Source organism: Pan paniscus, chromosome 20, assembly GCF_029289425.2.
Source record: "Pan paniscus chromosome 20, NHGRI_mPanPan1-v2.0_pri, whole genome shotgun sequence".
NCBI classification, from domain to species: Eukaryota; Metazoa; Chordata; class Mammalia; order Primates; family Hominidae; genus Pan; species Pan paniscus.
In genome coordinates, this window is record NC_073269.2 from 45,738,924 (window position 1) to 45,878,190 (window position 139,267).

Consider the following 139,267-nt stretch of genomic DNA (forward strand, 5'->3'; position numbering starts at 1 on the left):
TTGTCACAGCAACCTCCACCTCTCAAGTTCAAGAGATTCTCCTGCCACAGCCTCCCGAGTAGCTGGGATTACGGGTGTGCGCCACTACGCCACCTGGCTAATTTTTGTATTTTTTAGTAGAGACAGGGTTTTACCATGTTGGCCAGGCTGGTCTTGAACTCCTGACCTCAGGTGATTCGCCTGCCTTGGCCTCCCAAAGTGCTGGGATTACAGGCGTGAGCCACCGCGCCCGGTCGAGAATCCTATTTTCTTTTTTTGAGATGGAGTCTAGCTCTGTTGCCCAGGCTGGAGTGCAGTAGCACGATCTCAGCTCACTGCAAGCTCCGCCTCCCGGGTTCACGCCATTCTCCTGCCTCAGCCTTACGTGTAGCTGGGACTACAGGCGCCCGCCACCACGCCCAGCTAAATTTTTTTTTGTATTTTTAGTAGAGATGGGGTTTTACCGTGTTAGCCAGGATGGTCTTGGTCTCCTGACCTCGTGATCCGCCCACCTCGGCCTCCCAAAGTGCTGGGATTACTGGCGTGAGCCACCGCGCCCGGCCGAGAATCCTATTTTCAAGAGCTGCTATTTAAAAGAACCAAGCTTAAGGAAGGGGAAACACTCTTCGACAGAGTGCTCAGCCCCTCCCCAATCTATCTTGGACTCAATTTGGGATTGCTGGATTTGGGAGTGTGTGCTTTTGGGGAGACACACGCACCTTCAGGTATATTCACTGCCTGCTTCCATCATAACTGCACCCCACTCCCCAGTAACTAAGTAGGTATATCAAGCTTAGGTAAATTGAATCCAGGTGTGTCATACTTATTTTTTTATTTTTTATTTTTTTTGAGACGGAGTCTCGCTCTCGCCCAGGCTGGAGTGCAGTGGCCCGATCTCGGCTCAGTGCAAGCTCCGCCTCCCAGGTTCACGCCATTCTCCTGCCTCAGCCTCCCGAGTAGCTGGGACTACAGGCACCCGCTACCATGCCCGGCTAATTTTTTTGTATTTTTAGTAGAGACGAGGTTTCACCATGTTAGCCAGGATGGTCTCGATCTCCTGACCTCGTGATCCGCCCGCCTTGGCCTCCCGAGTAGCTAGAATCACAGGCGCATGCCACCACGCCCGGCTAATTTTTTTTTATTTTTAGTAGAGACGGGGTTTCACCATGTTGGCCAGACTGGTTTCGAACTCCTGACCTCAGGCAATCTGCCCGCCTCGGCCTCCCAATGTGTTGGGATTACAGGCATGAGCCACCGCGACTGACATGGACTTCTGATTTTTAAAATTTCCCCTATCAGGTTAATTTTTCAATTTTTAAAAATTTAAGTTTTAATTTTTTTTTTTTTTTTTTTTTTTTTTTTTAGAGACAGGGTCTCTATTACCCAGTCTGGAGTGCAGTGGTGCAATCATAGCTCACTGAAGCCTCAACATGGGTTCAAGTGATCCTCCCACCTTAGCCTTTGGAGTAGCAGGGACCACAGGCACACGCCACCACACCACATTAAAAAAAACACAAAAATTGGATACATGGGGTCTCAATTTGTTGCCCATGCTGGTCTCAAATTCCTGGCCTCAGGTGATCCTCCCGCCTCAGCCTCCCAAAGCGCTGGGATTACAGGCGAAGGTTCATTTTTCATCTCTCCATTACACCTGTCCACTCTGCCACCACTCGTCAGCCGTCATTACTAATAGATAAATTCGCCTTTAAATGAACTTAGGGAGCCTGGAAAGAAAAATAGGGACTTGGGCCGGGCGCGGCAGGTTATGCCTGTGATCTCAGCACTTTGGCAAGACGAGGCCGGAGGATGGCTTTTGAGTTTGAGTTAGAGGAGTTTGAGACCAGGCCGGGCAACAGCCCGACTCTACCAAAAAAAAAAAAAAAAAAAAAAAAAGTACAAAAAGAAAGAAAAAGAAGGAAAAACCAGGGCTTCACGGTCACTCCGACTTGGCGAGGAGGCTTGGGTCTGCCGCTTTCCACTGAGTTTTTCTGAGCTTCAGCGTTCTCTCCAAAACGGGGATACGGATCTCCTGGGGATGCTTTAGAGGGCCTAGGAGATAAAGCCTTGTTTCTTTTATAATTTGCTATTCGCTGATTCGCCGCCTCCTCGCGGCTTGACCTACCGCGCTAGTGTTCCGGACTAACGAACAAACGGCTCACTAAATTCAAACATGAGTTTCAGCCTCGTCGCCGAGCCGGCGGGTAAAAAACACCTTTCCCCTCCTAACCCTCCGCAGACGTCGGCCCCGCACTCCGCCCAGCCCAGCCCTGCCTCTCTCAAGATGGCGACCTGGAAGTGCGTCGCCCGTGCCAGCCCCGGAAATCTCGTGTTAGGCGAGGTCAACGGGTAGGTTCTCGCGAGAGGACCCGTCATCCCCAGTAAGGCGTCGTCAGAACAGCAGCTGGTACCGAAGGCGGAGGTGGAGCCCGAGAGGTCAGTGCGTGTGCAGAGGTGGCAGTTCCGGGCGCCGGGGAGGTGTAGAGAACAGATTCGGAAACTGGGGAGGTCTAGCATGTGGCGTAGGAGGGGGTCCTCACTCCGCTTCGCGATTGCCAAAACGAGCCTGCCGGAAGCGCGCTAAGGGGTTTTCTTCTCCCAGGGAACCAGCGGGGAAACTGAGGCTCGGGGTGGAGCGCAGGATTGTGGGACGCGCCAAGGCTGCTGTCTTTCCCAGCAGCAGCGGAAGATGTCGGACAGCGAGGACAGCAACTTTTCCGAGGAGGAGGACAGCGAGCGCAGCAGTGACGGCGAGGAGGCCGAGGTCTGTGGCTGGGGCGCTGGGGGAGACATTGCGTCTGGGGACAGGACTCCGGGCAGAAAGGCCCCTGTGGGAGGCTCGAGGGGTTCACAGCGGGCTCTGGCTTCTGGGAACTCCCAGATTGTCGCAAGAGATAGAGAATTAGGCAAGTCGAAGTCAAGCAAAGGGACAGGTCTGGAGGCCAGAAATGGGTCAGGTCCAGTGAGGTAACAGGTGATGTTTTGAAAGTTTACTCTGTGTGCATATAGTAAGCACTTAGCATTAGTGGTTTTTTTTTAGTTATATCTAGTCATTCCATAACTATATTTGTAGTGCCTACTATGTACCAGGCGCAATTCTTTGCTCTGAGGGTACACCAGTAAACAAAAAGATTTTAAAAATGTCTGTCTTCGGGAATGTAAACAAACATAGCCAAGGAATAAACTATATAGTAAGCTGGAAGGTACTCTGGAGAAAAAGAGAACAGAAAAGGGGAATGGAGAGTCCTGGTTGCTCTTGAAATAGGGTCATCAGCATGAGTCTGAGGGTTGACATTTGAGCAAAAACTTGTTGGAGGTGAGGGAGTGAGTCGTGGTTAGCTGGAAGTGGAGTGTTCCAGTGAGTGGGACCAGCAGGTGCAGAGATGGGAGTGTGTCCGCCGTGTTCAGGGATTAACAAGGATTTGAGAGGCCAAGCTGGGAGGATCACTTGAGCCCAGAAGTTCGAGGGCAATCTCGGTAACACAACGGGACCCTGTCTCTACAAAAATATAAAAACCATTGGCTGAGGCCGGGCTTGGTGGCTCACACCTGTAATCTCAGCACTTTGGGAGGCCAAGACAGTGGATCACCTGAGGTCAGGAGTTCAAGACCAGCCTGGTCAACATGGTGAAACCCCGTCTCTACTAAAAATACAAAAAAATTAGCTTGGCATGGTGGCACCCACCTGTAATCCCAGCTAGTCGGGAGGCTGAAGCTGAGAATCGCTTGAACCAGGGAGGTGGAGACTGTGGTGAGCTGAGATCGCGCCACTGCACTGCAGCCTGGGCGACGAGCAAGACTCCATCTTATAAAAATATTAGCTGAGCTTGGTGGCACGCTTCTGTAGTCCCAGCTACTTGGGAGGCTGAGGTGGGAAGATCGCTTGAGCCAGAAGGTGAAGGTCTAGTGAGCTGTGATGGTGCCACTGCACTGCAGCCTGGGTGACAGAGTGAGACTTTGTCTCCCCACCACCCCCTAAAAAAAGGGGGTCCACTTTGGTTGGATCAGAGTGAGTGCAACAAAGAATTTATGAGAGCCAAGTCATATAGGATCTTGAAGGCTGTGGTAAGGAATTTGGTCTTAACTGAGTAAAATGAAACCACGAAAAAGTTTGAGCAAGTGGAAGATGTGATCTAATGTTTTGAAAGGATCACTCTGGCTTTGGGTCTGTTGTACCTCTGTTCCAGGAACCAAAAAACCAACATTTCCTGGGGCATTTCTGATTTCAAATGTTCTTTTATTTGCCATTATGGTTTTTTTTTTTTTTTTTTTTTGAGATAGCATCTCACTAGGTTGCGCAGGTTGGAGTGCAGTGGCATGATCTCAGCCCACTGCAACCTCAGCCTCCCGAGTAGCTGGGATTACAGGCGTGCACCACCACATCAGGCTAATTTCTGTATTTTTAGTAGAGACGGGGTTTCACCGTGTTGGCCAGGCTGTTCTTGAACTCCTGACCTCAGGTGATCCACCCTCCTTGGCCTCCCAAAGTACTGGGATTACAGGCGTGAGCCACTGCACCAAGCCCATTATCCACCTTTTAAACTTATTTTTGTTTTGTTTGTTTGTTGAACAAATCAGTGTTTGCATCTACTACTGTGTTCCACTTACTTCTCAGGTGTCTGGTAGGAAATCTTTGCATTTTTGGAGTTGACATTTAGTAGGTAGCAATCACAAACCAGTAAACAGATGACAGGGTGATTATAGATCCCTTGTTTGATGCACAGAAACTTAAATTGGCTTTTAAATTAGTTGCCAATGCTTGTGAGGGAGATTTAACATAAAGATTAAGATTTCTTTTTCTGGGAAAATGGAAGGAGCTGGCACCCTGGGACACAGAGTTGTTCTGCAGAGCAGCCATTTGCTTGATGAGTGGCTGCCCTACTTATACAGCTGGGAATTTTCTCCAGTTCCCAGGATATGTTAGTTGCCATTTGTCCTCTTGCTTGCCTTGTGGCAGAGTGAAGAAAAGGAAAGGATTTCACGTGGCTGTGTTCTGGAAAACGTTTGGTGGACGGAGAGTGCTGTGTGTTTCGGGTGACTTGTCCCAGTCACTTATGTTGCCTGCTTATCCTCTGTGGACATTTGATTGCCAATCTTTGTTGTGACCTTTGGAGAGTGCCTGGCTTCCAGGCTTGCAGTGAAGAGTTGGAGAAATTGGGATGCTGTGGTGGGAGAGTGACAGGGAGGGCCTTTTCTCTAAGCTGTAGCACTGGATTCTTGGTCTCTGATTCATGGCTTGGAGACACTGCTTGGTGGTTAAAGTCAGGTGGAAATGAGACCAAGATCCCCAGTTCCATTTCCTGTCTGGGACATTCTCGTTTGCACTGTTACTAGTCTCACTTCCCCAACACTACACCATACTTGACCCCCCACCCCCGCCGCTGGCTCCTCTTCAGTTACCAGGTGAGGCAAGAGGGCACTGTGAGGCCTGTCCCCACTGCCAGGGACAGGACTGGATGGCCTTTTCAGACAGCCAAATGATGACATGGTCCTTGAAGGACAGGGTTCTGTGGCTAGACAGGTAGGGATGGCAAATAATGAGCTACTTTTGAGGGGAGCTGCTGGTTCATCCATCATGGCTCCAGTAACCTGTTCATTTATTCATTCAACAAATGTTCTGGCTGGGCGCGGTGGCTCACGCCTGTGATCCCAGCACTTTGGGAGGCTGAGGCGGGTGGATCACGAGGTCAGGAGATTGAGACCATCCTGGCTAACACGGTGAAACTCCATCTCTACTAAAAATACAAAAAATTAGCGTGGTGGTGGGTGCCTGTAGTCCCCGCTACTTGGGAGGCTGAGGCAGGAGAATGGCGTGAACGCAGGAGACAGAGCTTGCAGTGAGCGGAGATCGCATCACTGCACTCCAGCCTGGGAGACAGAGCGAGACTGCATCTCAAAAAACAAAAAACAAATGTTCCTTGCATGTTGGGGTCACAGTCTCCCTTATGGAGATCTCAGTCTCAAGGCAGAGGCAGTTTTATAGATACACAGTTACTGCAGGGGATGTTGAGGACGCTGAGAGCACATCCAAGCCCTGAGGTGAGCAGAGAGTGGTGGGGGCATCCTCCACTGGGAGGGAGGAGCCAGGTTTGGAAAGAGGCATCTCTGGGACCTGTCAGAGGGGAACTGATGACAAGGTTCCTAGAAATCAGCATGTGGTCCTGTCATAGTTTGGGTTGTTAAAATGTGCTTCATCGTGGGCTAGTCGAAATTTGTGTTAAGCAAATATTTCTGAAGTCTTCTGTGCTTGGCCTTGGGCTGGGTGATGTTGGGGGACCCAGCAGTGCCTGAGATGGACTGGGCCCTACTATTGGGAGGCTCACAGTGGTCAGGGCTGTGATGGAGGGAGCCCAGAGAATTGTGAGCATAGAGGATGTGCCTGACTCTGCCTGGGGGAGAGGGGGCGGGGATGGCTGCCTGGAGGAGGAAGGTTGGTTTGGTTTTTTTTTTTTTTTTTTTGTCTTGGTGTCTTGCTCTGTCACCCAGGCTGGAGTGCAGTGGCACGATCTCAGCTCACTGCAGCCTCCACCTCACGGTCAAGCAGTTCTCCTCTCTCAGCTTCCTGAGTAGCTGGGATTACAGCGGTGCGCCACCACACCTGGCTGATTTTTATATTTTTGGTAGAGATGGGGTTTCACCATGTTGGCCAGGGTGGTCTCAGAACTCCTGACCTCAAGTGATCGCCTACCTCGGCCTCCCAAAGTGCTGGGATTACAGGCATGAGCCACCATGCTCAGCCTTTTTTTTTTTTTTTTTGAGACAGGGTCTCACTTTGTCACCCATGCTGGGGTGCAGTGGTGTGATCTCGACTCACTGCAGCCTCAGCCTGCTGAGGATCAAGCAATCCTCCTGCTTCAGCCTCCCAGTGAACTGGGACAACAAGATTTTGCCACCATGCCTGGTTAAGTTTTGTATTTTTGGTAGAGACAGGGCTTTGTCAGATTGTCCAGGCTGGTGTCAAACTCCTGGGCTCAAGTGATCCTTCTACCTTGGCCTCCCAAAGTGTTGGGATTACAGGTGTGAGCCACCATGCCTAGCTAAGGAGGGAATATTTTCGTTGAAGTGTGAATGGGAGGCACAGTTTTTTTTTTTTTGGAGATGAAGTCTCACTCTGTCGCCTAGGCTGGAGTGTAGTGGCGCAATCGCGGCTCACTGCAACCTCTTCCTTCCGGGTTTAAGTGATTCTCCTGCCTCAGCCTCCTGAATAGCTGGGATTACAGGTGCATGCCACCGTGCCCAGCCCCAGAGGGGACTTTTTATACAGAGAACCAGCATGGATGATGGCCAGCACTGAGAGAGTATGGTCCAAGTAGTTGAGTGCAGCTGAGGCCTAGTGTTGGGGAGGCAGTCCTGAATGGTGGGGAACGGGGAGAGGCAGCAGGCAGAGCATGTGCTTCTAGTTCAGGCTGGCTGAAGCTGAGCAGGGGAACAAATGGTCAGGTTCATGTTTTAGATTACAGTTTTCTAAGACTGTACCATATATTCTAGGTTGGGGATGATGAAAGGTGCTTTTAGGTGGAATAAGGACAAGACCTTAAGCTACATTGAATCATTTAGTGAGAATATTTCCTCTTCAGTTGTGTGTCTTATCTTGATTGGGTCATGAGAAAGTTTCATCTTAGTGCTACTGTGTCTTGAACGCCTCTGGGTGGGAGAACAGGCCTTAGGCTTAGAGCCTGCAGCAGGCAGCAGTATCTTGCTGGGTCTTAATAACATTGTTTTGCTTTTATCTTTATAGTTACCTTGTGTTTATGACAAACCTTCAAAAAGTTTTAAATTTTGAAACATTGCATAATATAAAAATGTTTTTATTTAAGAAGGTGAGTAGATTTGAAGAAAATACACATTGAGTATTATCTAAAATGCTTGGGACAAGAAGTGTTTCAGATTTTGGATTTTTTTTTTTTTTTTTGATTTTGTAATATTTGCTCTGGAGCATTCCCTAATCTGAAAATCCAGAATGCTCCAGTGAACATTTACTTTGAGCACGACCTTTTTATTTTTGTTTTTTTGAGACAGAGTCTTGCTGTGTCGCCTAGGCTGGAGTGCAGTGGTGCGATCTTGGCTCACTGCAACCTGTGCCTTCCAGGTTCAAACAATTCTCCTGCCTCAGCCTCCCAAGTAGTTGGGACTACAGGCGTGCCACCATGCCTGGCTAGGTTTTTTTTTTTTTTTGTATTTTTAGTAGAGATGGGGTTTCACTATGTTGGCCAGGCTGGTCTTGAACTCCTGACCTCAGGTGATCCGCGTGAGCCACCGCGCCCAGCCTAAGCATGACCTTTGAGCATTATGTCAGTGCTGAAAAAGTTTCAGATTTTGAAGCCTTTCAGATTTCAGTTTTTTGTTTGTTTGTTTTTTTGACAGCGTCTCGGTCCATTGGCCAGGCTGGAGTGCAGTGGTACAATCTCGGCTCAGTGCAACCTTCACCTCCCAGTTTCAAGCGATTCTGCTACCTCAGCCTCCTGAGTAGCTGGGAGTACAGGTGCCCACCACCATGCTGGGCTAGCTTTTGTATTTTTAGTAAAGACGGGGTTTCACCACGTTGGCTAGGCGGGTCTTGTACTCCTGATGTCAGGTGATCCACCTGCTTTGGCCTCCTAAAGTGTTGGGATTACAGGCATGAGCCACTGCGCCTGACCAGATTTCAGATTTTTGGATTAGGGATGTTCAACCTGTATTAGGTAAATGGATTGTAGTAATGACATGGAAGAAGTCGTGAAGTTCATGAGTTAAAGATTGAAGTTTGGTGTGCATCCATTAATGTTGTTTCTGGTATGGAAAGAGGGATTAGAGGCCAGGAGAGCAGGGAGGAGGCTGGGGTAAGGATCCAGGTGTTAGAGGGCAGTGTCCTGGCCTAGGCTCAGATATATGGGGCTGGGGGAAAAGGATGGGTTGGAGAAATGATGTTCACAGGCAGAAAGGATGAGGATTCGGTGTCTGTCGGTAATTGGAGGAGGCCATCACAGGTCTAGGGGAAGACACTGAGGTCAGTTTGGGACACAGTGAGTATGAAAGGGCTCAGAGGCCATCTAGGGGACGCATCCAGGATGCTGCTGGTGCATGGAGGTCTTGAGTTCTGGAAAAAAGTGGGACTCTAGAGACAGATGAGGACACGTGTCGTCTCTAGAGACAGGAACTGAGGTCATGGAAAGTAAAATGGACAGGGAGAGAGTGCATGGAGGGAAAACAAAGTGGCCCTGGACTGAGCCCTGGTAATTGATGTCAGATTTGAAGGGGTTAACAGTAAGAGGAGCTTGAAGAGGAGCTGGTGGAGTTTTGAGAAAAACCAGGAGAGCATGATACGGCAGAAGCCAAGGGAGGAGCATTTCTCCAGGGAGGGCATGGTTGGGGTGCCAGATGCTGCTGGGATGGTAGGGAATACAGAATGGCCACAGAATTAGCAACAGGGGTGGCCAGTGATCTTCGTGAGCAGTGTGGACTAGAAACAGAGATGGGAGTCACTGTCACAGAGATGTCCACCACCGCCAAGGGAGAGGACGAGATGGCCTTGGGGAGTTGTAGAATGGGAAGAGATGGGCCGGGTGCTGTGGCTCACACCTGTAATCCCAGCACTTTCGGAGGCAGAGGCGGATGGATCATCTGAGGTCAAGAGTTCGAGACCAGCCTGGCCAACATGGTGAAGCCATGTGTCTACTAAAAAAATACAAAAATTAGCCAGGTGTGGTGGCGCACGCCTGTAATCTCAGCTACTCAGGAGGCTGAAGCCAGAGAATTGCTTGAACCCAGGAGGTGGAGGTTGCAGTGAGCCAAGATTCTGCCATGGCACTCTAGCCTGGGAGACAGAGTGGGACTCTGTCTCAAAAAAAAAAAAAAAAAAAAAAAGAGAAAGAAATGAGGCCCAAGGACCAAGCTTCATCAAGCTATTATAGTTAAAGACTCGGTGGAAAGTGAGCAAGAGGTCTAGTGCAGGGAGAAGCCCGGGTCAACTCCCAGGGTTGCTTGGGTGGCTGGGGAGATGGCAGTGCTGTCGCTGAGATAGGATGGTAACCAGAGAGGCCAGGCTAGAGTGAAAGGGATATATGCAGAGCAAAGTGGGCTATGATTGGCCAGGCCAATCTGAGGTCAGATTTAGGGTGAGGAACTTGGTTTTTGGATTTTTGGGGTAGTAGAATTCTGGTGCTACAACCCTGCCTGACCCCTGTAGGTAGAGGAAGAGCGGCGGAGTGCAGCGGGCAGTGAGAAAGAAGAAGAGCCTGAGGACGAAGAGGAAGAGGAAGAGGAGGAGGAATACGATGAGGAAGAGGAGGAAGAAGATGATGACCGACCCCCCAAGAAACCCCGCCATGGAGGCTTCATTCTGGACGAGGCTGGTATGTCATAGTGCTTGGCCAGTGCCGAGCAGAGGCTGAGCTTCCACTTTTAGTTCCATTTCTTTTTCTTTTTTTGAGGCGGAGTCTCGCTCTGTCGCCCAGGCTGGAGTGCAGTGGCATGAACTTGGCTCACTGCAAGTTCATGCCATTCTCCTGCCTCAGCCTCCCGAATAGCTGGGACTACAGGCGCCCGCCACCACGCCCGGCTAATTTTTTCTATTTTTTAGTGGAGATGGGGTTTCACCTTGTTAGCCAGGATGGTCTCAATCTCCTGACCTCGTGATCTGCCCGCCTTGGCCTCCCAAAGTGCTGGGATTACAGGCGTGAAGGACCAAAGTTCTTAACTTTTCTCGTGCTACGGCCCCTTCTGTAGTCTGGTGAAACCCTGTTCCCTTCTCAGAATCATCTTCTGAAATGCATAAAACAAAATACATAGGATTCCAGAGAGGACAATTTATTGAAGTACAGTTATCAGAATATTTACAAAGAACATTTTGGTGCATATGTTTCTTTGTTAACATATTTAGGTAATAAGACTTTGTAGGTAGTCTGAGAATCTAATTTTCAAGTAGCAGTGAGTGTAAATGCTGCCTTGAGATACCTATAGCTGTAATGTGCTGTGAAAGAGCCAGTGACACAGCTAACATTGTGTGGTTTGTTGCCATTGTATGTAATTGATGTAAATGCTAAATTTCAATTCCAGGTTACTGAAAATAGGAGCTGTAGTTTTTTCATCGAACACAGACCACCCCAGATGAAAAATCTCTGTTCTACATGTTAAATCCCTGTTAGTCAAATTGCTAGGCAAAGGTGGTGCATTTTGTTGTTGTCATTGTTGTTTTTTTTTTTTTTTTTTTGAGACGGAGTCTCGCTCAGGCTGGAGTGCAGTGGTGCGATGGCTCACCGCAACCTCTCCCTCCTGGGTTCAACTGTTTCTCCTGCCTCAGCCTCCTGAGTAGCTGAGACTACGGGCACGTGCCACCATACCTGGCTAATTTTTTATATTTTTAGTAGAGACGGGGTTTCACTGTGGTTAGGATGGTCTCGAACTCCTGACCTTGTGATCCGCCCGCCTTGGCCTCCCAAAGTGCTGAGATTACGGGCGTGAGCCACCATGCCCGGCCGCACTTTTTTTAAAAAAAATTTTTGATATTTATGGCCAAATATCAGTTCCTGAAAAGATAAGACTAGTTCATACTTCCATGATGATATTGAATGTGCCTCTTACCTATGGGAAGAGGGGTTACTTAGAACACATCCTCCCTCTGTTTTCCTGGGACTGTTTTACCTGAGAAGAAAACTAGTTTATTGTCAAAGGGACAGGAGGTGCTCTGGATGTTCTTGGAGAGCAAGAGAATGGATACCATGCTGGGTAAAAGCTGTGGGCTCCCAGGGACACCCATATGTTGGTGGTGGAAGTGTTGGTGGGCACTGCCTGTGTGGAAGGCTGTGTGGCAGTGCCTGTTAGCATTTAACATGCAGGAACCCTTTGACCAAGCAGTTCCTCTTTAGAATTTACTTTATGGTTAAACTTGCATGAGTGCATGAAGACCTGAGAACAAAGATGCTTGTTGTAGTCCTGTTCGCAGTTGCAAAAGTTTGGTGACCTAAATGTTTATTGATGATTAGGGCCTGGTTAAACAAATTATGGGCCATATAGTATATGAGGCACGTGCTGCTGTGGGAGAGCTCTGAGTTAGTAGTAGTTTTGAGAAAAAGAAAGGTACAGAACGGTGTGTTAAAAAAAATTACGTGGGGGCTGGGCGCGGTGGCTCATGCTTGTAATCCCAGCACTTTAGGAGGCTGAGGCGGGTGGATCATCTGAGGTTAGGAGTTCGAGACCAGCCTGGCCAAGATGGTGAAACCCTGTCTCTACTAAAAATACAAAAATTAGCCGGGCGTGGTGGCGGGCACCTGTAATCCCAGCTACTTGGGAGGCTGAGGCAGGAGAATTGCTTGAACCCAGGAGGTGGAGGTTGCAGTGAGCCGAGATCGCTGCACTCTAGCCTGGGTGACAGAGCAAGACTCAGTCTAAAAAAAAAAAAATTACATGAGGGGAACATAGTGGTGGCGGGGTGGATTACATGCATTTCTTTTCTTTTCTTCTTTTTTTTTTTTGAGATGGAGTTTCGCTTTTTCACCCAGGCTGGAGCGCAGTGGTGCAATCTCAGCTCACTGCAACCTCCACCTTCTGGTTTCAAGTGCTTCTCCTGCCTCAGCTTCCCGAGTAGCTGGGATTACAGGTGCCTGCCACTACGCCCAGCTAATTTTTGTTCGAGACCAGGCTGGTCTCGAACTCCTGACCTCATGATCCACCCGCCTTGGCCTCCCAAAGTACTGGGATTACAGGCGTGAACCACTGCGCCCCGCCTCTTCTTTTTTTTTTTTTTTTTAAGACGGAGTTTCTCTTGCCCACCCTGGAGTGCAGTGGTGTGATCTCGGCTCACTGCAACCTCTGCCTCCCGGATTCAAGGGATTCTCCTGTCTCAGCTTCCCGAGTAGCTGGGATTATAGGCATGTGCCACTAATTTTTGTGTTTTTAGTAGAGACGGGGTTTCACCATGTTGGCCAGGCTGGTCTCGAACTCCTGACCTCAGGTGGTCCACCCATCTCGGCCTCCCAAAGTGCGGGGATTATAAGCATGAGCCATTGTGCCCAGCCCTTTTTTTTTCTTTTTTCTTTTTTCTTTTTTTTTTTAAAGACAGGATCTCACTCCGTTTCCTAGGCTGGAGTTCAGTGGCATGATCATGGCTCACTGCAGCCTCTACCTCCCAGGTCCAAGTGATCCTCTCACCTCAGTTTCCTGAGTAGCTGGGACCACAGGTGTGCATCACCAGGCCTGACTAGACTGTTTTGTTTTTGTTTTTGTTTTTTTTTTTTTTTTTTGAGACGGAGTTTCCCTCTGTTGCCCAGGCTGGAGTGCAGTGGTGTGATCTTGGCTCACTGCAACCTCCACCTCCCGGGTTCAAGCAATTCTCTGCCTCAGCCTCCCGAGTAGCTGGGATTACAGGCACCCACCACCACACCTGACTAATTTTTTGTATTTTTAGTAGAGACAGGGGTTTTACCATGTTGGCCAGGCTGATCATGAGCTCCTGTCCTCATGATCCACCCGCCTCAGCCTCCCAAAGTGCTGGGATTACAGGCGTGAGCCACCGTGCCCAACCCTAACTAATTTTTTAAGTTTTTGGATTTAGGAGGTCTCACTATGTTGCCCAGGCGGGTTTCAAACTCCTGGGCTCAAGTGATCTTCCCACTTCGGCCTCCCAAAGTGTTGAGATTACAGGTGTGAGCCACCACGTCCAGCCTTACATGGATTTCATATATGTACACAGATATCTCTAGGCAAGAAACTAGTCACGGAGTTGCCTTTGGGAGAGGTTACTGAGATACTAGGGGTTAGAAATGTGAGGGAGACTTAATTGATACTTACATCCTCTATGGACATTGGAGTTTTTCATTATGTGCATGTATTACGTTTTTAGTGTAATGTTTGATACCTGCAAAGCAGTACATCCAACATGGTAAAGAGATTAAGTACATGGACCATGGAGCCAGACTGCCTCTCTCAGATCCCAGCTGAGTCTGTGGGCAAGTTTCTTAATCTCTCTGGGTCTCAGAGCCTTTGCTGTAAAATAGGAACAGCGATAGTGCCTCCCTCGGGGTTCCCAGGAAGATCAGTGAGGAACCTGTGTCAGGTACTCAGAACAGGGCAGGGTGTATAGTATGCTCTCAGCATTAGCTGTTATAAATGTACAAGAATCATAAAACCAACAGACCATGAACCATCTTTTAAAAAACTATTTATCGATCATTTTCTGATAGTTGGGAGGGAACTTTTGTTTTTGCTTACTTTGATCTTAGTTTTTTAAAAGGGATTTGGGAGTGGAGTAAGGAGAGGGGATGACTTTTAGAGTTAGTTGGAGCTGTATGTCCCCCTCGATCCTGATGCGTGCACCAGCTCTGTGGCACGGCCCCAGACGAGTGCCTCCCTGTTGGAGCCTCAGTGTCCTGCTCTGTGCAGTGGGGATTTGTAGTGCACATCTCCCAGAGGAGATGCTTCGTGTCCTGGGAGCTGTTATGAGGTCACCTTTGCCACTTACCACTTGGCCTTTCCGTTTTAGATGTTGACGATGAGTATGAGGACGAGGACCAGTGGGAGGATGGAGCAGAGGACATCCTAGAGAAAGGTGTGTGTGAGCCCTGCCTCCACAAGACTACTGGGAAGAGGGTGGCTGAGAGGGTCTTCAGAGCCCATTCCCCCCACCCCCCCATCCCCTGTACACCCCAACTCCCACCGTCCTCACCTTGCTTCTTTCTGTCCTTCCCAGAGAGACCAGCTCCCTGCTTTTTCCTTTTAGGCCCATGAGTGGGGGGTGGGGCCGTGGGGTGGGGATGTTGTGGGGAGAGGACTCTGGGATCCCAGGGCCCAGTGAATCCCTTCTGGGGTTGTAGGGTGGGCGAGGTCTGTCCCAAGATACCCCCCACTTCCTGGGCCAGTGCCCCCCTTTCCCCGTTATTTTCCGTTCTGTGCGCCTCATACATTTCGGCTTCTCCCCAACCACCTGGTGCCTGGCCTTTACTTTTGATTTTCAACCTTTCTGTGTCCCTCCCTTCCCCTCCCCCAACCCATTGGTTGATTTTGCTGCTATAATTTGGCTCATACTTTGTCTGCCCTCGCCCACCACCACCACCACCACCACCACCACCACCACCACAACCACCACCACCACCTCCTCTTCCTCCAAGTAGAAGAGATTGAAGGTAAGGATATGAAAAGTGTGATTCCCTGACCTTCCTCCCATATCCTGACATTACCTCCTTCCTGAGGCACCTGCCCTCACCGGTAGCCTCCCCACCAGCCCCGGTCTGGCCCTGGGGGCTCTGACCCATGTAGGATCCAGAGTCAGGGAGTTCTGGGGCCAGGTATACCCCAGTTGTTGACCTGGGAAAGCATGGATGTGTCTGTCTGGGACTGAGCATTTGTGGGTGGTAGCGATGTGTGGGGTGGGGTGCAGTCCAGGGTGTGCCTGGACAGTGACTTTGAGATGGGAACAGCTGGAAGGCCCCCAGCTTGCTGGGCCCCATCCCCAGTCTTTTTGACAAGAAGCAGAATGCTGAGTAGGACAGAGTAGGGGATGAGGGGTTGGGATTTCCTCTGTGAAATGTCATCTTCCTGCCCCAGGGCCAAACCCTGGCCCTCTTAGCTGCACGCCCCTATTTTCTCCAGGCCCCTGCCCTCCACCTGCCATTGCTCACGCCCTCTGCCCATTTTTTTTCAGCCTCCAATATCGATAATGTTGTCCTGGATGAAGATCGTTCTGGGGCTCGCCGCCTGCAAAACCTCTGGAGGTGGGCAAGGAAGGGAAACGTGGTGGGATTGGCTCCTGTGGGGAGATTTGGGAGTAGGTCAGCCCACCTGCTGTCCTCAACCTTCAATTCGTGTTTGCTTCCCCACTCGTGCTCCAGGGACCAGCGAGAAGAAGAACTGGGCGAGTATTACATGAAGAAATACGCCAAGTCATCTGTGGGAGAGACGTAAGGGCATGGCGGGGGCAGGTGGGGGCAGGGAGCAGGTGGTCCCTAAGCGGGAAGGGGCGGGGATCTGACAGAGCTTCACCCCTTCCTGACTGCCCTCCTCCCTTCAGGGTGTATGGAGGATCTGATGAGCTCTCAGATGACATCACCCAGCAGCAGCTGCTCCCAGGAGTCAAGTAAGGGGGTTGGGATGGTGGGGGCCGTGCTGGGGTGCGAATCTTGTATGGGGTGATGGAGCCCAGACAGGTGGCTCCCTGAAATAAGTCAGGGCAGAGTCACACAGGCAGTGTGGTGGATGGCGGGGGTAGGGAGGGCAAGGTGGCACTTTCTCTTTCCTCTTGCTCCTGGGTAGAAGCGTGGGGAAGTCAGTGAGTATGAGGGAACCTGGATGTGAAACCAGAGGAAGGAGGTGGCCCTGGGGGTTCGTCTGTTTGTTACTGAAGATCCAGCTTCACTGAAGGCCTTCCTTTTCCTCTGCTGCTTAGGGATCCCAATCTGTGGACTGTCAAATGTAAGGTATGTGCTCTGACCTCGGGGCTTGGAGGAGGTGGGAGAATGAGGGAGGCTGCTTTGTGGGGGAGAAGTGTCTGTCTGTCCCGGGTCTCCGTGGCCTGCCAGTCACTTGGTCCTTCTGTCTCCATCCCTCACTCCACGTTACTGACTGGCTATCTCCCACCTCCATCTTCCTGGCTGTCCATCCTTCTTTCTCTCTCCTCTCTTGGTCCTACTTTATTTTTCTTGCTGCTGTCTCCTTCCCCCTTTCCTGTGTCCTTTCCTCCATCCTGTCATCTCTCTCAAATCTGCCTCTCATCTTCCAGATTGGGGAGGAACGGGCCACGGCCATTTCCTTGATGCGCAAGTTCATTGCCTACCAGTTCACAGACACGGTAAGTCGGGTAGGCAGACGGCTTGGTGGGGAGACATGGCAACACCCAGAGGGAAGGACATTGTCAACTTCAGGGGTAGCAGGTGCCTCTGTGCTGAGCAGAGCTGCCTGCTGAGTGAGCTGCTTGAGCTGGAATAAGACCACTGCCTAGATGGAAGGGCTCTTCTCGGCCTAGACGGATATGTTGTCTTTGTTCTCTGCATTTATGGCAGGGTCTTGCCACCCTTGTAGCCCTTTGGAAGTCAGCCAGCTAGCTTCCTGCACCTTTTCTTCATGAGAGTGGGTTTGCCTGTTCACCAGCCCTGTTGGGCTGGGGTCACCCACTTCATCACATGCCAGGCAGCAAATGCTGCATCCAAGGCCCAGGTCTTTCTTTAGACTGACAGAGTTTGAGTCCTGCCCTTGCCACTTCTTAGCTGCGTGACTCTGATGCACCTACTTCCCCTCTCTGGGCCCCTTGGTTGCCTCTCAGCATCATTAGGATTAGGTGGCTTTTGGCTGGGCGCAGTGGCATTCACCTGTAATACCAGCACTCTGGAAGGCTGAGGCAGGCAGATCACTTAAGGTCAGGAGTTCGAGACCAGCCTGGCCAACGTGGTGAAACCCCGTCTCTACTAAAAATACAAAACTCAGCCAGGCGTGGTGGTGCACACCTGTAGTCCCAGCTACTTGGGAAGCTGAGGCAGGAGAATCACTTGAACCCAGGAGGCAGAGGTTGCAGTGAGCCGAGATCGCATCACTGCACTCCAGTGTGAAAAAAAAAAGGATTAGGTGGCTTTATGTCCAGCTCTCGGCTAGGACTTGTTCTGCAGCTTGCATTTACTTAGCAGAGCTGTTGTCAAAGGCTTCATTGGCAGTTTGGGAACCAGGGCAAATGCTATGAAGGGTGCTGGCTGGTAGCTTTCTCAGTTAACATGATCCCTGCTAGGGATCATGCTTTTACTTGTCCAGCCACTGGGTGTGACCCAGTGGGACCAAGTAGACAGTTGTAGGGTTTGCAAACTATGCTTTTAAATGTGCTCAAATGTCCTCCTCAAAGGCCGGCCATGGTGGCTCATGCCTGAATCCCCAGCACTTAGGGAGGCTGAGGTGGGTGGATCACGAGGTTAGGAGTTTGAAACCAGCCAGTTTGAGACCAGCCTGGCCAACATGGTGAAACCTTGTCCCTACCAAAAATACAAAAATCAGCTGGGCATGGTGGTGCTTGACTGTAATCCCAGCTACTTGGGAGGCTGAGGCAGGAGAATCACTTGAACCTAGGAGGCAGAGGTTACAGTGAGCCAAGACTGCGCCACTGCACTCCAGCCTGGGCGACAGAGTGAGACTCCGTCTCGGGGTGGGTAGGGGGTGGAATGTCTTCCTCATTATTATAGTAATAAGTGTCCCTGCCTGTCATGGGTGAGACTGGGGTTTGTGGGGTATGATTCCCCAACAGGGAGGTTGAAAAGGTACCTTTTGGCTAGGTGTGGTGGCTAATGTCTGTAATACCAGTATTTTGGGAGGCTGAGGCAAAAGGAGTTCGAGGCCAGCCTGGACATCATAGTGACATAGTGACAACTGGTTTCTACAAAGAAAATAATAATAGGCCGGGCGTGGTGGCTCACGCCTGTAATCCCAGCACTTTGGGAGACTGAGGCGTGTGGATCACCTGAGGTTAAGAGTTCGAGACCAGCTTCACCAGCATGGTGAAACTCCGTCTCTACCAAAAATACAAAAGATTAGCCAGGCGTGGTGGTGCATGTCTATAATCCCAGCTACTCAGGAGGCTGAGACAGGAGAATTGCTTGAACCCAGGAGTTGGAGGTTGTAGTGAGCCAAGCTCGTGCCACTGCACCCCAGCCTGGGCAACAGAGCGAGACTCTGTCTCAAAAAAAAAAAATAATAATAATAATAATAATAATTAAAAGAAGTGTGCTCAAATCCTCCTACATGGTACCCTGGGGTAAAATTCTAGTTACTTCATTTGAGTTATGTCTCTGATTATTCTTTTTTTTTGAGACGGAGTTTCACTCTTGTTGCCCAGGCTGGAGTGCAATGGTGTGGTCTCAGCTCACTGCAACCTCTGCCTCAGCCTCCCAAGTAGCTGGGATTATAGGCATCCGCCACCATGCCCGGCTGATTTTTTGTATTTTTAATAGAGACGGGGTTTCACCATGTTGGCCAGCCTGGTCTTGAACTCCTGGCTCAAGTGATCCACCCGCCTTGGCCTCCCAAAGTGCTGGGATGGCCGTTCTGAGCCACTGTGCCCAGCCTAAAATTTAACTTTTTTAAAGTGTAAACTATGGTGGATTTTATATATTGTAGTGTATTCATAACCATCATCACCATCTAATTCCAGGACATTATCATTATCCCAAAAATAAACCGATACCCATTAGTCATCACTCCCCATTCCTCCCTCCTCACAGCTCCTGGTAACTACGAATCTACCTTCTTTCTCTGTGGATTTGACTATTGGAACTCTGAATGGTTCATACAAAGGGAATCATACAATATGTCGCCTTTCGTGACTGACTTGCTTCACTTAATGTTTTCAAGACTCATCCATATTGTAGCATATATCAAGACTTCATTTTTTTTTTGTTTTTTTGAGATGGAGTTTTACTCTTTTTGCCCAGGCTAGAATGTAATGGTGCAGTCTTGGCCCACTGCAACCACTGCCTCCCAGGCTCAACTGATTCTCCTGTCTCAATCTCCCAAGTAGCTGGGATTACAGGCACCCGACACCACGCCTGGCTAATTTTTGTGTTTTTAGTAGAGATAGGGTTTCAGCATGTTGGCCAGGCTGGTCTCGAACTCCTGACCTCAGGTGATCGGCCCACCTCGGCCTCCCAAAGTGTTGGGATTACAGGCGTGAGCCACTGTGCCCAGCCTTAATTTTCTTTTTTTTTTTTTTTTTTTGAGACAGAGTCTCGCACCGTTGCCCAGGCTGGAGTGCAATGACGCGATCTTGGCTCACCGCAACCTGCACCTCCCGGGTTCAAGCGATTCTCTTGCCTCAGCCTCCCAAGTAGCTGGGATTACAGGCACCCACCACCATGCCCAGCTAATTTTTTTTTTTTTTTTTTTTGTATTTTTAGTAGAGATGGGGTTTCACCATGTTGGCCAGGCTGACCTTGAACTCCTGACCTCAGATGATCCACCCCTCAGCCTCCCAAAGTGCTGGGATTACAGGCATGAACCCACTGCGCCTGGCCAACCGGCCTTAATTTTTGTATTTTTAGTAGAGGCAAGGTTTCACCATGTTGGCCAGGCTGGTATTGAACTCCTGACCTCAAGTGATCCTCCTGCCTCGGCTTCCCAAAGTGCTGGGATTACAGGCATGAGCCACCGCTCCTGGCCTTTTTTTTTCTTTTAGTTGGTATTTACAGCTATACATTTACTTCTAAGCATGGCTTTTTTCAAATCTCATAAGTTTTGGTATCTAGGAGTGTGTTGCCATGTATTTGTGAATTTCCTAAGTATCTTTCTGTTGGTTTTTAACTTCATTACATATGGGTGGAGAATATACTTTATATGATTTTAGTTCTTTTATGTTTACTGAGACGTGTTTTATGGCCTAACCTGTGGTTTATTCTGGAAAGTTTAATATGCCCTTGAGAAGAAAGTGCATTCTGCTGTTGTTAGATGGAGTGTTCTTTTTTCCCATTTCCGCTTAATAAGTGGAAAGTGAAGATGAAATGTTCTGTCTATAGCTGGCTATTAGGTTTAGGTGGCTTACAGTGTTGCTCAAGTGTTCTCTTTCCTTGTTGATCTTGGGTCTAGCTCTATCCATGATTGAAAGCAGGGTATTGCAGTCAGTGATTGTTACTGTTGAGTTGTCAGTTTCTTCCTTCATTTTCATTAGTTTCTGCTTCATGTATTTTGAGGCTCTGTTAGTTTTATATACATTTGTAATTCTATCTTCCTGATGGATTGACCTTTTTATTGTTATAAAATGTTTTTTGTTGTCTCTGGTAGCAATTTTTGTCTTAAAGTATATTTTGTCTGATGTAAGCACTCCTTTCTTGGTTCTTCTTCTAGTTGCTTTTTTTTTTTTTTTTGAGACGGAGTTTTGCTCTTATTGCCCAGGCTGGAGTGCAATGGTGCAATCTCAGCTCACCGCAACCTCCACCTCCCGGGTTCAAGCGACTCTTCTGCCTCAGCCTCCCGTGTAGCTGGGATGACAGGCATGTGCCACCACACCCGGCTAATCTTGGGTATTTTTAGTAGAGACAGGGTTTCTCCGTGTTGGTCAGGCTGGTCTTGAACTCTTGACCCCAAGTGATCCACCCGCCTTGGCCTCCCAAAGTGCTGGGATTACAAGCATGAGCCACCGTGCCCGGCTCTGGTTGCTTTTTTACACAAAACATTGGTTGGATAGCTTTGTGTATTAGTACATACAGGTTAATCTAATTTTTATTTTATTTTTTATTTTTAAGAGACAGGGTTTCACTCTGTTGCCCAGGCTGGAGTGCAGTGGTGCGATGTCAGCTCACGGCAGCCTCAACCTCCCGGGCTCAAGCAGTCCTCCCCGCTCAGCCTCCTGAGTAGCTGGGACTACAGGCATGTGCCATCACACCCAGCTAGTTTTTGTATTCTTTAACTGCAACATTGTATTTCATGGTACATTAAGCCATAAGTTAACTAGTTACTGTTTCTGGATATTTTTTAAATTTTTAGTCTGGTTTGTTTGCTGTGATAAATAATTCTGCAGGGAACACCTTTGTGTCCACGTCATTGTGCCAGTGTGTTTCTGTGGAATAAATTCCTAGAAGAGGGAGGGACTGCTGATGAGTGGCAGTCATTTCTGTTATTAGCCGTTGTGTCTCACTGTTTCCTCCTTCCACCGGCTCACCCTGCAGCCCCTGCAGATCAAGTCAGTAGTGGCACCAGAGCATGTGAAGGGCTACATCTACGTGGAGGCCTACAAGCAGACCCACGTGAAGCAGGCCATTGAGGGGGTGGGCAACCTGCGGCTTGGCTACTGGAACCAGCAGATGGTGCCCATCAAGGAGATGACAGACGTGCTCAAAGTGGTGAAGGAGGTGGCCAACCTGAAACCAAAGTCCTGGGTCCGCCTCAAGCGGGGCATCTACAAGGATGACATTGCTCAGGTGCCCGGGGCGGGGTGGCATGGGGGTCAGGGTCCCTCCATTCTGTTCTCCCTTCCTTTCCTTTTGTCCTTCCAACCCTCTTTGTGCTGCAGAGAATAGAACCCCACTCAGATGAGTTGAAGCAGAGTCTGGGTTTTGTGAGCACACAGGAAACGGATGGCCGTCTTCTGTGCACATTCCCAGGCGTGTTGAGTAAAGGTCTGAAGGATCGGAGGGCGTGAGGCATGTGGAGCTCTTGGGGAGGAGTGTTGTAGGCAGCAGGAGTGGCCTGTGAGATAGGATGGCACAGTCACTGGCTACAGCAGGGATGGCGTGGGATGAGTCAGGGAGCTCACGAGGGCCTGCGGCCCATTGGAGAGCTTTGGTGTTTACTGGCGTAGGATGGGAGGGCTGTAAGGGACACAGGCTGACTTCAATGTTAATAAGATTTCTCTGGTGACTGTGTTGAGACTAGACCACTGGTTCTCAAGCCAGGGCGATGTTTCCCCAGGGGACATTTGGTAACGTCTGGAGACATTTTTGGTTATGTCAGCTGGGGAGGGGGTTGATGATTATGGCATCTAGCAGGTTAAAGCCAGAAATGCTAGACACACACATCCTCCAATGCACAGGATGGCTGCCCACAACAAAAAATTACCTGGCCCAAAAAGTCAATAGTGCCAAGGCTGAGAAACCCGGGAATAGCCTGGAGGGGGCCATGGGCAAGAGCGTGGAGACCAGGGAGGAGGCTGCTGCTGTAGCACATCCCACCCAGATGGCAGTGCTGGTGGGATAGGACCAAGACCCTCATACACGTTGAGTGTCTCTAACCTGAATGCTTGAGACCACAGGTGTTTTTCAGATTTCAGATTTTTTCAGCTTTTGGAATATTTGCATTATACTTGCCGGTTGAGCATCCCAAATCTGAAAATCCAAGAGTGAGCATTTCCTTCGAGCATCATGTTGGTTCTCACAGGGTTTCCTATTTTTGAGCATTTTGGGTTTTTGGATTTGGAATGCTGAGACTGCAGTGGAGGAGGGGAAGAGGTCAGGTATTTTGAAGGCAGAGCTGATGGAATTTGCCAACGGGTCGGGTGTGAGTGTAAGAGAAACAAAGGAGTCAAGCGTGGCTCCCAGGTTGTGTGCCTGAGCAGAGGGAAGAATGGAGTGGGAGGCGGCAGGTTTGGGGGAATCAGCGGTTTGGCTGCGGTTGTCCTGGATTTGAGGGACCTTTAGACATCCAGGTGGAGATACCAAGCAGGCAGTGGCTACTCAGTGCCAGAGTTGAGGGGAGAGACAAGCTAGAGTGGGACTTTTGGGAGTGGTCAGCAGCCTGGTTTCTTCCCCACCATCCTGCGTCCCTTCTCCTTCCTAGCATCTCCTGACCCTTCTTGTGTCTGGGGTCAGGGAGGAGAGTGGGGCCCTGCTGACCTCCTGCTCGCCCTGCTCAGGTGGACTACGTGGAGCCCAGCCAGAACACCATCTCCCTGAAGATGATCCCACGCATCGACTACGATCGCATCAAGGCCCGCATGAGCTTGGTACTCAGGGGAATCTGTGGCCTGGGGGAGGGAGTGTGCTCGATCCCGCTGGTGGCCAAGCCCCCTCCCTCACCCTTCCCACCCATGCCCCTTTCCTCCATAGAAAGACTGGTTTGCCAAAAGGAAGAAGTTTAAGCGGCCTCCACAGAGGCTGTTTGATGCTGAGAAGATCAGGTGCGTGTCCTTGGGGACTGGCTGGGCTGGGTCCCCAGGGCCGGTGTGCAGAATGTGCCTTTTGCAGGTTCCTCCCCAGGGGTGGCCCCGCCACAGGTTTAGCCTGTGAATTGGTTAGCTTGGCAGTATAGCCTCAGGCAAGTCACTTCACATCCCTGTGCCTCAGTTTCTTCTGCTATAAAGATTGATGAGGCTGGGTGCAGCGGGAGGGAGCACTTTGGAAGGCTAAGGCAGGAGGCTTGCTTGAGGCAAGGAGTTCGAGACCAGCCTGGGCAACATAATGAGATCCCATCTTATAATAATAATAATAAAAAGAAAAAAGTTAAAAAAATATTTAAAAAGATTGATGAGGCTGGGCGTGATGGCTCACACCTATAATCCCAGCACTTTGGGAGGCCGAGGCGGGCGGATCACTTGAGGTCAGGAGTTCAAGACCAGCCTGGCCAACATGGTGAAACCTTGTCTCTGCTAAAAATACAAAAATTAGCCAAGGGTTGTGGTCAGCTCCTGTAATCCAAGCTACTTGGGAGGCTGAGGCAGGAGAATTGCTTAAACCCATGAGGCAGAAATTGCAGTGAGCCGAGATTGTGCCACTGCACTCCAGCCTGGGTGACAGAGCGAGACTCCGTCTCAAAAAAAAAGAAAACAACCTCTGCTTCCTCAGATTATAGATTATAGTGAGAATTAAATAAATTAGTATGCATATGTACTCAGAATGCCCTTGGCACGTAGTAAGTGTGATCCATGGTATGATATATTGAAATGGGATTCATGGACTATGTCAGGCTTTAAAAAGTCTCCTTTCCTGATCTGCTTATGCCCACTTGAGATGGGGGGGTATGGAGCGCCTTTCTCTCAGGATGCCCCCCAGACTCCCTAGCTGGGTAGAGAATTGGAGCAGCCCAGGAATTTCAACATCCCAGGGCCAAATGGGGGCTCCAGCAGGGAGGGCAGGAGAGGAGGACATGGAGAAACGAGAGGTGCCAGTGACACTCTTCCCTCTGGTCCTGTTCTAGAACTAATTGTGTGTGATTCAGCCAGTCAGGTTTTCCTTCAGATAAAGGAAGAGCTGTGGAATGCACCTTTGAGTCTGCACCCAAGGGCCTTGCTAATACTTCACCTGCCTGAGTTCGGACCCATTTATACCACTGGTTTCGACTCACCTGAACCTCTTTTTGCAAAGAACAAACCCTAGTGCTCCCTTACCCCCCAGCAAGCCAGCTGACCAAGTACCCCAGCATGCCCAGCAGAGCATGCTGGCCTCTCTCCCAGATTCACCATGGGAGAAGGCGATTGCATGAGCGCAGGAGGAACTTGACCTGCTCCTCCATGAAGGAGGCTCCTTCCCCACCCCGGAGACTCGGAACAGGCACTAAGCGGCTGCCACTCCACATTTGGGGCCGGGAGCTGCAGGCTTGGGAGTCCCACCTGCCTGCTTTTGAATCCTGTCAAGACTCTGGCTTGGCACCCTTGGGCATGTGATGTGACCTTCCTGAGCCTGCATTCCCTCACCTGGAAGTGATGAGCAGTTACTGATGCCACAGATTTGGGGAAGAGCCTGTGAGGTCATGAATGTGCAGGCCAGGCTGAGCGCTCTGCGAATATTCACTGGTATCATTGTCTGAAACTGTTATTTTGTTCAGCTAATGTTTACTGCATACTTTCTGTGTACTGGGCACTATTCTTGGTGAAATTTAGTGAATGTTACATCCCTGACCTTCTGGAGCTGACATGCTAGTTAGGAGGACAGGTCAAACACTAGATTGTCAGATGGTGATCGGTGCTCAAAGATAAATCAGGGAATGGGTGGAGGAGTGCAGGGAGGTGGGAGGCGGGCCTTTGGGGTTTGTGAGAAGTCACTGCTGCCAAGAGGGTGTGTGCTGGGATGGGATGGGTCAGTCCGCCTATGGTCCTCTCCCTCTGTTGCCAGCTGAGAAGACTGAGGTACAGCAAAATTTTCTTCTTGACTCTCCCTTCTAATCTTCTCTCCCCCATCAAATTCCAGGTCCCTGGGGGGTGATGTTGCCTCTGATGGTGACTTCCTCATCTTTGAGGGGAACCGTTACAGCCGGAAGGGCTTTCTGTTCAAGAGCTTCGCCATGTCTGCTGTGGTGAGGGTCCCAGAGGGGTGTTGGTAATGGGGGTGGTGTGAGTGTTCTCCTGCAGGTGATGCCCTGGGCTGTGGGTTATCTGGTTCTGTCCCACTCCTCAAGTTAGGAGTGTTCCCTAGGAGAATTATTCCCCTAGGACCCACTCAGCCCACTCAGCTGGGCTGTTGCACTGACCTCGGTCCATTTCCTTCTCTTCCCCTCACCGCTGGGGGCTTAGATCACGGAGGGTGTGAAGCCAACACTCTCTGAGCTGGAAAAGTTTGAGGACCAGCCAGAGGGCATTGACCTGGAGGTGGTGACTGAGAGCACAGGTATTTGATCCCCCTCTATAACCTGGGCCAAGGAGCAGGGGCGGCCCATGGTGGCAACCCCCGAGTCAGCCCTACGACTGCCCCTGCAGGGAAGGAGCGGGAGCACAACTTCCAACCTGGGGACAACGTGGAGGTCTGTGAGGGTGAGCTCATCAACCTGCAGGGCAAGATCCTCAGCGTGGATGGCAACAAGATCACCATCATGCCCAAGCATGAGGACCTCAAGGTGGGTGCCCGGTGTTCTTGGGCAGGGGTTGGAGTGTTCAGGCACATCTGACTGTATGTGGCTGTCGAGGCGGTGGTGTGCCTGGTGACACCTGGTTTCCAGGAGGGTAAGTTGAGGCCCTTCTAGCATTCTTGGGTGCCTGAGAGGCTCTGTCTGAGTGCAGCTCAGGGTCAGTGGGCAGCAGGCCTGCCTGGTGGTGTCTGTCTCTGGAGAGTGACTTGGTCTATCGTTTGTTTCTGAAAAGCAAGATATCTGGGTAGTACTGGGTTGAGAGTGTGATTAACCAAGGAGTAATCTGAGGCTTGATTTTGTTTGCTTAGAGCGGGGTGTGTGTTTGTCTGTGTCTGGTGTGTGTCTGAGGGGTTGTGCAGGCCCAATGTGATGTGTGGGGTGAGGCTGTCTCCGGGTGGGGCTGAGGAGCTGTCCAGTCGGGGGTCCTGTGTCTGAGGGGCAGGCTCTCTGTGTGGGTATAGGTAGGCATCGTGTGTCTTAAGGGCGGGCTGGGGTAAAGGTTGTCCAGGTTGGTGTCCTGTGTCTGGGGTCAGCTGTTTCTGGGGCAGTCTGAGGGGTCGTCCAGGTGGACTAAGGTAGTCTGGGGTGGGTGGTATGAGCCTGAAGTGGGGTTTTTGAGAACATGAGTGGATTCTGAAGACAGGAGGGGCAGGCAGGTTGTGGTGGTCTCCCCTCACCTGTTTGTTGTCCCCACACCCAATCCCCCAGGACATGTTGGAGTTCCCAGCCCAGGAACTTCGGAAATACTTCAAGATGGGGGACCACGTGAAGGTGATTGCCGGCCGATTCGAGGGCGACACAGGCCTCATTGTGCGGGTGGAGGAGAATTTCGTTATCCTGTTCTCTGACCTCACCATGCATGAGGTAGGTGGATAGAAGGGTCGGGGAAGGGTGCACGTGCCAAGAGGAGACCCAGGTAGGCGAGCCACCTGGACTGGGCCTCACCCCTTTCACCATCCCTGGCAGCTGAAGGTGCTCCCCCGGGACCTGCAGCTCTGCTCAGAGACAGCATCAGGTGTGGATGTTGGGGGCCAGCATGAATGGGGCGAGCTGGTGCAGCTGGATCCCCAGACTGTGGGTGTCATCGTGCGACTAGAACGGGAGACCTTCCAGGTGTGTGTATTGTGCTCTGTGGTGGGGACTTGCTTTTAGGAGGCTTCCTGTCCCTCAATCCCTCATCCTGGGAAGTGGCAGAGCCCCCATACTGCTCTGGGTTGCAGACCTGGCTCTGTCACTTACATCTGACTGGCTGATAGTGGGCACATGGCAAGTCATTGATCCCTCCCCTTGCCTGTTTTCACACCCTATAAAATGGAAACGAGAGCAGCGTCTACTTTGTTCATAGTGAATGATTCCCTGAGGTTAGATCTGTACCCTGGTGGCTGTTGCTCGCTAAAGGATGGAGTGCCACATGTGCCCTCCTGCCTTTGCTCCTTCCTCATGGATGTGGGAGTCATGGAGCACAGTACTTAGGATCCTGGACTCCACATCCACATCTCGGCTTTGTTGCTCCTGTACTGTCTGACCCTGGGCTAGTGACTCACCCTCTCTGAGCCTGAGTTTCCCTCTGTAAGATGGAAATCATGACAGAATCCACCTCAGAGGAAGTTTTGAGGCTTCAGTGAAATCTTACGGGGCCTGACACAGAATGATGGATGAACAATGTTGCTATCAGCCCCTTCTTCCATCTCTCAGGTCCCTGTTGCCCAATCGGGGGTGAAGTCTCCTTCCAAAGGGTGTTTTAGAATGACTGGGAACATTTTTGGTTGACCCAGTACCTAAAGGGTGGCACTCTGCCTGCCTGCCCCACAGCCAGGGAGTTGAGATGCCTTGTGGAGCTTGGGACTGTCTCCCACAAGGAAGGATTATCCCACTTTAGGGAACCCCTGCCCCGTGTCTCCCCTTCCCATTCTCACCCCCACAGCCTCCCTGCTCTCCCTCTGTAGGTGCTGAACATGTACGGGAAGGTGGTGACTGTCAGACATCAGGCTGTGACCCGGAAGAAGGACAACCGCTTTGCTGTGGCCTTGGACTCAGAGCAGAACAATATCCATGTGAAAGACATCGTTAAGGTCATTGATGGCCCCCACTCAGTGAGTACAAGTTCCTGCTTTTGAGCTGCATCTGAAAGAATTTGGTTGGTTGGGGGTGAGGGGGACATTGTCAAGAGAGTGACCCTTCTCTCCCTGGCTAGGGCCGAGAAGGGGAGATTCGCCATCTTTTCCGAAGCTTCGCCTTCCTACATTGCAAGAAACTGGTGGAGAACGGGGGCATGTTTGTCTGCAAGACCCGCCACCTGGTGCTGGCTGGGGGCTCAAAGGTGAGGTGGGCATGGCAGGACCCTGTGCGTTGGGTACCTGGCTCAGCTCTCCAAGCCTCCTCTGGCCCCAGAAGTGATAAGATTGGGCTTGTGAGGGATTAGGAGAGCAGTGTCATTGTCAGGTCCTTGGCAAAGAGTGAGAAGGTTTATTTGGGATTCTGAGCTGTTCACCAAGTTATTTTAAGTTATTTATTCATTTCATTTTACTGAGCACCTGTTAGGTGCCAGACACTGGAGAACCAGTGGTGAACAAGACAAAAATACTCTGCTCTCACAGAGCTGATACTCTAGAGGTGGACAGACAGATAAACCTATCGTACAGCTTGAGGTGATAGCAAGTGCTGTGAAGAAAACAGAATGGGCTCAGGAGACAGGGAGTGACCAGGGCTGTTAGACAGAGGAGGGTAAAAAAGGCCTCAGTGGGAGGCAGTATTGGAGCAGAGAACTGAATGAAGGGATGGAGAGTGAGCATTCTGGGGGAACAGCAAGTGCAAAGGCCCTGAGGTGGGGCTTGTAGGAAAGTGTGCAGGACCAGCTGTCACAGAGGAATTCAGGCCTGGGGTGTGGGTGACTGGGTGGTCTCCTCAGGGCCTGCACGTGGGATGATGAGTTCCTGTGGTTTGTGGTTCCCCCATCCCCTGCCTGCCAGTTCACTCCTTGCTTCTATCCTAGCCCCGTGATGTGACCAACTTCACCGTGGGTGGCTTTGCGCCTATGAGTCCCCGGATCAGCAGCCCCATGCACCCCAGTGCTGGAGGTGAGAGGGGTTCAGGGTCAGGGGATGTGGTGGGTAGAAGGGGCTGGAAGGAACTTGGTTGTTCAGCCTACACTCACTGAGTGCCTGTGCTGGGCTGGGCACTGCTATTAGGGGTTCACCACCCACCGGAGGGTAGACGCCACAGTGACAGCCCAGAATGGTCAGGGCTTCCATAGGAAAGCCAAGGGGCAGGGGTGGGCAGAGGAGGCTCTTAACCCAAGTAGGGAGGAGTCAAGCAAGTGAAGGGGACGTTCTGATGGTGCCCTTGCTGTGGGCACAGCCGTGGGGGACCAGTGACATTCTCCCCAATCCCCAGGTCAGCGTGGCGGCTTTGGTAGCCCAGGTGGCGGCAGTGGTGGCATGAGCAGGGGCCGGGGCCGGAGGGACAACGAACTCATCGGCCAGACCGTGCGCATCTCCCAGGGGCCCTACAAAGGTGACCTGCGAGGCCTGTGGAGGCCTGGGGAGGGGCATGGTGAAGGAGAGCCTGCCCAGCCTGACCTCCTGTCCCCCTGCAGGCTACATCGGTGTGGTGAAGGATGCCACAGAGTCCACGGCCCGTGTGGAGCTGCACTCCACCTGCCAGACCATCTCTGTGGACCGTCAGCGGCTCACCACGGTGTACGGGCGGGGCCTGGGGAGGGCCAGGGTGGGGCTTGCTAGGCAGTGAGAGGGGTCTGCTCACCCTATTTGTTCTCTGCGTCCCCAGGGGCTCACGGCGCCCGGGCGGCATGACCTCGACCTATGGGAGGACGCCCATGTATGGCTCCCAGACGCCCATGTATGGCTCTGGCTCCCGAACACCCATGTACGGCTCACAGACACCCCTCCAGGATGGTGAGTGCCCGCAGGGGACAGGGAAGAGGGGCTAGGGGGACCTAGAGAAGGGTCAGGACTGACAGACACACTCATTTCCCCCATTCCAGGTAGCCGCACCCCACACTACGGCTCGCAGACGCCCCTGCATGATGGCAGCCGCACTCCTGCCCAGAGTGGGGCCTGGGACCCCAACAACCCCAACACGCCATCACGGTGAGTCCAGGGTTCCCCAGGTTCTGGTGTGTGCTGGTGTGTGTGAGGGATGATGCTGGGTGTCTGGGGCATTGGAGGGGTTTGTGGGGCCCACCCAGCATTCTCTGCTCCTAGCCTCAGGCTGGTCCCTTTGAAGGAGGAGGCATAGCATGGCGGGGCGGGGGCAAAGCGGCCTCCTCTCCATCCCCAACCTCAGTAGTGATCGTGGTTACCCTTGGGCCTGGAGAAAGATTGCCTGGGTGGAGTGACCTTGGGAGGGCACCCTCATCTCTGTCAGCCACAGTGTCAGCTGTGGAAGGGAAATAACATCAGGAGTGCCTCTGGATGGGGCTCCCGTGAGAATGAAATTGCTTTAGTTGGGGGTCTGGTGTAGGTTGCTGTTCTGGAAGCATCCATCGCATTATCACCACAGTCGCTCTCAACAGACTTTTCTCCCAACAGGGCTGAGGAAGAATATGAGTATGCTTTCGATGATGAGCCCACCCCGTCCCCGCAGGCCTATGGGGGAACCCCCAATCCCCAAACACCTGGCTACCCAGACCCCTCATCCCCACAGGTCAACCCACAATACAACCCACAGACGCCAGGGACGCCGGCCATGTGAGTCCACTGGGGCCGGCCCTCGTCTACCCCTGCCCAAACCCTCCTACTGCCACCACCTCTTTTCCCCTCCCTCCTCCAACAAATGCCCCCTTCTCTCCTGTCTCTGCAGGTACAACACAGACCAGTTCTCTCCCTATGCTGCCCCCTCCCCACAAGGTTCCTACCAGCCCAGCCCCAGCCCCCAGAGCTACCACCAGGTGGCGCCAAGCCCAGCAGGCTACCAGAATACCCACTCCCCGGCCAGCTACCACCCTACACCGTCGCCCATGGCCTATCAGGTAATGGTCTGCCTGCCTGCCCTGAAGGGTGGTGGGCTAGGGTGACTTTGGGAATATAGGGTCGGCCAGGCCAGATGACTGTTCCCAATGACACTTCCTCTTTCCCCTGCAGGCTAGCCCCAGCCCGAGCCCCGTTGGCTACAGTCCTATGACACCTGGAGCTCCCTCCCCTGGTGGCTACAACCCACACACGCCAGGCTCAGGCATCGAGCAGAACTCCAGCGACTGGGTAACCACTGACATTCAGGTGAAGGTGCGGGACACCTACCTGGATACACAGGTGGTGGGACAGACAGGTGTCATCCGCAGTGTCACGGTACGTGGGGCCCAGGGTGGTGGGTGAGCAGGCATCCTCTCCTTGGTACCCCCTAAACTGGGGACAGACCTGTCCCCAGATGGTGACAGCCCAGAGTGGGCAGAGCTGGGATTGAGGAAGCCTAGAGGGCAAGGGGAGCTATGTGAACCCAAAGGAGGCATCTTACCTGATTTAGCGGGGAATCAGGGAGGGCTGCCTGGGGAAGGAGAAATCTGAGCCAAGACCTGACAAATGAATAGGAGTAAGCTAAGGAAAGTGACTGGGGTGAGTGAGTTCCAAATGGAGGGAACTGCATGTGCAGAGGCCTGGAGGTGAGGGGAACCTGGGCACATTCCAGGAGCTGAAGGGTTTGTTGTGGCTGGAACATAAAGAGCCAAAGGGGGCCAAGCAGTGCTTCACACCTGTAATCCCAGCACTCTGGGAGGCCGAAGTGGGCAGATCACCTGAGGTCAGGAGTTCAAGACCAGCCTGGTCAACATGGTGAAACCCTGTCTCTACTAAAAAAAAAAAAAAAAAAAAGCTGGGCATAGTGGCGCATGCCTGTAATCCCAGCTACTTGGGAGGCTGAGGCAGGAGAATCGCTTGAACCCAGGAGGTGGAGGTTGTGGTGAGCCGAGATCGTGCCACTGCGCCCCAGTCTGGGTGACAGAGCAAGACTCCTAAAAAAAAAAAAAAAAATGGTGAGTGATGAGGCCAGAGAGTTGGCTGGGGCCCTGTCATGCACCAGCCTGGAGGACCTAGACTGTCCAGAGGGCGCCGGAGAGCCATGAAGGAATCTAAGCAGGAGAGGGGTGGGAGCAGATCTGTGGTATGGAATTCTCCATCAGTGATGGATTGGGGGTGGGGAGACTGGGCTGGGACCCCAGAGGGAGGTTGGGCTGCACTGGGGCAGGGCTGTGGGGAAGAGGCAGGAGGCAGGTGGGAGAGACCCTCACGGGCTGAATGGCCAGGCCTCAGAGCTAGGGGCTTGTTGGTGAGGGAGGTGACCAAGCTGAGGTCCAGAGCTCTGGTGGGGCCTGCAGACCATGGGGCGGTCCCTGAGACCAGGTCCAGGAAGAGCAGCAGGTGTGGGGAAGACGCTGAGGCCAGTTTGGGACATGAAGAGTCAAGAAGCAGTCTCCTTTTTGCCTGTTAGCTTCATTCTGATGCTTCCCTTGCTGATTGGGTCACCCTGTCCACCCTGACATGCACCACAGGCCCCAGGCCTTGGAACCAGGCCCAGCCTTGGCCTTTCCTGCCCCCATTTCACCTTGAGTTCTCAGAATGAGCCCTGAGCCTGTGTCCCCTGGAGTATGGGCCTCAGTCCCATGTTGGGAGCAGGACAGGCTGACCAGGCTGTCCCCATCCTCCAGGGGGGCATGTGCTCTGTGTACCTGAAGGACAGTGAGAAGGTTGTCAGCATTTCCAGTGAGCACCTGGAGCCTATCACCCCCACCAAGAACAACAAGGTAAGGGCAGGGGGCAAGGAGATAAGATGGGGCTGTTGGGTGCTGACATGGACCCTGACCATATTCCCCCCACCCCCAGGTGAAAGTGATCCTGGGCGAGGATCGGGAAGCCACGGGCGTCCTACTGAGCATTGATGGTGAGGATGGCATTGTCCGTATGGACCTTGATGAGCAGCTCAAGATCCTCAACCTCCGCTTCCTGGGGAAGCTCCTGGAAGCTTGAAGCAGGCAGGGCCGGTGGACTTCGTCGGATGAAGAGTGATCCTCCTTCCTTCCCTGGCCCTTGGCTGTGACACAAGATCCTCCTGCAGGGCTAGGCGGATTGTTCTGGATTTCCTTTTGTTTTTCCTTTTAGTTTTCCATCTTTTCCCTCCCTGGTGCTCATTGGAATCTGAGTAGAGTCTGGGGGAGGGTCCCCACCTTCCTGTACCTCCTCCCCACAGCTTGCTTTTGTTGTACCGTCTTTCAATAAAAAGAAGCTGTTTGGTCTAAAAGTGCGTGTGTATGTGTGTGTGTGTGTGTGTGTGTGTGTGTGTGTATGCCGTGGGAATGAGGGTGTCGTTTTTAAGTGGGGTCATTTGCAGACCCCACTTCCTTGCTTTGTGGTTGGGGCAAATAACTGGACCCTACCTAAATCCGTTCTCCCATCTAGATAATAGTGATAGTGCCTGCCCCAGAGAGCTCTTGAGGGGAGTGTGTATGAGAAGACGTCGGAAGGAGATGATCAGAGTAGAGCTTGTCATGTGATTGATGACATTATATCTTATTCAGGCATGAATTATGCTAAGTGAAAATCACAGTATCCCCCAGGAAACCTAAATTCCTCCTGTGGTGCAGGATACAGTGCTTGATGGTCCTTTTTCTTTGTTTTCTCTTTATTTTTATTTTTTTGAGATGGAGTCTTGCTTTCTCACCACCTGGAGTGCGGTGGCACGATCTTGGCTCACTGCAACCTCCGCCTCCCGGGTTCAAGCGATTCTCCTGCATCAGCCTCCCCAGTAGCTGGGATTACAGGCGCGCACCACCACACCCAGCAAATTTTTTTGTATTTTAGTAGAGACGGGGTTTCACCATGTTGACCAGGATGGTCTTGATCTCTTGACCTCGTGATCTGCCCATCTCGGCCTCCCAATGTGTTGGGATTACAGGCGTGAGCCACCGCGCCTGGCCTTTTTTTTTTTTTTCCTCCCCTGAGACAGAGTCTCTGTCATCTAGGCTGAAGTTCAGAGGTATGATCTCAGCTCACTGCAACCTGTACCTTCTGGGTTCAAGCAATTCTCCTGTCTCAGCCTCCTGAGTAGCTGGGATTACAGGCGTGAGCCACCACGCCTGGCTATTTTTTTTTTTTTTTGTATTTTTAGGAGAGACGGGTTTCACCATGTTGGCCGGGCTGGTCTTGAACTCCTGACCCTGTGATCCACCCGCCTCGGCCTCCCAAAGTGCTGGTATTACAGGCGTGAGTCACTGCACCTGGCCGATGATCCTTTTTTTTTTCCTTTCTGTTTGAGGTGGGGTCTCCCTCTGTTGCCTGGGCTGGAGTTCAGTGGTGCAGTCATTGCTCACTGCAGCCTCAACCTCCTGCACTCAAGCAATCCTCTTGCCTCAGCCTCCTAAGTAGCTGGGACTACAGGCGTGTGCCACCATGCCTGGATAATATTTTTATTTTTAAATTTTTTATAGAGACGGATCTCACTATATTGCTCAGGCTGGTCTCGGTCTCCTGGCTTCAAGTGATCCTTCTGCCTTGGCTCCCAAAGTGCTGCAATAACAGGCGTGAGCCACAGTGCTCAGCGGTCCTTTTTCTTGAACCCTGATAGCAGTGACACCAGGATTGCTGTAGCTCATCCAATGACTTGGGGGCAGGAGTGAGTGCAATCTTAGAGACTGGGGCTTAGTACCCAGAACCTGTTTCCCTTCCTCGTTAGATATTCCTGTCTTTTTACAAATGTAAATGTATTATAAAACATTTCAGGCCGGGCGCAATAGCTCATGCCTGTAATCCCAGCACTTTGGGAGGCCAAGGGGGGCGGATCATTTGAAGTCTGGAGTTTGAGACGAGCCTGACCAATATGGTGAAACCCTGTCTCTACTAAAAATACAAAAAAAATTAGCTGGGCATGGTGGCGGGCGCCTGTATTCCCAGCTACTTGGGAGGCTGAAGCATGAGAATCGCTTGAACCTGGGAGGTGGAGGTTGCCGTGAGCCGAGATTGCACCAACTGCACTCCAGCCAGGGTGACAGAGCAAAACTCTGTCTCAAAAAACCAAAAAAACCCAACAACAACAACAACAAAAAACACCAAAAAACATTTCAGACGTTCAAGATTATATACCAAGACCACCAATGTCCCCATCAGCCAGCTGAGGAAACAGGAAACAATATGTACTAGATAGGACCCACTTCAGCAGCACCCTAAATCCATTCCCCCAGAAGTAACCAGGAGGGTCGAGTTCCTTGTGTCTTTCCCTTTCTTGAATTTGTATTTTTACTACCTTGGTATTTGGTTTTAAAGTTTACATAAACAGGATCTGATTTTTCTTCCACTCAATTTAAGGGAGGTTCGTGGTGTCTTATCTATAGCCTCTAATTCGTTTCTCACTCAAGCCCTGTACAGCCAGATACTGCTGTTCTTTGGCTGAGCCTCAGGTAAAATGGTTGGCTCTCCAGTCCTTTATAGAAAATCATGGCAGGAAGGAATGGGAGAGAAAACAGATTCTGCCTCCCAGCTCCATGTGAGGAAGAGTTTTATTATTAATTTTTATTTTATTTTTTTTGAGACGGAGTCTCCCTCTGTCGCCCAGGCTGGAGTGCAGTGGTACGATCTAGGCTCACTGCAACCTCTGCCTCCTGGGTTCAAGCGATTCTTCTGCTCAGCCTCCCCAGTAGGTGGGACTACAGGCGCGCGCCATCATGCCTGGCTAATTTTTTTTTTTTTTTTTTTTTTGGTATTTTTAGTAGAGATGGGGTTTCCCCATGTTGGCCAGGCTGGTCTCAAAACTCCTGACCTCAGGTGATCCGCCTGCCTCAGCCTCCCAAAGTGCTGGGATTACAGGCATGAGCCACTGCGCCCGGCCTATTATTATTAATTTTAAAAATAGAGATTGCAGTCTTGCTATGTTACCCAGCGTGGTCTCAAACTCCTGGCCTCAAGCGGTCCTCCTGCCTCGGCCCCCCAAGCGCTGGGATTATAGGTGTCAGTCACAGCGCCTGGCCAGAAGAGTTTTCGAGGGCTGGCTTTTCAGGTCGTTTTCTGGGCCTCAATGTCTATTTCTGACAATGTGGGGAAAAGAAAGAGAGATCAGATTGTTACTGTGTCTGTGTAGAAAGAAGTAGACATAGGAGACTCCATTTTGTTCTGTACTAAGAAAAATTCTTCTGCCTTGAGATGCTGTTAATCTATAACCATACCCCGTTATAGATGACGGGGTAATCTATAACCAACCCCGTGCTCTCTGAAACATGTGCTGTGTCAACTCAGGGTTAAATGGATTAAGGGCTGTGCAGGACGTGCTTTGTTAAACAGATGCTTGAAGGCAGCATGCTCCTTAAGAGTCATCACCACTCCCTAATCTCAAGTACCCAGTGACACAAACACTGCGGAAGACCGCAGGGACCTCTGCCTAGGAAAGCCAGGTATTGTCCAAGGTTTCTCCCCATGTGATAGTCTGAAATATGGCCTCGTGAGAAGGGAAAGACCTGACCGTCCCCCAGCCCGACACCCGTAAAGGGTCTGTGCTGAGGAGGATTAGTAAAAGAGGAAGGAACGCCTCTTTGCAGTTGAGACAAGAGGAAGGCATCTGTCTCCTGCCCGTCCCTGGGCAAGTCTCGGTATAAAACCCGATTGTATGTTCCATCTACTGAGATAGGGGAAAACCGCCTTAGGGCTGGAGGTGGGACATGCGGGCAACAATACTGCTCTGTAAGGCACTGAGATGTTTATATGTATGCATATCTAAAGTACAGCATTTAATTCTTTACCTTGTCTATGAACCTTTGTTCACGTGTTTATCTGCTGACCTTCTCTCCACTATTATCCTATGACCCTGACACATCCCCCTCTCCAAGAAACACCCAAGAATGATCAGTAAATACTAAGGGAACTCAGAGGCTGGAGGGATCCTCCGTATGCTGAACGCTGGTCCCCTGGGCCCCCTTTATTTCTTTCTCTATACTTTGTTTCTGTGTCTTTTTCTCTTCCAAAGTCTCTCGTTCCACCTAACGAGAAACACCCACAGGTGTGGAGGGGCAACCCATCCCTTCAGACAATTGGAGGTGAGGGCCGATTGCCTTACACGGTGAGACAAGCGGCCTGACTCGTGACTATTTTTTTGGACAAATCAGGCAGCCACTGACTCCCTTCATTATGGCCTCAGCTTTATCTCTGGGCAATAAGTGTGATCCCTTCCTTCGCTGCGTCCTTTGCAGGGGCGGTGGCGCTCTGCAAGGCCCAAGGGGGCGTGGTCCAGATGACTTTGAATCCCAGCTGTCGCCCCCAGGGCCAGCCAGGAGACTGGTCAGAGGCAAACGCGCCTGCGGCAATCCGCCCGATGCCTTCGGTCTCTCTCGGGCTTCCGTCCACCAGCCCCTCCCCCGCGTTTCCATTGGCTGTAGCTCCGGCCCGGGGCGGGCGAAGAGGGAGCGAGTGGGCGGGGCCGCGTGGCGTCAGCGCAAGATGGCGGCCTCGGCAGCGGTGTTCTCGCGCTTGCGAAGCGGGCTCCGGCTCGGCTCGCGGGGACTGTGCACGAGGTTGGCGACGCCGCCCCGCCGGGCCCCAGATCAGGTGAGCGGAACGAGGGTGGCGCTCTGAATGTGGGGTCCCTTCCCTGGAGTTACGGACATATCGCCGCCCCTTGGGGGTTCCGGGACGCCTCACCTCAGGGTGCTGAATGAAACGCCGCTTGTGTTTTGCGGCCCTTCCCAGCCTCCTGGGTGGACAACACTTGCTCCCCTAGGCTGGAGGCTGGGAATCCAGGTGTGTCCTTAGACCCCACCTCCCACCCACGTGGGTGCCGGAGGAGGAGGGGGTTACCGTTCCCCGTTTCAGTGACCACTCAGGTGATACTTGAGCAGGAGGGGCTTGGGATGCTGGAGTCCCAGTCTGGCCGTGGGAGTTATTTTCTCTGTGGCGTTGGTGGTGGCGAGGTAGACGTTTGGGTTTCCAATTCGACTTGCCTCCATGTTGACAGAGACCCAGCCATTCCGACCTCCAAGTCTATCACTTCTGTGCCTTAGTTCCCCAAGCCCCAGACAAGTGATTGCCCTTCCCCGCCTCCGCTCCCATCCCTTACCCTATAACTCTGCTACCTTTAGCCCCAAGCAGCCGGATGTCGTAACTCCCGGTCCTGTCTGTACCCCTTCCCCCACCACTTGTGCCCTCCGTTCCCTCTCATCCCAGTGTTTAGGCCCTCCCATCCCTTATTCTCCGTGCTTTGCTTTTCTGGGCTGCAGACCCTCCAGTCCTGTTGCCTTCAGGATCCTGTGCACCTGGCCTGTTAGCTTTTAAAACTCCTGGCATCCTGGTGCGGGACAATCTCGTTTTGACCCACTGAGCAGCCCCACTTCCTGACTGCTCCTCCAGGGACACAGATGTCCAGGGCTCTGTGGGTGTCTGCCTCTTGGCTCTTGAACTTGATTCTTCTTGGACTGGAGGGTGGGGACCATCCTGACCTCTCTTCTCTCTTGGCTGACCTCCCCTTTTTCAACCGCAGGCCGCAGAGATCGGGAGCCGCGGGAGCACTAAGGCACAAGGGCCACAGCAGCAGCCGGGCTCAGAGGGTCCCAGCTATGCCAAAAAAGTTGCGCTCTGGCTTGCTGGGCTGCTTGGAGCTGGTGGGACTGTGAGCGTCGTCTATATCTTTGGTGAGGGACATATCCCTGTCCCCCAATTTTGTTCCTTGGCCTCCCTAGTCCACTGTGGAACCTCCCACTCTTGCCCACTACCAGCTTCTCTCATCTTAATTCCCTGGCTCCTTCCTCAATAGGGCAGCCAAATAGGACACCTACCTTGAAAACCAGGGAAGTCTTCTTTCTTCCCCCTTCCACTCCTTAAGGTTCTAGTCTTTCTAGTTGGTTCCTGTACCAGGATACAGGAAAGAGGGGAAGATGGGGAAGGATAGGCCTGGATCAGCTTCCTAAACTTTGTCTTTCCTCAGCAGCCAAAAATCCAGCCTTCCCACTAGTTACTTTAAATCCCACAGACCCGGCCGGGCGCGGTGGCTCACGCCTGTAATCCCAGCACTTTGGGAGGCCGAGGCGGGCGGATCACGAGGTCAGGAGACGGAGACCATCCTGGCTAACACGGTGAAACCCCGTCTCTACTAAAAATACAAAAAAAATTAGCCGGGTGTGGTGGCGGGCGCCTGTAGTCCCAGCTACTCGGGAGGCTGAGGCAGGAGAATGGCGTGAACCCGGGAGGCGGAGCTTGCAGTGAGCCGAGATCGTGCCACTGTACTCCAGCCTGGGCGACAGAGCGAGACTCTGTCTCAAAAAAAAAAAAAAAAAAATCCCACAGACCCAAAAGACCTAGCCCCAGCCCCATTTCTCTCAAAGACCCAGGAATCTTGGCTCCCAGCCCCCTCCTGGCTTGAATCCAGGAGGCTGTGCCTCTCTCTTTCCTCAGATCCAGGAGTCCAGGCCCCTTATCCCACTCCTTCCTCGGGACCCAGGGGACTGGGCCCTAATTCCTCATATTCATCCTGGTCTCCCTTGCAGGAAACAACCCGGTGGACGAAAATGGTGCCAAGGTGAGGGGGAAAGAGACCGAGGCCTTGCCAGGAGTCCTAGTCTGTGGGTGAGAGGGGTCCCCTTTGGTCTGTTCAGGCACATTGCTGGTCTGGAGTGAGCCTTTCTTTCCCAGTGACCTTTGCCTGTTCCTCTTGGGGTCCTGGAGATTCCTTTTCTGTATGTGATGGGGTTCTGCCTCTGACATCCTAAACCTTCCATTTTTCTCTCTACCTCCCAGATTCCTGATGAGTTCGACAATGGTGAGTAAACAAGCACAGATTCTGGAGTCCCTGACCCTCTCAACTCTGTCATTTGTAAGGATGTCTCTCTCCCCATCTGGTGTCTCCGGCCCCTCCTCCTTCCACTGGGGAGGTGGGGGAGCCAGCAGCTGGATGGCTTTGTGGGGAGGGACATTACAAAGCCCAAGCCCACTTCCCTGGCCCCTCAGCCCCGAGCAGATGGTCAGAGACAGATGGGGGAGGGGAGCCTTGGGTGGGAGGGCTTGGGGACACAGGTGGCCTATCTCCAGACACATGGGTTCCTGTGCCTTAGACCAAGCATCTGCAGTTCCCAACTCCTTCCCCATCCCCCTCGAGCCCCTACCCCATTAGGCTCATTTTCAAAACAATGCCGCCTTCCTCTCTCCCCTTCTGGTTAACCAGCTTTTGGTGGTGAAGTAGATGACAAATTGGATAGTAGAGAGTAGCTGTCAATCCTGTCACACCTGGCTCTTCCTAGGAGAAAAATGAAATTGGTGGGTCCAGAAAGCCACCTGTTTATGCTGGGGGATGTTTGCAAACAGTCATGTTAATACATTGATTGTTTCATACTGGACAGTTGTAGAATCATGCTGGCTTCAACAAATCAGTATGCTGATTTAAATTGGGCAGGTAAATCTGCAGTTTTAAAGTGTATATGTTTACTAGCCTAACTGGTTTCAATATTGTGGTTTATTTTATTTTTATTTATTTATTTTTTTGAGACATAGTCTTGCTCTGTTGCCTAGGCTGGAGTGCAGTGATGCAATTTTGGCTCACTGCAACCTCCACCTCCTGGGTTCAAGCATTTCTTGTGCCTCAGCCTCCCGAGTAGCTGGGAGTACAGGCGCACACCACCACACTCAGCTAATTTTTATAGTTTTAGTAGAGACAGGGTTTCACCATGTTGGTCAGGCTGATCTCGAACTCCTGACTTCAGGTGGTCACTCGCCTCAGCCTCCCAAAGTGCTGGGATTACAGGCATGAGCCACCACTCCTGGCCCAATATATTGTGTTTTTTTTAAGAGGCAGGCCCATGTATTGCACTAAAAATACTGTATTAAAGTAGGTAGCCATGTAAGTTTACTGTTTTATACTGGATTCATTAGCCGGTAGTGGTGGCCTGTGCCTGTGGTCCCAGCTACTCAGGAGGCTGAGGTGGGAGGATCACTTGAGCCTGGAAGTTACAGGCTGCAGTGAGCTGTGATCCCGCCACTGCACTCTAGCCTGGATGACAGAGTGAGTCTCCACCTCTAAAAAAAAATAAGTTAAAATGAGAAAGTAAACTGGAGTCAATATATTCACTTAAACCAGGGTTTTTCACCCTTGGCCCTATTGATGCTTTGGACCAGATAATTATAGAGGACTGCCCTGTGCATTGAAGGATTTTTGCAGCATCCTGGGCATCTGCCTACTAGATGCCAGTATTGCGATAACCAGTTATATCTCCCAGCATTGCCAAATTTCCCAGGGGTAGGCAGATAGACAAGATTGTTCCTAGTTCTGAACCACTGTTTTATGGTATATGGATGTGTTTATATATTTATTGTGGTTTAGATTCAGCACACTGGATTAAAGTGGGCAGATCTGGAAGCCTAGTGATTCAAAGTGGGCAAAATACAGTGGCATAAATTAGGTGTGGTGGCTCACGCCTGTAATCCCAACACTTTGGGAGGCCAAGGCGGTAGGATCACTTGAGCCCAGGAGTTCAAGACCAGCCCGGTCAACAGAGCAAGACCCTGTCTCTATTAAAAAAGTATGTATACCCTGGTGTAATGTCAGCAGATTTACATGTATGTGGGTTTTTTTTTTTTTTTTTTTTTTTTCTGAGACAGAGTCTTACTCTGTTGCCACGCTGGAGTGCAGTGGTGCAATCTCGGCTCACTGCAGCCTCCACCTCCCGGGTTCAAGTGATTCTCTTGCCTCAGCCTCCCAGGTAGCTGGGACTACAGGCACATGCCACCACGCCCGGCTAATTTTTTTTTTTTTTTACTATTTTAGTAGAGACAGAGTTTCACCATGTTGGCCAGGATGGTCTTGATCTGATCTCGTGATCCTTCTGCCTCGGCCTCCCAAAGTGCTGGGATTACAGGCGTGAGCCACCGTGCCCGGCCTTGTATGTGGGTTTTAAGTGGGCCAATGTAATAAGCATTCTGTTTCATACCTGGGGTAGTATGTGGATATAAGTATCAGCTTAAAATAGGGCAGGTAAATAAATCTGTGTTCCTATCTGGTGGTATGTCATTGCCTTCTATCTTTGGACCTAGAAATGAGTTGGTTCAAACCAGGTAGGTATGCAGACCTGTTTGTATCTGGTAGATAAGAAACCCCTGGTTTGTCTGGGAGGTTGAGCAGCGGCTTATTGTGGAATCTCTTTGTGCCTGGTGTTCTCCTAGATCCAATTCTGGTACAGCAGTTGCGCCGGACATACAAATATTTCAAAGATTATAGACAGGTGAGCAGAAGCCCTGGGCTCAGTCCCCATGTCTCCAGCCCTGGCCTCCTTGTCTGAGCGCCCCCATCCTGTCCCTCTCCCACAGATGATCATCGAGCCCACGAGCCCTTGCCTTCTCCCAGACCCTCTGCAGGAACCGTACTACCAGCCACCCTACACGCTCGTTTTGGAGCTCACCGGCGTCCTCTTGCATCCTGAGTGGTCGGTGTGTCCCGGGAAAGGCAGTGGGTTGGGGATAGACCTGGGCAGTGGGGTTGTGATGAGGTGGACTTTCAGCCCTGGCTGTGCTATGTGATCTTGGGGAGGAGATGTCACCTGTCATTGCCTCGCTTTCTTCAGCTGGGAGAAGGCAATCATGCTAACACCCACTCTGTAGGGTGGTGTAGGTGTGCCCAGGCACACTATAAGTGCCACAAAGGAGCCAGACCCGCAGTCACAGCCCATGAACTTCTTGACCTCCAAGAGCCACAGAGACAGAGGGAGAGAACTCTGTTCTGGGAATCCCCCAGGCTGGATCTTTGTCCTCTTGGGGACTCTGAGGACCTCTGGGTCTTGGTGTTTCACTGTCCTCACTGTCTTCCCAGCTGGCCACTGGCTGGAGGTTTAAGAAGCGCCCAGGCATCGAGACCTTGTTCCAGCAGCTTGCCCCTTTATATGAAATTGTCATCTTTACGTCAGAGACTGGCATGGTGAGGCTCTGGGGCAGGGAAGGGAATATTGGTGTGGCGGGAGGCGTAGAGATCTGGAGGACCAGGGCTCAGCCTGACCTTTTCTCGCTCCCTTCCCACCCCCAGACTGCGTTTCCACTCATTGATAGTGTGGACCCCCATGGCTTCATCTCCTACCGCCTATTCCGGGACGCCACAAGATACATGGATGGACACCATGTGAAGGTGCCGTGGGTTCATGGGTGGGCCTCTGGGATTTGGCGGAGTTGGCACCACCTGAGGGAAGGAGGGCCCAGCTCTGACCCTAGCCTCACCTGGCTTATGGTTCTGCCCAGATTCGATTCCTGCTGGCAGGCACATGCCTGCCTCTAGCCTTGGCCAGACATCTGCACCCTTCTTTGTTCCCTGGAATCTGGGTGTGGGAGTGGGGGGAAATGGGGTCTCTCTAAAGAAGACAGTTGGGGGTTAGTGGTAAGGATGTACGATTTAGAAGCTGGTTTTATCTTGCTGTGTCTGTAACTTAGTGTTTCTGGGAAGGTTTGCTTATAGTTGTACATATGAGACTGGTTGGGGTTTGTTTGACCCAGGCTCTGTTACTGTGGCCAGTGCTATATTCAGGAGTCCGGATCTGCGAATGGGCCTCTGTGGGTCTGGCTCCAAGTGTCTGTGTGTCTGTTGGTTTCTGTCTGTGTCGTGTCGGGGTGGGGGTTCTGTGTTGCTCTTGGAAATTCCAAAATACATGGGCTGTGATCGAGGGTCTTGAAGGGTCTGTGTCTGGGTGCCTGTCTGTGTGGTTCCCTGGGTGTGGCTGCAGATCTGTCTGCACCTGTTTACTTGAGTGAGAGGTTCTTAAACCTGCAACATACCACAGTCACCTGGGCAGGGGTTAAACACGAGAGTGGCCGCCTCCCTCTCCAGGGAACTTCCTAATCACCTCTCTGTGTGCTAGGCCCTGGGTCTAGAAGTCTATGTGATTAGCTCCCCAATATCCTGGGGGTTGTTTTGTTTTTTGTTTCTGAGACAGGGTTTTGCTCTGTCACCCAGGCTGGAGTGCAGTGGTGTGATGAACATGGCTCACTGCAGTCTCAACCTTCTGGGCTCAAGCGATCTTCCCACCTCAGCCTCCTGAGTAGCTGGGCCTATAGGCACACACCACCATGCCTGGCTAATTTTTATTTTTATTTTTATTTATTTATTTTTTTTGTGAGACGGAGTCTCGCTCTGTTGCCTAGGCTGGAGTGCAGTGGCGCGATCTTGGTTCACTGCAACCTCCCCCTCCCAGGTTCAAGCGATTCTCTTTCCTCAGCCTCCCGAGTAGCTGGGACTACAAGCACACACCACCACACCTGGCTAATTTTTTGTATTTTTAGTAGAGACAGAGTTTCGCCATGTTGCCCAGGCTGGTTTTGAACTCCTGAGCTCAGGCAATCTGCCCACCTTGGCCTCCCAAAATTCTGGGATTACGGTCGTGAGCCACCGCACCCGGCCATTTTTTGTATTTAGTAGATACGGGGTTTCACCATTTTAGCCAGGCTGGTCTTGAACTCCTGACCTCAGGTGATCCGCCCGCCTCGGTCTCCCAAAGTGCTGGGATTACAGGCGTGAGCCACCATGCCTGGCCCTCTGTGGGGGTCGATGCCATCATCCAAAGCCGGTCTTTGAGAGGCCCTGCCATTGTGATCCCAGTATGTGTGATGCTGTGTATGTATGTTTTGTGTGTTTTGGGTCTTCTTGATGGGGGGAGAGTTCGGCACAGATGTTGACCTGATCTGTCACTCACTTCCAGGATATTTCATGTCTGAATCGGGACCCAGCTCGAGTAGTAGTTGTGGACTGCAAGAAGGAAGCCTTCCGCCTGCAGCCCTATAACGGCGTTGCCCTGCGGCCCTGGGACGGCAACTCTGATGACCGGGTCTTGTTGGATCTGTCTGCCTTCCTCAAGAGTAAGGCTGACCCCTGATCCCTTGGCCTCTGACCCCAGAGCCCCTGACTCTGAAGAGGAAGGATAAATGCATGATTCATGGCTGGGCGACTGAGGTGCAAGAGGTGCCTGAGCACCTTGGAGTCTTTAGGAGCTTCTTAGGATGTTCATGGAATGTTTGGGGGATACTTGGGGATGTTCAGGGGAGCCCTTTCAGAGCGTTCAGAAGCATTCCAGGTAGCACTGGCCGCCCCCGTGCCCCAGTGCGGGACGTTCCCCTCATGGGCCCTGCCTCCCTCTGGCCTTTAGAAGCCTGGCTGACCACCCCCTGTTGTGCCCACAGCCATTGCACTGAATGGTGTGGAGGACGTGCGAACCGTGCTGGAGCACTATGCCCTGGAGGATGACCCGCTGGCGGCTTTCAAACAGCGGCAAAGCCGGCTAGAGCAGGTTGGTGCTCAGATGCCCAGAGTGGAGGATCGGCTCTGAGGCTCCTGAAGGAGGAGCCTGGGGCAGTCCATCTCCACACTCTTGGTTTGGCTGTGTGACCCTGAGCAGATACCTCCTCTCTGCCTCAGTCTCTGTAACCAGGGGGATATAACACAGCCTGTCCTGTAGGGCTGCCAGAATGAGGGGATGCATTGATTCTGCAGCCTGCTCTGAGAACAGGAAGCAGGAGAGGATTTGAGATTAGGCTGGGAGAGGGGTTGCCCTTGATGGTCTTGAGTAGGTCTGGGGGCACCTTGTGGAGGTGGACTGTGGGTTTTAGATCAGGCCTGGAAAGAGGCTCCCTGGGCACGTGGCCCAAGGCTGTGGGGAGAGATGTGATAGTCTTGGTGGGACCCTGGTAATTTGGAAGTGGGACTGAGAGTATGGATTGCATCTGGGTAAGATTCCCAGGGGTCTAGGCTGAGGTTCACCAGATTCTAGGTTAGGTTCCTAGAGTTGGGAGCCCCTGAGTGCCCAGAGAAGTCCCTAGAGATTTGGGCCTGGGGACCCCCCAGGGAACCCCCCACCCCTGCATCCAGAGAGGGGTCATGGGGCTCAGAGGGCCCAGGGGCAGGATGATGCAGTCTGGTGAGGAGGGCCATGGGGTTTGGACCTGGGATCTCACCAGCATTCACCTTGGGGTAACAGGGTCTGCGATAGGATCTCAGGCTCAGGGGAGGGGTCCCTGGGATCTGGGGAAGGAGATTATGACAGTCTGGGGCCTGAGAACCTACTGCAGTTCAGGCCTGAATACCTCGAGTGCCTAGTATTGGAGTCTGTCGTCCCCCAAACATTGAAGCCTAGGCTTCTGCGGCTCAGAGCTGGCTCTTCCTAGTGTCTGGGGTGGGGGAACTGGGGTCTAGGGTCCCTTGTGTCTGGGCTGGGGGCCCCAGGGTTTGGGGAAAGGGGTCTGGACTTGGCAGAAGTCAGAAGGAAAGGTGGTCCCTGGGCTGAGGCCTGGGGACCTGGGCATCTGGGAGGAGGCTCTGTCCACCTTGCGCTGACCCTCTCCTCCAACTGTCCCCCTACCCCAGGAGGAGCAGCAGCGCCTGGCCGAGCTCTCCAAGTCCAACAAGCAGAACCTCTTCCTTGGCTCCCTCACCAGCCGCTTGTGGCCTCGCTCCAAACAGCCCTGAACTCTGGGCCTCCTCAAACTCAGTGCCTGGGTCCAGGGCCCCAGTGCTTCCAGACCAAGACTTGGGCCACCACTTGTCCAATAAAGTACATCCCAGACGCCACACCTGCTGTGTCCCAAGAGTCTCCAGATGGGGGCATCAGGGTGAGGTCCGGGACTCTTGGGTCATCGTCCCACAGTGGCTGATTGGCTGCCAAGCACAGTGGGGGTGCTTTGTTGGATCAGAGCAGATTTTTCACCCTGGTCTCGGAATCTAAAAACCCTCGCTGTGTCTTCCTGTGTGTTGCGTGATCTGTGAAAAATACATCTTCCTCTGACCACAGACTCCCCATGTGTGGAGAAGGGAAGAGAGGATATCCTGGCACTTGGCTTTAAAGACAGGTAGCTGCCAGGCTACTGTGGAGAGAATGTGTTATGGGCCCAGTGGGCCTCTGGTGGACCAGAGATTACCCCTCTCAACAGGCCAGCTGCTGGTTGGCTCCAGCCAGTGTGGCCTTGGGGTAAAGGGGGCCTGGAGTTGCTTGACACGCCAGTTGTTCAAAAGAAGCAAGAACTTGGGAATTTTTTTTTTTTTTTTTTGAGACAGGGTCTCACTGTTGCCCAGGCTGGAGTGCAGTGATGTGATCTTAGCTTACTACAGCCTTGACCTCCCGGCTCAAGTGATCTCCAAGTGACCCTCCTGCCTCAGCCTCCTGAGTACCCTCCTGGGGACTACAGGTGCGTGCTACCATACCCAGCTAATTTAAACAAATTTTTTTTTTGTAGAGATGGGGTCTTGGTGCCCAAGCTGGTCTCAAACTCCTAGTCTTAAGCAGTCTTCCTGCTTTGGCCTCCCAAAGCGCTAGGATTACAGGTGTGAGCTACCGTGCCCAGCTAAAATAGGGGTTTTTATATTAAATCTCCCTATTTTAAAATATTGGCTCCTAGCGGGGCGCAGTGGCTCACGCCTGTAATCCCAGCACTTTGGGAGGCTGAGGCGGGTGGATCACCTGAGGTCAGGAGTTCGAGACCAGCCTCAACATGGAGAAACCCCATCTCTACTAAAAATACAAAATTAGCTGGGTGTGGTGGAGCATGCCTGTGATCCCAGCTACTCGGGAGGCTGAGGCAGGAGAATTGCTTGAACCTGGGAGGCGGAGGTTGTGGTGAGCCGAGATCGCACCATTGTACTCCAGCCTGGGCAACAGCAGCGAAACTCCATCTCAAAAAAAAAAATAAATAAAAAATAAAATGTTGGCTTCTAACTAAAACAGGCAGATATGTAGCAGTGTTCTCCACTGGAACTTTCTGTGATGTTTGGTTCATGTTCTAGGTCTGTACTGTCCAGTACAGTAGCCAGTGGCCACATAAAGCTTTTGTTTTTTTTTTTTGAGACGGAGTTTCGCTCTTATTGCCCAGGCTGGAGTGCAATGGCACGACGTCGGCTCACCACAACCTCCGCCTCCTGGGTTCAAGCAATGCTCCCGCCTCAACCTCCCAAGTAGCTGAGATTACAGGCGCACACCACCACGCCCGGCTAATTTTTGTATTTTTTTAGTAGAGACAGGGTTTCACCATGTTGGTTAGGCTGGTCTCGAACTCCTGACCTCGTGATCCGCCCGCCTCGGCCTCCCGAAGTGCTGGGATTACAGGCATGAGCCACCATGCCTGGCCCCACATAAAGTTTCTGAGCACTTGAAATGTGGCTAGTGTGACTGAGAAACTGAATTTTTAATTTTGTTTTAGACTGGGCACAGTGGCTCACGCCTGTAATCCTGACACTTTGGGAGGCCGAAGCAGGAGGATTGCTTGAATCCAGGAGTACGAGACCACCCTGGGCAACATGGTGAAATCCTGCCTCTAAAAAAAAAAACAAAGTAATGAGCCCAGCGAGGTTATGCGTACCTGTAGTCCCAGCTACGTGAGAGGCTGAGGTGGGAGGAATCCCTTGAGCCAAGGAGGTCATGCGTGGCTGTGATGAGCTGTGATCGTGCCACTAAATTCTAGCCTGGGCGACAGAGCGAGACCCTGTCTCAAAAAAAAAAAAAACCAAAAAACTTAAGATTTTTTTTTGGAGTCAGGGTCTCGCTCTGTCGCCCAGGCTGGAGCACAGTGGTGTAACTATAGCTCACTGCAGTGTTGAACTTCTGGGCTCAAACAATCTTCCTGCCTTGGCCTCCCCAAATGCTGAGATTACAGGAGTGAGCCACTCTGCCCAGCTACTTTTAATTAAATAGCCACATGTGTCTCCTGTATTGACAGTGCCACTGTGTATTGAGAGTATGAGTCCCAGATTGTGTAAGTTCAAATCCAAGCTCTACCACTTCTCGGCTGGCTTGTGATCCTGTGCAAGTTACTTTACCTCTCAGTGCCTCGGTTTCTACATTTATAAAATAATAACTGGGCAGGCACAGTGGCTCATGCCTGTCATCCCAACACTTCAGGAGGCCAAGGTGGGAGGATCGCCTGAGGCCAGGAGTTGGAGAGCAGCCTGGGCAACATGGGAAGATCCTGTCTCTTGCGGGGGGGAAAAAAAAGTTCTTGTCTCAGGCTAGCTTTGGGGACCAAATGAAGCACTCCCATGTAGGCACTCAAATGGAACTATGTAAACATTAGGCAAGGCACCTCTGCCTCAGTTTCCTCATCTCTAAAATGGGGTGATGGTAGTATGTTAGCAGAGTGGTTGTGAGGAGTGAACGGGACAGTCCGTATGCGGGTTATATGTATATATTCCCAGGTGCTTGCTGTTACCAGGCCATATGGGTTATTCACAGATTGAAATATCTTAGCTGGGCACGGTGGCTCACCCCTATAATCCCAGCACTTTGGGAGACCGAGGCGGGTGGATCACCTGAGGTCAGGAGTTCGAGACCAGCCTGGCCAACATGGTGAAACCCTGTCTCTACTAAAAAAATACAAATAAATTAGCTGGGCATGGTGGTGGGTGCCTGTAATCCCAGCTACTTGGGAGGCTGAGGCAGGAGAATCGATTAAACCCGGGAGGCACAGGTTGCAGTGAGCCGAGATCACACCATTGCACTCCAGCCTGGGTGACAGAGTAAGACTCTGTCTCAAAAAAACAAAACAAAACAAAACAAAAAACCAGTTTGACTTTATCTCCCTCGCCCTGCCTCCATCCCCACATTGCCCCCCACTGTCCCAGTCTCCTACTCCAGCCTTTCATCTAGAGCTAACTGATTAAATATTCTAAGATGATCTTCCCTGGTGTGTGTGATGATAATTAAAAGGCATTCAGAACTGTGTGGACCAGACTGAACCTCTGCACTCTAGATTTTTTTTTTTTTTGAAGCCTCTACAAAGAAGAATTAAAATTTACACCATGACTCTTTGTCCTGGGGTGCACTGTCTGTAAGCCAGTGGAGTTATTTCCCAAAATCCTTGGTCCTTCCCAGCTTGAGGAAGTCTGCAGGACTGAGGGAGGGGACCTGTGCTTTTTTTTTTTGTTTTTTTGAGATGGAGTCTCTGTTGCCCAGGCTGGAGTGCAGTGGGGCGATCTCGGCTCACTGCACCCTGCACCTCCTGGGTTCAAGTGATTCTCCTGCCTCAGGCTCCCAAGTAGCTGGGATTACAGGCATGTGCCACTGTCAGGCCTCTGAGCCCAAGCCAAGCCATTGCATCCCCTGTGACTTGCACATATACACCCAGATGGCCTGAAGTAACTGAAGAATCACAAAAGAAGTGAAAAGGCCCTGCCCCGCCTTAACTGATGACATTCCACCATTGTGATTTGTTCCTGCCCCACCTTAACTGAGTGATTAACCCTGCGAATTTCCTTCTCCTGGCTCAGAAGCACCCCCACTGAGCACCTTGCGACCCCCCACTCCTGCCCGCCAGAGAACAACCCCCTTTGACTGTAATTTTCCATTACCTTCCCAAATACTATAAAACGGCCCCACCCCTATCTCCCTTCGCTGACTCTTTTCGGACTCAGCCCACCTGCACCCAGGTGAAATAAACAGCTTTATTGCTCACACAAAGCCTGTTTGGTGGTCTCTTCACACGGATGCGCATGAAAGCCACCACACCCAGTTAATTTTTGTATTTTTAGTAGAGACGGTTTCACCATGTTGGCCAGGCTGGTCTCGAACTCCTGACCTGAGGCGATCTGCCTGCCTCAGACTTCCAAAGTATGGGGATTACAGGTGTGAGCCACTGTGCCCGGCCTAATTTTTGTATTTTTAGTAGAGACGGGGTTTCACCCCGTTGGTCAGGCTGGTCTTGAACTTCTGACCTCATGATCCACCTGCCTCGGCCTCCCAAAGTGCTGGGATTACAGGCGTGAGCCACCGCGCCTGGCTTTTTGTTTTGTTTTGAGACAGTGTCTCACTCTTGCTCACACTGGAGTGCAGTGGCGCTGTCACCACTCACTGCAGCCTCGACCTCCTAGGCCCTCGTGATCCTCCCACCTCAGCCTCCCAAGTAACTGAGACTACAGGCACATGCCAACATGCCGAGCTAATTTTTTGCATTTTTTTTTTTTTTTTTTAAGAGAGATGAGGTTTCAGGCCGGGCACGGTGGCTCACAGCTGTCATCCCAGCACTTTGGGAGGCCAAGGTGGGCGAATCACGAGGTCAGGAGTTCAAGACCAGCCTGGCCAACTTGGTGAAACCCCGCCTCTACTAAAAATACCAAAGAGTGGCTGGGCGTAGTGGTGGGCACCTGTAATCCCAGCCACTCGGAGGCTGAGGCAGGAGAATCGCTTGAACCCAGGAGGCGGAGGTTGCAGTGAGCCGAGATCGCAACACTGCACTCCAGCCCAGGTGACAGAGTGAGACTCTGTCTCAAAAAAACCAAAGCTCTGCTGTCATGAGCTGATGTTCAGTGTTCTCATGGAGGAGACAAACAATGATCAGATAACTTCCTAGGGTAATAAATGCATAAAGAAAAAGTATAGCAAGGAGCAGCAGTGATCTGGGGACTCAGAGGACTGGTTTAGACCTGATGGGATGGTCGGGAGGCCTCTTGGGAAGGCGCATCTGAGCAGAGATGGGATGAAGTGAGGAGGGAAGCCCTGGGATAGCTGAGTGTGCCTGAGGCACACTCAGGGCCTCATGCTTACCGCAAGGCCTCCGCAGTTGCTGTTCGCTCTGCCAGAAGTGTTTTTCCCTAGAGACTACACAACTTACTCCTTTAGGCCTTTGCTTAAATGTGACCTTAGCATGGCCTATTTTTTTTTTTTTTTTTTTGAGACAGTCTTGCTCTGTTGTCCAGGCTGGAGTACAGTGGTGTGATCTTGGCTTACTGCAACCTCCACCTCCAAGATTCAAGCGATTCTCCTGCCTCAGCCTCCCCAGTAGCTGGGACTACAGGCGTCCACCACTATGCCCGACTAAGTTTTGTATTTTTAGTAGAGATGGGGTTTCATCATGTTGGCCAGGCTGGTCTCGAACTCCTGACCTCAAATGATCTGCCTGCCTCAGCCTCCCAAAGTACTGGGATTACAGGTGTGAGCCACTGCGCCTGGCCAGCATGGCCTTCTATGGTGACTACGGTCAACATATAAAGAAAAGTTGTGAATAGCCAGAAAGATGCTCAGAAATCCCTTAAAGTACACGACACGACACACGCACACACACCACAAGAAAATCCACAAGAAATGCCATCGTGCCTGCCACAAACCTTCACAAAGGCTGGCAATTTTTATGATCTTTAAAATTTTAGAGCCAGGCTCAGTGGCTCACGCCTGTAATTGCAGCACTTTAGGAGGCTGAGACAGGAGCATCACTCAAGGCCAGGAGTTCAAGACCAACCTAGGTAACATAGTGAGACTCTAGGAAAAAAACAAAAACAAAAAAACAGGCCAGGCGTGGTGGTGGGCGCCCATAATCCTAGCTAAATGGGAGGCTGAGGCAGGAGAATGGCTTGAACCCGGGAGGCGGAGATTGCAGTGAGCCGAGATTGAGCCACTGCACTGCAGCCTGGGTGACAGAGCGAGACTCCGTCTCAAAAAAACAAAACAAAAACAAAAAAACCCCAAACAAAACAAAACAAAACAAAAACAAACATTCTGAGATATCTCAGACCTGGAATCCGTTCCCCCCAATGATCATCCAGGGCAGGAATTTGCTTCCTTCCATAGCTGGTTGCCCAAATTCTGTTAAAATATATTCTGTGATGGGAAGCCTATTCCCTCACCTAACCCAATATTAGACCTAATTTGCCTCCAGGTGACTTTGGTTTACAAGGTCTGGCTTTACTCCTTGGGGCCACATAACCTGTCTGACCTCGGGGGGATGTGGAAGGAGGGTCTCAAATGTCAGCCTCAGAAGCTTACATATTTAGAAGGCACTGGGGAGCTACAGAAAAGTCTAATGCAGGTGAAGGAAATGGTCTGATTTGTGCTTAGATAAACCCCACAGGGCCAGGCATGGAGGCTCATGCCTGTAATCTCAGCACTTTGGAAGGCCGAGGTGGGAGGATCGCTTTTGCCCAGGAGTTCAGCCTGGGCAACATAGGGAGACCCCATCTCTACCAAAAATAATAGCCAGGTGTGGTGGCTCATGCTTGTAATCCTAGCTACTTGGGAGGCTGAGGTGGGAGGATCATTTAAGCCCAGGAAGTTGAGGCTGCAGTAAGCTAGGATAATGCCACTGCACCGCAGCCTGGGCAACAGAGACCCCATCTCAAAAAAATAAAGACCTCATAGGCCAGAATGGTCAAGGCTGAGGGAGGCACAGACAGAGGGGTCGGGCAGAATAAAAGAATCATAGGGGGATGTGGGAGCTCAGAGGAGGTGCTTGATGCTTCTGGGGAGTGTTAGGTAGTGCTGCCTGGAGGAGGTGAAGTCTGAATGGTGAAAAAGGAATTAAAGAAGGGAGTGGAGCCGGGCACGTTGGGTCACGCCTGTAATCCCAGCACTTTGGGAGGCCGAGGTGGGCGGATCACGAGGTCAGGAGTTGAAGACCAGCCTGGCCAAGATGGTGAAACGCTGTCTCTACTAAAAATACAAAAATTAGCGAGGCGTGGTGGTGCGCACCTGTAATCCCAGCTACTCGGGAGGCTGAGGCAGGAGAATCGCTTGAAACTGGAAGGTGGAGGTTGCAGTGAGTGGAGATGGAGCCGCTGCACTCCAGCTTGGGCAAAGAATAAAACTCCATCTCAAACAATAATAATAAATTAAAAAAAAATAAGGGAGTGGAAAAGACAAATACAGGGAAAAGGAGCCTGGGATGTTCTGCCCAATCTGACCCATGGCGCTGCCTTGCTCAAACACCACTGTTGTCAGAATTAAGAGAAGAATCTTTAGGCTGTTTTTTTCTCCTCCTCCTCCTCCTTTTCTTTTTTTTGTAGAAAAGTGTGTCTTGCTGTGTTGCCCAGGCTGGTCTCAAATTCCTGGCCTCAAGCAGTCCCCTGCCTCAGCCTCGGAAAGTACTGGGATTATAGGCGTGAGCCGCTGTGCCCAGCCTGGTCTTCTTTCATTCATTAAAAAATTAACTGGGCAGGGATTAGTGGCTCATGCTTGTAATCCCAGCAATTTGGGAAGCCGAGGTGGGTGGACCACCTGAAGGTCAGGAGTTCGAGACCAGCCTGGCCAACATGGTGAAACCCCGTCTCTACTAAAAATATAAAAAATTAGCCGAGTGTGGTGGCGGGTGCCTGTAATCCCAGCTACTCTGGAGGCTGAGGCAGCAGAATCGCTTGAACCCGGGAGATGGAGGTTGCAGTGAGCCAAGATCGCATCATTGCACTCCAGCCTGGGCAACAAGAGCAAAACTTCTTCTTCTGAAAAAAACAACAACAGCAACAACAAAAAACAGAGCGCCTACTGTATGCCTGGCTCTGCTGGGCTAGGCTTCGTTGGTTACTGTATCTTACTTCTCTGGAAAAAGACATATAAATTGAACCTGTATTTTCCCCTATAATTATTAGCCTCTAAGCACTAAAGTTTTTTACTTTGGGGGGAAAAACAAAGAAGTTACCCCAGCTCAAGGGTTTTGCCCCATGCCTGGCAGGGAGCAATTATGACCAGAGGGGCTGGGACATCTGCTCCTAATTGGCTTTTCCTGCTGAGGTCCTGGAATACTAAAGGGTTTCTGAAGGGCCCGGGATGTCCCCCGCCCAGTTCTTCTGGGGTGGGGGAGCGGGTCCCTGTATGTGAAGACGGAATTTCCTGCCCATTTGCTCCTCACACCTTCCGGAGGCCAAACGGGCAGCCCAGCTGCGGCCCGAAGGGGGAGGGGCTCGGCCGCCCGGCAGATGGCGGCATTTACATACAGCTGGGAGCCCCCTCTTGAGGCCGAGCTCCTCGCCCTGGCGTCTGGTGCGTCCGCGATGCGGGGTTTGGGAGGGTGGCTTTGTCTTGGGGAGGGAGAACACACACACGCCTGCACACAGGGGTCCACAAAGAGCCCTGGATCTTCATCGTATCCACACACAGCTACACCCGTGGATCTCCCAAACCCAGTCTCATTCACACAAACCAGCGCACACAGGGGTCTACAAAGAACTCCGGATCTTCATCGTATTCACACGCGGCTGCATCCGTGGACCTCTCAAACCCAGTCTCATTCACACACAGGCGCCCTCAGCCATTCACCACCTTGCACAGCCTCTACCACACCCGCACAGAGCACAAAGTCGCAGGTTTATACGCCTATACAGGATCTCCCATAAACACACACGCACAGAGAAGCAGCCACACAGCCACACAATCTCAAAGCGTCACACAATCACGAAGTCGTGTACACTTCTAGTGTCCCACTCGGGTGTGCGTGCAGAATCAGAATTGTTTACAACCTCATAAATGTGTCAACCACACACAACTCCAGGAGTATGCTGAGCCGCACAGTCCCACGTGGACTCACAATGACAAAGTCATGTGCACCCTCCGGTAGCTCTGGTTCATACCACACACACAAAATCTTAAAATCATGTACAACCTCACACACAGGCTTAGCCCCCTAACCCCACCCCACCCCAGCCACACAAAAAGTCGCGGGATCACCCACGCATGACCTCGCTCGTGCCCACGACCACAGACGGAATCTCGCTGTTGCTCCTGCACGCTCCCCTTCCCCTGTGACCGCCACCCCCCCCCCCCCCGCCCTTGGTCCCTTGGGGCCGGGTAGCTGCCTGAAGGGGCGGGGCCATTCTCTCAGATATAAGGCTTGGAAGCCAGCAGCTGCGACTCCCGAGAACCCCCCACCAGAAGGCCATGGTCTCCCCACGGATGTCCCGGCTTCTCTCCCAGACTGTGATCCTAGCGCTCATTTTCCTCCCCCAGGTCAGAGCCAGGTGGGAGGTGGCGTGGAAAGGGATGAATGCGGAGGGGAGGGGTGAGTGCGACCTGAAGGTCCTGGGGAAGGAGCGCGGGGCGGACGGGAAGCCTGGGTCCTCCCGGCCGCCTCACCCGGCGCCCGTCTCCGTCCCAGACACGGCCCGCTGGCGTCTTCGAGCTGCAGATCCACTCTTTCGGGCCGGGCCCAGGCCCTGGGGCCCCGCGGTCCCCCTGCAGCGCCCGGGTCCCCTGCCGCCTCTTCTTCAGAGTCTGCCTGAAGCCTGGGCTCTCGGAGGAGGCCGCCGAGTCCCCGTGCGCCCTGGGCGCGGCGCTGAGTGCGCGCGGACCGGTCTACACCGAGCAGCCCGGAGCGCCCGCGCCTGATCTCCCACTGCCCGACGGCCTCTTGCAGGTGCCCTTCCGGGACGCCTGGCCTGTAAGTGCTGCCCCCGGGGGACTCCCGGTGCTGGAGGCCTAACCCTGCCAGCAAAACCTCCACCTCCTCTCCCCTCCAGCTTCCAAGGACCCTAATCCTGCCTCCCAGGGGGGGTGGACGAAATTCCCAGACCAGTAACTCTACCATCTGGAACCCCACATTCCCAGACCTCTAAACTCTACACACTGGGGATTCTAAATGTTCTGATTCCCCAACCCTGGATGCTGGGACCCCAAATTCCCAGAATCTCAAACCCAAGCTCTGAAATCCTAAACTCAAGGAACCCTACCTCTGCTCCTTGGGGATCCGTAAAAACTGTGGTCCTCATCTTTATCCCCAAACCTCTCACACCTTGTCTTGGGGACCACTAATATCTTCTCTCTTTTTTTTTTTCTGTCCTCAGTTCTTTCAGTTGGGTCCTGTATTAATTACTCTTTCACCTTCAAAATCCTATCTCCCACCCCCACAACCCAAAGGCACAAAGATGAACAGACCTGTATTGCAATTCTTGACCCTTGTCCTTTTGGACAAGTGACTGCCTGGTTTCCAGCCTCAGTTTCCTAAGCTTAAAAATGGGATCATCCTGGTGCCCCACAAGGGTCCCTTTTGAGCGATTCAACCACATCTCTTGAATAAAGTGCTTACCACGTAGTAAGTGCTCAATAAAAGCAAGCCACGTCCAGTGGCTCACGCTGTAATTCCAGCACTTTGGGAGGCCTAGGCAGGAGGATCTCTTGAGCCCGGCAGTTTGAGACCAGTCTCAGTAACATAGTGAGACCTCGTTTCTAAAAAAAAAAAAAAAAAAAAAAACATAGCAGGGCATGGTGACATGCGCGTGTAGTCCCAGCTACTGGGGAGGCTGAGGTGGGAGGATTGCTTGAGCCTCGGAGGTTGTTGCAGTGAGGCAAGATCGCGCCAGTGCACTCCAGCCTGGTTGAGAAAGTGAGATCCTGTCTCCCCCCTTCAAAAAAAAGCCACAGATGTCATTCCTTCCCTGGGCTGGTCTGGTCCCTCTGGGAATTGTCCCTTGCTTGCTCAGTCCCCAGCAATGGCCATCACCCTCCATTCCTGAACTCTGGCCTTCATTGAGCACTTACCCTAACCACTGCCTTTCATCTTTCATCTCCCCCTTCCTTCACCCAACCAGGGCACCTTCTCTTTCATCATCGAAACCTGGAGAGAGGAGTTAGGAGACCAGATTGGAGGTGAGTGTCTTCAGTCTTGGGACTGGTGGGGAGCTGGGGCCCACGTGAGACACGGGGTTGGTGCTGTTATCTGTAGGTCTTATGATGTCATCACAGCTCCTGGGATGTGGTGCTGAGTGTTGACAGCTCCAGGGCTCTTGGCATCTCAGGCACAGAAATGTCCCCGGTACTGGATGTAGCAGTCTGTGGTTCTGGTACCAGACGAAGTAGGGGAAGCTCTCTTACTATCAAAGCCTCCAGAGCAGAGTGTAGCATTTCACAGCCCTACTTTATCATCTGATGTTGAGAGCTCAGGGTGCGATATGAGTTACTTCTGGTTCTTCTATGTGAAGTTTTTTTTTTTTTTTTTTTTCCAAGACAGAGTCTTGCTCTGTCGTCCAGGCTGGAGTGCAATGGCATGATCTCAGCTCACTGCAACCTCTGCCTTCTGGGTTCAAGCAGTTCTTCTGCCTCAGCCTCGCAAGTAGCTGGGATTACAGGCGCCCACCACCACGCCTGGCTACTTTTTTTTGTATTTTTAGTAGAGACAGGATTTCACCATGTTGTCCAGGCTGGTCTTGAACTCCTGACCTCGTGATTCGCCCACCTTGGCCTCCCAGAGTGTTGAGATTACAGGCGTGAGCCACCACGCTCGGCCCCTATGTGAAGCTCTGTCACCTTGTCCATGTGGTGGTCCCAGGGAGCCCTGTGGGATGTTGGAGCTTCACCAAGGAGAATATTGAGCAGAGGTTCCTGGGAGGGATACAGGGCATTCTTATCCTCAACTTGGGAGACTCTGTTGCTATGTAAGGCCCACAGCGGGGGTTTTGTCACCATTTTTTTTTCTTGTTTTTATTTTATTTTTTATGGAGATGGGATCTCGCTATGTTGCCCAGGCTGGTCTCAAACTCCTAGGCTCAAGCAGTCCACTGGCTTTGGCTTCCCAAAATGTTGGGATTATAGGAGTGAGCCACTTCTTCACCGTTCTGATGTAGAAAGCTGTGTCACAATCTTGGGGGGTGACACCTTTGCCTTCAAGAAAGTGTCACTCTCCCAGTATCCCAAGGTCTCAGGTAATGTGGTAACTTATGGTCTAGTAACTGGGGTCTCTGCGACTATTTTGATATAGGAAGATCCAGAGGCACAATTTAGGGGTGTTATGACCTCACTTCAGACATGTTATTGTTCTTTGGCCATATGGAGGTACCAAATGTCACAGGGTGTTAGAGGTCTCATCATTACTTCAATTTACAAAGATCTGGGTCAAGGCCCGGCGTGGTGGCTCACGCCTGTAATCCCAGCACTTTGGGAGGCCGAGGCGGGTGGATCACGAGGTCAGGAGATTGAGACCATCCTGGCTAACATGGTGAAACCCCGTCTCTACTAAAAATACAAAAAAATTAGCCGGGCGTGGTGGCGGGCGCCTGTAGTCCCAGCTACTCGGGAGGCTGAGGCAGGAGAATGGTGTGAACCCGGGAGGGAGAGCTGGCAGTGAGCCGAGATCACACCATTGCACTCCAGCCTGGGCGACAGAGTGAGACTCCGTCGCAAAAAACAAACAAAAAAAACAAAGATCTGGGTCAAAATACAGGAGTATTACGGTTTCTATGAGATAACTGTTTATTTTTTATTTTTATTTTTTTGAGAGGGAGTCTTGCTCTGTCACCCAGGCTGGAGTGCGATGGCCGATCTCGGCTCACTGCAACCTCCACTTCTGGGTGCAAGTGATTCTCCTGCCTCAGCCTCCCGAGTAGCTGGGATTACAGGTGCGTGCCACCACGCCTGGCTAATTTTTTTTAAGAATTTTTTATTTTTAGTAGAGACGGTTTCACCATGTTGATCAGGCTGGTCTTGACCTTAGGTGGTCCACCCGTCTCGGCCTCCCAAAGTGCTGGGATTTCAGGCTTGAGCCACCATGCCTGGCCGAGAGAACTGTTACCTAGAGTACTAGAAAGGACCACGACATTGCAGGTCCCAGGGTGCATTGGGGAGTTCGCAGCCTTGCTAAAGTAGAGGGTGACTGCCATTCTACTCGCGAGGTCCAAGGACCCCAGGGCTCCATGAGGGTGTTTTGGCCTCGCTGGGAGGGGCGGGGAGAATGCGGCCGGGGAGCTCCGTATGCATCCATGTTCGGCCGGGCCCACCCCAGCACCCCTCCTTTGCCTGTCCTCGCAGGGCCCGCCTGGAGCCTGCTGGCGCGCGTGGCTGGCCGGCGGCGCTTGGCAGCCGGGGGCACGTGGGCCCGGGACATTCAGCGCGCAGGCGCCTGGGAGCTGCGCTTCTCGTACCGCGCGCGCTGCGAGCCGCCTGCCGTCGGGACCGCGTGCACGCGCCTCTGCCGTCCGCGCAGCGCCCCCTCGCGGTGCGGTCCGGGACTGCGCCCCTGCGCACCGCTCGAGGACGAATGTGAGGCGCCGCGTGAGTCCTGCGTTCGACCCCACCTCGTCCCAGCCGGGGACCCCGGCCCCTCCTGAGCGTCACTCGCGGCCCCCAGTCCCCTCTCACAACCCACTCACCCTCTTCAGGGTACTCTAGAGTCCCCCACCATGTACCCCAGGCACCCCTCTTCAGGGAGCTGGGGAACGCGCTGACTGCTGCGGATGTATCCCAAACCCCGCCCACCATCCAGCTGCCACCTTCGGAGAAACTGAGGACCCTGGACCTCTCTCCAGCCCTGCCTTGCTACTCGAGCCCCCTTCCCTCTCCCAGCCCTCTTGTTGCCCCAAATCGGAAGCCCACGTCCATTTTCTATGCTGGCACCCTCCAGTTCCTTCCCTAACCCACATTCACACCCTGTCCTGATGCTGGGACTCCAAAGCTCTTCTAATTCTGCGGCCTTCCCGACTCCCACTCGGAAGCTTTGGAATCTCCTCCCAGTCCACTCTGGCCAAGGGGCCCTCCATCCTCCCTCCCTAGGGTTGCAGGCCAGAACCCATGGCTTCTTAAAGCTTGGAATTCTTCAGACTTCTCCCCAAATTTCAGAGCCCCACCAAGGCCCCTAGGACTCCCAGGCTAATCCAGATCTTCTCAGAGCCACCCTAATTCAATACACTCCCATCTTCCCTGAAAGGCCAGGGGTCCCCCCACCAATCCCAAATCCCCTCACTGTCTCCTATCCTCACGATCTCACCTGGGTGCCCCCGTCCCATCCTCTTTCCAAGAGCACAGACTCCAGCCCGATGGCCTGGGTTCACATCGTCACTCCTCCACTTCCTAGGTGGGCTGGTCACCTCGTCTCTGTGGGCCTCAGTTTCCCTATCTGTAAACTGGGGGGGGTGTCACAGTACCATCTAGTCCCAATGATTATCTGTCACAAAGATGAAGCAAGGTGGCTCAGGGAACGTGCTCAGAAACCTCCCTGCTTTCCATCTTGTCCCTGGCCCTCCCCGACGTTGGTGTTCCCTTTCTCTCTGCCTCTCTGTCCCCCATAGCGGTGTGCCGAGCAGGCTGCAGCCCTGAGCATGGCTTCTGTGAACAGCCCGGTGAATGCCGATGCCTAGAGGGCTGGACTGGACCCCTCTGCACGGTCCCTGTCTCCACCAGCAGCTGCCTCAGCCCCAGGGGCCCGTCCTCTGCTACCACCGGATGCCTTGTCCCTGGGCCTGGGCCCTGTGATGGGAACCCGTGTGCCAATGGAGGCAGCTGTAGTGTCAGTGTCACCCTTCCCACCTTGTCCTGCTTAGTACTTTACCCTGGGAGCCACAGCCCTCTCCCTGGGGCTCCATGAGACACCAGCCTGGGGAGGAGATCTGGGAATAACTATCAGGGAGGTCTTCCTGGAGGCATCCAGCCTGCATCTGGGGCCTTGAAGTAGGATTAGGTGATGGGGATGGGACTGGGGAGAGCAGGCTCAGTGGGTGTCCCCGAAAGATGCGGGAGTGGAAATGATGAGGAGCCGTGTGGGGCCACAGCTGCCCCTACTGCAGGACTGAGAACGATTTAGGGCCCAAGGTAGTGGGTGGTGGGGCCAAATAGGTTGGAGATTTGGGATCTGCGGGCACAGGGGGTGGAGACATCAGAGAAGGCTTCCTGGAGGTGGCCCGGGGCTGGGGCTTCTGGGACGTGATTAGAGAGGGTGGCCAGGTGAGTGGCCTGCAGGGAGCAAGGGTGCAGAGGTGGCAGTGAGTGAGCCTGGCATGGAGTGCTGGGATAGAGTAGGGTCCAGTGTGGGCCACCTGGATACTGCCACACTCAGGGTTCAAATACTTAGGGAGAGGCCCTGGGAAGGAGAGATCCAGAGAAGGCTTCCTGGAGGAGGTGGGCTGAGATCTAGGACCTCCCAGTAGGACTCGTCAGTGTAGACAGAAGCGAGCAGGGCAGACCAGGCAGGCAGCATTTGGTAGGCAAAGGTGTAGTGGTGGGAATGGGGTCACTCTGGGTCCCCAGAGCCTCCTCCCTCTGGGGTCACATGGGCAGACAGAAAAAGGTGGAGTGGATCAAGGGGATGTCTGGAGGACCTCCCAGGGTGGCCCCTGCATAGTGGGACTTGGGACTGGACAAGGAGCAGCCCCCAGGGTTAGGACTGAGGAGGGGGATGGGATTTTTCTCCAAGGAAACACCCTTCTCAAGTACTCTTGTCCCTGCCCAGGAGACACCCGGGTCCTTTGAATGCGCCTGCCCGCGTGGGTTCTACGGGCTGCGGTGTGAGGTGAGCGGGGTGACATGTGCGGATGGACCCTGCTTCAACGGCGGCTTGTGTGTCGGGGGTGCAGACCCTGATTCTGCCTACATCTGCCACTGCCCACCCGGTTTCCAAGGCTCCAACTGTGAGAAGAGGGTGGACCGGTGCAGCCTGCAGCCATGCCGCAATGGTGAGGCCTGGAGGCCTGAGCGGCGAGGGATGGGGGTGGGGGTCCTGCATGGCTCAGACAGTCCAGGGTTGGAATCCTGGCTTAGATTCTTCTAACCCTAGGGCCTGGGGACCTGACCTTCCACCCCCAAGCCTGTAAAATGGGCAAGGAGACATTCCCTATCTCATAACTATTAATATTTACTGAGAATTTACTGTGTGCCAGGCCCTATTCTAGGCACTGAGGATACAGCAGGGAATGAAACAGACAAAGTCCCTGCCCCTGCCTGATAGAGCTGAGGTGCCTGGTGTGCTGAGGAGAAGCAGGGAAGCCAGTGTGGTTATACTGAGATGAGGTCAGGGAGGTGACTGAGGCACATCTTGTGGGACCCCCTGGGTCATAAGAAGGGGAACGTTCACTTTTCCCCTGAGTGAGATGGAGCCACAGGAAGGTTCTGAGGAGAAAAGAGACCTGATATCGGTGCTTAAAGATTAAATGCAGCCCGGCACGGCGACTCACGCCTGTAATTCCAGCACTTTGGGAGGCCGAGGCGGGCCGATCACCTGAGCTCGGGAGTTGGAGACCAGCCCGGGCCACATGGTGAAACCCCGTCTCTACTAAAAATACAAAAAATTAGCCGGGCGTGATGGCAGGTGCTTGTAATCCCAGCTACTCGGGAGGCTAAGGCGGAAGAATCACTTGAACCCGGGAGGCGGAGGTTGCAGTGAGCCGAGATCGTGCCACTGCCCTCCCGCCTGGGCGACAGAGTGAGACTCTGTCCCAAAAAAAAAAAAAAAAAAAAAAAAAAAAAAAAAAAAAAAAGATTAAATAAGATCATGAATGTAGGCTGAAGCAGAGAATTGCTTGAACTCGGGAGGCGGAGGTTGCAGTGAGCCGAGATCGCGCCACTGCACTCCAGCCTGGACGACAGAGCGAGACTCCGTTTCGAAAAAAAAAAAAAGATCATAAGTGTAAAGGGCTGGCTGTGTATCTTCTTGCGAGTGAATACAATAATTCTCTCCCAAACACTGAGTGTTCATTCTGGGGTGTGTGGTACTAGGGACTCAGCACCGACCAGGACATCTCTGGGCCGCACCCTCCTGGGGGTACCAGCCCAGAGGGGAAGACAGACACCCTCAGACAGAGCCCAGGGTGGGTGGTCAGGGCTGTGATCTAGGAGCACAGGGCAGTGATCAGGGCTGGGATGGAGGAAGGAGCATCGGAGTAGAAACCTGAGGGGTGGGCTAGGGAAGAGAAAAGGTGGGAAAAAATGTGAGAAAAGGAGGAAGGGAAGAGAGGAGGGGTATTCTAGGCAGAGGAAGGCCAGAGGGTTCAAACACGTAGTTCTGGGAGCGGTCTACTATTGAAGTATGATCGAAGCCGAGGGAAAAAGAGACAAGGGCACCGAGAGCCAAAGAGGTGGAGCTGAATTAATTATTCCAAAACTTCATTAGGAAGAAAAGAAGCGAGCTGGCTTTCCTGGCACACTCCAAGACGCTGGCCCTTAAGTTAGAAAAAGGGGACCCCGTGCAGCGATGATAGAGCTGGGAAACAGCGCGCGCAGGTGGGTCCCCGGCTCCCGGACTGCGCCCTCTGATGCTCCCTTCCCCACAGGCGGACTCTGCCTGGACCTGGGCCACGCCCTGCGCTGCCGCTGCCGCGCCGGCTTCGCCGGTCCTCGTTGCGAGCACGACCTGGACGACTGCGCGGGCCGCGCCTGCGCTAACGGCGGCACGTGTGTGGAGGGCGGCGGCGCGCACCGCTGCTCCTGCGCGCTGGGCTTCGGCGGCCGCGACTGCCGCGAGCGCGCGGACCCGTGCGCCGCGCGCCCCTGTGCTCACGGCGGCCGCTGCTACGCCCACTTCTCCGGCCTCGTCTGCGCTTGCGCTCCCGGCTACATGGGAGCGCGGTGTGAGTTCCCAGTGCACCCCGACGGCGCAAGCGCCTTGCCCGCAGCCCCGCCGGGCCTGAGGCCCGGGGACCCGCAGCGCTACCTTTTGCCGCCGGCTCTGGGACTGCTGGTGGCCGCGGGCGTGGCCGGCGCTGCGCTCTTGCTGGTCCACGTGCGCCGCCGTGGGCACGCCCAGGATGCTGGGGCTCGCTTGCTGGCTGGGACCCCGGAGCCGTCAGTCCACGCACTCCCGGATGCACTCAACAACCTAAGGACGCAGGAGGGTGCCGGGGATGGCCCGAGGTGAGGGGCTGCACCACAGACGAACGCCTTGCGCTGCTGGCTGCTTGTACCCATCTCCGTGGTGCAGTTGGCCCGATTCCTTGATGCATTTCCCTGGTCGGTCTCTCTTACCCCGGTAGCTGGCTTTGGGTTCCCCTTTGTGATGGGTAGGGGAAAACAAGATCTGAGAATTTAAAGGGTCTGAGTTTTTCTTCTTTCTCTCCTCCCACAGCTCGTCCGTAGATTGGAATCGCCCTGAAGATGTAGACCCTCGAGGGATTTACGTCATATCTGCTCCTTCCATCTACGCTCGGGAGGTAGCGACGCCCCTTTTCCCCCCGCTACACACTGGGCGCGCTGGGCAGAGGCAGCACCTGCTTTTTCCCTACCCTTCCTCGATTCTGTCCGTGAAATGAATTGGGTAGAGTCTCTGGAAGGTTTTAAGCCCATTTTCAGTTCTAACTTACTTTCATTCTATTTTGCATCCCTCTTGTCGTTTTGAGCCACCTGCCATCTTCTCTTTGAAAAAGCTATGGGCTTGAGGAGGTCACGATGCCGACTCCGCCAGAGCTTTTCCACTGATTGTACTCAGCGGGGAGGCAGGGGAGGCAGAGGAGCAGCCTCTCTAATGCTTCCTACTCATTTTGTTTCTAGGCCTGACGCGTCTCCTCCATCCGCACCTGGAGTCAGAGCGTGGATTTTTGTATTTGCTCGGTGGTGCCCAGTCTCTGCCCCCAGAGGCTTTGGAGTTCAATCTTGAAGGGGTGTCTGGGAGAACTTTACTGTTGCAAGTTGTAAATAATGGTTATTTATATCCTATTTTTTCTCACCCCATCTCTCTAGAAGCACCTATAAAGGCTATTATTGTGATCAGTTTTGACTAACGAGGCTGAATGCTTTGTATTTGATGTTGGGGCTGAGGGGAAGAGATTTGTCTCCTGAGGAGAGTAGTAGACAGGACTCTTTATGTTGTAGCGGTCGGAAACGACTCAAACTGCTTTAAATATAAAAGAATTTATGGCTGGGTGCAGTGGCTCACGGCTGTAATCCCACTGAACCACTGAGTGAGATCAGTGGCTGAAGCAGGAGGATTGCTTGAGGCTGGGAGTTGGAGAGCAGCTGGGCAACACAGCGAGACCCCTATACGAAAAATTAAAACAAAATTAGCCAGGCCTGGTGGCGCACCTGTAGTTCTACATACTTGTGAGGCTGAGGCCGGGAGGATCGCCTCAGCTCAGGACTTTGAGGCTGCAGTGAGCTATGATCACACCACTGCACTAAAGCCTGGGCAATACAGCAAGATCCTGTCTCTTTAAAAAAAAAAATGTATTAGTGGCCGGGCGTGGTGGCTCACCCCTATAATCCCAGCACTTTGGGAGGCTGAGGTGGGTGGATCACCTGAGGTCGGGAGTTGGAGACTAGCCTGGCCAGCATGGCAAAACCTCATCTCTACTAAAAAATACAAAAATTAGCTGGGTGCAGCGGCAGGCACCTGTAATCTCAGCTACTCAGGAGGCTGAGAACTGCTTGAACTCGGGAAGTGGAGGTTGCAGTGAGCTGAGATTGTGCCATTGCATTCTAGCCTTGGAGACAGAACAAGACTCTGTCTCAAAAAAAAACAAAAACAAAAAACGCATTAGCTCATAAAATGGAAAAATCCTAGGGGTAGATGTGGTTTCCAGCAGCAATGGACTGGGGCTTTTGGTCTTTCTCCAGTTGCCTCTTCTTACCCCTTGATTGATTTCACTGTGGGCAATCTCTCATTGGCCCTGGCTCGTTGGTAGGCCCTCCTAAACCAGTCTCCAGGCAGTATGGCTTCTTCTGATTTGGCCAGGCTTGCTCATTGCCTGTTGTGTGGTAGGGAGTGACGTCAGCCTGCCCAGATCACATGGAATATATAGGTGATGGGGTGTCCCTGCTCCCCTCAGATCAGTTTGTTCCCAGAAATGAGTACTGTGTCAGGCAGGCAAACTGACAGACCATCTTACAAGAAATAAGGAAACTCCTTAGTCTGAAAGCAGGTAACCTCAGACAGTAATTCAAATTTACACCAAAAACCAAAGAGCAGGCTGGGTGCGGTGGCTCATGCCTGTAATCCCAGCACTTTGGGAAGCTGAGGCGGGTGGACCACCTGAAGTCAGGAGTTTGAGACCAGTCTGGCCACATGGTGAAACCCTGTCTCTACTAAAAATACAAAAATTAGCCAGGCATGGTGGTGGGTACCTGTAATCCCGGCTACTTGGGAGGCTGAGGCAGGAGAATCAATTGAACCTGGGAGGCGGAGGTTGCAGTGAGCCGAGATCACTCCATTGCACTCCAGCCTGGGTGACAGAGTGAGACTCTGTCGCAAAAAAAAAAAAAAAAAAAAGCACCTGTGACAGTAATTATGTAATTATAAGGATTACAGTGGGCTGGGAGCGGTGGCTCACGCCTGTAATCCCAGCACTTTGGGAGGCCTAGGTGGGTGTATCACCTGAGGTCAGGAGTTCGAGACCAGCCTGGCCAACATGGTGAAACCCTGTCTCTACTTAAAATACAAAACATTAGCCGGGCATGGTGGTACGCACCTGTAATCTCAGCTACTCGGGAGGCTGAGGCAGGAGAATCGCTTGAACCTGGGAGGTGGAGGTTGCAGTGAGCCGAGATCGCACCATTGTATTACAGCCTGGGGGACAAGAGCGAGACTTCATCTCAAAAAAAAAAAAAGATTATGGTAGCCCTCTGTTATCCTTGAAGCATACGTTCCAAGACCCACAGTGGATGCCTGAAGCTGCTGATAGTACCGAATGCAATCTGAACACATTTCTGTTTATGTCTTCTACCTACAAACTGAATGCCTTTCCCATCTTGACTGAGCATTTATCACACCGTGTGGCCTTGGAAACTTTGGCAGTTTGAGGTATGACAGTGAAACTAGCATGAATTTCCTTCTCTTTCTTCACAATTTGATGGCTAGAATATTCACCTTTTTTTTTTTTTTTTTTTTTTTGAGACAGAGTTTCACTCTTGTTGCCCAGGTTGGAGTGCAGTGATGCAATCTCGGCTCACTGCAACCTCCGCCTCCTGGGTTCAAGCAATTCTCCTGTCTCAGCCTCCCAAGTAGCTGGGATTACAGGCATGCGCCACCACACGCGGCTAATTTTGTATTTTTAGTAGAGATGGGGTTTCTCCATGTTGGTCAGCCTGGTCTTGAACTCCTGACCTCAGGTGATCCGCCTGCCTTGGTCTCCCAAAGTGCTGGGATTACAGGCGTGAGCCACCGAGCCTGGCCTAGAAGATTCATCTTAAGGCCAGGCATGGTGGCTCGCACCTGTAATTCCAGAATTTTGGGAAGTTGAGGCAGGAGACTCGCTTGAGCCCAGGAGTTCGAGACCAGCATGGGCAACATGGCAAAACCCTGTCTCTACAAAAAAAATTGAAAAAATCAGCCAAGTGTGGTGTCATTCACCCGTAGTCCCAGCTACTTGGGAGGCTGAGCTGGGAGGATTGCTTGAGCCTAGGTGGTTGAGGCTGCAGTGAGCTGTGGTGGTGCCACTGCACTCCACCCTGGGTGGTAGAGTGAGACTCTGTCTCAAAAAAATAAAATAAAAAGGGCTGGTCACAATGGCTCATGCCTGTAATCCCAGCACTTTTGGAGGCCAAGGTGTGTGGATCACCTGAGGTCAGGAGTTTGAGACCAGCCTGACCAATATGGTGAAACCCTGTCTACTAAAAATACAAAAACTAGCTGGGCATGGTGGCAGGCACCTGTAGTCCCAGTTACTTGGGAGGCTGAGACAGGAGAATCGCTTGAACCCAGGAGGTGGAGGTTGCAGTGAGCCGAGATCATGCCACTGCACTCCAGCCTGGGTGACAGAGCAAGACTCCATCTCAGAAAAAAAAAAAGGAAATACCTGAGGCTTCTGAGGCTTTGTAATTTATAAAGAAAAGAGGTTTATTTTGGCTCATGGCTCTGTAGGCTATACAGGAAGCACAGTGCTGGCATCTGCTTCTGCTGAGGCCTCAGGAAGCTTCCAATCATGATACAAGGTGAAGGGGGAGCAAGCACATCACATGGCAAGGGAGGGAGTGAGAGGGGGGTGCCAGGCTCTTTTATTTATTTATTTATTTGATACAGAGCCTCCCTCTGTTGCTCAGGCTGGAGTGCAGTGGCACAATCTCGGCTCACTGCAACCTCCACCTCCCAGATTCAAGCAATTCCCCTGTTTCGGCCCCCCAAGTAGCTGGGACTACAGGTGTGTGCCACCATACCAGCTAATTTTTTTTGGCGTTTTTAGTAGAGACGGGGTTTCACCACTTTGGCCAGGCTGGTCTCGAACTCCTGACCTCAAGCAATCTGCCTGCCTTGGCTTTCCGAAGTTCTGGGATTACAGAAGTGAGCTACCACGCCCAGTCTCAGGCTCTTTTTTTTTTGAGACAGAGTCTTGCTCTGTCACCCAAGCTGTAGTGCAGTGGCGCGATGATCTCGGCTCACTGCAAGCTCCGCCTCCCGGATTCATCCATTCTCCGTCTCAGGCTCTTTTAAACAACCAGCTCTCGAGGGAACAAGGGAACTCACAGAGCGAGAACTCACTCATTACTGCGGGGAGGGCACCAAGACCTTCTTGAGGGTTTCGCTTCGAAACACCTCCCACCAGGCCCACCTCCAACATTGGCGGCGGTCATTTCAACATGAGATTTGGAGGGGAAAAATATCCACACCAAATCAATACCCATATAAGAAGCCAGAGGCTGGGCACGGTGGCTCATGCCTGTAATCTCAACACTTTGGGAGGCTGAGGCGGGTGGATCACTTGAGGCCAGGAATTTGAGACCAACCTGACCGACATGGTGAAACCAACCCCGTCTCTACAAAAACATACAAAAATTAGCCAGACATAGTGGCGCTCACCTGTAATCCCAGTTACTTGGGTGGTAGAGGCACAAAAATCGCTTGACCCCAGGAGGCAGAGGTTGAAGTTAGCCGAGATCGTGCCAATGCACTCCAGCATGGGTGACAGAGCAAGACTCTGTCTCAAAAAAAAAAAAAAAAAAAAGGGCCAGGCGCGGTGGCTCACAGTGGCGGACCACCTGAGGTCAGGAGTTCAAGACCAGCTTGGCCAATGTGGTGAAACCCCATCTCTACAAAAATACAAAAATTAGCTGGGCATGATGGCAGTGCCTGTAATCCCAGCTACTCAGGAGGCTGAGGTGGGATAATTGCTTGAACCTGAGAGGCGGGGGTTGCGGTGAGCTGAGATTGTGCCATTGCACTCCAGCCTGGGTGACAGAGCAAGACTCCGTCTCAAAAAAAAAAAAAAAAAAAAAAAAAAAGCCAGAGAGCTAGCTGGCTCTCTTCCTGCCATGTGAGGCTGCAAGAAGTTGGTTGTCTGCAACTTGCAAGAGGTCCCTCCCTAGAACCCAACCTTCTGGCACCGTGATCACAGACTTCCAATCTCCAGACCTATGAGAAATAAATGTTTAAGCCAGTTTATAGTATTTTTTTAAATAGCAGCCTGAGCCAACTAAGAGAGTTGGGTTTTGCTGCAATAACAAATTTCCCTCAAATCTTACCGACTTACACAATCACAGGTTTCTTTTTTGTTCATGGCACACATCCAGGCCACCAGGCTTTTCGTTTTGTTCAAGAGACATAGTCTTGCTCTTGTTCTGTCACCCAGTCTAGAGTGCAGTGGTGTGATCATAGCTCATGGCAGCCTCAGTCTTCTGGGCTCAAGTGATCCTCCTGCTTCAGCCTCCTGAGTAGCTGGAACTGTGGGTGCATAGCAGCATACCTAGCTAAGTTTCAAGTTTTTTGTAGAGAGGGGTTCCTGGTATGTTGTCCAGTCTGGTCTTCAACCCCTGGGCTCAAGCAGTCCTCGTGGTTTGGTCTCCAGAAGTGCTGCGATTACAGGCAGGGTTTTACCATGTTGGCCAGGCTGATTGTGAACTCCTGACCTCAGGTGATCCACCGCCTTGCTCTCCCAAAGTGTTGGAATTACTGGCATGAGCCACCGCTCCCCATCAGGGGCTTTTTTTTTTTTTTTAAATCAGTCTCTAACACTGGAACACTTTTCTGCTTCGGAAGTAAAATCATCCAGGCTGTTAGACACAGACACCCCTCTCTTGGCTTCCTTCAAATTACTGAAAACAAGTCTCTCCACCCGCTACCGTACCAACCAACCAAGCAAAGACTGGCCAGCACATGCTGTAGTCTCAGAACTTTGGGAGGATTGCTTGAGCCTAGGAGGTCGAGGCTGCAGTGAGCTGTGATTGCACCACTGTGCTCCAGCCTGGGTGACAGAGTGACAGCCTGTCCTCCCAAAAAATAAAAAAATGTTTTAAAAAGTACGTGTCTGATGTGCTTATAAAAAATAAAAGAAGATCCTTGGTTAATGGCCCTGCCCCTCACTCTAAGGCCATATTTGCTGTGCTCACTGTCTGGGCTCTAGTCCTGCTGCCTCCAGCTAACTCCTCCTTTACCTGGCTAACTCTTTTGTCTCTTTATTAATGCCATAAACATTTATTGAGCACCTACTGCATGCCAGATCTTATTCTGGGAGCTGGGAATACAGCAGTAAACAAGACGGACAAGGCCCCATCCTTGAGGAGCTTACAGCTTGACATTCCTTCTCAAAGTGGTTAAGCCCCAGGATGCTGGAGCCTGACGGGTTGAGTTTGAATCCCAGCTCTGCCATTTAACTAGCTGTGGGCAAATGTTTAGCGCCTAGTACTGTGATAAATGTGAACTCTCAGCCGGGCGCAGTGGCTCACGCATGTAATCCCAGTAGTTTGGGAGGCTGAGGTGGGTGGGTCACTTGAGGCCAGGAGTTCGAGCCTGGCCAACATAGTGAAACCCCATCTCCACTGAAAACACAAACACTAGCTGGGTGTGGTGGCGGGCACCTGTAATTCCAGCTACTTGGGAGGATGAGGCAGGAGAATCTCTTGAATCCAGAAGGCTGAGGTTGCAGTGAGCTGAGATCATGCCACTGCACTCCAGCCTGGGCCAGAGTGAGACTGTTGCCGTGGTGCTCATCATCAGTCTCCAGATGTCAGTTGTCCCGTTTTCTAGGGAGCCGTCTCTGATTGCCGCAGGCTGACTGAACCTGTTCTGGGATCCCACAGCTCCTGGGCTCCCTCATCCCGGCCCTGAACGCTCTGGGCTGTAGCCCTTTGGTAATGGGTATGTGTCCCCCACTGGACAGGGAGCCTGGTGAGGGCAGGGACCAGGGCTTTCCTGATCCCTGCTCTGTCCCCAAATTCACCCAGCAGAGAAGTGTGCGCGCAGCAGGCACTCAGTACACATATGCTGAACACCTGAGTGTCACCGACAGCTGCGGAGGCACTGGGGCAATCTGTGTGTTTCTCAGCTTGGCGTCGGGGGTTAAGGGGGCGGGAATTACTCGGCGAGGTCGGGAGGTCGCGCGCCCTTCGAGCGGTGGAACCCGGGGGCCAGGTGGAACTCGGTGTAACAGAGCCCTCAGTGGTCGCGCCGCGTCTCAGAACCCGGTGCGGGAGACGCTCTCCCCGCCCAAAGAGGGAAGGCGGGCGGGACTCCCCAACCGGCTTGCCCCGGTCCCCCTGGGCCCCATGAATAACCAGGCGCGGACCCCAGCCCCCTCCTCGGCGCGGACTTCAACCTCAGTCCGGGCTTCTACCCCGACCCGGACACCGACTCCACTCCGGACCCCGACTCCGGTCCGGACTCGGACCCCCATCCGGACCCTGACTCCAGTCCTGACTCCGTCTCCAGCCGGGACTCCCCCTCTGGTCCTGACTCCCGCTCCAGCCCAGATCCCCACTCTGGTCCCCACTCCCGCTCTGGCCCGGATCCCCCGTCTGGTTCCGCCTCCTGCTCCGGCCTGGATCCCTACTCCGGTCCCGACTCCTGTTCCCGTCCGGAACCCAACTCCGGTCCCGACTCCGGCTCGGACCCTGACTCCTCCAGTCCGGGTCCCAGCCCCAGCCCCAGCCCAGCTCCTGGCAGGGATTCGGGCCGCGCTCCCCGTCTTGGACTCCTACCTGGCCCCGGCCCTACCTTTGGATCCGCCCCCGGAACCTGCTCCGGAGCTGCCTTTGTTGCCCGAGGAGGACCCTGAGCCGGCGCCGAGCCTGAAGCTCATCCCGTCGGTCTCCAGCGAGGCCGGGCCCGCCCCGGGGCCCCTTCCCACGCGCACCCTGCTGGCCGCGAACTCACCCGGGCCCACCCTGGACTTCACCTTCAGGGCAGACCCGTCGGCCACCGGGCTGGCGGATCCCCCCATTCCCAGTCCTGTCCCCTCGCCCATCCTGGGGACCATCCCGTCGGCCATCTCCTTACAGAATTCTACGGAAACTTTCCCCTCCTCCAGCGAGAACTTCGCGCTGGACAAGAGGGTCCTGATTCGAGTGACCTACTGGTGAGGACCTCACACATGCCTCTCCCAACCCCCGGGGACAGGGCCGGCGGTGGGGGCTGGGTCTCCGGGGACGTGGAGGTCAGGGTTGGGGTAGGGCGAGGGGAGGGATTCAGGTAGAGCCCCAGAGTTCCAGTTCCCAGATTGGAAACCCGCTCTTGTCTCTCATTCTCTTTGGGGCAGGAGAGCTTCAGGTTCAAATCCCTGCTTTGGATCTGAGCTTCATTCATTCGTTTCTGAGTGCCCCGCAGGCCAAGTGCCAGACCTGTGCTAGAGATGGGGTGCTGAGTAGAGCAGATCAACCTGCTTTGCTCCCCAGCAAGACCAACCCAAAGACACCGCACATGATGGGGTCTCTGGCTTCCCTTCCCAGCCTCTCTCCTGCCCTGGAAGCCTCTCTGGCCCCTTGTCTGTCTCTCTCTCTCTCACTTTCTCCTCTTCTGTCTCTGCCCACAGGCGGTCTCTCCCACTCTCTGTCTCCCCACCTCACTCTCTCTCTCTTTTGTTTTTGTTTGTGTTTCGGACAGGTCTTGCTTTACGGCCCAGGCTGGAGTGCAGTGGTGCAATCACTGCTCACTGCAGCCTCAACCTCCAGGGCTCAAGCGATCCTCCCACCTCAGCCTCCTGAGTAGCTGGGACTACAGGTGTGCACCACCATGCCTGCCTTATTTATTTATTTATTTATTTATTTATTTATTTTTGAGACGGAGTTTCACTCTTGTTGCCCATGCTGGAGTGCAATGGCGCGATCTCTGCTCACTGCAACCTCTGCCTCCCGGGTTCAAGCAATTCTCCTGCCTCAGCCTCCCGAACAGCTGGAACCACAGGCATGTGCCACCACGCCCGGCTAATTTTGTATTTTTTTTTAGTAGAGACGGGGTTTCACCATGTTGGCCAGGCTGGTCTCGATCTTCTGACCTCGTGATCCACCCACCTTGGCCTCCCAAAGTGCTGGGATTATAGGCATGAGCCACCGCGCCAGCCACCGCGCCTGGCCCCTAATTTTTAAATTTTTTTGTAGAGATGGGGTCGGGGATGGGGTGCGGGGGCAGTATCACTATGTTGCCCAGGCTGTTCTTGAACTCCTACATTCAAGCAGTCCTCCTGCCTCAGCCTCCCAAAGATCTGGGATTACAGGTGTGAGCCACCGTGCCCAGCCTGTGTCTTTCCTTTCCCAGAGTGTTGTGTGTTTCTGCTTCTCCCTATCTCGGTTCCCTCACCTCTGGCCTCTTTCTTTCTCTCCATCTTCTCTTTTCTGTCTCTTTCTCTGACTCCATGGATTCATGTATTCATTCATTCATTCGACAACTACTTCTTCACCACCCACCATGTTCCAGGTCCTATTGGCATGAGGGACACAGCAGTGAACAAGACCGAGATCCCCGTCCTTGTGGCTCCCATGGGCTGGTGTGGAGGGGCAAGCAAAAAAACAATAATATGACCTGTAGAAAATGATCTCATATGTGAGGAGGTGATCTGTACTGTGAACAAAAGGCATTTTGGGGGGTTGCAGTTTTAGCTGGGGTGGTCAGGAAGGCCTCACTGAGAAGGGGGTATATGAGCGAAGCCCTGAAGGAAGGAGAGAAGGAGTTGTGTGGATGCTGTGGGGAGAGCATTTGGCTGAGGGAACTGCCAGTGCAAAGGCCCTGAGGCAGGGCATACCTGGGGTATTGAAAGATGAGCTAGGGGCAGGGCCTGTAATCCCAGCACTTTGGGAGGCCAAGGTGAGTGGATCACTTGAGGCCAGGTGTTGAAGACCAGCCTGGGCAACACGGCAACATGGTGAAACCCTGTCTCTATAAAAAATTTCAAAAATTAGCTGGGTGTGATGGTGCATGCCTGTAATCCCGGCTACTTGGGAAGCTGAAGTGGGAGAATTGCTAGAACCCAGGAGGTGGAAGGTTGCAGTGAGCCAAGATCGCACCACTGCTCTCCAGCCTGGGCGACAGAGCAAGACTCTGTCTCAAAAAAAAAAAAAGCCCAGTGCGGTGGCTCACGCCTGTAATTCCAGCACTTTGGGAGGCCGAGGCGGGTGGATCACGAGGTCAGGAAATCAAAACCATCCTGGCCAACATGATGAAACCCGGTCTCTACTAAAATATAAAAAATTAGCCGGGCGTGGTGGTGGGTGCCTATAGTCCCAGCTACTAGGGAGGCTGAGGCAGGAGAATGGCGTGAACCCGGGAGGCGGAGCTTGCAGTGAGCTGAGATCGCGCCACTGCACTCCAGCCTGGGCAACGGAGCGAGACTCCGTCTCAAAAAAACAAAAAAAAAAAAAGAGAGAAAGAAAGATGAGCTAGGGGCTTCTGTGGCTGGCACAGGGTGAATGAGTTGGGGAGAAGTGGGAGAAGATGGAGAGAGAGGGGTGAGAAGGCAGATCCTGTGGTGGCTTGCAGGCCACGGGAAGGGCTGGTTTTTCCCTGCGTGAGATGGCACTACTTCGGGATTCTGAACAGGGGAGGAACATGATCTAACTCAGGTGTTCATAGGGTGCCCTGAGCTGGGGAAGATACTGATGCGGTGTCTTCCCTGGTCTCTCTCTTAACTTTCTCCTCCTGCTCTTGGCCTCCAGTGGCCTCTGAAGCTATAGCCTTCGGGTGAGTAGTTTTGGCTTTGGAGGTAGGGGGAGCCTAAGGCAGGAAGACTGGGAGGAGTCCCTGTTTCCCCTCCCCTGCAACCCCATGACCCCATCTCCTCCCCTCAGTACATTCTACTGAAAAAGAGCCTGGAGCAGCAATTTCCGAATCACCTACTCTTTGTAAGTGTGTGGGGGTCCTGGGGGAGAGGGGGGTGGTCAGGGATCTGAGATCCCCAAGGGGCTTGGAGGAGAGAGCTTAGCCTCCCCTACCCTCACCATTTCCTCCCAGGAGGAGGACAGAGCTGCCCAGGCTACAGGGGAGTTTGAGGTGTTTGTGAACGGGAGACTGGTCCATTCCAAGAAGGTGATCCTGAGTAAGGGTCCGGGACAGGGAGGTGGGGTGGTGCTGAGGTCCTGGGGGTGGGAGACCTGTGTGCTTTCTTCCCTCTGTGCCCAGAGGGGTGATGGCTTTGTGAATGAGTCCAGGCTGCAGAAAATTGTGAGCGTTATCGATGAGGAGATCAAGAAAAGGTAGCCGGCAAGGGGTGGAGCTGGAGGTGAGCGTGGAGCTCCCAAGGCTGCGGTGGGAGGGGTGGGGGCCGGGTAGGAGGATGGGGCAGGGCTCTGTCTCGGTCCTGATCCTAGCTCAGCCGGTTCTCACTGTTAGAATCATGACAAGTCACCTACATCCTTTTCTGAGCCTCAGTTGCCTCATCTGTAAGACCCTGGGGTAGGACTGTGTTCAGTGAGTTTGAAAAATAGCAAGGAGGCAGGGCACAAGTCTAGCACTTTGGATGGCTAAAATGGCAGATCACTTGAGCCCAGGAGTTCGAGACCAGCCAGAGCAACATAATGAGACTCTGTCTCTACAAATAATAAATAAATAAATAAATAAATAAATAAATAAATAAATAAATTAGCCAGGCACAGTGGCTCACACCTGTAATCCCAGCACTTTGAAAGCCTGAGGTGGGTGGATTGCTTGAGCCCAGGAGTTAGAGGCTGCAATGAGCTCTGACCGGGCCACTGCACTCTAGCTTGGGTGACAGAGCAAGACCCTGTCTCTACAAGAAAAAAAAAAGTGCCGGGCGGGATGGCTTACCCCTGTAATCCCAGCACTTTGGGAGGCCGAGGCGGGCAGGTCACGAGGTCAGGAGATCGAGACCATCCTGGCTAACACGGTGAAACCTTGTCTGTACTAAAAATACAAAAAATTAGCCAGGCGTGGTGGCGGGCGCCTGTAGTCCCAGCTACTCAGAAGGCTGAGGCAGGAGAATGGCCTGAACCTGAGAGGCGGAGCTTGCAGTGAGCTGAGATGGCGCCACTGCACTCCAGCCTGGGCGACAGAGCAAGACTCTGTCTCAAAAAAAAAAAAAAAAAAAAGGAAGGAAAAGAAAAAATAGTGAGGAAACTAGAATGGGCATTGTAGTCCATGGAAACAGTATAACTGCCTGAGGCATGGTAGACCCTATATAAACACTTATTTTTATGGAGCTGTCATTGTTATTGTTATTTAAAATTCTTTTCTTTCTCTCCCATCTTAGGAGTCTCAGCAGGATGATGAGAAGGGCTGAAATGTTGCCAAGTCAGGTCCTTTTCTGATGGTGGCTGGGGCTGGGGTGAGCTCAGGGAGGGGAAGAGGAGAATACATGCAGAGTCTGCACCCCTGTGTCCAGTCTGACTGTGTCTGCTGTCGCCACACTCACCTCTGAGGTCTGTGGAAGTCACCTGATATTCTGGCCCCGGGGTGGGAGGGAGGGGAGCTTGGAAGGCTAGTCCTGTAGCTCCAGTCCTCTGTCTGGCCTCCACTCCTCTTGCTCCCGAGGGCAGTTTGTTTCTTTTGTGGCTTCCTCATTTCCCATGCTCTGGTTCCAGATACATTTTGAAAACCTTCCATCTTATTGGCATTTTCTGGGGTTGTGAGGGAAACGGGGATGGCAGTCAGTCTCAAACCCGTGACACTTCAAACTCGATTATGCTCCAGGGCCCACTTTCTAAACCTGTAAGACCTATGTTCCAGCCTGCGCAACATAGTGAGACCCCAACTCTACAAAAAATAAAAAATTAGCCAGGTGTGGTGGTGTGTGCCTGTGGTCCCAGCTATTTGGGAGGCTGAGGCAGGAGGATGGCTTGAGCCCAGGAGGCTGCAGTGAGCCATGATTATGCCACTGTATTGCAGCCTGGGCAACAGAGTGAGACCGTGTTTCAAGAAAAAAAAAAAAAAAAGGAAAAAAACCCATAGATTTTAGAATGCCAGTGTTGTAGGGAGCGTCTCTGTGACCTGGGGCTGGAGGAGAGGCATTTTCACATTCATTGGACATTTATGGGCTCTGTACTCTGCACCTGGCATGGTGGGGTCAGTGGTCACATGCCAGGAGGTCAAGGGCAAAGGCAGGGGGGGCTCAGACTTTACCACTTAGTTGCTGTGTGACCACCAACAAGGGACGCCACCTCTCTGAGCCTCCATTCCCTCCTCCATAAAATGGACATCATAGCACTATTTAACTTGTGGAATTTTTGTGATAATTACATACTAAATTATGCTTGGGAAAGGATTAGCAGAAGGCTTATCACAGAATCAGTAAGTTTCAGTTAGTAGTAGATTTCAGTTAAGAGTGCTTTTGCCTATAAGTAACAGCAGACTTGACTGCCAATGGCTCACACAGCAGACTTGACCGCCAATGGCTCACACAGTAGAAAACACAAATTCTGTTTTGTTTGTTTGTTTTTTGAGATGGAGTCTGGCTCTGTCACCCAGGCTGGAGTGCAATAGCATAATCTTGGCTTACTGTAACCTCTGCCTCCTGGGTTCAAGCAATTCTCCTGCCTCAGCTTCCCGAATAGCTGGGATTACAGGCATGCACCACCACACCCACCTAATTTTTGTATTTTTAGTAGAGATGGGGTTTTGCCATGTTGGACAGGCTGATCTCGAACGCCTGACCTCGAGTGATCCGCCCATCTCAGCCTCACTGCTGGGATTAGAGGCGTGAGCCACCTCTCCCGGGCTGATGTTTTCAACACCTGACAGGATAATGTGCTGGCCCTCTACATACAAATGATATGCTGGTGTGAGTAGGAAATAAGTTATCTATCATGCCTGCTAAGACAGAGTGCTGGAGGGTAGGGGAAAGTCCCAAAACATATGGGGTTTGTCTCAGTGAAATCTGTATGTGTCAAGCAGTATAAAACATGAGAGGATATTTCCTATGTGAGATACTTTCCACCCCCTACAGTTAGGGATTTGTTTTTTTTTTTGAGACAGAGTCTCGCTCTGTCGCCCAGGCTGGAGTGTAGTGGCACGATCTCAGTTCACTGCAGCCTTGAACTCCTGGGCTCAAGCAATGCTCCCACGTCAGCCTCCCAAGTAGCTGGGGTTACAGGCACGTGCGACCATGCCAGGCTAACGATTTTTTTTTTTTTTGAGACAGAGTCTCACTCTGTCCCCCAGGCTGGAGGGCAGTGGCACGATCTCAGATCACTGCAACCTCTGCCTCCTGAGTTCAAGCCATTCACCTGCCTCAGCCTCCTGAGTAGCTGGGATTACAGGCGCGCCCCACCATGCTCGGCTGATTTTTGTATTTTTAATAGAGAAGGAGTTTCGCCATGTTGGTCAGGCTGGTTTCGAACTCCTGACCTCGTGATCTGTCTGCCTCGGCTTCCCAAAGTGCTGGGATTTCAGGCGTGAGCCACTGCACCCGGCAGGCTAATGATTTTTGTATTTTTAGTAGAGACGGGGGTCTCCTCATGTTGCCCAGGCTGGTCTTGAACTCCTGGGCTCAAGCAATCCACCTGCCTTGGCCTTCCGAAGTGCTGGGTTACAGACATGAGCCACCATGCCTGGCCAGGGGTTTGCTTTAATCACACTTTTATGAACTTGGTGACACCACCCTGGTTCAGAACGCCTAACATACCTCATAAAATATTTTTATTTTTTATTTTTTTGAGACGGAGTCTCGCCCTGTCACCCAGGCTGGAGTGCAGTAGTGCGATCTTGGCTCACTGCAACCTCTGCCTCCCTGGTTCAAGTGATTCTCCTACCTCAGCCTCCAGAGTAGCCAGGATTACAGGCACCCGCCACCACGCCCGGCTAATTTTTTGTATCTTTAGTAGAGACGGGGTTTCACCATGTTGGCCAGGCTGGTCTCCAACTCCTGACCTTGTGATCCGCCCACCTCAGCCTCCCAAAGTGCTGGGATTACAGGTGTGAGCCACTGCGCCCGGCCTAAAATATTTTAAAAATATTTTTAATGCAAAATTGAGCTGGTGGGAAGGTAAGGGAACTCCTGGAGTCCAGAAATCTTACGGAAATATAAATCCAAAAGTGGTTGGTGTTGGAGTTGGTACTTGCTGTGAGGAAATCTGCTAATTTTGATGGCAAGAACCTGCATGACTCAAAATGTGAAGGGAAAAGACAGAACCCAAGGCCCAAGTGGGATGAGATGCCAGAGTGGAGACCATGTGGATGCCGGGAACCCCAGGAGGCAGTACCCTCCAGTGGGTAGGCTGGGAAAAAATGCCCCTCTCACAGAGGTAGGCAGTTGGGGTGATTAGCAGTCTCCACCTTGTTAGTGAGCAAATGATTGAAAGAAAGCCTTCTGTTAATAAGCCTGCACTCACACAAATTTGGGACCTAAATTCCTGCCATCTGACAAGTCTGAAATTTCATCTAAATTAATGTCTGGTTAGGAATGTTCCCAAGTACGTGTTATGATTAAACAGAAGTCAACTAAGAAGATGCTGAACCATTTCCCAGGTAGTTCCCAAAGATAATATTTTGAGGAACATGAGTTAGCAATTAAAAGGAGCCAGGCATGGTGGCTTACACCTGTAATCCTAGCACTTAGGGAGGCAAAGGCGGGAGGATGACTTGAGGCCAGGAGTTCAAGACCAGCCTGGGCAACATAGGGAAACCCTGTCTCTACAACAAATACAAAAATTAGCCCAGCATGGTGGCATTCGCTTGTAGTCCCAGCTACTCAGGAAGCTGAGGCTGGAGGATTGCTTGAGCCCAGGAGGTCGAGGCTGCGGTGAGCCATGATTGAGCCATGATTGTGCCACTGCATTCCAGCCTGGGCGACAGATCGAGAGACCCTGTCTCAATAAAGGAAAAAAAAGTCCTGGCGCAGTGGCTCACGCCTGTAATCCCAGCACTTTGGGAGGCCGAGATGGGTGGATCATGAGGTCAGGAGATCGAGACCATCCTGACTAACATGGTGAAACCCCCGTCTCTACTAAAAAAAAGAAATACAAAAAATTAGCTGGGCGTGGTGGTGGGCGCCTGTAGTCCCAGCTACTCCGGAGGCTGAGGCAGGAGAACGGCATGAACCCAGGAGGCGGAGCTTGCAGTGAGCTGAGATTGTGCCACTGCCCTCCAGCCTGGGGGACAAAGCGAGACTCGTCTCAAAAAAAAAAGGAAAAAAAAATTGTTGTTAACATAAAAGTCATTAAAGTAAAAAACAGTATTAGATATTGTCGAATAGTAGAGACTTTAGTTGGCCTTTGTGTCCAGTTGCTGGGAGGGACTCTTTAAATCCTTGGCATTTCCCAAGTGACAGGGGTGTCACCATTAACATGGTGGACCCCTTGGGCCATACTTGATAGTTTTTTTTTTTTTCGGACATGGAGTCTCACTCTGTTTCCCAGGTTGGAGTGCAGTGGCACGATCTCGGCTCATTGCAACCTCCACCTCCCGAGTTCAAGCGATTCTCTTTCCTCAGCCTCCCGAGTAGCTGGGACTACAGGTGCAAGCCACCACGCCCAGCTAATTTTTTTTTTTTTTTTTGTATTTTAGTACAGACAGGGTTTCACCGTGTTGCTCAGGCTGGTCTCGAACTCCTGACTTCAGGCAATCCGCCTGCCTTGGCCTCCCAAAGTGCCAGAATTACAGGTGTGAGCCACCACCAGCCCATACTTGATAGTTTAGACTCAAAAGGTGACTAACGGTGCACTTCTTGTTTATGGTAATTAGGTGAATCAGAATGGCAGCTGTCAGTGACAGAAGGGCCACCATGAGATTATGAGAAAGCTGGACTTTGAGCCACGTGGTATCAGCTTGACAGTCTGGGAGGGGAAGGAAGCTGGAGATTGAGTTTCAGTTCCATGACCAATGATCCAGTCAATCACGCCTGCATAATAAAACCCCAATAGGCCGGGTGCAGTGGCTCATGCCTGTAATCCCAGTACTGTGGGAGGCCGAGGTGGGCAGATCATCTGAGGTCAGGCGTTGGAGACCAGCCTGGCCAACATGGTGAAACCCCACCTCTACTAAAAATACAAAAATTAGCTGGGCATGGTGGCACATGCCTGTAATCCCAGCTACTCGGGAGGCTGAGGCAGGAGAATCACTTGAACCTGGGAGGTGGAGGTTGAAGTGAGCTGAGATAGGGCCATTGCACCCCAGCCTGGGTGACAGAGCAAGACTCCGTCTCAGAAAAAAAATAAATGAAAACCCCCCAAAAAAACTTTGTGCACGCAGGCCCAGATAGCTTTCCCGGCTAGGAATACTCTGCGTATCACCACAAATCCATGTGCCAGAAAACTGATGTGTCCTGCCTCCACAGGGAGAGGACATGGAAACTGTGCACTGGGACCATCCCAGAGCTCGCCATGTGTGTCTTTCTTTCTTGGCTAATCTTGATTTTTATCTTTTTTTTTTTGCTATAATAAAACTATAAAATCATAGCACTTTCCCCAGTTCTGTGAGTCACTCTAGTGAATTATTGACCCTGAAGGAGGAGTGGGAACCCCCTGAATTTGTAGCCTGTTGGTCAGGAGTAAGGAGGTCTGGGAACCCCAGAGCTTGTGGCTGGTGTCTGGAGTGAGGACAGCCTTGTGGAAGACTGAGTCCTTAAACCTGTGAAGACGAATATTCACTCCGGGTAGTGTCAGAATTGCATCGTAGACATGAAGTAGTAACTACAGAATAATAAACATTTTAATTGGGCAGGAGGATGGTACAATTCTAAACTGTATGTACCTATTAACAGCTTCAAAATACGTTAAGCAGCAGGGCGGGCGCGGTGGCTCACGCCTGTAATCCCAGCACTTTGGAAAGCTGAGGTGGGCGGATCACGAGGTCAGGAAATCGAGACCATCCTGGCTAACACGGTGAAACTCCATCTCTACTATAAAAAAAAAATACAAAAAATTAGCTGGGCGTGGTGGCGGGCGCCTGTAGTCCCAGCTACCTGGGAGGCTGAAGCAGGAGAATGGCGTGAACCTGGGAGGCTCATCTTGCACGTGAGCCGAGATCGCGCCACTGCACTCCAGCCTGGGTGACACTGCAAGACTCCGTCTCAAAAAACAAACAAACAAACAAACAAACAAACAGAAATTAGCTGGGCCTGGTGGTGCGCGCCTGTAATCCCAGCTACTCGGGAGGCTGAGATAGGAGAATCGCTTGAACCCAGGAGGGGGAGGTTGCAGTGAGCCGAGATAGCACCAGTGCACTCCAGCTTGGGCAACAGAGTGAGACTCCCTCTCAAAAACAAAACAAAACAAAAACAAAATACATTAAGCAAAAGTTGAGAAAACTATAGATCGCATTATAATGTGAAATTGACAAATACACCTAAATTAGAGACAGGTGAAACTGACAAAAAATAATTCAGGATGTAGAAGAGTATGTAGAACATAAACCACAAGCCTGATCTAATGAACAGATGTATATAATTGTACCTAACAATTGGAGAATACCTTTCTGCACAAATGAAATATTTACAAAATGTAACAATGTGTTGTGCCATAAAGCCTCCATACATTTTAAATAATTTGCATCATTCAAACCACATTGTCTGACCACTATGTACTTAAGTCAGAAATCAGTAACAAAAGAAACATAAAAACCTGAACATCTTCAGGAATTAAGAAACACACTTCTTTTTTTTTTTTTTTTTCTGGCAAAATAAGCCAGAAAGTGCTACATCACCCAGGCTGGAGTGCAATGGTGCGATCTCGGTTCACTGCAACTTCCACCTCCCGGGTTCAAGTGATTCTCCTGCCTCAGCCTCCGGAGTAGCTGGGATTACAGGTGCGTGCCACCACACCTGGCTATTTTTTGTATTTTTAGTGGAGGCGGGGTTTCACCATGTTGGCCAGGATGGTCTCGAACTCCTGACCTCAGGTGATCCGCCTGCCTTGGCCTCCCAAAGTGCTGGGATTACAGGCGTGAGCCACTGGACCCGGCCTTTTTTTTTTTTTTTTTTTTGAGACAGTCTTGCTCTGTCACCCCCCAGGCTGGAGTGCAGTGGTGGGATCTTGGCTCACTGCAACCTCCACCTCCCAGGTTCAAGCAATCCTTCCTGCCTCAGCCTCCTGAGTAGCAGGGATTACAGGAGTGCCCCACCACATCCAGCTAATTTTTGTATTTTTAGTAGAGACGGGGCTTCGCCATGTTGGCCAGGCTGGTCTTGGATTCCTGACCTCAAGTGATTCACCCGCCTTGGCCTCCCAAAGTGCTGGGATCACAGGCGCGAGCCACAGCACCTGGCCTGAAAATGCTATATTCTAAGTCAGTAGAGAAATACTAATACTCAGACAAGTACCCTACAAACTCTATTGATTTTATCTCACAGGAAAAAGAAAATTATCAATGAACTACTCTCCCAAAAAGCATTAGCCCTGAATGGTTTTCAGAATAAAAATCTGTGAAACTTTAAAAACCAGATAATTCCAATGCCAGCTTTTTCCAGAGCAGGGAAAAAATAAAATACTTCTGTACTCTTCATATGAAATGATATATATGAAATACAGTTGATCTAAATACTGAAAAGGTTGATAAACTAGAAACTAATTTCACTTATGAATTCTAATACAAAATCTTAAATAAAATTTTATTTTATTCCATAAAATAAAATGGAATTCAATATCATACTAAGGAATAATGTATCATGTCTAAGTGAGGGGCATTTCAAATGCAAGGACCATTACTACAAAACCTATGAACATGATTTAACATATGAACATACTGCCGGGCGCGGTGGCTCATGCCTGTAATCCCAGCACTTTGAGAGGCCAAGGCGGGCGGATCACCTGAGGTCAGGAGTTCGAGACCATCCTAGCCAACATGGTGAAACCCCGCCTCTACTAAAAATACAAAATTAGCCAGGTGTGGTGGTGCATGCCTGTAATCCCAGCTACTCAGGAGGCTGAGGCAGGAGAATCGCTGGAACCCGGGAGGTGGAGGTTGCGGTGAGTGGAGGTTGTGCCATTGCACTCCAGCCTGGGCAACGAGAGTGAAACTCCGTCTCAAACAAAAAACAAAAAACATATGAATACATCATGGGAGAAAAGAGATCCACAAACGCGGATCTGACCTTTAACAACATTCTCTACCAGTTGGGCGCACTGGCTCACGCCTGTAATCCCAGCACTTTGGGAGGCTGAGGCGGGCAGATTGCCTGAGGTCAGGAGTTCCAGACCAGCCTGGCCAACGTGGTGAAGCCCTGTCTCTACTAAAAATACAGAAATTAGCTGAGTGTGGTGGTGGGCGCCTGTAATCCCAGCTATTCAGGAGGCTGAGGCAGGAGAATCGCTTGAACCTGGGGGGCAGAGGTTGCAGTGAGCCGAGATGGTGCCACTGCACTCCAGCCTGGGCGACAGCGAGACTCTGTCTCAAAAAAAAAAAAAAAAAAAAAAAAAGAATGAGGTAAAACTATTGTTCTTTGTAGATGATATGATTGTATACCAAAGAAAAGCTACTGCAAACAATAAGAGAATAGAGTAAGTTTAATAGAGCACCAAAAAAAAAAAAAAAAGATAGCATTCAAATTTACACACCACAAAACCTCATTTACAATAGCCATAAACAACAAACAGAAAACCAAACAAACCTTGGAATATTTTTAACAAAAATATGCAAGACCTATATGAAGGAAACTTTAAAATACATCTGGGGACAAATGAAAAGACTTACCACATTACTGGATAGGATGACATCGTGAAGATGTCAATTCTCACTCAACAGTATATATATTGAATGCAACCTATATAAAAATACTAACAGCTTTTGTAAAAATTGAAACTAGTCAAGATGATCCTAAAGTTCCACAATAGAAAAAAAAAATCAAAGAACAGCCTGAAAAACTTTGGAAAAGAAGAGCAATGAGGGTGGACTAGCACTACTAGGACCTAAAACATTCCAAATGAATAAAAATTGTAATGTTAACATTTAAAACTTAAAACTATTCATGAGTGTGGGGGGAAGGTAGGGTGCAACCTGAGGCAAAAAAAAAAAAAAAAAAAAAAACAGACAAAAAACCAGATTCCTTCATGATCCTGCAGTGGCAAAGACCTTTCTTTTTTTTTTTTTTTTGAGATGGAGTCTCGCTCTGTCACCAGGCTGGAGTGCAATGGCATGATCTCGGCTCACTGCAACCTCTGCCTCCCGAGTGCAAGTGATTCTCCTGCCTCAGCCTCCCAAGTAGCTGGGATTGCAGGTGCGCGCCACCATGCTCAGCTAATTTTTGTATTTTTAGAAGAGATGAGTTTCACCATGTTGGCCAGGATGGTCTCGATCTCTTGACCTTGCGATCCGCCCACCTCGGGCTCCCAAAGTGCTGGGATTACAGGAGTGAGCCACACCCGGCCCCATGACTCAAAGTCTAGAAACTGCAAAAGAAATAAACTGAATATACACAGCTACATTAAACATTTTTTTCTTTTTTTTTCTTTTTTTTTTGAGACGGAGTCTGGCTGTGTCGCCCAGGCTGGAGTGCAGTGGCTCAATCTTGGCTTACTGCAAGCTCCGCCTCCCGGGTTCACGCCATTCTCCTGCCTCAGCCTCCTGCATAGCTGGGTCTACAGGCGCCCGCCACCACGCCCGGCTAATTTTTGTATTTTTAGGAGAGACGGAGTTTCGCCGTGTTAGGCAGGATGGTCTCGATCTCTTGACCTTGTGATCCGCCCACCTCGGCCTCCCAAAGTGCTGGGATTACAGGAGTGAGCCACCACGCCCGCCCAACATTTTTCTGCATGGCAAAAGGATCACAGCAGTCTGAACTGCTGTGAACTATATTCCATGTCATCACAAAGGGCTAACTTCTTTAGTGACTGACACATAACTTACAAGCCAATAAAAAATAAGAATATGGACAGATAGTTCGCTGAGAAATGAAAACAAATGGCTCTTAAGCATTTGAAAACATGCGTCCTCACTCATAATTAGAGAAATTCAAATTAAAACCATAGTGAGAAACCATCTTTTACTGTCAGATGCTTCCAAAGCTGTCAGATTAGCCAGGCTGTGGAGAGAGGCACAACTATCCTTGGCTGAATGGAAGGTAAACTGGTTGAGCCCCAAGGACAGCACTCTGGTGACACATTAAAAATACCAAGGTGGGGCAGGGCGCGGTGGCTCATGCCTGTAATCTCAGCACTTTGGGAGGCTGAGGCAGGCGGATCACGAGGTCAGGAGTTCGAGACTAGCCTGGCCAACATGGTGAAACCCTTTCTCTAAAAAAATACAAAAATTAGCTGGGCACAGTGGTGCACCTGTAGTCCCAGCTACTCGGAGGCTGAGGCAGAATAGCTTGAACCCGGGAAGTGGAGGTTGCAGTCAGCTGAGATGGTGCCACTGCACTCCAGTCCAGGCGACAGAGTGAGACTCCGTCTCAGAAAAAAAACAAAAACAAACAAAAAATAAGGTGGCTGGGTGCGGTGGCTCAAACCTATAATCCCAACACTTTGGGAGGCTGAGGCAGGCAGATCTTGAGGTCAGGAGATCGAGACCATCCTGGCTAACCGGTGAAACCCTTTCTCTACTAAAAATACAAAAAATTAGCCGGGCATGGTGGCACGTGCCTGTAGTTCCAGGTACTCCAGAGGCTGAGGCAGGAGAATCACTTGAACCCAGGAGGCAGAGATTGCAGTGAGCCGAGATCACACCACTGCACTCCAGCCTGGGTGACAGAGCAAGACTCTGTCTCAAAAAGAAAAAAAAAACAAGTGTATTATGGAAAACGAGTAAACACGTATAAATGCATAGAAAATGTTAAAACATTTTGCAAACAACCCAGATGTCCAAAAGGTGTCTAGTTCATTATACTAAGATAAGGCTTTACATTGTAGTTGTAAAAAAAAAAAAAGCCCAGTGGAGTAGCTCACGCCCAGCACTTAGTACTTTGGGAAGCCGAGGCAGGAGGAACAGTTGAAGCCAAGAGTTGGAGACAAGCCTAGAAAACATAATGAGGCCCCATCTCTGTTTCTATATATAAAAAAAGAAGAAGAAAACCCCTGATATATAAATCTCTCCATATATAACTGAAAAAACCCAAGATGCTGATAGAGGTATACAATATGTTACCTTGATTTTATATTTTTAAAAATTTATACCTCGTGATGCAAGTTAACTACCTTGATATTAAAAGGGAAAATGCACAATATTTAGATTGATGTTTATTTGCATATGCATTAGAAAACCTGAAAGGCGTACAGTGAAAAAGCAAAAAACAAGCAAAACCAAGAAAACAACAACAAAACTCCAAGCCACAAGCAATGGCACCTGCATGGAATAGTTCTGAGTTTGGCAAAGGACAGCAACAAGAGAGATTTCTCACAGCGTCTTTTGATACTTTTTTTCTTTTTTTTGAGACGGAGTCCCACTCTGTTGACCAGGCTGGAGTGCAGTGGCGTGATCTCGGCTTACTGCAACCTCCGCCTCCCAGGTTCAAGTGATTCTCCTGCCTCAGCCTCCCGAGTAGCTGGGACTACAAGCGAGTGCCACCACACCCAGTTAATTTTTTATTTTTAGTAGAGATGGGGTTTCACCATGTTGGCCAGGGTGGTCTTGAATTCCTGACCTCAGGTGATCCACACGCCTTGGCCTCCCAAAGTGCTGGGATTACAGGCGTAAGCCAGTGCGCCCGGCCGATACTTTTTTTTGTTGAGTCTTGTGAATACATATTCTAGAATAAAATAAAAAGCTTAAAATTAACAAAAAACAAGTTTATTCCACACCTACCCAATTTCACATAGACTTGAAAACATTGATCATATAATACGTGGTTTTTTCTATTGAATATTTACTGTTCATCTAAAGTACCTCAGAAAACACAAATATGAATCTTACACTAGGATTTGTTGACATGACCACAAATTGTGAAATTTCAAAGTCCTCTCAATAGCCTTCCAATCCTAGTAACTCAGGTACACCTGGATTCCTGACAACTCTATTTCTTTGTTTTCTTTCATCACTTAGGTTCATTTCTAGGGGTTCTATTATTGGCATTTTTTTTTCTCATATCTTTGCAAAACCATCCTTTATGGTGAAAGTCATGAAGGATTCTTCACAAATGCAGGAAAATGCATTGCTAACAAAGTGCTAAGCCAGAAGTGTCTTGGGACCTGTTTGAAAACAAGACTCGGCCGGGCGCGGTGGCTCACGCCTGTAAAGTAATCCCAGCACTTTGGGAGGCCGAAGCGGGAGGATCGCTCGGGTCCAAGCGTTCGGGACCAGCCTAGGGATGCGAGACTCCCTTCTCTATTTAAATAATACTAAAAAAGAAGAAAGAAAACAAGATTCAACAGTCTTGTCTGTTTCCATTTCGGAGTGTGCTTCCTCCTTCAATTGCACATTGCCGTATTCCCTTCCAGTTTGCATTCCCCCTAATGACTGAGTTAACTAAACTGGCACAGCCTGCCTGTTCTTTTGATCCGAAAAGGGTCACTTGGCTATTCCTTGCCACCAATGTCATCATCACAGCCGACTCAGTCGGCCAGAGGACTGAGGGCCTCGGAGGCAGTCAGCGCTACCGTAAACGCGACAGCAGCGAAGTCCATCTGCGGGGGATCCGCGTCAAAGGCTGCTTCCCTCGCCTTGCAGCCTTCCACAAACAGCCTGCGGCGTTCCTCGAAATCCCGTAGTAATCTGACCGGAATCAGGGAGCTACCATCCAGATACTCGCGGAACAACAGCTGCCGGTTAATTTCTAAGAAAGCGAGCTGCTGATGGGGGTCTGGCGCGGACGCCAGGCCCGGGACGCTGCTGGGGATGGGCCCGGGCACAGGGCCCGGCACCCGCGCCATGGACCGCGCAGCTTCGGCCACTGGGCCTTCCCGGGCCTCCTGCACCCGAACCCCGCCGCCGACTGCCCCCCGCAGTACGTCGCTGACGCCACTCGCTGTGCCCACCTGTGGGACACTGCTATCTCCGGGGAGCTCGGACATCTCCAGCAGCACAGTCGGCTCCGCCATAGTCCCAGCGTTTCTACGGAGACTGGAATAACGGCACTGCACTGCTCTATGCGGGACCTGCGCATGCGCGAGTCTCAGTGAGCGCGTAAACGCTGTGCGTGCCAGAGTGTGCGCATGCGTAAGCACGGTGGCCAATCCTCTAGCGTTCCCTAGCGGTTCTGAGTAGCCATTACGTCTGTAACCGCCTCTGGTCCTCTGAGCGCCTGAGGACCTGCGGACTGCGCGGTATCTTAAATTACAACCACTTCAGTATTAATGTAAAGTTCCTTATAAGGTCATTTTCCAGCTCCTGTCTTTTTTTTTTTTTTCAGACTGGGTCTCGCCCTGTCGCCTAGGCTGGAGTGCAGTGGTGCGATCTCGGTTACTGCTGCTTTGACCTCCCAGCCTCAAGCCATCCTCCTGCCTCAGCCTCTGGAGTAACTGGAACTACAGGTGCACACAACCACACCCAGCTGATTTTTTATTTTTTGTAGAAATTGGGTCTCACTATGTTGCCCAGGCTGATCTCGAACTCCTGGACTCAAGTGATCATCCTGCCTTGGCCTCCCAAAGTGCTGGGATTACCGGCCTGAGCCACTCGGCCTGGCCTGTAAGTAATATTTTGACACTGGAAGTTTGGGGGTTTCCCAAAACCACCTTTAGGTTTGATAATTCCCAGAGCTCATTGAAATCTGTTATATTCACAGTCATGCTTATTACAGGCAAAGGACACAGATTAGAAGAGATGTATAAGGCACAATCTGGGATGGGGAGGGTTCCAAATGTGAAGTTCCTGTGTTCCTAGGGATGTGTTACCCTTTGTCGTCCATGTGTGGCAATAAGTGTGGGGGTAGTGCTAACATAGGACTTTCACCCAGGCTTTGGTGTCCCGAGTTTTTATTGGGGTTTTACTACCTAGGCATGCTTGATTAAACCATCGCCCATTTTGTTGAAGTCAATCTCCAGCCTCCTACCTGATATCACATGGCTCCAAGCCCCAACTCTCTAATGATATGGTTAGCCTTTCTGTGTGGCTAGCTCTGATCCTGATGATAACCCAAAACGTGAAAGTCTATGTTCCATTTAAAATCAGTCAGCTGTGGCTGGGTGTAGTGGCTCATGCCTGTAATCCCAGCAAGTTGGGAGGCAAAGGTGGGAGGATCGCTTGAGCCCATGAGTTTGAGACCAGCCTGGGCAACATAGTGAGACCCGTGTCCCTACAGAAAAAAAAATTAGGCAGGCATGGTGGCATGTGCACCTGTAGTTTCAGCTATTCAGGAGGCTGAGGTGGGAGGATGACTTGAGCTTGGTAGGTGGACTGTGCAGTGAGCTATGATTGCACCACTGCACTCCAGCCCTGTATGACAGAGCAAGACCCTGTCTCGAAAAAAAATTCTTTGAATTTAACTGGAATCCAAATATGAGAGTTGCTGGCAATTGAACTTCAGGAGGATCCATCTAAAAATTCTGACCTATCACAGGTCGTGTCTGGGAGCTGATTGGGTTGGAAATCATTCCCTCTCACGTGTACCTTACTTTGTTTCTACAGTTCTCTTGGAGAGATGGAGTTCTCCTACATGTGACATATATGCTTCAAAAAGCACATTTGTGATATTCCACAGAAGACAAAAGAAAGGACTTCTCTGGAAGGTAACTTCAAGGGGACAACAACAGAGCTATGGACTGCAGGAAGATGGCCTGCTTCTCTTCCAGTGTGATTTGGATCATGGCCATTTTGAAGCCTTAGAACTGGGATTAGTTGCTGGGCTGGGCCATCAGGAACTTGCGTGTCCATCTCAGGGAGACCTGGCCTTCAGAAATGACAGCATTCGGCCCCAGGAGGAGCTAAGCAGAACCTGCTGCCTGAATGGGGGAACCTGCATTGGGGTCCTTTTGTGCCTGCCCCCCGTCCTTCTATGGATGGAACTGTGAGCACGATGTGTGCAAAGAGAACTGTGGGTCTGTGCTCCATGACACCTGGCTGCCCAAGAAGTGTTCCCTGTGTAAATGCTGGCACGGCCAGCTCTGCTGCTTTCCTCAGGCATTTTACTGGCTGTGATGGCCTTGTGATGGATGAGCATCTCATGGCTTCCAGGACTCCAGAACTACCACCGTCTGCATGTACCACTTTTATGCTAGCTGGCATCTGCCTTTCTATACAAAGTTACTATTAATTGACACTGACCTATTTCCAGAAATACCATTTTAGATATCATGCAAATTTCATGACCAGTAAAAGCTGCTGCTACAATGAAAGATGATCATTTGTTAGTTTACTTAAAATAATGAGTATATTTCCAAAATGGTCTCTAACATTTCCTTACAGTATCAACTACTTCTTACTTCTTTGCCCTGCCCTCTCCCAAAAAACGACTTCTTTTTTCAAAAGAAAGTCAGCCATATCTCCACTGCACCCAAGTCCAGTGTTTCTTTCTTTTTTTTTCTTTCTTTTTTTGAGATGGAGTCTCGCTCTGTCACCCAGGCTGGAGTGCAGTGGCACGATCTCAGCTCACTGCAACCTCTGCCTCCCGGGTTCAAGCAATTCTCCTGTCTCAGCCTCCCCAGTAGCTGGGATTACAGGCATGTGCCACCATGCACGACTAACTTTTTTGTATTTTTAGTAGAGACCGAATTTCACCATATTGGCGAGGTTGGTCTTGAACTCCTGACCTTGTGATCTGCCTGCCTTAGCCTCTCAAAGTGCTGGGATTACAGGCGTGAGCAACTGCTCAAGGCCTCGTGTTTATTGATACATGTAATTCTACCAAGGTCTTCTTAATATGTTCTTTTAAACGACTGAATTATATCTTCAGATTATTAAAGACTAATCTTAATGTGGACCTTAGGATACAGTTTTGAGTAGAGTTGATCAAAATCAATTAACATTGTCTCTTTAAAAGGAAAGACAGCCTCTTTAAGGCGAGGAACCAGAGTGATGAAGGAATGGAAGTCTGTCTGCATGTGTGCAGGGAGACTGGGTAAGAAAGAGGAAGCAAATGGGAGACAGAGGTTGGAAAACATAAAATAGGTTATTTAACTGGTGATTAGGTGGGTGTAGAGAAGCAAGTTAAAAGGCTAAATGGAAGGGCAAGTTTCCATCATCTAATGAAAGATATATAAGACAAGGACTCCCCTTTTTTTCCTAAAGGCATTGTAAAAAGAATTGATTTTTAGACGGAGTCTCGCTCTGTCGCCAGGCTGGAGTGCAGTGGCGCAATCTCGGCTCACTGCAACCTCCGCCTCCCAGGTTCAAGTGATTCTCCTGCCTCAGCCTTTGTAAAAAGTCTTTTTAGAAAAAATATTATACCTCAATGTCCCCAACAAAATTGCTTAATAAATTATGCTTCCTCCAAGCTATGCAATTCTTTTAACTGTTGTAGAAGAGAAAATGTTCAGTGTATTTAGTTGTAAACCAAGTGATAAAACCACATATTGTAAAGCTCATTTAAAAAATACATTGTATATATGTGTATGCACAGTAAAAATGGAAAATATATTGAAAAAAAATTTGATCCTTATATTGTACCTGAGAATAAATTTCAAATGGTTCAAAGATTCAAATATGGACAATGAAACCACACACACACACACCCAAGACTACCTTAGGATTCAAAATACTGCAGGTTTATTTATTTTTTATTTTTTGAGACAGGATCTCACTTTGTCACCCATGCTGGAGCCTGCTGGGCTCAAACGATCCTTCTACCTCAGCCCCCAGAGTAGATGGGATTAGAGGCTTGTGCCACTACACCAGGCTAATTTTTCATATTTTTCATAGAGACAGGGTTTCGCCATGTTGCCCAGGCTGGTCTCGAACTCCTGAGCTCAAGTGGTCTGCCTGCCTCAGCCTCCCAAAGTGTGGGATTACCGATGTGAGCCACTGTGCCCGGCCTCCTGCAAATTTAAAGGAAAATAGGCAACAAAAATTACCACGGCCAAAAGGCTTTCCAAAAAGCCAAAATCTAATGACAACTTGTGAAAAAATATTTGTAACTCATATCCCAAGCTATTATCATACCTCATATCACTAACATGAGTATCATAAATAGCTACTGGATTCAATGAAGAAAGGACAAAATTATCTGGGAGGGGAATGGATAAAGAATCCACCGAAGTAGGTGGATCACCTGAGGTCAGGAGTTCAAAACCAGCCTGGCCAGCATAGTGAAACCCCATCTCTACTAAAAATACAAATTAGCCAGGTGTGTTGGTGCATGCCTGTAATCCCAGCTCTTGGGAGGCTGAGGCAGGAGAATCCCTTGAGCCTGGGAGGTGGAGGTTGCAGTGAGCCAAGATCGCACAATTGCACTCCAGCCTGGACAACAAGAGTGAAACTCCCATCTCAAAAAAAAAAAAAAAAAAAAAAATTTAACTTCGCTCATAATAAAAGCGAATTAAAACTGATATACCATTTTTCAATTATCAGATTCGCAAAAGCCAGATATTATTGATGATTTAGTGTGTTGGCTAGGCTGTAATGAAACATCTATGATCATTAATTGCTGGTGGGAGTGCAAAGCAGGACACATACGGAATGCTGCATTGCAATATTCATAAAATCTCAAAGGAGTACCTTTGGCCCAGAATTCTCATTTCTGGGGCATCAGCCTACAGATATTACATGTAAAAAGGAATCTAGGTAGCTATTGATCATGAGACACATCATTAGGGCTGGGCGCGGTGGCTCACACCTGTAATCCCAGCACTTTGGGAGGCCAAGGTGGGCAGATCACAAGGTCAAGAGATCAAGACCATCCTGGCCAACATGGTGAAACCCCGTCTCTACTAAAAATACAAAAATTGACCAGGTGTTGTGGTGGGCTCCTGCAGTCCCAGCTACTCAGGAGGCTGAGGCAGGAGAATCACTTGAACCTGGGAGGCGGAGGTTGCAGTGAGCCGAGATTGCGCCACTGCACTCCAGCCTGGCGACAGAGTGAGACTCCCTCTTAAAAAAAAAAAATCACTAGTTTCATGAAAACCTAAGGAAAAAATGATCTATTACAGCATCAAATATAAGATGCACCCACATTTCAGAGATGTTCAAATATGAAGTGAATTTTGAATTGAACCATACTATATTTGTGCACATGCCACATGATATACAAGATGAACTACTCTAGCAATTGTACAAGATGAACTACTCTAGCAATTTTTTATTCTGCCCAAAGAAAGAGATGGGAAACAACCGAAATGTCCGTCAATATATCCCTGGTTAAGTAAATTTCGACATAACCTCAGAATGGAATAAAATGCCACTTTAAAAAATAATGAGGAAATACAGTGGTTTGGAAGGGTCAACATATGTTCTTAATGAGAAAGCAATGTATAAACCAGTAAATATAATATGCCGACTTCTGTGAAGAAATAATAGTAAACCCAGATTTATATGTGCCTGTGTACACGTAAGGAAACTAGAAGGACGGAAAGGAAACTGTGGCTATTAGAGGTCATCGTTGGTACTGGATGGAGGAAAACAAGAATGGAAGGCTTTTCACTGTATATTTTATATATTTTTTGGCTTGTGAATGGATTTTTTTATACCAAAAAAACTTTAAAAATTAAAAATTGAAAGAAAAAAGTCCATAAATTTGACGTTCTTGAAAACATGATTTATCACATAATATATACATTTACTTTGCTTGTCACTTGAAATGCCTAAGAAAACACAAAATCAATCTTAAACTAGAAACTTCTATTGAATACGACATGAAGAGAGCACATATTCCGACAATTTCAAGTTCTTTTCATAGCCTTCCAGTCCTAATAACTCAGCGTTAACATCTTATTCTGTTCAGCACTATTTGATAATTTCTTTCATCCTCATGGGCTCTAGTATTGATGTTTCATCAGTCTCAATTTTATAAAACCATCCTTTACTTTGCAATAAAGCAATACTGAGAGACATTTTCCATAATGCAGGGGGGAAAATGTGGATCAATCACAAACTCAAAGAACGTTACAGTTATAATGCTTTCGACATTTTTTTCTACTTCTGTGATGCTTTTTCAAGATAAGCTTCCCCCTCCCCCTTTTTTTCCCCTCCACCTGTGCACTGTCTTATCGCGATATACTCTTGACTTCTGAAAATCAAGTTGCAGGATTGGTATGACTGGAATGCAGAGGTTCTCTTGAAGTAGTGTCACCACATAACTATTCTCTATTGATAAACTTATCGCAACCAAGTTCTTCTATCAGAGGGTTGATAACTTCAGAGGCAGTCAGAGCTATCGTAAAGGTTAAAATATCGAGGTCCACCCTGTGAGGATTTCGCTGATATTCGGCATCAAACGCTGCTTCCCTTGCTCTGCAGGCTTCCACGAATCGCCTGCGGCGTTCTTCAAGCTCTTGTATTCTGCCGGGAGCAATCGGGTAATTTTCCAGATAGTGGCGGAGAAACTGCTGGTAATTGATGCCTAAAACGCTAAGTGGGTGGCGGAGACGGAGATAGGGCAACGCAGCCAGGCCTCCGTTCCCGTGTCTGGACCTGGGCCTGCCCTCGGGACCCTCTTCGTCCACTGGCTCCCCCAGCAAGCGGGCGACCTCCGCCATCCGGGCTTCCCTGGCCGCCGCCGCCGCCGGGCTTTCCCTGCCCGCCGCGGCTGCCCTGGCCAACGCCGCCGCTGCCACCGGGGCTCCCCTGGCTGCCGCCGCCGGGGCTGCCCTGGCCGCCGCCATCCGACCTTCCCTGGCCGCCGGCACCTGGCCTCCCCTGGCCGCCGCCATCGCGCCTTCCCCGGCCTCCTCAGGCTGTGCCGGGGCCGGCTCCCGCCTCCCGCGGCCTACCTCCGCCTGCGGGACGTCTCTGTCACCATTCGCCGCGCCTGTCTGCGGGACACTGCTGTCTGCGGGCAGCTTGGACATCTCAGACCGTGGGGTCAACTCGGCTGCTCCCAGAGAAACTGGAATAACTGGACAGCGCGATGCCCGGCGGACACCCCAGTGCGCGTGCGTGGGCGCTCTGCGCACTGTAAATGCCGTGTGCGTAACCGGGCGCGAGAGCAGAGATTCTTACCGCAAACCCTGGGAGCAGTGCGCATGCGTACTTTCCCGGCGCCCGCCGTTCTCCAGATGCCCCCTCGAGGCCGGGAAGCGCCAACGCATCTGAAACATCCCAACGACGAAGGGCGGGGGACATTTCAACCAGTTTGATGTTTATGAGGAACGCTTACGAGATCGCTTCTTGTAGGCGTTCTCAAGGTTCCGTCCTAGGGTGTTTCTCTTTGTTCTCCAGTGATTATGTGCCACCTCTATTATATATCAAGATATTTTAGATTCATGGTCTTTTCTGGATTTTTAAATTGTTTTTCATTCATTCCTTTGCCTGTCTTCATCCATACGGATCGTCCTAGCTTCCAAAGCTTTGTAATTATAGTCTTTTCGTGTTATCTTTAACATTGCATTGACTACCTTGGACATTTGTTTTTCGAATCTTATTTGTGCAATATAACATGCAGAAAAGTAAACAAAACATAAATATACAGCTGAATGATTTATCACAAAGTGAACATCCATTTAACTACCACACAGGCCAAGAAGTGGAATATTTCCAGCATCCCAGAACCCTTCCTCTTCTTATTATCACTATCCTTTCCTTTCTACGCAGAAGTAACAACGATGCTGATACTTATGGTAATCACTTTCTTGTTTTTCTTTTCATTTTACCACCTAAGGGTGCATTCCTAATGCTGTAGTTTAGTTTGGTTTGTATTCTGAACTTTATCTATGTGAGAAACACACTCATCTGCGTAATTTTTGTATTTTTAGTAGAGACGAGGTTTCACCATGTTGGCCAGGATGGTCTCGATCTCTTGACCTCGTGATCCGCCTGCCTCGGCCTCCCAAAGTGCTGGGATTACAGGCGTGAGCCACTGCGCCGGCCACTTTCTTGCCTTTTATGGGCTGACCCCGCCTCTACATTCTGTTCCCTTATTGTGACCTTCTAGGTGGATGAGCCCTGCAGTTTGTTATATTTGCAGGCTGGCTGCCAGTACTTAGATTTATCATGCCTCAGAAATGGACCATTTAAAATGTTTTCTCACATACACTCTTGTATCTGTTTTTTTGTGCATTATTTTTATGAGATTCATCCATTCACATTTTCTCTTCCTCCCTCCCTCCCTCACTCCCTTCCTTCCTTCCTTCCTTCATTCCTTCTTTCTTTCATCTCATTCTGTTACCCAGACTGGAGTGCAGTGGCACAATCACAGCTCAACGTGGCCTCAACCTTCCGAGCTCAAATAATCCTCCCACTTCAGCCTCCTGAGTACCTGGGACTACAGGTGTGCACCACCACACCCAGTTAATTTTTAATTTTTTTGTAGAGACAGGGTCTCCTTATGTTGCCCAGGCTGGTCTCAAAGTCCTGGGCTCAAACGACCCGCCTGCCTCAGCCTCCCAAAGTGCTGGGATTATAGCGTGAGCCACAGCACTCGGCCTCCCGCCTACATTTTCATTATGGTTTATAAATACTTTATTTTCTTGATAGTTATTATATTCATTACCATTTTTTTTATGAAGTCTCGCTCTGTTGCCCAAGCTGAAGTACAGTGGTGTGATCTTGGGTCACTGCAACTTCTGCCTCCCAGTTCCAGTGATTCTCCTGCCTCAGCCTCCTGAGTAGCTGGGATTACAGGTGCGCGCCACCATGCCCGGCTAATTTTTGTATTTTTAGTAGAGACAGGGTTTTATTATATTGGCCAGGCTGGTCTCGAACCCCTGACCTCATGATCCGCCAGGCTTTGGCCTCCCAAAGTGCTGATATTACAGGCGTGAACCACCGTGCCCGGCTTATTACCATTCTTTTGTGGATCTTGTAATATTAAAACATGCATCTTATATACTGACTCTCCAATTAATTTCTCTTTGTTCTGATTAATGTGAACAAACAAAATAATTTGATTTGATTTTGCTGGTGGTGGTCCCCGTCATGATGCCATGATTCATGACCATCAACAAATGACTTAAGTGACTTATTGTTCTCTGCCCTATCAGAAGTAGCTATTCTGAGGCAGTAAGGTCTCATCCACAGAGCACAAGGCTGCATTTTAATTTTCCTGGTCCAAGCACCAAATTAATAAAACACAACAGCTAGTCTACTCGCTGCTTCCCACCAGCATCTCTGCAATCACTAAGTGTGCGGCTCCTTTAAGGCAGCTCCCAGGCTAGGCTGGAGACAGATCTATTGTTCTCACCCTCAGGCTGCCTGGAGAGTCACAAATATTTAACAAAGGAAGTTCCAGACTTAGGTGACAACATATATTATCACAGGAAGAAGTAGAAAGCATAGTAATTTGCTGTAATCCTACAGAAGCGGATATAATCTTGTTCTCTGGACTAAGAGTCACCTTACAGCAGAAGCTGAAAGGCCCTCTGATTTTCTAAGAATAGAAATTGCTCTAAGTAAAATGATGGTTTATTAGATCCAGAAGTGATATAAAAATGGTTCTAGGAAAATGAAGTGAACTAAAATAAGAAGCTACAAATAGAGGAAGGCAGAACAACTTGGTGATGATGTGAGGGGATACAAACAAAAATTTGAGAGGTAGTCCAGGTTTGCTGTTGCTCCCAAGACTGTGCCTGCGGTGGCTGCAGCATCTTTGTAATTCACTGCCAGTATTTCGGGATGACTTGAGGATGATTGCAACCATGTTGCAGACTAAACCATGAAGGCAGCTGGGATCAGGGGCTCCATATTGCTTAAAATCTTTACAGCAGAGGTGTGTGTGTGTGTGTGTGAGAGAGAGAGAGAGAGAAAGAGAATTTGAATCCAATTAATATATATATTTTGAGAGAGTCTGGCTCTGTCATCCAGGCTGGAGTACAGTGGCATGGTATCTTGGTTCACTGCAACCTCCACCATCCAGGTTCAAGTGATTCTCCTGGAGAATCCCGCCACTGCACTCCAGCCTGGGCGACACAGTGAGATTCTGTCTAGAAAAAGAAAAAAAAAAGACATAGATTCTTGGCTGGGCGTGGTGGCTAACGCCTGTAATCTCAGCACTATGGGAGGCCAAGACAGGAGGACTGCTCGAGGCCAGGAATTCCAGACCAGGCCTGGGCAACATAGCAAGACCCTGTCTCTAAAAAAAGAAATTAGCCAGACATGGTAGTGTGTGGCTAGCTACTCAGGAGGCTGAGGCAGGAGGATCATTTGAGCCCAGGAGTTCAGGGCTACAATGAGCCATGATTGTGCCACTGCACTCCAGCTTGGATGACAGAGTAAGACTCTGTCTCAATAATAATTAGAAAAAAGAAGTAGATTTTTTTCTCCATCCTTTGAATGAGAACTGGTTTATGACTTGTTTGACCCATAAGATGTGGTAGAAATGATGGTTCATCAGTTTCAAGACTAGTGCTCATGAGGAATTTCATACTTCTCATTCTCTCTCTAACTCTGTAACTCATCTCCACCATGAGGACAAGTCTGGATCAGCTTTCTGGAGGGTGGAAGACCATTCAGAGTGGAGGAACGTGGTCTCAGACAAGGCATTCAAGATCAGTCAGTCTGGCTGGGCTCAGTAGCTCACGCCTGTAAACCCAGCACTTTGAGAGGCCGAGGTGGGCAGATCACCTGAGGTCAGGAGTTTGAGACCAGCCCGGCCAACATGGTGAAACCTTGTCTCTCCTAAAAAATACAAAAATAAGTTGGGCTTGATGGTGCGTGTCTGTAGTCCCAGGAGGCTGAGGCAGGAGAATCGCTTGAACCCAGGAGGCAAAGGCTGCAGTGAGCCAAGATTGCACCACTGCACTCTGGCCTGGGCAACAAAGTAAGACTCTGCCTCAAAAAAAAAAAAACATCAGTCAGTCCCCAGCTGACCTACCAACTGACTCTTAGATGCATAGGCTCAATAAGTGCTTCTTGTTTTATGCCACAGTGTTTGATATGATTTGCTATGCAGTATCGTTGTGGCAATAGATAACTGTTAGCTAACGGTTGCAGAAATTGGTACCAGGAGCTGGGCACTGCCCTAACAAAATCCTCAAGCATGTGCCAGTGGCCTTGGCACTGCATAGTAGATGAAAGGTAGAAAATCACAAAGGAAACTGTTAGCAAAGCTGCAGAATAGTGAGAAAATTGTTATTGGAGGCAGAAAAACTGGTGACCTATGTTATGATGTAGTGAAATGATTCCTAAACTATCGCCCGAGGTTACTTAGAAGATGGAAAGTATTTCTGATGAACTGTTGTGTTTGGATAAGGGAACCTCCAGACGTAATGCTGGCTGCTCATGTGGCTGAGTATGATAATGCATACCAAGAGTGAGGTGAACTATAGGGGTTGACTGATTTTCTAGAAGAATTCAGGGGAAATACAGGGGGACTATGACTTGCTAGGATGGAAAAGAAAACTTTTTCTCACTTCCAGTCTCTCCACCCACAATTTTTTTTTTTTTTTTAGACAGAGTCTCACTCACTCTGTTGCCCAGGCTGGTGTGCAGTGGGGCAATCGTGACTCATTGAAGCCTTGAACTCCCTGGGCTTAAGTGATCCTCCCGCCTCAGCCTCCCAAGTAGCTGGGACCACAGTCACGTGCCACCATGCACAGCTAATTTTTAAAACATGTTTTGTAGAGATGGGGTCTGGCTATATTGCCCAGGCTTATATTGAACTCCTGGGCTCAAGCCATCCTCCCGCCTTGGCCTCCCAAAGTGCTGGGATTATAGGCATGAGCCATCGTGCCTAGCCACAAAAGATTATCAAGGTGAAAAAAAGCCTGTGAATATGGATCAAATTAAAGGTGTGGCCTTCTGACCCTTTGTTATGACTGTTGAAAATACAAAGGTAGTGCTTGGTGAAAAGCCGACCAGTCAGACAAAAGGGTTTCTAGGAAGCTTTAAGGGCATGGTCCCTCAGAAACCAGATCTTTTTTTTTTTTTTTTTTTTTTTAATTGATCATTCTTGGGTGTTTCTCGCAGAGGGGGATTTGGCAGGGTCATAGGACAATAGTGGAGGGAAGGTCAGCAGATAAACAAGTGAACAAAGGTCTCTGGTTTTCCAAGGCAGAGGACCCTGCGGCCTTCCGCAGAAACCAGATCTTAAAACAGGAAGAAGTTGGTCTAGAGAGAGAGGGTATTTCTTGAAAACAATAGTGATGTGGTTTCTGGAGGATGGAGTGAAGTATAAGCAGATAAATAGCAAGCTTACAAAGTTTGAAAGGGAATTGTATAGGCAGGACTGCCAGCATAGACTTTAAAATTTTTTATTATGTACTTTTTTTTTTTTTTTTTTGAGACAGGTTCTCTCTCTGTCACCCAGGCTGGAGTGTAGTGGCACAATCTCAGCCTCGCTGCAGCCTCCGCTCTTCAGGCTCAAGTGATCCTCCCACCTCAGCCTCCTGAGTAACTGGGACTACAGGCATGTGCCACCATGCTCGGCTATTTTTTTGTATTTTTAATAGAGATGGAGTTTTACCATGTTGCCCAGGCTGGTCTTGAACTCCTGAGCTCAAGCAATCCACCTGCCTTGGCCTCCCAAAGTGCTGTGATTATAGGTGTAAGCCACTGTGCCTGGCCCATTTTTAAATTTTAATTCTTGGCTGGGTGCAGTGGCTCATGCCTATAATCCCAGCACTTTGGGATTATAGGTGAAACCCCGTCTTTACTAAAAGTACAAAATTTAGCCGGGTGTGGTGGCACGTATCTGTAATCCCAGCTACTCAGGAGGCTGAGACAGGAGAATCGCTTGAACCTGGGAGGCGGAGGTTGAGGTGAGTCAAGTTTGTATCATTGCACTCCAGCCTGGGCGACAGAGTGAGATTTTGCCTCAAAAAGAAAAAAAAATTAAATTCTTTTAGAGGCAGAGTCTTGCATTGTTGTTCAGACTGAACACGAATAATCAGATTGTTACCTTGCTATTGAGTTGTTTGAGTTCCTTATAAACTTTGGATATTAACCTATTATCAAATGTATGGTTTGCAAATCTTTTCTCCCATTCCATAGATTGTCTTTTCACACTATTGATTGATTCATTTGATGGGCAAAAACTTTTTAGTTTGATGTAATCTCACTTGTCTATTTTTGCTTTTGCTGCCTGTGCTTTTGGGGTTATATCCAAAAAAAAAAAAAAGTTCAGATCAATGTCAATAGCTTTTATCCTAAGTTTTCTTCTAGTAGTTTTACAGGTTTAGGTCTTATATTTAATTGTTCAATCCATTGTGAATTGATTTTTGGATGTGGTATGAGATCAGGGTCCAATTTCATTCTTCTACGTGTGGACTTTCCATTTTCCCAGCACCATTTACTAAAGAGATTGTCCTTTCCCTATTGTGTGTTCTTGGCAACTTTGTCAAAGATCAGTGGACTCTAGATGTGTGCATTTATTTCTCTCTTCTGTTCCATGGGTCTCTGGGTCTGTTTTTATGGCAGTACCATGTTGTTTTGATTATTCTAGATCATACTGAAGACTCTGACTCTGAGTAGGATGGTATGACTGATGGAAGATGGTCGCAAATTCTTGGACAGTCTTCCCCTTGATGGGTGGAGTTTAGTCTCTCTCGTCTTGAATCTGGGCTGGCCTTAGGCAGTCACTTGTGATGAAGAAAATGCAGTGAAAGCAACGCTGTGTGACTTCAGAGACGAGGCCAAAAGCACTCTTGTAGCTCTGAGATAGGAGTTGGGACCTGACTCCATAGGCGGGGCTTGGACACTGGACCAGACTGAAGATTAGGTAAAACAGGGCCGGGCAAAAGCAGCTTTTAATCACACACACCCATCAGTGTACCATGTCAATTTACTGTTGCCATGGCAACACCCAGGCGTTACCACCCCTTTCCATAGCAATGACCCAATGATTACTACCCCTTCCCTAGAAATTTCTGCATAAACCGTCCCTTACTCTGCATGCAATTAAAAGTGAGTATAAATAGGACTGCAAACGGCCTGAGCAGCTACTCTCTAGCCCTGCCTTGCAGGAGCAGTCACCGAGCTGTAACATCGCCTCTTCAATAAAGCTGTTTTCTTCTATCTCTGGCTTGCCCTTGAATTCTTTCCTGGGCAAAGCCAAGAACCCAGCGGGCTAAGCACCACTTTGGGGCTCCTGGCCCTGCATCAGCTTCTGCCTTGCTCTCTTCTGCCTTGCCTGCTCTTCAGACCTTCTCTCTTGGGTTGCTTCGTCTAGGAACCCGGCCCTGTGAAAAGCCCAAGCCACAGGGAAGGCCACATCATGCGCTCTTACTTTTCTTCCACCTTATTGGCCACTCTCACCATCATTGCTGCATTTATTCCAGCACTACTCTGTGTCAAAAAGCTTTACACACATAAGGTCATCTAATCTTCATCTAATGATCTCTGTTCCACCTATAATCCCTTCTTATATACTTTGTATTGATTTTGCAGAACATGGAAGCATATCTCTAATGGACTTCAAGCTCTAAAGGACATGAAATTGTCTCCATCCTTCTTCTCTTCCCCTTGCTTGGTAGCAGTTGAAGGACACCCAGGATCTCAGCTCAGGGGAAAAGAGAAGGTCATATTGGAGTCTGAGAACCCTTAGTATAAACTCTCTAACTCCTGGAAACACTGTTAAGAATTATTGAAAGCTTGGAAATAAGGCTGGTCAGGTACTCCTGACTTCAGGTGATTCGCCTGCCTTGGCCTCCCAAAGTGCTAGGATTACAGGCGCGAACCACTGCGCCTCCCTGGAATTTGACCGTTTATGCTAAGGCATGTTGAGGCAGATTTTAGCCTCAGGTCTTCCAGGCCAATGGACCCCTCGCTTCTAAAAGCGTTCCAGCGTTGGGTTCTGATCATGTCCCAGTTTTTTTTTTTTTTTTTTTAATAGAGACAGGGTCTTGCTATGTTGTTCAGGCTGGTCTCAAACTCCTGGCTCAAGTGATCTCCCGCCTCAGCCTCTCAAAGTGCTGAGATTACTGGTATGAGCCACTGTACTCAGTTTATGTCCCAGTCTTATTGGTTCCTGGGGGAGGAAATTGTTGTTTCCAGGTGTAGTTAGAGGTCAAAACGTTTTCTATTTTGCATGCTCAGGTTATATGACTTGCAATTTTGGTTCTGTTATACCTACAAGGTAACTTGATTATTATTATTTTTTTTTGAGATGGAGTTTCACTCTTGTTGCCCAGGCTGGAGTGCAGTGGTGCGATCTCGGCTCACTGCAACCTCCACCTCCTGGGTTCCAGTGATTCTCCTGCCTCAGCCTCCCGAGTAGCTGGGATTACAGGCATGCGCCACCATGCCCAACTAATTTTGTATTTTTAGTAGAGTCAGGGGGTTTCTCCACATTGGTCAGGCTGGTCTTGAACTCCCAAACTCAGGTGATCTGCCCACCGCAGCCTCCCAAAGTGCTGGGATTACAGGCGTGAGCCACTGTGCTCGGCCGACATTTTGTTATCAACAGAATAGGCCCAGTTTGGGCTGTTCCCACAGCTACAGCATCCTTTATTCAGTTTATATATCCTCAATTTCTCAAATTTTCTTTGAGCCAGTTTTACCATCTTGCCAGCTCCCTGATAAATGAGTTAAATAAGTCTCTGAACCATGGGTCACATTGTATTTACATGAGAATTTTTTTTAATTTTTAATTTTTTTTTTGAGACAGAGTCTCACTCTGTCACCCAGACTGGAGTACAGTGGCATGATCTCAGCTCACTGCAACCTCTGCCTCCTGGGTTCAAGTGATTCTCCTGCCTCAGCCTCCCCAGTAGCTCATGGCTCAACCTCCTAAATAGCTGGGATTACAGGGATGTGCCAACACCCCTGGCTAATTTGTGTATTTTTAGTAGAGATGGGGGTTTCACCATGTTGGCCAGGCTGGTCTCGAACTCCTGACCTCAAGTGATCCACCTGCCTCAGCCTCCCAAAGCGCTGGGAGTATAGGTGTGAGCCACTGTGCCTGGCCAGCCTTATACATGCTAAAGAACATTACCTGCTTATTTGAAGATAAAATCAACTTAGGCCAATTCATCATTTTTTTTCTTTTTTGACCCTGAGTCTCGCTCTGTCACTCAGGCTGTAGTGCAGTGGCACTATCTCGGCTCACTACAGCCTCTGCCTCTCAGGTTCAAGTGATTCTCTTGCCTCAGCCTCCTGAGTAGCTAGGATTACAGGCCCCAGCCACCTTGCCCGGCTAATTTTTGTATTTTCAGTAGAGACGGGGTTTCGCCATGTTGGCCAGGCTGGTCTTAAACTCCTGACCTCAGGTGATCCGCCTGCCTTGGTCTCTCAAAAGTGCTGGGATTACAGGCATGTGCCACTGCGTCTGGCTCATCTTTTCTTTTAGTGAAAGAAATAAAATGCAAGAACAGAACTTATCCTAAAGTTAAATCATCCTAGTTCACAAAAGGAGCCTGAAAATCATAGAAGCATAAGGTATAGGAGAAGTCCTTTCCCCTAAGTCACTGCTGCAAACAGATCCTGGAAATAAATATTTGCACATAAACCTCTAAGTAGAGGCCATGATCAGAACCCAACACTGGAACTCTTTTAGAAGCGATGGGTCCATTGGCCTGGAAGACCTTTCCCTGCAGTTTGAAGAGGAATAAATACCACCTCAAATAATGTGATTTGAAAAGGTGTTAAACGGGCAGGGCGCAGGGGCTCATGCCTGTAATTCTGGCACTTTGGGATGCTGAGGCAGGAGACCCTTTGAAGCCAGGAATTTGAGACCCACCTGGGCTACACAGCCAGACTCTGTTTCTACAAAAAAACACAAAAATTAGCCAGGCATGGTGGTGCACACCTGTGTGGTCTCAGCTACTACATAAGGATGACAAATAAAAGGAATAAGTTGGCTGGGTACGGTGGCTCACACCTGTAATTCCAGCACTTTGAGAGGCTGAGGTGGCAGATTGCTTGAACCCAGGAGTCTGAGACTGGCTTGGGCAAGATAGCAAGACCTTGTCCCTATTATTTAAAAAAATAAATAAAAAAGAAAAGAATTACCTATGGTAAGTATTTTTTTTTTTTTTAGTTAGAAAGGCAGCCAACTTCCAGAAGAAAAATAATAAAATAAAATAAAATAAAATAAAATAAAATAAAAGCCAATTAAATCCCTTGTAGGGGCCAAGGGCTTTGGTCCTCTCAAGGTTGCTGACAAATCAATTTGCAAAGGGCAGATTAATTGGAGAAAAGGCATACACATTTATTTAACATGTATACACAAGCACTTTCAGATTGAAGACTCAAAGATACAGGAAAAATGGTTCATTTTTACGCTTAGGTTTGAAACCACTTTTGCATGAATGATAACAGTGAGAAAATTATGACAGTAGAAGAGATCTGATCTAACCAATGCCCATCTTGCGATTGCTTTTCTTTTGGTTTTGTTTTCGAGATGATGTCTTGCTGTCTCCTGGTCTGGAGTGCAAAGGCACAACCATGGCTCACTGCAGCCTCGATCTGGCGACACTCCCACCTGAGCCTACCAAGTAGCCAGGACTACAAGTGGGTGCCACCATGCCCGGCTAATTAATTTTTTTTTTTTAGTAGAGATAATCTTGATATGTTTCCCAGGATGTTTTTGAACTCTTGGCCTTTGGCAATCCTCCCCCAGTCTGCAGTCTGCCTGCTTTGGCCTTTAAGGTGCTAGAATTACAAGTGTGAGCCACTGTGCTCGGCCTCCTCTCCTTTTTTGTGGCTATCTTGACACTGAGTTTTTGAATAGTCCAGGCCAGTTGTTTTGTATAACATCCCATACTTCTGGGATTGTCTGATTGTTTTTTCTTTTTTTTTTTTGAGATGGAGTTTTGCTCTTGTTGCCCAAGCTGGAGTGCAATGGCATGATCTCGCTCATTGCAACCTCCACCTCCCAGCTTCAAGCGATTCTCCTGCCTCAGCCTCCCGAGTAGCTGGGATTACAGGCATGCACCACCATGCCTAGCTAATTTTTTGTATTTTTAGTAGAGACGGGGTTTCTCCATGTTGGTCAGGCTGGTCTCAAACTGGCGACCTCAGGTGATCCGCCCGCTTCAGCCTTCCAAAGTGTTGGGATTACAGGCGTAAGCCACGGCGCCTGGCGTCTGATTGCTTCCTTATGATTAAACTGTCCTTTCCCCTAAGTCACTGCTGCGAACAATTTCTGGAAATAAACATTTGCACATAAACCTCTAAGTAGAGGCCAGGACTCAGCCAGGCGCAGTGGCTCACGCCTGTAATCCCAGCAGTTTGGGAGGCCAAGGCAGGTGGATCACTTGAAGTCAGGAGTTTGAGATCAGTCTGGCCAACATGGTGAAACCCTATCTCTATTAAAAGTAGAAAAAAAAAATTAGCTGGGCGTGGTGGCACATGCCTGTAATCCCAACTACTCCGGAGGCTGAGGCAGGAGAATTGCTTGAACCCGGGAGGTGGGGGTTGCAGTGAGCCAAGACCGGGCCACTGCACTCCAGCCTGGGTGGCAGAGTGAGATTCCACCTGTCAAAAAAAAAAAAAAAAAAAAAGAGGCCAGGACTCAGAGCATCCTGGTAACGGTTGTGCAGAATCCACACTCCAGCTGGGAACACTGGGGAAAGTGGAGCCCACCGTTTTCTCTCTCCTTACTGTCGGGTCACGCTTCTGCCCACTAGAGGGCAGCCAAGTCAAAATCTTGATAGAAACAAGTTCTAAAGACTTACCCAGATTTGCTATCTCTTCTGAGATAGTGGTTTTTTTTTTGTTCTTTTTTTTTTTTGAAATAAGGCCTGGCTCTGTCGCTCAGGCTGGAGTGCAGTGGCACGATCTCGGCTCACGGCAACCTTTGCCTCCTGGGCTCAAGCTATCCCCCTGCCTCAGCCTCACGAATAGCTAGGATTACAAATGCATGCCACCATGCCCGGCTAATTTTTGTAGAGACGGGGTTTCGCCATGTTGTCCAGGCTGGTCTTGAACTCCTGGGCTCAAGAGATCCACCTGCCTTGGCCCCCGAAAGTGTTGGGATTACAGGCGTGAGCCATCAGGGGCGGCCTTCTGAGATTGTTAATGTGAAAAATTCTATCGAAGTTGTCTATCAAAGTTGTCATGCACCATTTGTCTCTTATGAGTGTTGTTTTTTTTTGAGATGGAGTCTTGCTTTGTCGCCCAGGCTGGAGTGCAATGGTGCGATCTCGGCTCACTACAACCTCTGCCTCCCAGGTTCAAGCGATTTTCCTGCCTCAGCCTCCCAAGTAGCTGGGATTACAGGTGCTCGCCACCATGCTGGCTAATTTTTGTATTTTCAGTAGAGGTGGGTTTCACTATCTTGGTCAAGCTGGTCTCGAACTCCTGACCTCAGGTGATCCGCCCACCTTTGGCCTCCCAAAGTGCTGGGATTACAGGTGTGAGCCACCATGCCTGGCCCATATTTGGCAATTTTATCTCTTAAATTTGGGTTGTTGATCCATTTTGAGTTAATTTCTGTATATAGTATAAGGTGAGGGTCCAGATTCATTCTTTTACATGTGGATATTCAGTACAAAAAACCTCCATGACAGGTTTACGTGTATAACAAGCCTGCACATCCTGCACATGTACTCCTGAACTTAAAATAAAAGTTAAAAACAAACAAACAAAACACCCCACAAAAACCAAAAACCATTTATTCAGGAGACAATTTGTTCCCACATTGAATGATCTTGGCACCCTTGTGGAAATCAACTTACGATGGATGTTTAGATTTATTTTGACTCTCAATTCTGTTCCATTGGTCTATAGGCTTATCTTTAAGCCGGTATGAATGCATTTTGATTACTGTAGTTTTTTAAAGCAAGTTATGATATTAGGAAGCTGAGTTATCCAACTATCAGAGCATTCACTTTGTAATCTGGCATTTGTTAAGACCATGCCACCAGTTTCCTTTGCAGTTATGCCATGTTTTTAGAAATTAGATCCTACATATGGGTTTCAGCACTCAGCACTCTCTTCCCTGTGCTTGCAGGATGTGAGGGTTTCTTTAAATGCTATCATCAGGAACATCTAGTGTTCAAAGTGTGCCTTTAATTGGTAGTTGGTGAGCATGAATAAGTCCCTCTCCTTTTTTCATTCATTCATTCATTCTTTTTTTTTTTTTTTTAGATGGATTCTCGCTCTGTTGCCCAGGCTGGATTAAGTGGTGTGACCTTGGCTCACTGCAACCTCCACCTCCTCCTGAGTTCAAGCGATTCTCCTGCTTCAGCCTCTTGAGTAGCTGGGACTACGGGCACCTGCCACCATACCTGGGTAATTTCTGTATTATTATTATTTTTTTTTTGAGACACAGTCTCACTCTGTCACTCAGGCTGGAGTGCAGTGGTGTGATCTTGGCTCACTGCAACCTCTGCCTCCTGGGTTCATGCCATTCTCGTCCCTCAGCCTCCCAAGTAGCTGGGACTACAAGCACCTGCCACCACACCCAGCTAATTTTTTGTATTTTTAATAGAGACAGGGTTTCACTGTGTTAGCCAGGATGGTCTTGATCTCCTGACCTCGTGATCCGCCCACCTCGGCCTCCCAAAGTGCTGGGATTACAGGCATGAGCCACTGCGCCCAGCCAATTTCTGTATTTTTAGTAGAAATAGGGTTTTGCCATGTTGATCAGGCTGGTCTTGAACTCCTGACCTCATGATCCACCAGCCTCAGCCTGGGATTACAGGCGTGAGCCACTGAGCCCAGCTCTTTCTTTCTTTTTGTAAAAATAATTCCAATGCAGTTAAAACCAAACCAAATACTTCCAGAATCCTATGATTCCCATTGTACCCCTACCATTCTAGTGCCACAGCTTCTGGAGTCCAGTGCTTCACCTTCTCTCAGCACTTCCTGCCAAGAACACACAGGTGACTATGCTTAGTCATTGTGAACTCGTAATTGTAATACTAAGCAATACTTAGTAATTGTGATACTTAGTATGCCATGGGTAATCACTACTTCACTTACCAGCAATAGATCTTTACTGTGATCTGCCCAATAAGAGATTTAGGTTCCCAGTATGAGGGTCCAGCTGCTTTCTATGACTTTTTTTGGCATAAGCTTGGTTTTCACCCTCCCCCCGACCAAATACAAAATGTTTCTTAGTACTCTCTGCCCAGAAGATGAAAGGAAGTATTTATCCATCTGCCCCCATCCCCAGTTGTTAAAAAGTCATCCTATTGACATTAAGTCTCCCACAACTTTGGTTTGCAAATGCATGGGTGCTGAGAGGATTTCTGCAAAAGTCCTATTCTACCATCTCAAAGAAGCCCAGTGCTGGAAAGAGGAAGGTACTGGAAAGATAGATACTAAGGAGAGGCACTGTCAGTGTGTACCTGCATGAAGCTAGTGAACAACTGTCTGGACCTGGTCACCTTAGCAATGGCTGGATGAAGAGGTGGGGCTGAGAGGATAACACGTGGTGCAAGAAACGCCTGATATACTGACCTCCTTTCAATTCCTCATACCACCAAGCTCATTTTCATTTTTGGAGCCTTATATATGACAAATTCAAAAAGCATCAAAAAATGTCATAACAAGGCAGGGAGAATATTCTAGATTAAAAGAGACCAAAGAAGTATAGCACCAAAGTGCATGAAACCTGATTGGATAATGGATTTTAAAACAGCTATAAAGGACATGCTTTTGTACAATTGGGGAAATTAAAATAGTATCGTAAATTAGAAGTTGATTCTTAGGTGGTGGCAGAGTAGAACTTCTATCAGTCTTGTGGATCTGAAGATACAAAAATTATAGGTTGTTGTCTGCCAAGTGGGAGAGAGAGTTAGGCTTTTAGTTGGAACCCTGAAAGAGATACACCCTAGAGCAGGGGTCCCCAACCCTCAAGCCATAGAGCAGTAACAATCCGTGGCCTGTTGGGAAAGAAGCCACAAAGCAGGAGGTGAGCAGTGGGTAAGCATTACTGCGTGAGTGGCCTCCTGTCAGATAAGCCCCAGTATTAGATTCTCATAGGAGCACGAATTAGAATTTTACAACCAGAATTCCACATTGTGGGTGCCACAGTGTATAGTTTTATCACAAATAGTAGCATAACTATAACAATTTTCACAAGAGTGGGATAGTAAAAACATTTGTTTAAAACTTTACTTGTCAAGATATAACATTTCCCTTTGGGGATTTACGGAGTTCCAAGTGCAATTTCATTTATTATTAAAATTTTCTGCAATTATACATTAAAAAGAAGTTTTAATATTTGGTGGCAAATTTTGAGAGGAAAGGGCAGAAATGACAACAAGTATATGTTGAGGTAAATGTGGGACTGAGTAAGATGGGTAGCCCTTACTCAGTCACTTAATTTTTGTGATTTTTGGCTTAACATTTTCTGCTTTTCCACATTGATATTCTGGATGTTTCTCTGGACTGTTAGGGGTTGCTCCCTCAGCTTTTTAAGCTTTGACTTTAGTGTGATGTATTCAGGAGTTGATTCCTGTAAATTTTACTACTGAGAGGGTTGAAAGAAGAACAGTGGAGGGCCCTTCCCAGCTTGGCTTAGGGAAGGAGAGAGATGAGAGTTTTCACTAATACTAAATTTCCTGGGTTAAATAAAGATGGTTTTAGTTCCTGGACTTGGGCTTTCACTAGTTGTGTTAATGCCCTGAGACTTCCTTGCCTCTGTCTTAGCTGGCTGACCAGTTAATTTATTCCTTTGCTTACCTTATTTATTTTCTTTTGATGTTCCCTACAATGCATCCTGCTATTTCTTGTGGAAGAAAAACTGAAGATAATAACCTATTAATTTCCTGGTGATATTTTATGGGAGATTCATTAGTGGTAAGAAAATGCCTTTCCTTTTAAATAGCAGCATGAGCATGGACAATTAGGAAAGCATACTTGGAGTTAGTAGAAATGTTAGCTATCTTTCTCTGGCTTAATTTAAGTGCTCTTGTAAGAGCTATTAGCTCAGCTAATTGAGCGCTTGTGTTTGGGGCAGTGACTACTGCTTATCCTGCCTTATGTACTTCTTGCTTTACTGGCTGTTTACTAGCTAAGAGCTCCCCTTAGAGGTCAGTGATCCTGCCACATTATGTGGGCTGTAAACAGTTGAATTATTTCCTAGGGTTAACTTGGAGGCTTTTTTGACTAGTAGAGCTATTATGACAATGACTTGGAAGCATGTGTAAATAGGTCTTTCTAACTACAGCTAAGGTTGAAAAAAATATTGGATTAGAGTTTTTCCCGAGATGCCCTTTACAGTTGTGCTATGAGAAGAGCGGAGGCCTGGATTAGAGAGGAGAAAAGAGAGAGACTGGCTCTAGTGCTTAGAAGGAGGTTTACTTTCCTTTTGTAAATTTCCAGAATCATCTAGGACTCCTGTGCTCTATGGCAGTTTGAGTCACTGGAGCCAAGGTTGGAGCCCTTGGACCCATCATTCCTGCCGGACCATCTGTGAGGCTGATTTTGAACCCAGTGACCTCTGCCTCTGGGGGTAGTTCTGTTTCCAGTGGTTTTTGCCACAGCCTGGATAGGGTTGAGTTTGCTTCATCTTGCTGCCTGGGCATTCCTTTTAAAAATGCTCTGGCCTGCCATGCCAATAGCAACTAGTGGATGTACCTTGGGGATTCTGGACTTTACAAGCTTGCAAAGCTGCTGCTGGAGCCTCTGTCCTTCTCTTGAGATTCCCCCACTTTTGTTGGGACTCCTCCTTGTCCCTATTATAAAAGACCAAAGTCGCCACTTGCAGGAGGTTCTCTAAGGTGGTATTTTGTCCTAAGCTTGCTTTTTTAGTTTTAATATCGGGAGCTGCTTTTGTAATAAACTTCTCCTTCAAAATGAGCTGTTCCTCCATTGAATTAGGGGATAAGGAGATGTACTCTATTGGTACCTCTCTTGGCCTTTCCATAAAGGCTACAGAATTATTATCTGGGTTTTGGTTCATTATAGACAGCTTAGCGTAACTGAGAGGTTTGGCCCTGGTTTCCTCTAGGCCTTTTATAGTGAGTATTAAAAAGTACTTCCTTTTCCTTTCATTTCCTGAGCTATTGAGGTTTTAGTTAGGGTTGTTTATGAGAACCGCTTCCCTCCCATTTAGTAAAAATGCCATGTCCTTGTGCAAAAGAAAATAAATTGCTTTTCTCTTTACAGTTTTGAGATTAAGGAAGTTTCAGTGTTTCAGAGTGCACTCCAGAGGGGTGCAACCTAAAGATAATTTATTATCCATTTAGAAAAAGAAGAAAGAATACAAAGCATCTTCTTAGTCTCCTTCCTTTTGGTATGACCCAGAGTGGAGGAGCAGACAGGGAGCATTCTCTGAATACTTCCCCTCCCTGGTTTCTGGATCCCGGCACCATGTTAAATGTGCCACCCATGGCTGTAGGTGTGGTCCTCCAAGCCATGGAACTGGATGAACTAAGTGATGGGGCTACCCGTGCTTACCCATGCAATCTTAGCTTATCTGCCTTGTGTGATTTACCTTTGATTTCCTAAACATGTGCAATTTGCCTGGCTCCCCAAAAACGGATCTCCGGGGAGACTGTGTCACCTCTGGGCAAGGCTCCTTTAATGCAGGCAATGTGCTAGATTGCCTGCTATTATGACCCGTGCTAATGCATTTACCCTTTAAAAAAAAAACTGTTCTGGTTAACTTCTAAACTTAATATCCCCTTACCAATTAAGTACTGTCTTAATTGGAGACAGAATAGGTGCCTTAAAAGAGTGTAGGAACCGAATGGCAGTTTTCCTACTGATGGGACAATATTGGGACTAAAATCTGGCTGTGGAAGACATCTTACTCCTAATGGTTGAAACCAGAGTTTCCCGTCCACAGAAGTAGCAGTAAAAAAGTGCAAAATGGAGAAATTGTGAAGCTGCAACGTACCACAGAGAACCAAGTGTCTCCTGAAGAGGATTTTTATTTCCACTAGGTGGAGGTTTTGGCTTAGAAATACCATGTGCTCACCAGCGAAACCTTAGAGAGACAGACGTTTATTGAGTTACTGCCTGCCTTGATTCATGATCTTCTCTAACAGACCTGTTTCCCTGAACTGTAAAGATTCCTGCACATTAGACACAGTGAGAGAGACAGTAAGAGACCGCGGGTAGAGAGAGAAAGAAAGTTTGGTGGCAGGATAGCTGGAAGAGAGCCTTGAGATTAAAAGACAGATTTAAAGTTGAGATTTGCTCCATACTCACCAGTCTGATGAATGAATTCCCATTCCTGGCCAATGCACCTAAAAGATATGGCTCCGATGACTGGAGGGAACCAGGGTCCTTGGTCTCGTGCTGATAAGATTAACAACATGGACACATGTGGAATGGTTTTAAGGGGTGAAAAGTTTCATAGGCAAGAAAGAAGGAAGGAAGAAAACAGCTCCCCCGTACAGAGACAGAGAGAGGGGGATTCGAACAAAAAACCCCCCATGTTCCCCACCCTGTGTCCAAGTGTTCTCATTGTTTAATTCCCACCTATGAGTGAGAACATGCGGTGTTTGGTTTTCTGTCCCTGTGATAGTTTGCTCAGAATGATGGGGGGAGGGAAAGCATTAAGAGAAATACCTAATGTAAATGACGAGTTAATGGGTGCAGCACACCAACATGGCACATGTATACATATGTAACAAACCTGCACGTTGTGCACATGTACCCTAGAACTTAAAGTATAATAATAAAAAAAACCTATCACACACACACACATAAAAACCATGTGTGGTGGAAAAGTGGTTGCTTATATTGGGATGCTGGAGGAGGCGGCTTCTCGTTTCCACAGGGCCCAGGGGATTGGTTTGACCAGGTGTGTAATTTCTGTCGCCTGTGAAAAATCTGGCCCTCCCATCTTAGCCCTTTAATATGCAAATGCGGGTTGCCATGATGTTTCGAACACATGGTGTTATCTGAAGGTGGCCATGACACTTGGTACACCTGGTGACAAGGAAAAGATGGCAGGAATCACCATATTGAGTGAACCTCGTTTCTAGTGACCCAGTATTTGCATATCAAAGCTTGCTCTCCTGGCCCTTTAAGCCATCTTTTCTGTTAGAAAAGCGATGGTTTGGGGGTTGTTTCTTATTATAGGAAAATTTCCACCAAGAACTTTTACCCTTACTATCTACCTAAAAATTATTTCTTAATAACTCCTGTATCACAAGGATGAGAAATAGTGTCCATGTAAGTCCTGAGAATAAAAAAAAAGAGCCTAATCCATGATATATAATACCTAAAAATGGCTTTGGAAGTGCATATTTTATTGTGGCCAATGTTTGACCTCTTTAAAAAGCTATAATATCATGACAGTGTGGTGCTGGCTTAAGGAGAGGCATAGAAATCAAAGGAGTAGAATAGAGAGCCTAGAAACACTCACAGAGGGTCACCTGAGAGTCCACAATGGGCTACGACCATCGCATTGGAAAAGGACAGTCTTCTCAACACGTGATGCTGGGAAAACTGGACTTACACATACTGGTCCCTTAGCTTATAACATATACAATAGTGAACTCAAAATGTATCAATGAGTAAACGTAAGACCTTCAATGATAATGATAGGAGAAATGATAATGACAGGCAGATATCATCATGACATGAGATTGGGCAATGATTTCTTGATTATGAGCTGTAGATACAGACAAAGTGCACTTTATCTGTTTTTTCTTTTTTTTTTTCTTATGTCATTTTCTTTTTTTTAAAATTATTATTATACTTTAAGTTTTAGGGTACATGTGCACAATGTGCAGGTTAGTTACATATGTATACATGTGCCATGCTGGTGTGCTGCACCCATTAACTCATCATTTAGCATTAGGTATATCTCCTAAAGCTATCCCTCCCCCCTCCCCCCACCCCACAACAGTCCCCAGAGTGTGATATTCCCCTTCCTGTGTCCATGTGTTCTCATTATTCAATTCCCACCTATGAGTGAGAATATGCAGTGTTTGGTTTTTTGTTCTTGCGATAGTTTACTGAGAATGATGATTTCCAATTTCATCCATGTCCCTACAAAGGACATGAACTCATCATTTTTTATGGCTGCATAGTATTCCATGGTGTATATGTGCCACATTTTCTTAATCCAGTCTATCATTGTTGGACATTTGGGTTGGTTCCAAGTCTTTGCTATTGTGAATAGTGCCACAATAAACATACATGTGCATGTGTCTTTATAGCAGCATGATTTATAATCCTTTGGGTATATAGCCAGTAATGGGATGGCTGGGTCAAATGGTATTGCTAGTTCTAGATCCCTGAGGAATCGCCACACTGACTTCCACAATGGTTGAACTAGTTTACAGTCCCACCAACAGTGTAAAAGTGTTCCTATTTCTCCACATCCTCTCCAGCACCTGTTGTTTCCTGACTTTTTAATGATTGCCATTCTAACTGGTGTGAGATGGTATCTCATTGTGGTTTTGATTTGCATTTCTCTGATGGCCATTGATGGTGAGCATTTTTTCATGTGTTTTTTGGCTGCATAAATGTCTTCTTTTGAGAAGTGTCTGTTCATGTCCTTTGCCCACTTTTTGATGGGGTTGTTTGTTTTTTTCTTGTAAATTTGTTGGAGTTCATTGTAGATTCTGGATATTAGCCCTTTGTTAGATGAGTAGGTTGCGAAAATTTTCTCCCATTTTGTAGGTTGCCTGTTCACTCTGATGGTAGTTTCTTTTGCTGTGCAGAAGCTCTTTAGTTTAATTAGATCCCATTTGTCAATTTTGGCTTTTGTTGCCATTGCTTTTGGTGTTTTAGACATGAAGTCCTTGCCCATGCCTATGTCCTGAATGTTAATGCCTAGGTTTTCTTCTAGGGTTTTTATGGTTTTAGGTCTAACGTTTAAGTCTTTAATCCATCTTGAATTAATTTTTGTTTAAGGTGTAAGGAAGGGATCCAGTTTCAGCTTTCTACATATGGCTAGCCAATTTCCCCAGCACCATTTATTAAATAGGGAATCCTTTCCCCATTGCTTGTTTTTCTCAGGTTTGTCAAAGATCAGATAGTTGTAGATATGTGGCATTATTTCTGAGGGCTCTGTTCTGTTCCATTGATCTATATCTCTGTTTTGGTACCAGTATTATGCTGTTTTGGTTACTGTAGCCTTGTAGTATAGTTTGAAGTCAGGTAGCGTGATGCCTCCAGCTTTATTCTTTTGGCTTAGGATTGACTTGGTGATGCGGGCTCTTTTTTGGTTCCATATGAACTTGAAAGTAGTTTTTTCCAATTCTGTGAAGAAAGTCATTGGTAGCTTGATGGGGATGGCATTGAATCTCTAAATTACCTTGGGCAGTATGGCCATTTTCACGATATTGATTCTTCCTACCCATGAGCATGGAATGTTCTTCCATTTGTTTGTATCCTCTTTTATTTCATTGAGAAGTGGTTTGTAGTTCTCCTTGAAGAGGTCCTTCACGTCCCTTGTAAGATGGATTCCTAGGTGTTTTATTCTCTTTGAAGCAATTGTGAATGGGAGTTCACTCATGATTTGGCTCTCTGTTTGTCTGTTATTGGTGTATAAGAATGCTTGTGATTTTTGTACATTGATTTTGTATCCTGAGACTTTGCTGAAGTTGCTTATCAGCTTAAGGAGATTTTGGGCTGAGACAATGGGGTTTTCTAGATACACAATCATGTCATCTGCAAACAGGGACAATTTGACTTCCTCTTTTCCTAATTGAATACCCTTTATTTTCTTCTCCTGCCTAATTGCCCTGGCCAGAACTTCCAACACTATGTTGAATGGGAGTGGTGAGAGAGGGAATCCCTGTCTTGTGCCCGTTTTCAAAGGGAATGCTTCCAGTTTTTGCCCATTCAGTATGATATTGGCTGTGGGTTTGTCATAGATAGCTCTTATTATTTTGAGATACATCCCATCAATACCTAATTTATTGAGAGTTTTTAGCATGAAGGGTTGTTGAATTTTGTTGAAGGCCTTTTCTGCATCTATTGAGATAATCATGTGGTTTTTGTCTTTGGTTCTGTTTATATGCTGGATTACATTTATTGATTTGCATATATTGAACCAGCCTTGCATCCCAGGGATGAAGTCCACTTGATTATGGTGGATAAGCTTTTTGATGTGCTGCTGATTCGGTTTGTCAGTATTTTATTGAGGATTTTTGCATCAATGTTCATCAAGGATATTGGTCTAAAATTCTCTTTTTTTGTTGTGTCTCTGCCAGGCTTTGGTATCAGGATGATGCTGGCCTCATAAAATGAGTTAGGGAGGATTCCCTCTTTTTCTATTGATTGGAATAATTTCAGAAGGAATGGTACCAGTTCCTCCTTGTACCTCTGGTAGAATTCGGCTGTGAATCCATCTGGTCCTGAACTCTTTTTGGTTGGTAAGCTATTGATTATTGCCTCAATTTCAGAGCCTGTTATTGGTCTATACAGAGATTCAATTTCTTCCTGGTTTAGTCTTGGGAGGGTGTATGTGTCAAGGAATTTATCCATTTCTTCTAGATTTTCTAGTTTATTTGAGTAGAGGTGTTTGTAGTATTCTCTGATGGCAGTTTGTGTTTCTATGGGATTGGTGGTGATATCTCCTTTATCATTTTTTATTGCGTCTATTTGATTCTTCTCTCTTTTCTTCTTTATTAGTCTTGCTAGCGGTCTATCAATTTTGTTGATCCTTTCAAAAAACCAGCTCCTGGAAGAATGCTCATTTTTATTAGATAATCCAAATTATTTTCCAAAGTGGTTGTTCTAACTTAAACTCTTGCCTCCTGTATTAATTCGAGATGATCTTGTTGATCCACAGTCTCTCCATATTTGTTGATATGGTTTGGCTGTGTCCCCAACCAAACCTCAGCTTGAATTCTATCTCTCAGAATTCCCACATGTTGTGGGAGGGACCCAGGGTGAGGTCACTGAATCATGGGGGCCAGTCTTTCCTGTGCTATTCTCATGATAGTGAATAAGTCTCATGAGATCTGATGGGTTTATCAGGGGTTTCTGCTTTGGCTTCCTCCTCATTTTCTCTTGCTGCTGCCATATAAGAAGTGCCTTTTGCCTCCTGCCGTGACTCTGAAGCCTCCCCCACCATATGGAACCGTAAATCCAATTAAACCCCTTTTTCTTCTCAGACTTGAATTTGTCTTTATCAGCAGTGTGAAAACGGACTAATACAGTAAATTGGTACCAGTGAAGTGGGGTGCTGCTGAAAAGATACCCAAAAATGTGGAAGCGACTTTGAAACTTGGTAACAGGCAGAGGTTGGAAGAGTTTGGAGGACTCAGAAGACGACTGGAAAATGTGGGAAAATTTGGCACCTCATAGAGACTTGTTGAATGGCATTGACAAAATGCTGATAGTGTTATGAACAATAAGGTCCAGGCTGAGGTGGTCTCAGACGGAGATGAGGAACTTGTTGGGAACAGGAGCAAAGGTGACTTTCATTATGTTTTAGCAAAAAGAGTGGCAGCATTTTGCCCCTGCCCTAGAGATTTGTGGAACTCTGAACTTGAGAGAGATGATTCAGGGTATCTGGTGGAAGAAATTTCTAAGCAGTAAAGTATTCAAGAGGAGACTCAGATGATGTTAAAGACATTCAGTTTTATAAAGGAAGCAGAGCATACAAGTTTGGAAAATTTGCAGCCTGACAATGTGATAGAAAAGAAAATGCCATTTTCTGAGGATAAATTCAAGCTGGCTGCAGAAATTCACATAATGAGAAGCTGAATGTTAATCCCCAAGACAATGGGGAAAGTGTCTACAGGGCATGTCAGAGATCATCACAGCAGCCCCTCCCATCACAGGCCCAGAGGCCTACAAGGAAAAAATGGTTTTGTGGGCCGGGCCCAGGATCACTGTGCTGTGTGTAGCCTAGGGCCTTGGTGCTCTGTGTTTCAGCCACTCCAGCCATGGCTGAAAGGGGCCAACATAGAACTCAGGCCATGGCTTTGAGAGTGCAACACCAAGCCTTAGCAGCTTCCACCTGGTGTTGAGCCTGCAACTGCACAGAAGTCAAGAATTGAGATTTGGAAACCTCCACCTAGATTTCAGAGGATGTATGAAAATGCCTGGATTTCCAAGCAGAAGTTTGCTACAGGGGTGGGGCTCTCATGGAAAACCTCTGCTGGGGCCGTGTGGAAGGGAAATGTGGAAGGGTCAGAGCCCCTACACAGAGTCCCTACTGGAGCACTTCCTAGTGGAGCTGTGAGAAGACGGACACTGTCCTCCAGACCCAGAATGGTGATAGCTTGCACCATGAGCCTGGAAAAGCTTCAGACACTCAACATCAGCCCATGAAAACAGCCAGGAGGTGGGCTATACCCTGCAAAGCTACAGGGGCAGAACTACACAAGGCCATGGGAGTCCACCTCTTGCATCAGCATGACCTTGATGTGAAACATGGAGTCAAAGGAGATCATTTTGGGGCTTTAAAATTTGACTACCTGGCTAGATTTAGGACTTGCATGGGGCCTGTAACCCCTTTGTTTTGGCCAATTTCTCCCATTTGGAACAGCTGTATTTACTCAATTACCTGTACCCCCATTGTATCTAGGAAGTAACTAGCTTGCTTTGGATTTTACAGGCTCATAGGCAGAAGAGACTTGCCTTTTATCAGATGAGACTTCGGACAGCAGACATTTGGGTTAATGCTGAAATGAGTTAAGACTTTGGGGGACTGTTGGGAAGGCATGATAGGTTTTGAAATGTGAGGACATGAGATTTGGAGGGGCCAGGAGCAGATTAATATGGTTTGGCTATGTACCTACCCACATCTCAGCTTGAATTGTATCTCTCAGAATTCCCATGTGTTGAGGGAGGGACCCAGGGGGAGGTAGTTGAATCCCTTGGGCTGGTCTTTCCCATGCTATTCTTGTTATAGTGAATAAGTCTCACAGGATCTGATGGGTTTATCAGGGCTTTCGTCTTTTGCTTCCTTCTCATATTCTCTTGCCACTGCCATGTAAGAAGTGCCTTTCATCCACTGCTATGACTCTGAGGCCTCCTCGGCCATGTGGAACCATAAATCCGTTAAGCCTCTTTTTCTTCCCAGTCTCAGTTATGTCTTTATCAGCAGCGTGAATGTGGACTAATACATTTGGTATTGTCAAACTTCTTAATATTTGTGGAGAGAATAGATATGTAGTATCTTGTGCATTTTCTTGATTACTAATGAGGATGAGAAAATTTTTATGTTTTGGGGGCATTCTCTTTTGTGAAATCCCTATTAATGTCTTTTCCCAATTTTCTTTTGGGATGCTATTTTTAAAATTAATTCATAGGAACTCCTTATACTTTGTTGATATGATATTAATCTTTCATAGGTTTTAGGTACTGCAAATATCTTCTTCTAGTTTATAGTTTATCTTTTCACTTTTTTACTTTTATTTTCTAATTTTTACTTTTTTTTTTGAGACAGAGTCTCGCTCTGCCATTCAGGCTGGAGTGCAGTGGCTCACTGTAACCTCCACCTCCCGGGTTCAGAAGGTTCTCGTGCATCAGCTTCCCAAGTAGCTTGGATTACTAGTGTCTGCCACCAATGCCTGGCTAATTTCTTGTATTTTTAGTGGAGACAGGGTTTCACCATGTTGGCCAGCCTGGTGTCAAACTTCTGACCTCAGGTGATCTACTGTTGGGATTACAGGCTTGAGACACCATGCCCAGCTTATCTTTTCACTTTTTGATATAAAAAGTTCTCAATTTTGTGATAGTCGAAACATCTAATCTTTTTTAATGGTTAAATGGCTTTTTGTGTCTCATTCACTTTCATTTTCTACTAAAAGTTTTAAAGTTTTGTTTCTGACACATAAGTCTTTGGTCCATCTGGAATTTAATGTTTGTATATAGAGCGAAGAAGGAATATAATTTCATTTTGTTTCCTATATCAGTAACCATTATTTTTGTTTTCTATTTATTGAAAAGTCCTTTCTTTCTTTGCTGATCTGCCATGTCACCTGCATCACATATCAAATATTAAATTTGTGGAGATTTGTTTGGGAGCTCTCTATTCTGTTTCATTGGTCAGTTTATCAGTGAAGACCACACTATCTTAATTGCTGTAGCCTTATAAAACTTCTGATATTTGGCAGGAGAAATCTTTCCTTTTCTTCAATAATGTCTTTGACATTCTTGGCCCCTTCCCTTTTCCACATATATATGTATGTATATACATATGTATATACATACATATATATGTATGTATATGTGTGTGTGTGTATATATATATATATAGAGAGAGAGAGAGAGAGAGAGAGAGTCTCACTTTGTTTCCCAGGCTAGAGTACAGTGGTGCAATTGTAGCTCACTGCAGACTTGAACTCTTGGGCTCAAGAGCTCCTCCTACCTCAGCCGCCCAAGTAACTAGGACTCTAAGGCATGCACCACCACATCCAGCTAATTTTTAAAAAAATTATTATTTTTTGTAACGATGGGGATCTTGCTATTCTGCCTAGGCTGGTCTCAAACTTTTGACCTCAAGCAATCCTCCCACCTCAGGCTCCCAAAGTGCGGGGATTACAAGTGTGAGCCACCACACATGGCTCCAATTTCCATATTTTAAGACCATATTTTAAAAGCTGCTCAAGCCTGCTTTTTTCTCTTGATGCTACTTGCAAATCCCTTACTTAGCTGTGGATATACTGTTAGTGAAGAAAATCTAAAGAGTCGAAAAATGAAATATTCTTTCTTTTCTTCCAATTGCAAAAGGGCAGACACCCTCCTGAATCATAAAGCTAGTTTTGATAAATTGGCGAACTGAGAGCATACACAGTATTATTAATTCTGTTCTAATTTCTACTCCACTGTGGAGTCTCTTGCATAGTCTTAAAAGATTATTGCTATGAAATATTCTTATACATTTAACCCATAACCTCTACAATTCTGCAGTTGTAGTTGGTTGTCTTACCTGATAATCAGTTGCTTTGCTTCATAATATTTAAATTGCCATCTCTATTTTACAAAAGGCATAAATACTAGTATAGATTTTTTAGTTAAGCCAGAAGAAAGTTCACTTTATTTACTAACATAACTTATATATAAAGGTTTAATAAATCTCCATGCTTCTTTTCTTTTGCATCATGACAATCGCTGAAAATAATATTTCTGTAGCAGTTGGGGATAAATAGACAATGACTTTTGTAGCCAGAGGTAAATGGCCCAGGGGCTCCAGCACTCCAGGTCCCACTGAGCCTACCCCACAGCTGAGGGCATCTGTATTTCCACACACCTATAGTGCACGGTGCCCCAGAACAGAGATCAGATGCTCTCCTTTATTCAAATGGGGAGTTGAGAGTATTGTCATTGTAATTAAATTAATACATACATATTTATACACTGTTAAAATCTGGTTGGATTTGTGTCCCTTCACAAAACAAATTGCTTAAATGAAACCACAGCGTTAACATAATTGAGTACATCTGCTTCTATGAGATGCTCTTTTAAATTGAATTAGAATCTAATTTGAAATGTCAATAAAAATTCAAATATTCAACTCAATTATATTTAGATTTCTTTTTGTTTTGTTTTGAGATGGAGTTTAGCTCTTGTCACCCAGGCTGGAGTGCAATGGCATGATCTTAGCTCACTGCAAGCACCTTCTCCTGGGTTCAAGTGATTCTCCTGCCTCAACCTCCCAAGTAGCTGGGATTACAGGTGCCTGCCACCATGCTCAGCTAATTTTTGTATTTTTAGTAGAGATGTGGTTTCAACATGTTGGCCAGGCATAGGGAAAGGGCTGTTATTCTGCCATCTTGGTAGGAACTCCAAGAAGCTGAGAATGGAGGGTGGGGGCAAGTGCTACGGAGAAACATTCCCAGAGAAAATGAAAATAGGTGTCTGGTTGGTTTCACCAATGATACGGATTAGTGACTGCTGTCTATTTTATTTTGCCCCTCTAAAATAGGTGTTTTCATTGCCTTTTTCCTGTCTCCTTCAGTCTTCTTTGCTTGATTTGTATAAAGCAGATAATGTATTCCTTTGATGCACATGTTGAGAGAGATTGCAAGTGATAAGTTGTAGTCACATCATAGACACCATATCCTGATTAGATAAGACACTGCACTTTACTCTGAGGCCTGTTCCTATAATTGTATGCCTTCAGAGATTCCTTACAGGGTGTGTTTTTGGTATATGGGAAGTAGTTCTGAGTGGAACTAGTTGCCAAGGATGGCCCCTCATGACTACAGTCACAATAACCACAGCTTGTGGAGTCCTCTCCTTTTGGTTAGGGCTGTCTGTGTGACTCATCTTGATCAATGTAAAGTCATAGAAGGGACACTGTCTGCCATTCAAAGGTAGGTCCTGTGATGCTGTGCACCTTCTCCATGAGCCTTTTTGAAGGCTTACTTTGGTGAAAGCCAGTCACCATTCATTAAGTCTAAGAACTGTGAGAGTCTATTTGAGGAAATTAAAGGCATGAATGGGAAGGTGAGGTAGTGAAGGAAATAATCAGCCAGTTTCCAGGTGTTCATTCAGCCCTAGTGTTGAATTGGACAAGAGTAAAGCATCCCTTGAAATCCCAGCCTAAAAGATCTCTGAAATAACGTGACTCCCATCACATGATCTACCACTCATATGAATTCAGTAAACCTGTAAAGCTGGGAGACATCAAAATAAATGATTGCTTTTAGCCAATATGTGTTGGGCGGTTTTCTGTGCTGCAATTTATCACAAGAATAGCAGCAAAGCAGGATCTGCTCACTGTGTCCATGTACATGAATTGTGTCTATTCCAATAATAATCTACGTGTTCTCTGATCTAAAACCATGACCATTTATTTCTAAAGAGAAACCCCTGGATTCTCCCCATATAAAATGAAAAACTTTTCAAATATTTGCAGATAAGAATAATTGGTATTCTTTAAGGGGAATCACTGGGCTCCAGTGATTCTCTATTGCTTGGATTGAAAACTTTACCTGCAAAACTTGTCATCTTTTTCTTCACTTCCTTCACAGCAGCCTGCACAAAGCCAGGCATAGTGTTCATACACAATAAGCACCCTGAGAACAATGGAAAAATTAAGAAATTCCACATAATTTTCCTAAAGTTATAGGTTTTCCCCAAAGCTACTAGGTACACCTGTGTGGCTGTAAGTAGCTATCTAACATTTAAGTGCCGTGAGTCATCTGAGATTGGGTAAGTATTTTGGTTCAGACTGTCTGACGTCAACTACGTACTATAGAAGGATGCTGTTCCTAATGTCTTATCAGACATTCCATGGACCTTGTCACTCACTCCCTTTGTCACAGGAAGGTTTATCCCCTTTGATTTCTTGATGCCTCCCATAGAATGCCCTGGCCCCTTTTGGGGATGATCATGTCCTCTTTCCCCCTCTTAAAGCAAGAACCAAATCATGTGTGGTCTGGTGCTGTTTTAATGACCAAGTGTAGGGGAAGGGGTTGAGGAGGGATTATTCTGTTAGCAGGCTCTAGGAATCCCATGGTCAGGTAGAAAGAGGGTTTCCTCAACAATGAGGAGTCTGATCATCTCCGTCCATTGTTGACAAGCACTGAGTCCAGGGAGACATCTCTCCACACTTGAATCATCTTCACATATGATGGCGGGATTCGATGGACAAAGGCATAAATGTATTCACCATTTACCTTTACCTTTAAGAGGAAAAATGCATCAGAAAGACAGTATGCCACCCAACAAGTTTTCAGCCTCTTCTCTACTCTGCCCTAGTACCAATAACATTCCCCAAGAAAACTCCTAGTTATACAAGCGAATGTTGTAGATACACTTCTGTTTACAGATGACATTTTGTGCCTATTTGAGACAGTTGCTGACCTTATTTCTAATGTTTCCTCTTATCTAGTGAAGTTCTACACTCTGTGTCACACAGTCCCTGTTTATTCAGCCTCCCTTCTAACCTGGACAACCCCATTACCAGCAACTGTGTCTCAGGAACTTGAGACCCTGCATCTCGCACAGGACCTGCCACAGGGTTAGTGCTAGACCATGTTCACTGAAATGCATACTTTTCAGTTCCACGAACTGTGACTGTCTTTCACTACTGATGGCACAGTTCCTCTTTGGAGTAGCCTACATCTGAGGTGTTAATGGCAAAGAATGAAACCCAGTGTTCTTAGAGAGTTAAAGGAGGACAGGTCTTGTATAACATAGGATATTATCTTCGACAACTTCTAAGCATAGGAAAAGATCCCTCACTTGAATCTGAATAAGATGTGAATCTTTTGGCCTACTCGTTAGAGAAAGTAAGAAAGTATGGATGTATTCCTTATATTGAGGCTGTATAGAGAGTCACCTTATTAGTATTAATTTTTCAAATTTAAAATGCACATATTTTTCAACCAGTTTTTTCATTTTTTGTAATTATATCCCAATGTAAGTATTGGGAGGTTGGTAATGACAAAAGGATTTATCTGAAAGCTTAATACAGCATCATTTGTGAGAGCAAAATACCGGAAACAACTTCAATGCCCAAATAAACAACTGAAGCAGAAACATGGATTGATAATGTCTTCAAGATATATTCTTTGATGAAAACCCAACTTAGTTCCTAAAGCATAATGTGTAGAGCAACATACCAGGATTTACTTAAAAACAAATGAAATCATAGACATATCTAAATGCTTCTATAGGCAAAGATTTCCTCTGAAGGGGTTGGCACGGTGGCATATGCCTGTAATCCCACTATACTGGGAGGCTGAATTGGGTTGATAACTTGAGGCTGGGAGTTCAAGACCAGCCTGGCCAACATGGTGAAACCCCATCTCTACTAAAAATAAAAAAATCAGCCAGGTGTGGTGGCATGAACCTGTAATCCCATCTACTTGGGAGGCTAAGGCAAGAGAATCGCTTGAATCCGGGAGGTGGAGGTTGCAGTGAGCTGAGATCACATCACTGCCCTCCAACCTGGATGACAAAGTGAGTCTCTGTCTCAATGTTATTCGTATGAGTAGAATTGGGGCCCAAAAGTGAGACGAAGACATAATTTTTGATTGATAGAAAAAACTTTTTTCTTAAGTATATTGTATTCATTCAGCTATATGAAAATTTAAATAATGGCATAAGTGGAAATGAGCACTATGTGAAAAGACAGAGGAGATTCTCCACTTTGGGGGAAATGGAAGATGAGCCAACCTTGACCTTGGTCAGATTTGCAAAAGAGCTGAGGACGGCAGTGCAAGCAGAGGGTGCTCTGTGATGAAAACCTGGGGCAGGGGTAGTTACGGGAGATGGGCCCTGAGGGAATGGTGAGGCTAGGTCAATGAGAGCTGACTCCTGCTGTGGGATCCCAAAGAGCCTGGGTACTGGGAGCTCCTGGGGTGCTCACCTCATACTCATTGTGACACACGTAGATGCGCAAGTCAAATGGCTTGCCATCCTCAAAGGGCACATAGTGTAAATTCTCCTCCAACATCCATATCCCAAACTCACGACTGTTCATGACCACACGACGGCCTAAGTGCACTCGCAAATGGAAGGCAATTTCTGAGTCCTCATTCATCTCAGTGTAGAAATCCACCTGCAGCTGTGGTTCATTGCTGAGGGCAAAGCACACAGCATATTGGACAGGTTCCTTCATTGCACAGACACACACTTGACACGCACACAAATCCCCTCCCCCATTTACCCAGGGTAAAAGTCTCTCTGATGATACTGCAGGCCTGGTCCCTGTGGGGATGCTTCAGCTCCTCGTGCCCCCGGCAGGGAGATGCTGTGCCCCTCATCCCCAGATGAAAACTGAGTCACAGTCACTGACCTGGGCCTATGACTTGTTCATTCCCTGAAAATTCTGTGCCCCTTGGTAAAGAGCCACAGTCCCAACCCACTGAGTGTTCTCCTCCCCTAGGCCCCATGGCTGGCCCACATGCAGTTGCTGCAGGTCTCATGCCTGGTGCTGGAGGGTCTCCAGGACCTGCACCTGCATGGGGCCTCCATCCAGCCAATTAGACATTTCCACATCACCCACACATAAGGTCAAACTCTTAGCAAATATTCTCCTTTCTCCTCCACCCCCTCCATTGGACCATGGAGTACTCACATAGAAGAGTCGATTGGTGTCCCTTTGATTATCACGCAGGAACCAACAGACAAAGACACAGGCAGTTTGTATGGCACCTGCCAGGGTATTGAGAATAAGTGAGAGGTGCAGGGTCAGGTGCAGTCTCCCCTCCTGTAACATATTCCCATGGTGCAGGAGGTTAGAGATCACAGGGCAGACTCTGTGGACTCTCCCCTTTCACTCTACCACAGTCAGGGCCCCATATTCCTGAAGGTATGGTGGACCCATAGGTAAGAGCAAGGATTCAGGAGCCAAGAAGCCTGGATTCCAGTCCTCATTCTGCCTCTTACTAGCAGTGCAATCTTAGATCGGTTACTTGACTTCCTCAGTTTCCCTAAAACAAGGAGGATTATCACGAATTCCTACTGTGTAGGAAGTTCTCCATAATAGAGCAGTTAATACATATAAAACTTTTACCCTAATCCCTGGCATGTGTAGGGCCTGTTAGGGGTGACCTAACAGAACAGGGGAGTCCTCCTGAAACACTGACCTGCCTTATTTTCAACTCTCACAATCATCAAGGGCAATGGACGTCCTTCCAAGAAGTGGCACACATTACTGACAGCACAGCCCCAGTACTTGCACAAGTGAAGCCTGTGGGTCAGGGACATAACTGGAGGGAATGATTGATTTCTACGATGACTACAAGTGGTTGATGATTTTTCTGTATTTTTGAGATAGGGTCTTGCTCTGTTGCCCAGGCTGACATGCAGTGGTGCGATCATAGCTCATTGAAACGTTGAACTCCTGGGCTGCAGTGATCCTCACACATCTGCCCCCTCTTGTGTAGCTGGGGCAAAAGGTACCTGCCACTCTGGTAGTCTGATATTTAAAGTTTTTTAAAGAAAGGGTCTCACTATGATACCCAGACTGGCCTCAAACTTCTGGCCTCCTGTTATCCTCTCATCTTTGTCTCTCAGATTGGTGGGATTATAGCTATGAGCCAGTGAACCCAGCTGCTTTGTTGATTAATATCCACTGTAAGCTCTGTCTGAACTGAGACTAGACTTGTTCCTTCATGGGTGGAGGAACAAGTTTAGACTCAGTTGAGACAGAGCTTACAGTGGATATTTTACGTGATTCAGTCTCTGAAACCATGGCCTCTAATATCCTTCTCTAGCAAACCTCCTGTCCCACAATGAAAAGGACAGGATAGGCTGGGGACAGGGAAGCTGAGCCTGGGAGGCAAGAGACAGTGGTCACTCTGTGCAGACCCCACCTGAGGATCCATCACCCCCATAGTCTCCATTCCTCTTCCCCACTCTTACTGGGAAGAGACATCTACTGATCATACATTCTGCTCTCATAAGTGATCTGAAACAAGTCCTTGGTAACTCACAATCTCCAAGATCCCTACCAGTTAAGCCACCTGGGATCTACATTGCCACACATGAAAAGACACACAGTTCCTTCATCAGAGGTGCTGTTGTGTGGGGAGGAACCTTCACATGCACAGAAGGCCACATGCGTGTTTTCCCTTCAATACTCAGTCACATCCCAGCACACACACCCACAGTCACACACAGCCATGCCACTCACTGAGTTACACACACCTGCTCACTGCGCACATAAAGATGACCATGCACTGGTCTGGCTGTGCTCATACACACTCACATCACAAAGAGGAAGACAAAGTACAACCACCCCCTTACACTCACACAAACACCTGCTTGACCTGGTGGGCCATCCACCTCCCACCTAAAGTCACATCATCTCATCAGAGTTCACTCTCATCAGATACCACCTCATGCTCACAGAGGGTTACATTTGTCCAGGATCCACAACCCACATGTTACAAGCATCTCAGATACCTAGCCTCAGTGTTTCTCTTCCACACACCCACAACTCTCAGTAAAGCATTCACAGTAGGAATGCTCATATTTTCATCTCATAAAATACCCCACATCTTTCTTGGTTTTGTGTGACTTGAGATTATTGAAGGCTGTGCCTTTTCAACTCACAGTTAGAAATGACATTGTCCTCTCCTTCTGGGCGACCTTCGGAATTGTGTCCAGTCTTCTGAGTGAATCTCTGAGTTGCAGCACTTAAATGACCCCTTTCAGCTTTGCCCTCTGGCTTCATTCCAGATTCCATGCTCCTCCCAGCAAGCTTTCCTTGCAGCATGAGAAAGGGTCAGGTGTCACGAAGAAACTCAGTCACAACCATAACTATTTGCAAGTCTGTGTCTGTAATGCAGCAGAAATGACAGTGGGGAAGGTACCAGACTGTGGATTGGGTTACCAGGGAAATGCATAGACAAGGATGATGGAGTGAAGGGTAGTGATTGTAAAGCCCAGCCTTTGTGCCTCTCAAGCCTTTTCTCCACTATGTGGAATCTACCCAGAAGGTGTACATTTTCCCAATTTTGTACAATGGCTAAACAAGAAAAAAAAAGTTGGAGATTTTGGGGGAAACAAGTTAGCCCTAAAAGGTAATTCTTCTCTCTGCCTTTAAACGTTCTGGGAGAGCACTGACCTTGATCCTGAGGAGGATCTGCGGAGAGAAGTAGAGAAATTTCTTGCATGAACCTGCCCCACACTAAGCCACTTGGCTTTGCTAGGTAAGGGCCACTTTCATCTAACTGTCACACACTTGGGCTCTAGATACACCCTCTGTTGGTGTCCATGTAAATCAAAGTTTGAGGGACACTGTTTCTTCTGCAGATTCTAGGAGAAAGGTGAGATTTTAAAAAAATTGTTATTATACTTTAAGTTCCAGGGTACATGTGCACAACGTGCAGGTTTGTTACACAGGTATACCTGTGCCATGTTTGTTTGCTGCACCCATTAATTCGTCATTTACATTAGGTATTTATCCTGATGCTATCCATCCCCCTGCCCCCCACCCCATGATAGTCCCCCATGTGTGATGTTCCCTGCCCTGTGTCCAAGTGCTCTCATCGCACAATTCCCACCTATGAGTGAGAACATGCGGTATTTGGTTTTCTGTACTAGTGATAGTTTGTTCAGAATGATGGTTTCCAGCTTCATCCAACTCCCTGCAAAGGACATGAACCCATCCTTTTTTATGGCTGCATAGAATTCCATGGTGTATATGTGCCACATTTTCTTAATTCAGTCTATCATTGATGGACATTTGGTTTGGTTCCAAGTCTTTGCTATTGTGAACAGTGCTGCAATAAACATATGTATGCATATGTCTTTATAGTAGCATGATTTATAATCCTTTGGGTATATACCCAGTAATGGGATGCTGGGTCAAATGATATTTCTAGTTCTAGATCCTGGAGGAATGGCCACACTGTCTTCCATAATGGTTGAGCTCGTTTACACTCTCACCAACAGTGTAAAAGCGTTCCTATTTCTCCATATCCTCTCCAGCATCTGTTGTTTCCTGACTTTTTAATGATCGCCATTCTAACTGGTGTGAGATGGTATCTCATTGTAGTTTTGATTTGCATTTCTCTAATGACCAGTGATGATAAGCATTTTTTCCTGTGTTTGTTGGCTGCATAAATGTCTTCTTTTGAGAAGTGTCTGTTCATATCCTTTGCCCACTTTTTGATGGGGTTGTTTGTTTTTTTCTTGTAAATTTGTTTAAGTTCTTTGTAGATTCTGGATATTAGCCCTTTGTCAAATGGGTAGATTGCAAAAATTTTCTCCCATTCTGTAGGTTGCCTATTCACTCTGACGGGTAGTTTCTTTTGCTGTGCAGAAGCTCTTTAGTTTAATTAGATCCCATTTGTCAATTTTGGCTTTTGTTGCCATTGCTTTCGGTGTTTTAGTCATGAAGTCCTTGCCTATGCCTATATCCTAAATGATATTGCTAGGTTTTCTTCTAGGGTTTTCATGGTTTTAGGTCTAACGTTTAAGTCTTTAATCCACCTTGAATTAAGTTTTGTATAAGGTGTAAGGAAGGGGTCCAATTTCAGCTTTCTACATATGGCTAGCCAGTTTTCCCAGCACCATTTATTAAATAGGGAATCCTTTCCCCATTTCTTGTTTTTGTCAGGTTTATCAAAGATCAGATGGTTATAGATGTGTGGTGTTATTTCTGAGGCCTCCGTTCTGTTCCACTGGTCTATCTCTCTGTTTTGGTACCAGTATCATGCTGTTTTGGTTACTGTAGCCTTGTAGTGTACTCTGAAGTCAGGTACCATGATGCCTCGAGCTTTGTTCTTTTTGCTTAGGATTGTCTTGGCAATGCGGGCTCTTTTTTGGTTCCATAAGAACTTGAAAGTAGTTTTTTCCAATTCTGTGAAGAAAGTCATTGGTAGCTTGTTGGGAATGGCGTTGAATCTATAAATTACCTTGGGAAGTATGGCCATTTTCACGATATTGATTCTTCCTATCCGTGATCATGGAATGTTCTTCCATTTGTTTGTATCCTCTTTTATTTCATTGAGCAGTGGTTTGTAGTTCTCCTTGAAAGGGTCCTTCACATCCCTTGTAAGTTGGATTCCTAGGTATTTTATTCTCTTTGAAGCAATTGTGAATGGGAGTTCACTCATGATTTGGCTCTCTGTTTGTCTGTTATTGGTGTATGGGAATGCTTGTGACTTTTGCACATTGATTTTGTATCCTGAGACTTTGCTGAAGTCACTTATCAGCTTACGGAGATTTTGGGCTGAGATGATGGGGTTTTCTAAATATACAATCATGTCATCTGCAAACAGGGACAATTTGACTTCCTCTTTTCCTAATTGAATACCCTTTATTGCTTTCTCTTGCCTGATTGCCCTGGCCAGAACTTCCAACACTATGTTGAATGGGAGTGGTGAGAGAGGGCATCCCTGTCTTGTGTCAGTTTTCAAAGGGAATACTTTCAGCTTTTGCCCATTCAGTATGATATTGGCTGTGGGTTTGTCATAAATAGCTCTCATTATTTTGAGATACATTCCATCAATACCTAGTTTATTGAGAGTTTTTAGCAGGAAGGGCTGTTGAATTTTGTCAAAGGCCTTTTCTGCATCTATTGAGATAATCATGTAGTTTTTGTCACTGGTTCTGTTTATGTGATGGATTTCGTTTATTGATTTGAGTATGTTGAACAAGACTTGCATCCCATGTATGAAGCTGACTTCATCGTGGTGGATAAGATTTTTGATGTGCTGCCAGATTCGGTTTGCCAATATTTTATTGAGGATTTTTGCATCAATGTTCATCAGGGATATTGCTCTAAAATTCTCTTTTTTTGTTGTGTCTCTGCCAGGCTTTGGTATTAGGATGATGCTGGCCTCATAAAACGAGTTAGGGAGGATTCCCTCTTTTTCTATTGATTGGAATAGTTTCACAAGGAATGGTACCAGCTCCTCTTTGTACCTCTGGTAGAATTCAGCTGTGAATCCAGCTGGTCCTGGACTTGTTTTGGTTGCTAGGCTATTAATCATTGCCTCAATTTCAGAGCCTGTTACTTGTCTATTCAGAGATTCAACTTCTTCCTGGTTTAGTCTTGGGAGGGTGTATGTATCCAGGAATTTATCCATTTCTTCTAGATTTTCTAGGTTATTTGCATAGAGGTGTTTATAGTATTCTCTGATGGTAGTTTGTATTTCTGTGGGATCGGTGGTGATATCCTCTTTATCATTTTTTATTGCATCTATTTGATTCTTCTCTCTTCTTTATTAGTCTGGCTAGCGATCTATCAATTTTGTTGATCTTTTTCAAAAAACAAGCTCCTGGATTCATTGATTTTTTGATGGTTCTTTATGTGTCTCTATCTCCTTCAGTTCTGCCCTGATCTTAGTTATTTCTTGTCTTCTGCTAGCTTTTGAATTTGTTTGCCCTTCCTTCTCTAGTTCTTTTAATTGTGATGTTAGGATGTCAATTTTAGATCTTTCCTGCTTTCTTTCGTGGGCATTTAGTGGTATAAATTTCCCTCTACACACTGCTTTAAATGTGTCCCAGAGATTCTGGTATGTTGTGTCTTTGTTCTCATTTGTTTCAAAGAACATCTTTATTTCTGCCTTCATTTCGTTATGTACCCAGTAGTCATTCAGGAGCAGGTTGTTCAGTTTCCATGTAGTTGTGCGCTTTTGAGTGAGTTTCTTAATCCTGAGTTCTAATTTGATTGCACTGTGGTCTGAGAGACAGTTTGTTGTGATTTCTGTTCTTTTACATTTGCTGAGGAGTGCTTTACTTCCAACTATGTGGTCAATTTTGGAATAAGAGCGATGTGATGCTGAGAAATGTATATTCTGTTGATTCGGGGTGGAGAGTTCTGTAGATGTCTATTAAGTCCACTTGGTCCAGAGCTGAGTTCAAGTCCTGGATATCCTTGTTAACCTTCTGTCTCAGTGACCTGTCTAATATTGACAGTGGGGTGTTAAAGTCTCCCATTATTATGGTGTGGGAGTCTAAGTCTCTTCGTAGGTCTGTAAGGACTTACTTTATGAATCTGGGTGCTCCTGTATTGCGTGCATATATATTTAGGATAGTTAGCTCTTCTTGTTGAATTGATCCCTTTACCAATGTGTAATGGCCTTCTTTGTCTCTTTTGATATTTGTTCGTTTAAAGTCTGTTTTATCAGATACTAGGATTACCACCCCTGCTTTTTTTTCCTGTGTTCCATTTGCTTGGTAGATCTTCCTCCATCCCTTTATTCTGAGCCTATGTGTGTCTCTGAACGTGAGATGGGTTGCCTGAATACAGCACACTCATGGGTCTTGACTTTTTATCCAATTTGCCAGTCTGTGTCTTTTAATTGGAGCATTTAGCTCATTTACATTTAAGGTTAATATTGTTATGTGTGAATTTGATCCTCTTATTATGATGTTAGCTGATTATTTTGCCTGTTAGTTGATGCAATTTCTTCCTAGCATTGATTGTCTTTACAATTTGGCGTGTTTTTGCAGTGGCTGTTACCAGTTGTTTCTTTCCATGTTTAGTGCTTCCTTCAGGAGCTCTTGTAAGGCAGGCCTGGTGGTGACAAAATCTCTCAGCATTTGCTTGTCTGTAAAGGATTTTATTTCTCCTTCACTTATGAACCTTAGTTTGGCTGGATATGAAATTCTGGGTTGAAAATTCTTTTCTTTAAGAATGTTGAATATTGGCCCCCACTCTCTTCTAGCTTGTAGGGTTTCTGCCAAGAGATCCGCTGTTAGTCTGATGGGCTTCCCTTTGTGGGTAACCTGACCTTTCTCTCTGGCTGCCCTGAATATTTTTTCCTTCATTTCAACCTTGGTGAATCTGACAATTATGTGTCTTGGGGTTGCTATTCTCGAGGAGTATCTTTGTGGTGTTCTCTGTATTTCCTGAATTTGAATGTTGGCTTGCCTTGCTAGGTTGGGGAAGTTCTCCTGGATAATATCCTTCAGAGTGTTTTCCAACTTGGTTCCATTCTTCCCGCCACTTTCAGGTACACCAATCAGACGTAGATTTGGTCTTTTCACATAGTCCCATATTTCTTGGAGGCTTTATTCATTTCTTTTTACTCTTTTTTCTCTAAACTTCACTTCCCGCTTTATTTCATTAATTTGATCTTCGATCACTGATACCCTTTCTTCTGCTTGGTCGAATCGGCTATTGAAGCTTGTGCATGCATCACGTATTTCTCGTGTCATGGTTTTCAGCTCCATCAGGTCATTTAAGGTCTTCTGTACACTGTTTATTCTAGCTAGCCATTCGTCTAATCTTTTTTCAAGATTTTTAGCTTCCTTGCAGTGGGTTCAAATATCCTCTTTTAGCTCAGAGAAGTTTGTTATTACTGACCTTCTGAAGCCTAGGTCTGTCAGCTCATGAAAGTCATTCTCCATCTAGCTTTGTTCCGGTGCTGGCAAGGAGCTGTGATCCTTTGGAGGAGAAGATGCACTCTGGTTTTTAGAATTTTCAGCTTTTCTGCTCTGGCTTCTCCCCATCTTTGTGGTTTTATCTACCTTTGGTCTTTGATGCTGGTGACCTACAGATGGGGTTTCGGTGAGGATGTCCTTTTTGTTGATGTTGATGCTATTCCTTTCTGTTTATTAGTTTTCCTTCTAACAGTCAGGTCCCTCAGCTGCAGATCTGTTGGAGTTTGCTGGAGGTCCACTCTTATTTGCCTGGGTATCACCAGTGGAGGCTGCAGAACAGCAAATATTGCAAAACAGCAAATATTGCTGCCTGATCCTTCCTTTGGAAGCTTTGTCCCAGAGGGGCACCCACCTGTATGAGGTGTCAGTCGGCCCCTACTGGGAGGTGTCTCCTAGTTAGGCTAAACGGGGGGTCAGGGACCCACTTGAGGAGGCAGTCTGTCCATTCTCAGACCTCAAACACCATGTTGGGAGAGCCACTGCTCTCTTCACAGCTGTCAGACAGGGACGTTTAAGTCTGCAGAAGTTTCTGCTGCCTTGTGTTCAGCTATGCCCTGCCCCCAGAGGTGGAGTCTACAGAGGCAGCAGGCCTTGCAGAGCTGTGGTGGGCTCCACCCAGTTTGAGCTTCCCTGGCCACTTTGTTTACCTACTCAAGCCTCAGCAATGGCGGACACCCCTCCCCTGCCAGGCTGCTGCCTCCCAGGTCAATCTCAGACTGCTGCACTAGCAGTGAGCAAGGCTTCGTGGGCATGGGACCTGCCAAGCCAGGTGCAAGATGTAATCTCCTGGGGTGCCATTTGCTAAGACCACTGGAAAAAGCACACTATTTGGTTGGTTGTGTCCCGATTTTCCAGGTACAGTCTGTCATGGTTTGCCTTTGCTAGGAAAGGGTAATCCCCCGACCCCTTGCACTTCCCAGGTCTTCAGCTCGCCCTCCTTGGCCTGCACCCACTGTCCAACCAGTCCCAATGAGATGAACCAGGTACCTCAGTTGGAAATGTAGAAATCACTGTCTTCTGCGTTGATCACGCTGGGAGCTGCAGACCAGAGCTGTTCCTATTCAGCCATCTTGGAACAGAATTGAGATTTGTTTTTTTCTTTGATTTATTTTTCCTTTTATTTTAGGTTCAGTGGTACATATGCAGATAAAGTTGTGTCATGGGTTTTGTGGTAAATATGATTTCTTCATCTGGGTACTAAGCATAATACCCAATAGTTATTTTTTTGCTCCTATTGCACCTTTCACCCTCCACCCTCAAGTAGGCCCCAGTGTGTTTTGTTCCCCTCTTGGTGTCCATGAGTCTCATCATTTAGTTCACACTTATAAGTGAGAATATGCAGTATTTGGTTTTCTGTTCCTGCATTAGTCTGCTGAGAATAATGGCTTCTAGCTCCATCCATGTTACGGCAAAAGACATAATCTCACTGTTTTATAGGACTGCGTAGTATTCCATTGTGTACATGTACCACATTTTCTGTATTTAATCTGTCCTTGATGGGCATTTGGGTTCATTCCATGTCTTTGCTATTGTGCATAGTTTTGCAATGAACATTCATGTGCATATGTCTTTATGGCAGAATGACTTCTATTCTTCTGGGTGTACACCCAGTGATGGGATTGCTGGGTTGAAGGGTAGTTCTGTTGTTAGCTGTTTGATGAATCACCATGCTGCTTTCCACAATGGGTGAACTAATTTACACTTCCACCAACAATGTGTAAGTGCTCCCTTATCTTCATAACCTTGTCAGCATCTGTCCTTTTTTGACTTTTTAATAAGAGCCATTCTGACTGGTGTGAGATGGTATCTCATTTTGGTTTTGGTTTGCTTTTCTCTAATGTTCAGTGATGTTAAGCTTTTATTATACGCTTTTTGGCCACCTGTATATCTACTTTTGAAAAGTGTCTGTTCCTGTCCTATGCTCACCTTTTTTTGTTGTTTTAAAACAGGTTTCACTCTGACAAACAGGCTGGAGTGGTGTGGCACTGTCTCAGCTCACTGCAACCTCCGGCTTCTGGGCTCAGGTGATCCTCCCAGCTCAGCCTCCTGAGTAGTTGGGACTACAGGCTCATGTCACCATGCCAGGCTAATTTTTTCTAATTTTAGTAGAGATGGGTTTTTGCCATGTTACCCAGCCTGTTCTCAAATTCCTGGGCTCAAGCCATCCACCAGCCTTGGCTGCCCAACGTGCTGGAATTACAGGCATAAGCCACTGTGCCAAGCCCTTTACCCACTTTTTTATGGGTTTGTTTTTTCTTTCTTGTAAAGTTGTTGAAGTTTCTTGTAGATACTCAGATATTAGATCTTCTTCAGATAAATAGTTTGAAAATATATTCTCCCATTCTATAGGCTGTCTGTTTACTCTCTTGATAGTTTCTTTTGTTGTGCAGAAGCACTTTAGTTTAATTGGATTCAGTTTGACAATTTTTGCTTTTGTTGTGATTGCCTTTGAAATCTTCATCATGAAACCTTTGCTCATGCCTATGTCCTGCATGGTATTGCCTAGGTTGTCTTCCAGGGTGTTTGTAGTTTTGGATTTTACATTTAAGTCTTTAATCCATCTTGAATTGATTTTTGTATATGGTTTAAGGAAGGGCTTCAGTTTCAATCTTTTGCATATGGCTAGCCAGTTCTCCCAGCACAATTTCTTGAGTAGGGATTCTTTTTTCCATTGCTCGTTTGGTCAGCTTTGTTGAAGATCAGATGGTTGTAGGTGTGTGGCCTTATTTCTGGGTTCTCCATTCTGTTCCATTGGTCTAGGTGTCTGAGACCACCATGTTGGGCAGACTGGTCTCAAGTTATTTTCTGACCTCGTGATCGGCCCTCCTGAGCCTCCCAAAGTGCTGGGATTATGGTGTGAGCCACCGCGCCCTGCCCCTTTGCCCACTTTTTAATGGAGTTGTTTGTTCTTTTCTTGCAAAGTTACTGAAGTTCCTTATAGATGCTAGATATAAGACCTTTTTCAGATACATAATTTTCAAATATTTTCTCCCATTCTGTAGATTGTCTGTTGACTCTGTTGATAGTTTCTGTTGCTGTGCAGAAGCTCTTTAGCTTAAATAAATCCACTGTCAATTTTTGCTTTTCTTGTGGTTGCTTTTGGCATCTTTGTCATAAAACTTTTGTCCATTTCTACATTCAGAATGGTATTGCCTATGTAGTCTTCCAAGGTTTTTATAGTTTGGCATTTACATTTAAGTCTTTAACCCATCTTGAGTTGATTTTTCTATATAATGTAATGAAGA

General features: G+C 48.5%; 7 protein-coding genes, 1 non-coding gene and 1 pseudogene across 14 annotated transcripts; 6 read left to right on the forward strand and 3 right to left on the reverse strand.

The window, feature by feature from the left end:
- Positions 1-262: 262 nt before the first annotated feature.
- SUPT5H (SPT5 homolog, DSIF elongation factor subunit) lies at positions 263-33,429 on the forward strand. The gene is made up of 29 exons (XM_008964641.4): positions 263-2,412; positions 2,579-2,740; positions 10,142-10,307; positions 14,432-14,497; positions 15,590-15,659; positions 15,777-15,845; positions 15,956-16,021; positions 16,331-16,361; positions 16,664-16,732; positions 21,576-21,827; positions 23,258-23,347; positions 23,451-23,521; positions 25,527-25,632; positions 25,850-25,943; positions 26,033-26,169; positions 26,890-27,045; positions 27,148-27,294; positions 28,128-28,274; positions 28,376-28,501; positions 29,174-29,258; positions 29,575-29,694; positions 29,777-29,879; positions 29,968-30,095; positions 30,185-30,290; positions 30,732-30,890; positions 31,003-31,171; positions 31,284-31,487; positions 32,840-32,935; positions 33,015-33,429. The coding sequence occupies exons 2-29, from the start codon at positions 2,666-2,668 to the stop codon at positions 33,156-33,158; spliced, it is 3,252 nt and encodes a 1,083-aa protein (XP_008962889.1). The 5' UTR covers positions 263-2,412; positions 2,579-2,665; the 3' UTR covers positions 33,159-33,429.
- On the forward strand, positions 24,993-25,064 carry LOC129394846 (small nucleolar RNA ZL116). Its single transcript, XR_008622211.1, has one exon. It is a non-coding gene; the product is annotated as a small nucleolar RNA ZL116 (small nucleolar RNA).
- A 3,850-nt stretch (positions 33,430-37,279) lies between the features above and the next one.
- TIMM50 (translocase of inner mitochondrial membrane 50) lies at positions 37,280-46,688 on the forward strand. The gene is made up of 11 exons (XM_003812235.7): positions 37,280-37,715; positions 38,644-38,794; positions 39,647-39,678; positions 39,897-39,918; positions 42,312-42,370; positions 42,456-42,575; positions 42,955-43,059; positions 43,165-43,263; positions 44,825-44,981; positions 45,303-45,409; positions 46,483-46,688. The coding sequence occupies exons 1-11, from the start codon at positions 37,299-37,301 to the stop codon at positions 46,582-46,584; spliced, it is 1,371 nt and encodes a 456-aa protein (XP_003812283.1). The 5' UTR covers positions 37,280-37,298; the 3' UTR covers positions 46,585-46,688.
- Positions 46,689-55,653: 8,965 nt separating this feature from the next.
- Positions 55,654-65,268, forward strand: DLL3 (delta like canonical Notch ligand 3). 3 transcript variants are annotated; one of them, XR_004667866.2, is made up of 9 exons: positions 55,654-55,807; positions 55,956-56,237; positions 57,385-57,442; positions 59,597-59,839; positions 60,853-61,070; positions 62,010-62,232; positions 63,826-64,501; positions 64,617-64,701; positions 65,039-65,268. XR_004667866.2 is itself a non-coding variant. In XM_034945345.2 (9 exons), the coding sequence occupies exons 1-9, from the start codon at positions 55,739-55,741 to the stop codon at positions 65,042-65,044; spliced, it is 1,764 nt and encodes a 587-aa protein (XP_034801236.1). In that variant the 5' UTR covers positions 55,655-55,738; the 3' UTR covers positions 65,045-65,268. The 3 variants fall into 3 exon arrangements, 2 of the variants coding, with proteins under 2 accessions (XP_034801235.1, XP_034801236.1); XM_034945345.2 differs by having other exon boundaries at positions 55,655-55,807; positions 63,826-64,405; XM_034945344.3 differs by lacking the exon at positions 65,039-65,268 and having other exon boundaries at positions 63,826-64,405; positions 64,617-65,027.
- A 6,170-nt stretch (positions 65,269-71,438) lies between these two features.
- On the forward strand, positions 71,439-79,511 carry SELENOV (selenoprotein V). Of its 5 annotated transcripts, none has more exons than XM_003812231.5 (6): positions 71,546-72,765; positions 75,335-75,359; positions 75,467-75,520; positions 75,630-75,704; positions 75,798-75,897; positions 76,885-79,509. In XM_003812231.5, exons 1-5 carry the CDS (start codon positions 71,546-71,548, stop codon positions 75,873-75,875), a joined length of 1,452 nt encoding a protein of 483 aa, XP_003812279.4. In that variant the 3' UTR covers positions 75,876-75,897; positions 76,885-79,509. The 5 variants fall into 5 exon arrangements, with proteins under 5 accessions (XP_063456332.1, XP_003812279.4, XP_054959582.2 ...); XM_055103607.2 differs by having other exon boundaries at positions 75,798-75,871; XM_055103608.2 differs by having other exon boundaries at positions 75,798-79,511.
- Positions 79,512-85,051: 5,540 nt separating this feature from the next.
- On the reverse strand, positions 85,052-89,732 carry EID2B (EP300 interacting inhibitor of differentiation 2B). Its single transcript, XM_003812230.5, has one exon. The coding sequence runs from the start codon at positions 89,531-89,533 to the stop codon at positions 89,048-89,050; it is 486 nt and encodes a 161-aa protein (XP_003812278.1). The 5' UTR covers positions 89,534-89,732; the 3' UTR covers positions 85,052-89,047.
- A 129-nt stretch (positions 89,733-89,861) lies between these two features.
- On the forward strand, positions 89,862-93,036 carry LOC112437909 (putative protein CRIPTO3; annotated as a pseudogene).
- Positions 93,037-95,099: 2,063 nt separating this feature from the next.
- EID2 (EP300 interacting inhibitor of differentiation 2) lies at positions 95,100-96,554 on the reverse strand. The gene has a single exon (XM_003846138.6). The coding sequence runs from the start codon at positions 96,371-96,373 to the stop codon at positions 95,663-95,665; it is 711 nt and encodes a 236-aa protein (XP_003846186.2). The 5' UTR covers positions 96,374-96,554; the 3' UTR covers positions 95,100-95,662.
- A 29,047-nt stretch (positions 96,555-125,601) lies between these two features.
- On the reverse strand, positions 125,602-130,299 carry LOC100969838 (galectin-16). The gene is made up of 4 exons (XM_024926630.3): positions 130,236-130,299; positions 128,254-128,330; positions 127,543-127,753; positions 125,602-125,851 (listed from the first exon to the last, which is right to left on the reverse strand). Exons 1-4 carry the CDS (start codon positions 130,248-130,250, stop codon positions 125,726-125,728), a joined length of 429 nt encoding a protein of 142 aa, XP_024782398.1. The 5' UTR covers positions 130,251-130,299; the 3' UTR covers positions 125,602-125,725.
- Positions 130,300-139,267: the final 8,968 nt, after the last annotated feature.

What these genes read in the sequence shown, in the direction of transcription:
- SUPT5H (XM_008964641.4), top strand. Translation starts at nt 2,666, where the DNA reads ATGTCGGACAGCGAGGACAGCAACTTTTCCGAGGAGGAGGACAGCGAG. An exon ending in GGTGGTGACTGAGAGCACAG is followed by an intron (nt 25,944 to 26,032) that starts GTATTTGATCCC and finishes CTGCCCCTGCAG; the next exon opens with GGAAGGAGCGGGAGCACAAC. An exon ending in TAGAACGGGAGACCTTCCAG is followed by an intron (nt 27,295 to 28,127) that starts GTGTGTGTATTG and finishes CTCCCTCTGTAG; the next exon opens with GTGCTGAACATGTACGGGAA.
- SELENOV (XM_063600262.1), top strand. Translation starts at nt 71,546, where the DNA reads ATGGGTATGTGTCCCCCACTGGACAGGGAGCCTGGTGAGGGCAGGGAC. An exon ending in CTGATTCGAGTGACCTACTG is followed by an intron (nt 72,766 to 72,945) that starts GTGAGGACCTCA and finishes TCTTTGGGGCAG; the next exon opens with GAGAGCTTCAGGTTCAAATC.
- EID2 (XM_003846138.6), bottom strand. Translation starts at nt 96,373, where the DNA reads ATGTCCAAGCTGCCCGCAGACAGCAGTGTCCCGCAGACAGGCGCGGCG.
- LOC100969838 (XM_024926630.3), bottom strand. An exon ending in ACACCAATCGACTCTTCTAT is followed by an intron (nt 127,754 to 128,253) that starts GTGAGTACTCCA and finishes CTTTGCCCTCAG; the next exon opens with CAATGAACCACAGCTGCAGG. An exon ending in TGTGTCACAATGAGTATGAG is followed by an intron (nt 125,852 to 127,542) that starts GTGAGCACCCCA and finishes TTCCTCTTAAAG; the next exon opens with GTAAAGGTAAATGGTGAATA.
- DLL3 (XM_034945344.3), top strand. Translation starts at nt 55,739, where the DNA reads ATGGTCTCCCCACGGATGTCCCGGCTTCTCTCCCAGACTGTGATCCTA. An exon ending in GGACGAATGTGAGGCGCCGC is followed by an intron (nt 59,840 to 60,852) that starts GTGAGTCCTGCG and finishes TGTCCCCCATAG; the next exon opens with CGGTGTGCCGAGCAGGCTGC. An exon ending in CCAATGGAGGCAGCTGTAGT is followed by an intron (nt 61,071 to 62,009) that starts GTCAGTGTCACC and finishes GTCCCTGCCCAG; the next exon opens with GAGACACCCGGGTCCTTTGA.
- EID2B (XM_003812230.5), bottom strand. Translation starts at nt 89,533, where the DNA reads ATGGCGGAGCCGACTGTGCTGCTGGAGATGTCCGAGCTCCCCGGAGAT.
- TIMM50 (XM_003812235.7), top strand. Translation starts at nt 37,299, where the DNA reads ATGGCCTCAGCTTTATCTCTGGGCAATAAGTGTGATCCCTTCCTTCGC. An exon ending in CCCGCCGGGCCCCAGATCAG is followed by an intron (nt 37,716 to 38,643) that starts GTGAGCGGAACG and finishes TTTCAACCGCAG; the next exon opens with GCCGCAGAGATCGGGAGCCG. An exon ending in GAGCGTCGTCTATATCTTTG is followed by an intron (nt 38,795 to 39,646) that starts GTGAGGGACATA and finishes TCTCCCTTGCAG; the next exon opens with GAAACAACCCGGTGGACGAA.